Source organism: Lissotriton helveticus, chromosome 4_1 (genome assembly GCF_964261635.1).
Source record: "Lissotriton helveticus chromosome 4_1, aLisHel1.1, whole genome shotgun sequence".
In the NCBI taxonomy this organism is placed as follows: Eukaryota; Metazoa; Chordata; class Amphibia; order Caudata; family Salamandridae; genus Lissotriton; species Lissotriton helveticus.
Genome location: NC_136063.1, coordinates 454459520 through 454603698, shown reverse-complemented (window position 1 = coordinate 454603698; position 144179 = coordinate 454459520).

Genomic DNA, 144179 nt, shown 5'->3' with positions numbered 1-144179 from the left:
TGAAATGGTTTGCGTTGTAAAAGTTGCGATGTAAAAGCACTGCGTGGTAAAAGTTGCGTTGTAAAGGATGTTTCCCCTCTCGAAATAACCTGTAATTAATTAATCAACATGTTTTGTCCATTAATATTTGCATTTCTCTACATATTCAGTAAACTGGGGAAGCTTGCGTATGTGCTTTTATTAACAGTAACCCGAGTGTCCTAATATGGCCGCCGAAAACGTGGGACATTTTCTGGGCATGGGTCCGCCACATCTACGTGGTGTTGCGCACCTCTGCTTTGGTGGGAAAATTCTTGCTTCTACGCACTAGTGACAAGATGGCTGCTTCATGCCTACTCATACTTATGCATCTGCTGCTGCTTGTACTAAGCTTGTTCGTTTTGCTTAACTATTAATGCAAAAGTTAAAATAAAGTAATGGGGGTAGAGTAGAGATAAGTGGTATACAGTGCATTCATTTATTTTTGTATTCTAATGTGTCTTTCTTTGACTTTGTTAATAGCTCGTATTTGGGCCAAGGGTGACCTGAACAAACATTTTGAAAATATAAACTGCGCATGTGTACCGAACTTTGAGAGACCTCGAGCCATGGCATTGAACCAATGCCAGAAGTTGTCTTTCCGCCAAAGCGCCTGAGAACCTCACCCCCTGACCTGGGAAAAGAAGAACTGCAACTGTATATGATTTGTATAACAAAATGAAATAATACTGATGGGCGGAATAAAATCGTGAGAAAATAAATTATGGGCAGGAACTTGATCAATACAGCCTAATGTACAGTGATCTCATCTTAGTATGGTGTGATGACCTCTCCTTGTCTTTCTGACCAATCACTGAAAGGGAACACATAGATTTGCAACATTTAGGGGTGGTACATTGCCCTGAAAATGGTATAACTAAGGTAGGTTTAGTTAGAGACATTGTCCGACTTGTCCGAATAGATGACCTGTCAATGACCTAACGCATGCTATAGGAGATCGAGAGCAGAGGTGCTGGCGGAGCACTCTGTCAGAAAATTCGAGGTTTTGGGGGAAATTATCGATTACCCAGTCGGGGTACCAATTTGGCCTAGAGAGAGGGGTGTGACGCTGGCGTTGCACTTAGCGGAGGTCACCAGTCCTGAACTGCACCTGTCTAGTCCCGTGGGCACGTGATTAGTCGGGAGCCTTGTCTTTTGCCCCAGCCTGTGGCCAGGATTGGTCCTTGCACCATTCTAGGTAAATATAAATCCATGTGGTATGTCCTTGTACTATTTCCCTTTCTCAAATGTGCAGAAATTCCTAGGCAATCACAGTAAAAATACGGGAACTAGTACAAGGAGGGGCGGACAATGAGGTAAATGCACGTACATTCATGTATTATTTATTAAACAACAAAAGCATTATACACATAATTATCAAGTAAAAATTATTTATCACAATTTCAAATACATAATTAAAATAAACTTAAAATGATGACGAAATCGCCAACAACAACAGAAAAAACAATTAATATTTAAAAAGAAGAGGTGGCAAGAATATATATTCGACGCGCGTTGCGGCGTGTAAGACAACGCCTTCCTCAGGAGCCACACAAATTTCTGCAACATAACAGAAAAACATATAAATATAACGCAACCTTATCTGTTATCTACAATATCAAAAAACAAATAGTGCATTCACATCATTTAATAAAATATGTCCTCCACAGTATAGCTACTAGACCCTGATGATACATTTTAATAATTCTTACATTAAAATATACTGAAAAGAACACAATTATTAACAACTGATATAGTGCTAGAAAACATGATGATTCCAACACTTGAGACATCAAAGAATTTGACAGTTTTTCACATACTATTTCCCTTTCTCACCATTCCCAGTTACCAATGTTTAAAGGTGTTACTGTAATTTCTTGCAAACTTTATATCTTATTAATCATATTTTTACTTATGAAATTTATGGTCTCCGTAATTTGGATGAAGACTCACTAAAACTTGCATAGATAAAGAGTTAAAAACTTCTCCCGAGTCTGTGGTTATTACAGGAAAGGTAAAATTGTTTAAATACTGCTTATTTATTCTAACACCCTTTCGATCACTAGGACTTATAGCTAAGGTGACAAGGATTGGCAAGTCATGGTTTACAGGTATAAGTCCTAAAAGGACTCAAAGTACTGATAGACTGTAAGTAAATAGAAATGCAGGATTACTAGGTCAAAGTGTGAATGTTTTGTGGGCCCAGACGAGTATGATAAAATTGAGTTAGTGGTCCTGCGCACTCTATCAACAGCAACCTTGGGAGTTGGTTGTGAAAGTGGGTGTCAATGTCATCCAACACAAATTAACAGAATGAAGTCACCTTTGGACAGTACCACAGGATGTGGGCAAAGGTGTCCTTTAGCCTCACATTGTCTCCAGCAATCCTCGCTACGGGCTGGGGTTACCCCTGTGAAGTCTGATGGGGGTCAAATACCAGTAGGTAGCAATTTTTACAGCTGTTTCTGTGCTAGTTGCATTGCATGCAGTGTGCCTCATTCAATGAAAGATGCCTTGCCCTTCTTCATGCGTGAGCTGCCTTCCCAGCTCCACCTCCCAGTGCAACTGGGTGGGGGATTTGTCCTCAGCTCTCGATGGTAGAAGCATAGTGTATAAATCTGTGGTAAGGCGTTTATCCGACCTTTTAGCAAGAAGCCATTTTTCCAATTGCATTAGCGGTCTCTGGGCTTCCTCTCTAACTGATGGGTGTAAGATCCAATGTCTAATCTGAAGATAACAGAACCTTTCGTACTCCGGAATAGAATAATCTGCCTTTAGAGTATTAAAGGAAATAGGACCCTCCTGATCGAAAAAGTGCCCATACGCCCGATAATCCGTTTTGTGACTGGCTTGAAAAGTGGGCCCCATACCTGACGTGAAGGCTGGAATGTCCCCCACCGACATCAGGGGGCAGGAGAAGGTGGTTAGGTTTCCCTTGAGGGTGCAAGTGTCAAACACTTTCAATAGGGAGGTCATGATTGGGGAAATGTAGAGGCTGGTGGCTCTATTTACGGGAGGGACAAACTGAACTTTCCTAGTGAGGTCTCAACCAGAGGTCGGTTCATAAACAGCCACAGCTTTTCGATAATTGCTCTAGACCAATCGACCAGGTAACAGAGCATGTCTGCCTGGTAGTAATTAAGTAGGCTCGGCACTCCAAGCCCTGATCAGCAGGTGGGTGCCAATTTAGTTCCTAATGCATTAAGCGGCATTTGCCCGACCAGATAAAATGGTGTAGCAAGGCTTGTAGGGCGGAAATCATGCCTGACGGAGGAGTCAGAGGAAGGGTCTGGAAGAGGAAGAGTATCTTGTGATGAATTGTCATCTTCAGGGCCGCAATTCGGCCTAACAAAGACAACAGGTAGTGTCTCCATTGGTCCATGTCAGCCCGCAATCGCTTCAGTAATTCTTGATTGTTACGGAGTTTTGTTTTCTGTGGTGTTGAGGCCAACTGCACTCCCAGATAGGGTATGGAGTCCTTTGCCCATTGCAGTGGGTAAGCCTGGCTTAAAGAAACCAGAGTAATGGGTGAGACCGATAAATTAAGAGATTGTGACTTGTGGAGGTTCATTCGGAACCCTGACGCCTCGCCAAACTCCCTCCGCTCCTCTAAGAAGTGGGGTAAGGTCTCTCAGGATCATCTAACATTACCATGACGTCATCTGCTTATAGATTGATTAGATGTTCCTCCCCACCAAAGGGAACACCCCTGATTTGAGGGTTATCCCTCACTCTCTGTGCGAATGACACCATATGGAGTGCAAAGAGAAGGGGTGACAAGGGGCAACCATGCTGCATGCCCCTTCTTATCAGAAAGCTGGCAGAGTTTCCCCCATTAACTTGCACCGAGGCATACAGAGTCTCGTAGTTGCTTAAGACCCAGGAGCAGAATCGCTCCCCTCAGCCAAAATGGGCCAATGTCAGCTCCAGATAGGGCCGGTGGACGCAGTCGAATGCTTTGTAGGAATCGACCGATAACCGCATAGTTTCCTTCTTAACGCGGTTGGTTTTGTCTATGACGTGGAGGAGTCAGTTTGTGTTATCAGCGCACTGCCTCTATGCAATAAAGCCCATCTGATCAGGGGCTACAAGGCCCTGCATAAAGGGGTTGAGTTGAGATGTCGAGACATGGTAAATAGTTTTGTATGTATGTTCAGTAGCGAAATAGGGTAATAGTTTGCACAGTGTCTGCAGTCTTTTCTGGGCTGGGGAATGACTACGATGGTCGCCTCCTGCATCATCGAGTGTTGGAAAGTGGCCGCGTTCGATATTGAGATAAAAAGTTGCATGAGGGCGGTAGCTAGTTCAGAGCAGAAGATTTCATGAGAGCCTGTTGGAAAGCCGTCAGTGCCTGGGGACTTAATAAGTCGTTTTTTAAATGAGTAATGTTATTTTATTTATTTATTATTAATTCGTCTTTTTTTGTATTTATATTAAATGTTTTATATTGCACCTTTTACGGTTCTATGGAACCAAAACAAAGGAAACTCGGTGATGATGAATATATCCCAAGGCCTAGACTGCAGTATGGGTGATGGTGCAATTTCAGCAGCAAGTCAAACGGAAGGTTAAACAAAAGCAGCTATCTATACTTTTTTTCTAGATAGTTTGTGAAGAGTGGTACTAATTGCAACACATACGTAAATACTTTAAAGTAATCAGGATAAAGGACGTGTCCCTCATTACAGTAAAAGGCAAGGTTTTGCCTTCAGTGCCTCCCGGGCTAAGGGCTATTAGTAGACAACGATGGGGAGTAGTGTCGTGGGCACATGCCTTAGCAGCATTTAAGTAAACCTGCTGTCTCACGGGATATCAGCAAGAGACTGCTGAGAATAAGTCGGGTAGATGTTTACACTTTCCCAGACGTACACAGACCTTTTCATTCATAAGCCAGACCTATTGGCTTTGTCAGTGCTTGTTAGTACTATAATTGAGAGGTCATTGCCAAAGCAAATTGTATTTATTTTAATCAGCCATCTTTCTTTTCTATGGTATACAAGTCTAGTCGTGCGTTTTTCCCGTCAAGTGAGAGGGAATTCATGATTTTTGAGATGTGGCTTCCAAGAATTTCATTTGCATTGTTATTTGTGATCTATGTTGGGTATTCGGCTTCAAACTCTACAATTCCACAAGGGAGGCATTGACGGGATATCTCCTTTGCAGCTTTTTCGTAGCTGCATCCTGTTTTATCCCATAGTCTTAAACTTGCAAAGCTCTGGAGGTTTCTTTTGTAGAGTTGAAAAATAGAATTTTATACAGAAATATTTCTTTCTTCTTGTTAAAGTTTGATGTTGGTTTTCTCTGGTGCTATTGATGTCTTGTGTCCCCTTGAGCGATGCCCGTGAAAGGGAAGAATCTTTGATATGCTGCTGATAAGGCTTCTTTTTAGAACTAAGTTTAATGTATAAGATATAGATTAATTACATTTCTATGCCTCTTGTTAAGTCGAAATTTTACCTTTTTCAATGATGGCTTGCGTTTCCTAATGCTCTACTTTATATCTTGATAGACCACTGAAGCAAACTTCATCCCTCTTGAAATGTGATATTGATTTCATGAAGGATTTATTAAGTGCAAGATGCCACCACCGCAGCTTGTTCTGTTGAATTCACAATGAAAAGGAGACAGCGATCGATTATTAAGAAGGTAGAGTTATAAGAATTTAAATGTATCAGGACTCATCTGTGAACTTAGTGCTGTTTCTGAGACAGGCCAGACATTAATTAGTCGAACAAAAATAAGTGTAGGGACAAAAGTTGTACTTAGGGGCCAAATGCCAGGATCACCAAATGCAAATGTTGCATATTCTTGATTCCACCACTCACCTTTTTATCCACTATCCTCAAATTCCTCTCTCTCTTTGCCACTCTCCTATTTCATCCATGATTTCTTCCTTTGTCGTTGTTTTGCTATTGTTCTCTTCCTACTCATTTCTCTCTATTCTGCCCTTCTCTCTTGCTCTGGATCAATGTTTGATGATGAAAAATAGGTCCAGGCCCCAAAAATGATTGCCGGTGCCCCTATAGGCAACCTCCTACTCAAATAGAGCACTGCCAAAGCCTAAACATAATTGTTGACTTTATATGAGGGAGTAGGAAATATCCAAACCCATTTTTCAAGATCACTGGTGCACCTGTCCAGTGTTACCTAGGCATGGGAAGGGCTCTGGAAATACGTAAGAATCGTTTCAATAAAGTCGTTTCATATTACAGCAGAGTTGCATGGAAGAATGTTTTCACAATTTCAACATCAGCCAAATGACAAGTATTACATTTCCTGAGGCAAGATCTCCCCCAGTGGAGCCACAGAACCATGCTCACTCACACTTACTCAAGAATCTGTATAAGGGTTTCAAAATGTGAAGAAAGAGCTGAGGAAAAACTAATAAAGAATTGCTCTAATCCTACCACGAGGCTATGAATTATGGGGAATCTAAATATTGGGTCTTTATAATTGATTCTACAGAAAAGAAAAGCCACATATTTTTAAATACAGTGGCAGATTTTTTTTCTCTAGTGGCAGCAGAGGGAAGCGATGAATGGATGCAAGGCTTCTGCAAAAAATGTTGATGAGGGTTTTGCTGGGAAATTTGCTCTAAGAGAGACATCTAGGTGCCTGCTAAACTCCATGCCCTTCATATGCTTTGTTCTAATGTGGGCGAAATTCTCATTTCTACCACAAAAGAACATCTAGATAGCACATCAGAATTATAGGAGGAATCTGAATCACCAAGATTTCACTTTCAAGTAGTTCCACTGGAGGTGATTACTAACTTGATAAAGTTCAAGCCCACAGACAAAATCTTCAATGCCCTACCATGTTGGGTCTTGTTGCCCCACCCAGATATGTTTCGGCCCAGCATTATGTACATAGTAAACACATCAATGCCAGACGGAGTAGTCATTACGACTCTTGAGATAGCAACCATCACTCCATAGTTAAAAAGGCTCTCACTGTGCACACAAGAATCTTTTAACTATAGACATATGGCAGACCTTCATATTCTTAGTAAAATCCCTGAATATGCTGTGACATGTCAATCGAAGAAGCGCCGTCTGGATTCCCCACGATCATGAAATGGAATCAGCAGCACCCAATATAGTGAATACCATTTGCTTACTCAAGAAAGATACATTTATCACTTATAGTGTTAAAAGACCTCTTGGCAACATTTGACATAGTTTAACACTGGATACTCTTGATGTATGTAACAGAGATGTCTGGATTGGAGGATCATCAACTTTCAAATGTTTTCTCATTTCTCCCAGACCAAGCATAGTCTGTCCAGTTGGATCTTGTCTAAAGTTTTAATCTTACACAGGTGGCACTGTACTGCTAATTGTGAAAATGGGTTAATGCACTCTCTTTGGCACCCTGTAAGGGTTCTTAGAGCAGGTCATCAGCTGAATGAGGGACAACCGGCTACTAGAAAGTGGACCCGACCTGAAGGCATGATATTTAGGCTGAAGGCAGACTACGGAATCCGATAAATGCTGGTACTATCCAAGGCTTTTCTTGCCAATGTGTTAAACTAATCAACATGGGTTTATTAGGATGAAGACATGTTCATGATGCTCCGGGTTGAGCATGTGGTGCAAATGAATTTTTACCACTGTCGACTTCAGGAAGGTATCCAGATAATTCCTGGTACATTTTGTCCAACCGTAGCTGAGGCAGTTGTAAATTCACACTTCGCTGTATGCAGCTAGCCCTACATGTCAGGTAGACAAGTTGGAATTTGGTCTCACCATCTTTTGATTAGATGAGTAGTATCCTTCCACTGCTAATATCAAGGAACTCTTTTTTCTTATGCATGTTTCTATAGGAGGGGTCTCCAACCTCTTCACTAATAAGAGCTATTTATGTTCAATGAAAATCATTCTGAGCTTCTAATATTATTAGTATTGTATTAATGTTCACATCAGACAAGATTACATTGATAGCCACCCTATGCATGACTACCAACAATGATCACCTCAGTGCAGCATTGCCAGCAATGATGTAGAATGGTGTTTTCAATTTGGAATCATCTACCTGGGTAATATATAACAGTTCCCAAACACAAGCTTTTCAGTTTTGCTATACTTGCAGGGAACTGCTACTCATTAGAGAAGCCTATTCTCTAGCATTTGACTTTTCGCACTTGGTTTGAGCTCATGGCTCTTCCTCTTTCCTTACATGTATCAGCATCGGGTTGCTTTCTGCCATCTGTTCTTCTTTCGCCGTTGTCAGCTTTTCACGCTCTCTTCCCTGTCATGGCTCTCCTCACTTCTTTAGCTCTCCCTGGTTATCGGCTTCCCTCTCTATCCTGTTCAGTGCCTCTCACGTTCGGTCTCCAGTGTGTCTCCCAGCACTTCTCTTGTTCTCTGGTTATTAACTCACTTTGTGTCCCATCCTCTCTCCCTCCCTTTCCCTTGCTAGCACAATTTACAAAACTAATGCTGGTGGGAAGCAATCTCAGAATGGTATTCACAACAGTTTTTCATTTTTGTACCATTGAAAGATGACAATTGCTTTGCTTCTGAATACGGTGCCCATCATGGAAAAGTAAAACAATGTTACACTATAGAGGTCTGCCTATCTAGTGCCCCCTCGTCTCTCCCCTGCTCGTCATTTTAATACTTAAAAACGCAAGCAAGATCAATTGGCATTTCAATGCTTGGTTTGAAGTGCAGGATATTTGGTTTCCAAGTGAATCAACAGTTCGTCTGAAAAAGTTGTGATTTTTTTTTTCCCTGTAGCAAAATTATATTTTATTGTGAGTAATCAAGAAAGAGGCAGCTGGCTTTTGGGACTGCTGCCTGCTCCCACATTCAAAGGAACACATTCCAACACTCCCATCATAATATCCACATTCAACATTCCAACAACAACGCAGAATGTGAAAGGTCCTAAAAAGAACCATCATGAGACCGGTGCAAACTGAAGAAAGTGAAAAATGACCAAGCATGTTTGTGATATTAGGAAACATAAGGCTGGGCCGCTTTTGTATGGGTTAAGTTTAAGGTAGTTATGTATTCTGTGGTGAGCAGAAGCAGAAGCAACAACTGAAAGACAATATAATAGACCAATGGATAATGACCAAGGACACATCAAAGCCCATCTCCATATGCCCTTAGGTTGTTATAGTTAGGTCAGCTGTTCTGTAGGAAAATGTTTTTTTGTATTATTAATAACTTTGGCACCATTTCATGAATCCCTATGAAACTTTCCAAAAGGTGCTACTTTTTAACTAGGTTTACCACAAAAAGTTTCAGGGAGATCCGTGAAGTGGGGGGGCCAAGAAAAATGGTCTGTTTTAAAAACGTAAAATCCGTAAGCATTTTCTGTAGATTTCTTTAGGATGGGATACAGCAAAAACTACTGAACAAAATGACACCAAATTTGGCAAAAAGCTAGATTTTAGTCCACAGATTGAGCTTTTTGTGATGTGGTTTCAATCTGTTTAGAAGTTTTTGAGAAATTCAGGTTGAAAAATAATTGTATATCGGTGCAGTTGGGTCCACGAGTCTCGAGAGACTCAATGGTAGTGCCAATTTAAACATAGGGTGTTCTGATTGGCCCAGGGATCTCTATCTTCCTTGGGCCATCTCTTTTCCTCAGGAGTCAGACTCCAGAAGGAGTAAGCACTATGATTGACTTCCATCAACATGAGAAAAATGTTGCTGCAGCCATTACAGGACTTGAGGACTTAGATACCCTGACATCCAAGGCCACATGGGGGACCCAGATGGACCCCCTGGGGCCAAAAAGGAAAATACATCTGCAAAAAATGCTGCATTCATGCAGGACTCCCACACAATTAAACAAACCAAAATGGCGGCTGGGCCGCATTTACTGAGTTTCTTCCCCTGGGAGCCAATCTCTCGGGCTGTATTCATAAAGGGGAGGGGGACTGTATGGCCTCCCTTCATGAGCCTCTACACACCCACAGGCCGAAATGTAACTAAATGGGGAGGAGGACCACATGGCCCCCTCCTGAGCATCAAAAGTCCTAGAGGAGCCCCCCGGGCCAAACTGTAACACAAGGCCCCCTCCTAAGCCAATAATGGCCCGGGGAGACTACCCAGCTCGCAAACTATGCCCCAGAGAGCCCACCCTCAGGACACAGCCGTTACCCTGCCTTCACTGGCATGGACAGGAAAACTTGTGTTTGCTCTTGCTTGGTGGGAGCATTTTCAAAACTGCTGTTAAGCAGGAGCAAACACAAAGTCTGCTCCCGCCCTCTGGGAGCAGACGTTTGATTTGTTTCCCTGCGGCACTGAAGCTGGCAGGAAATCAGATCAAAATATTGCTCCCATCTAGAGGGAGCGCATTAGCAGCTTTACAAAATGCGGGGCCCGCTGGATGGTGTGTCGATAGTAGTTTGGGGAGGGGGCTGTGCTTCCCCCTCCCCAGTTGAAGTTATCTCGGCCCTTGGTGGGCTCTCAGAGCCTTTAAAGACTCTAGAGGGGGGGGCTGAATTGACCCCTCCCCATTTTTCAACATTTCAGCCCAAGGGTTGGGCCATCTGGGTCCTTGTGAGGTTTGGGGAGGAGGGCCGTGCAGCCTCCCCGCCCCATATGAACTAAATAGTTGCCTCCTTACCATTTTGTAACCCTTTGTAACCCTTTCTTGAGCCCAGAGGAGCTCATTCTGTGGCTGAAATTTAACAACCCTAGGCTATGGGCTTCACAGCAACTCACATGGCTCGGCGAAGGGGGCTGCATTTCACCCCCTACCAATTATTTAAATGAGTGGCCCTGGAGGATGTTGTCCCCAGCTCACAACAAAGCTCAAGGAGGGGGTCCATGCAGCCCCCTCCCCTTTATTAAAATGAATTGCCCTGGGGATGGGGTCTTCAGGGCATAACAAGGCTTGGGATGTGGGCTGCGTAGCCACCCACCCCTTTATTGAATTGAATGGCCGTGGAGATGGGGTACTCAGGGCCTAACAAGGCTCGGAGAGGGAAGCCGCTAGGCCCACGCCCCTTCATTGAAATGAGTGGCCATGGGGGATGGGGTCCAGAGGGCCATAATTATTTTGGGGAAGGGTCTTTGTGGCCCCCTCCCTTTTGAAAAATGCCCTGGGTGATCTGTGACGAACCCCACCTCGCATGGCAGGAGGACGTGTGCAGTGTGGGGTTGGCTGCTTTTGGGGGGCTTGGGAACAGCGCCTGCCCGTAGGCCAGGCTTTGTGGCAAACCCCTCACCGTCCAACGTCTAGGCCCGGCCCTGCAGCCAACACCCCACGGTGTGCAACTGAAGGACATGCACAGTATGGAGTTGGCTGCCTTTACGAGTTTGACCACCCACCCACTGTGCACAGTCGAAGGACATGCCCAGCATGGAGTTGGCTGCATGTGGGGGGTTGGCTGCAGGGACTGCAGCCAACCCCCACCATGCACTGCCAAGGCCATGCATGGTGGGGGTTTGGATTTACATATGGTAATTAAATATTACTTTACAAAAAAAACTAGAAAATGCACTGAAATAGCCAAAGGTAACTTTATAGTTAGGTGTCATAAAAAAATCCGTTTTTGTTTAAAAAATGTTTTTGGAAATTCACTGAAAAAAACATATGTTAAAGTAACATTAGAGTTAGGTAAATATGTCAGTGACAACATTCAAATATTGAACTAACTAAAAACACAGAAATTCACCAGGTATAGTTAGCAGAGCCTACAATAACTTGTACTCCTGCCATGCATTGCTTATGACCTCACATATTGCATCACTGATGACATATTCTATGACATCCTTTCTGATATCACTGATGAAATCTCAAATAACATGATTGATTACATCACTGATGACATCATCCGATGAGTGTGCTTGTTTGTTTCATAGTTTACATAGTGGCGATAACTACCAAATTACTGTTCTACCAATTTATGGGTCCGGCTAATGGACCAGCTACTGTTCTACCAATTTATGGGTCCAGCTAATGGGTGCAAGGTTTACAAAACACATGTGCTCCTACTGCTTCATAGGTGTGTAGAGTTATTGAACACGTTATAAATGTTGCAATGAAGAGTAACCCTGTGTGCAAGTGACAGTTGACAACTTATGCCCATTATGTTCCACACACGTTTTTCGGCTCTGCAGAACAATGTTTGCAACAGGTCAAAGATTCTACATACAATATACTAAGAATTGTAGCAGCCTTGACTTATTAGACAGAATTGTCTCAACATGGCAAATTCTATGTAATATAGAAGGCTGTGTGCATCAGGTATTAAGCTGTTTTTACTTCAGAACATGGGCCATCTGTAAAGTTTTCACCACAGCATGAAGGCTGCATGTAGTATAATTTTTACCACCTACAGACGATGCTTTTGTGAGATGAATAGTGTATTTTGTTGCAAATGTTGCATAAAGTGTACACTCTTCCTAGTAGATATCTCTTAATACTCTTTAGTGCATTTCGCATGAGAGTTTCACAGTCTGTAAACAGTGTGTTACAGGGTAAACTTTCTCCAAAGAGTTAACACTGTTTACACTACCCACTTCCTACTCATATCAACTTCATTTCTCAATGTAGGTTCAGTGACTATCAGGGGTTTGATATAGAGTAAAGCTGTCCAAAGTAGAGCATTCGTTTTGGAACAGACATTCAGTACTTGACTTGAACTTGACTTTCTCTGAAGAGTTGTCTACATATTGAACACCGTATGCATTGAGGGTTTCCCATATATCTGTGGTTGAGTGTTGATGTTAACTATGTTACCTGCAAAGTGTACGGTATAGGTTCAATGTGGCACACAGTCCATACTTTCTACACCTTAGAGAGTTGTTTCATTGATGGTATAAATGATGCCTCATATTCTTCTGAACTATTTTGTACTTACATTCGGGACTCCAAGGCTATACCCGTTTACCGAGCAATGTGTACAAACGAAGGCTGGATGATGTCCTTAGCGGTTCCATCAATGATGTAATTTGAGATATCATCAGTGATGTCATAAATGATGTCATAGAACATGTCATGAGTGATGCAATATGTGAGGTCTTAAGCAGTGCATGTTGGAGTGCAAGTTATAGTTAGCTTTGCTAACTATAAGTGGTGAATTTCTGTATTTTTTAGTACAAAACTTTAATGTCACTGAAAAATTCACCTATCTATAAACCTTTGTTTTTTCAGTGAATTTATAATATTTTTTTTAACAAAAACAGATCTCTTTATCACATCTATCTATAACGTTACTAAAATTAACTCAAACTGTCTCGAAGGCTAAACCTAATCATGATCCTGAATCATTTTCTTGTGTTTTTGAGTACTCCACATGGATGACTGCTTTCCAGGAGTGCATTCATTGTACTTCTGGCTTACTTCAGGAGTTCAGAAGTGAGTCAGGACTACTACTAGATTAGGTTGCACCTACTGACAACACCATTTTTATGACTTGAAGCCTATGAAGTTGGTTTAAATATCCCCCCTAAAATCGATAAAATCATTTTATTTGCAAGGTTTTACTTTATTTTAGAGTATGTTTGTACTGCTTGACAATTTGTAGACAAATCACTTTATCTCAAATCGTTGAGCAAAAGCAACCATAGCGCCAGGAAACCGATCGGTGCACGGGGACTCTAGAAATAATTTTAACATAAGAGAAAAACCATACAAAACTTACCAAGAAAAATAGGTGATGGTCATGCATACGCTAAAGCCCAAGTTGTCACTAAAGTTATGAATATGACTGCTCGTTGCTGTCAAGCAAAAAGTGTAGGCATGATGGTGTGAGGTAGATTTGTTTGGGGGAGAAGATGACCTTGAAGCGAGACTTTTGTAGGCAGATATAAACTATGTTGTGACACAAGGACAAGTTGGGTAAATTTACCGTGCTCGGAGATCTTGTCAGCAGAGGAAGTAGCTATCAACAGTGCTGCAGCCCTGATAATTGCTGTATTGTCGTTCCAAAGGTAGAAGTAGTGGAAACATTCTCTTTTCTTTGGCTAGTTTCATGTGTATATAAAACAAAGTAACCAGGAACAGACAATAACAGTGGGGAGAATCAGTGATTTAGGATTTCCACTCAGACCATATTTCAGTCAGAACCTCATGTTTTAAGGCAATAGCTGAGCAATATCGAGGAACAGCCTTGGAAGGAGTCGTAGGTCAAGTTGACCAACGTGCAGAGTTAATAGAGAGATAACTAGGAGAGACTTACGATCAGTTATTAAGGCAACACTAGTCTCTTCAGGTGCCCAGGACATATGAGGAAGACAATGATGCCAAGCAGCGGGCGCCATTTTGGGTCTGCTTGGGGTGCTACATCAGCAGAGATGTGCGCACTGCAGATCCACCCCCTGTGTATGCGGAACAACATCAACCACAATGCCACAAAGATGCTATACTCCTCTCATGTAATAACTGCAATTGAAAAGCATGGTCACAGTCCACGGAGCTGGAGAGACAGTGAAGTTGTCCCACTTTAGTTGTGGCCTATAGGTTATGGAAGGCGGCATGGATTTGCATGTTCACTGCTAGTATTGGGAAACATAGGCATGAATGAATCCGAGAAATAAGTGTCAATCACTCGAACACGGCGTTGGCTCATCCTCCTGTGAATTAGCATGGGGAACCCAGCACTGTTATGTCTCTGCATGTTTCACTCATTACGGAGCTGCCAGTCTGGCTTCTTTCACTGCTCTAAATCCACAGTGAAACATTTGATGATAAAACGTAAAATATGAGGACAACCCCAGGCAGCCGCAATTAACGAAATGGATGCCGTCCAACACTCTCCCATTGCGCCACTTCCGCGTGGACCGGCACTGCTAGGTATTCTCTAGTCAAATTAGTGTAATAAACTCTCTGGGACCTTTAGCCTCCATTGAAAACTGGAGGGGCATCCTTAATGAAATATTAAAAGCACATTTATGCCATCTGCTACGCGTGATGCACTGGAGTCTGTTGGCATGGATCGCTTACGGTACCTGGAGATAAGTGTAAATAAGCACCAATAAATTGCTGCATTCTGTCGCTGACAGCTGCACTCAACATCATAAAAGCAACATGCATTGGCACGAGGAAAGGAAAGCGATTTGACTTTCAGTGTGGAGTTTCCAGCACAGTATTAAAAATATCTCAGGCGCTTTGCCAGAAAGTAGAGGCTCATTTTGCATTTGAAAAATGTTGATATGTGATTAAGTACCCTACAAAATTCTACACCTTCATCTGTGACTTTATAAGGCTCTCTCTAACATGATCTATAATGCGTCGTCGAAAATAATAAGAAGCAGTCAGAAAGCAATAACTAGTCGGGCTCGTATCCCTGGTACGGCCGTGAGAAGCCAGCTGTCGTTAAAAGACGACAGCTGGGCTGTACTGCCAAAGTTTTGCACCGAGACTAGAAGCACAGCAAACTGACGTTGCTCTTTTTTATACTGCATAATCGGAAATGGATTTAGATTTAAGGCACTTGTTCCATTTCTTAATACTCAGTCATGAAATTAGCGAAAATCAGTTCTCACAAATTTCTTTTCCACAGAGGATCTTTATAGACCACGTGGTCTGTTTTTTTGTGAAGAACTTGAATACACATATGAACTGAATTTCAAGTACTATAACATACAATGTTCTCAGAACTCCAGTACTCCATTTGGCCCTACTTCATACAGGGAAATGTAATATGGCATGGGTAAGATCTGTTTCCTCTATTCCCTATTATGCAAGTAGCACAAATTGTGCGAAATGAATTTGCACTGTTTTACGCAACAGAAAAACATTTATTTAAGAAGATATATATTTAATTTCCCCTTTGATGAAGGTAAAAGCATACAAATTGTAATCAAGAGGCGATAATTCATAAACAGTGCAATGTATTGTACAGAATAGCACACAATTATGAATGGCAAACCTGTTGATAACAAAGCTACAATTGAATGAAAAAAACAATGTTCTGTATATCCATTACTTGTGGCAAACATTGACATGCTTTGAACAAGAAGATATGTTGAGCTTAACGTTTTACAAGATTGTGCGTCAGAATGGGTAAACCGAACTGGTACTGTGAATATTGTATTAGTGTGGGGCTAATTGCGTTGGTGCAGACCCACCAGTGCAAAAATACAGTTGGTCTGAATGACCAGTGCAGAAATCACATTGTACACCAGAGGCCAGTGGTGGCTCCTCCATTACGACAGTGCAGCATCAAACCCCGCTGAAAGCCAGCTGAGGCAAAGGCCAAAACAAAAATGATAATAAAACATTTTATCATTTTAGTTTTAGCCCTGCAAGCAGAGGGAGAGGCGTGGCATCCTATACTGATGCTGCAGCTGCAGCACCAGGAAGGTGGGGGCAGTGGTGGGCACCGCCATGGGCACATGACAGTTTGTCCGGTCCCAGAGTGTCGGCCAAACCGTCATTTGCACTTACTCTTTTTCCACCTAGCTGTGTTGCACAGCTGGGTGGAGAAGCCATCACAGGCTCCCACTCAATCCCAGCGCTGCTCACATGCTGGGAAAAGCATTCCCAGCAGGTGAGCAGTGCTGGCATTGTAACCTGGGAGCCTGAGCAATGTGCAGTACGCTCCTGACAAGGACGCGGGTTCGGTAGGAAGGCGGCCGTTGGAGCAGGTAAATGAAGTTTTTCTTTATTTTTACATGTGTTTTTGGGTGTTCCCCCTCCCCCGCCCCACCACTTAGCAATGCTAGTGGCCGTTACTGCCAGAGGCCCTATTACGTATAGGGCCCACTTTCCCTGTTTGTGCCACGGTGCACGCCCAGACAGGTGCGCCAAGCGCAAACAGGGAAAGTGCCCCCTATTAGATTGAATGCGCTGGGCAACCGCAAACTTATGCTACCAGTAGGCAGTGCACTCAAGTGACAGACAGAGCGGCTGTTTCAAAGCCACTCCTTGTTTCACTGTCTAGGTGGCACCCGCCTGCACCTTAAATGGGGTAGAGTGATCCCCTTGCAGTTAGGTGGGTGCAGTGAGTGATTGCACCCACCTGCAAGAGGATTTCTGACCCCCTCCAGAGGGCTGCCATCAGAGGGCGTACTGTCAGGGCATCTCCTGACAGCTTCTTTAACTCTGTGACACGTCCATAATATGGTGCGGGCGCAGAGGTAAAGATATTCCCTCATTTGCATGGGGCTAGTTTCATAGAGAGTCGTTAACTGTCCCTAAAAGTTATGAGCAACACAATAAATGCATTTCCTATGATAACACCATCATAACTATAACTACCCAATGGCAATTGATACTAGGTAATATATTACCTACTGGCGGTCGCCAGTAGGTAGTTATAGTTAGGACCTAGTTTCCATTGGAAACAGTTTTTTTGTTTTTCCAATAACTTTGGCGCCAGTTAACAAATCTTTGCCAAATTTTCCAAACTAATAACCCACTATGGTCAGCTCCTATGTAGAAAGTTTGGGGGTGAGTCAGCAAGTGGAGGCCGAGAGAAAAGGGGGGTTCCTAAACGTGTTTTCTCCGTGTTATTTCCCGTAGGAAACTTTAGACACGACTACAGCCCGAACTGCTGAACGGAATTACATCAAATTTGGGAACAAGGTAGCCATTGGTTCAGAAAGAGCCCTTTTCAGGTCTCGCCTATGCAGCGCGCATTGCCACAGCTTTGGGGGCAAAAACGTGCACGCGTTACGCGTGCACATCTTGGCAATTTACTTGCGGGAGCACGCAGCGCCATATGGTGGCACCATATGGTCGCACGCTCCCGCAAGGGACTCGCGCAGGCCCCCTCCCGCTGCTGACGCACGAGGCACGTGCTTAAAAAAACAATTTAGATGATTGCTTTCACGGCCGAGCAGCTTTACTGCAGCGTGGCCAATGCTTGTTTAATGGGTATTTCTGACTTCTCAGGGGGATTCAGCCACAGGATGATCATTGCGCACGGCTGTCGGACCCCACAGAGGGTCTGCTCGTGCTCCACGTGTCTCCGTGGATGCGATTTTACGCACAGTCTTTCTTAGCGCTTTGAACCCGGCTGTGTATGATCTGCGCTATAGAAAACAATCACGGCTTGCAATCGTCAACTATAGTTTGCTTCTATCTGCAAATGCCGGTATTTTAAGGAAAACACAGTTCAATAAAGTATGCCCTTTCCCATGCATCTGTTTGTTGTGTGCTCAGCGCATTTATTTAGGTGTGTATCACTTACAACGCAACTTTTACGTCGTAATGCTGTTACAACGCAGCTATTACAACGCAGGATCCATTACAACGCATGGCATTACAACGCATGGCATTACATCGCAGATGCTATTACAACGCATACCATTACATCGTAAGTATTGGTAAGTATATAATTTATTTTAATTTTATTTAATATTATATAAATGATTTAATTAATATTAATTATAAATAAAAAAAAATAAAAATATTTATTTATGTTTTTAAATATTATAAATTAAATTTATTATTTTAAGTAATTTTTTAAATAAATATGAGTATAGGAGTATATGTATAGGTGTTTGGGGGTACAGGGTGTTTTTAGGTTTCAGGGTAGGGTTTGGGTTTTGGGGTACAGGGGTGTTTTTAGGTTTCAGGGTAGGGTTTGGGTTTTGGGGTACAGGGGTGTTTTTAGGTTTCAGGGTAGGGTTTGGGTTTTGGGGTACAGGGGTGTTTTTAGGTTTCAGGGTAGGGTTTGGGTTTTGGGGTACAGGGGTGTTTTTAGGTTTCAGGGTAGGGTTTGGGTTTTGGGGTACAGGGGTGTTTTTAGGTTTCAGGGTAGGGTTTGGGTTTTGGGGTACAGGGGTGTTTTTAGGTTTCAGGGCAGGGTTTGGGTTTTGGGGTACAGGGGTGTTTTTAGGTTTCAGGGCAGGGTTTGGGTTTTGGGGTACAGGGGTGTTTTTAGGTTTCAGGGTAGGGTTTGGGTTTTGGGGTACAGGGGTGTTTTTAGGTTTCAGGGCAGGGTTTGGTTTTTGGGGTACAGGGGTGTTTTTAGGTTTTAGGGCAGGGTTTGGGTTTTGGGGTACAGGGGTGTTTTTAGGTTTTAGGGCAGGGTTTGGCTTTAGGGATAATTAAATTATATTTACCATTTTAAAATTAATTGAAATATATTTAATAAATTAAATTAATTATTTTACATCTATTAAATTTTTTAAATAAATAAATTAAATTAAATAATTTAATATTATTAATTTAATTTAATTTCATTATAAAAAATATGTACATTAAACTAATTACTTTTTTTAATTAAATTAAATTAATTACAATTTTTATTATATTTATATTTATTAAATAGATATTATTTTATTAAATTAAATTAATGACAATTTTTAAATTTCTTTTAATTAAATTATTTAAAAAGATTTAATTACAATAAACTAAATAACATTTTAAAAAAAAAGTCAACTTACCTATACTTACGATGTAATGCCATGCGTTGTAATAGCATCTGCGATGTAATGCCATGCATTGTAATGACATCCGTTGTAATGGATCCCGCGTTGTAAAATCTGCGTTGTAACGGAATGCGTTGTAATACAACGCGTTGTACTGACACCAATCCATGTATTTATAATAACACATATTCTCAACCAGGACGAGAGCGCACTGAAGTGGCCAAGTGTTTCATGCTGGCACTATAAAAAGAAGGATGGGAAACAGTCACCCCACACCAGTTCTTGCATTAAGATGCCCCATTCTCTTCTTTCCCCTAGCGAAGCCCCTCTCAGAGTTTCTACCAGGACCCCCGGTGCTGAAGGCAACTTTCCACCTCGGAGAGATTCAAAACAGCAGAGAGACACTCTTTTAGCAACAAAGCACCCTGGTTTTATCCAAAGGTGAATGAAGCTTTAGATGAACAAGTGAGATACAGGAATCGGAAACACAAGGGATAATGTTCTGTTGGGTGCTAGTATGCATGCATGAGCGGGTGCGCACAGCGCATTGTGTGAACACGCTGCCTCTAAGTCATTGTGCGTCCGACGCAGGGACGCTTTTGTTAAGAAAGAAAGTCTCAAATTACTGTCACTGCGAGGAACTGGAACCGATGCAGTCTATGCGTTGGCATTTTCTACCACAGGTACAATGGCGTACATTATACAAATATTCATATGCAATGATTTAGAGAAAGCGCTGCCAATGTTTGTCACAAGGCAGTGGCCAGAGCTGTCATCTCTGGAACTGAGGAACCAGGTTCAAGTCTCGGTGTCATTTCAACATCCTATGACCCTGGGCAACTCACTTAATCACCCGAGCCTAAAAATGCAGAACGCGACCAGAGCTCGTGTATCGTAACTGGTGCTCATGTACACTAATACCTCGCTCTACATATAACAACAACTATATATATATATATATATATATATATATATATATATATATATATATATATATATATATATATATTTTTTTTTTTTTTGTAAGGGGTGAGGGGGGTTTGGTGTTATTAAATTGAGAAACCGGATACCAGTGTGCCTGCCTTCCTTTTTTCTGGAACCCAAGAATTTGGACACAGAAACGTGCGTGTATATATATATATATATATATATATATATATATATATATATATATATATATATATATAGACGAGTGAGTTCCTGCTATACAAAGAACTGGAGAGACACAGCGGGGATTCCAGGTAAGTAGCTTTTAATTTCGAAACAGCAATGGCATGACGCGTTTCGACTTCATGTCTTCCTCCGGTGCCTGCTGCCACCTCGCTTAACTGCCAGGAACGCTTTAAGTACTTTCCCTTGTTTCGTCATCAATGACGTGTCCAGGTGGGCCGGTTCAGAGGCAATCAATCACTGTGGTTAAGTCAGCAAACTATAGTGCCCAGAATGCTCCTCTCACAGGCGACTCTGGGAATGTCTCGTATGCGGTTGCCTTTGTCCCTCATGGGTGCCTGGATGCAGACTTTAAACGGGGTATCCGTGCTCTGGCACAACGCTGTGGTCGAAATCAGGCTCCTCACCTGGGCCCCCAAGACGCCTCAACCGTAGAAGTCCCCATGCAGCCAGGCAGGAAATTGCGGATGCAGTGTCCCGAAATTCCTCCGTGCAGTCACGAACTGCAAATTACAGCGGCAACTTTCTGGAAGGGGATACGGTGGGTTGGAGCACTCCAAATACCTTTGGATGAAGAAAAAAAAAAAATAAATTTGCGCCGAAGCTGCCCCTGTGACTCCATCCACTTGACGAGGCGGGTCTCCTCCTAACACGCCCAGGACACAGCGTGGAAAATGTGACGAGTGAGTTCCTGCTATACAAAGAACTGGAGAGACACAGCGGGGATTCCAGGTAAGTAGCTTTTAATTTCGAAACAGCAATGGCATGACGCGTTTCGACTTCATGTCTTCCTCAGATGCCTGCTGCCACCTCGCTAATCTGCCAGGAACGCTTTAAGTACTGTCCCTCGTTTCGTCATCAATGACGTGTCCAGGTGGGCCGGTTCAGAGGCAATCAATCACTGTGGTTAAGTCAGCAAACTACAGTGCTCAGAATGCTCCTCTCACAGGCAACTCTGGGAATGTCTCGTATGCGGTTCCCTTTGTCCCTCATGGGTGCCTGGATGCAGACTTTAAATATATATAATCCAGCGCCTAGAGAGAATCCAGTTTCCTAAACACACGTGCTTACTGACGCTGTTTCCTGGCTGCGCTGATAACTTTGGGAGCACGTCACAGATACATCAATCCCGGCTGCTCCACTGGGGCACATACCCGGGTTCTAATCAGTGCGAACATTGAAAGCGCTTGCAAACAGCATATATTCAAATACTAAGCGCTATATGAAACTGAACAATTCTGTACAGGCTGGAAGCGGCTAGAGGCTGCAGTTCCACGATGATTCATTAAATCAAACAAGCGATGTCAGGTACGTAATCTGCCTGTAACTCTGGGTGTCTGGGGCTGCCTGCCTCTAGTGGGTCACAGGTGGGTGCCAGAGTGCAAAGTGGACGCACGCGGTGCATTCACCACATCATCCTTACCCCAGAGAGGTACTGTCTGCAATGCATGTCTCCTTACCCAGAGAGGTGCTACCTGCAATGCATGTCTCCTTACCCCAGAGAGTTGCTGCCTGCAATGTATGCCTCCTTACCCAGGAGAGGTGCTGCCTGCTAAGCATGCCTCCTTACCCAGAGAGGTGCTTCCTGCAATGCATGCCTCCTTACCACAGAGATGTGCTGCCTGCAATGCATGCCTCCTTACCCAGCAGAGGTGCTGCCTGCAATGCATGCCTCTATACCTCAACAGCATAGTAATTAAAAACCATTGCACAGTTGTATGCTGTCAAGATGAAGACATTATGGTTCAGCAGTAAAAACATGGATACACGCGATAAAAGTCCTGTGCAGTGCTTACTTATAGATATACTACAAGACAGAAAAAACTGTTGGATGAGTGCAAAAAAAGTGACAGTAAAAACAATAAAAACAAGCATTTGCAATGCAATAGGTCTCGCATTTACGCAAGTTTAAGCTATTGGCATTGTAAATGCCAGTGCCTTTTTATTTATGTTTTAAAAACAAAAATAAAATGCATTGTTATTTGCAATGTTAATAGCTCAAAATCGCGTAAATGCGAGACCTATTGCATTACAAATGCTTCTTTTTAAATGGTGTAAATCCATTCAGTAGTTGCTGAGAAAATCAAAAAATAGAGGTAAAACAATGCATTTCCCATAGGAAACTTTAGACACAGCTACAGCTGGAACTGCTGAACGGAATGACACCAAATTTGGCAAAAGGGTAGTGATTGGTTCAGAAAGCATCCTTCTTTTAAATGGTGTAAATCCGTTCAGTAGTTGCTGAGAAAATCAAAAATAAAAGTTTTGATATTTAGAGGCACGGAGGATCCGATCGCGCACCCTCCCGACCACGAGCTTTATGCTAATTGGCTGTCAACACTCCAAACCAGGAAGTGTTGGCAGCCATCTTGTGCCTCTGTAGAACCAAGGCACAAGAAAACAGGGAAACAGGCGCAAAAAACAAGAAAAGGGGGCAGGGTAGAAACACCCTGACCCCCTAGGGCTGCTCAGGGGGTCCCACAAAGACCCCCAGGGTCCAAAAAAGCATTGCAGGCAGCCCCCCTTCCTATAAAAAAATCAATGTGTGTGGCCATGCCCTGGCGGAATGGGGTCCCGGGGACGGAATTGGTCACGGGAGGGGGGCCCACGCGGCCCCCATCCTATTTACATAAAAAAAAGAGGGGGCCAGACCTTGGGGGATGGGGTCCCCAGGGCACAAAGAAAAGCAAGAGAAGGGGGACCACACTGCCCCCTTCTTAAAAAAAAGAAAAAAAGCTGGCTTTGCGGCTAGGCCCCACCCCCTCCTAGCAACACTCAGCAAACGCGCCCCCCTGGCGGGTTTAAAGTTGGGGAATTAATTACCCTTGAATACTGAGGGGCCCTGGGGCCAACTAGCCCACCAGGTACCTTTAGTATGCGCCAGGGAGCTGAGTTGCAGAGAGGTGTTCAGAGGCCACGCCCCTTTTTACACCTCTCTGCAACGCAGCTTTGTGGCACTCACTGGAGGTACCTGGTGGGCTAGTTGAACCCCAGAGACCCTTAGGATTCAAGGGGACTTAATCCCCCTACTCAAAACGCACCACGGGTGGTGTTTGCACAGTGGTGAACGGAGGGGGTGGGGCCTGAGGTGACATGTGTGCAAACACACTCTGTGGTGCGTTTTGAGTTGCTGAATTAATTCATCTTCAATCCTGAGGGTCCCTGGGGTCCTTCTAGCCCACCACGTACCTCCAGTAAGCGCCACTGAGCTGCATTTCAGAGAGGTGTAAAAAAAGGCGTGGTGTGGGCCACCTCTCTGCAACGCCGTGCAGTGGCGTCTACTGGATGTACCTGGTGGGCTAATTGAACCCCAGGGACCCTCAGGATTGAAGAGGAATTAATTCCCCAACTTAAAACGCGCCACAGGGCGTGTTTGCACACATGTCACCCCAGGCCCCGCCCCCTCCCTTCACCACTGTGCAAACGCTCCCCCTGGCGCGTTGTAAGTTGGGAAATTAATTTCCCTTGAAGACTGAGGGTCCCTGTGGGCCAACTAGCCCACCAGGTACCTCCAGTATGTGCCAGGGAGCTGCCCTCGCTCATCATATGTACTCATACACCTATACGTTCACTTACACACCACCACTCATTCATAGAGTTACTCACACACATAGTCACACATGCAAAGAAAGTATCAGAAATCCATTTACTTGCATATACAGTTATACACACACCACCACACTTGCTTCTACAGAAACTAACACATACTTACTCTCTTAAACAATAACTTATTGAAACACATACTCATCTATACAGGTACTCTTCCAATCTCTCACTCACATATACTCACTTACAAACACCAATACTCACATATACTAGTTTAAAACATGTGTAGTTACTCATAAAGACACTACTGAGACAGTCATTCACTCACCAACACATCCATGCACACACTCATCCACCCATACAGTCATGCACACATGCTGTCTCCAACACATACAAACAGTGACTCACTCATTCATGCATCTATCCACAAAGTAATATCCCCAACAAACCACACAGATACTCATAAAACCAACTAATAACCCATATAGACACTCATGTAGCTACTCACCAACCCATGCTGCCCCTTATACACAAAGTAAGAGACTGATACAGATATTTACACATTTAAAGATTACTCACTAACCCATGTATTCACTAAGATAAACTTAATCAGTCAGTTATACAATCAGTTTCACACAAACAAAATCATCCATTCAGACACTTATATACCCACTTATTCTTCCATCGACCTATACATATCTAAAACTTATTTAAATTTCACAAAAACACACATTCACTTGATGATGTCATCAGTGATGTCATTTGAGATGTCATCAGTGATGTCCTGAGTGATGTCACTGACCATGTCATGAGTGATGTAATATGTGACGTCATCAGCAGTGCATTGCGGGGCGCGAATTATAGTTAGCTGAACTAACTAATACAGAGGAATTTCTATGGTTTTGTACGAGCGAAATGTCCAACTAACTATAACGCTCCTGAAACCTATGTTTTTTTCAGTCAATTTCTAAGGTTTTTTAAATGCTAATTTCTAACTATAACGTACCTGAAACCTATAGTTTTTTCAGTGAATTTCAAAGATTTTTTAAATGCTAATTTCGAACTATAACGTGCCTGAAGCCTATAGTTTTTTCAGTGAATATATATATATATATATATATATATAAAACCAAAGGTTAAAGTGATGTTATAGCTAAGTGAATATTTCAGTGACAACGTAACATTTTAAACAAAAAAAACACTGAAATTTTCCAGTTATAGTAGTTATCACTAGTAACTTTAACTCGTGCTGAAAGGTAACTATAACTCGCACCTCCTTCATGCAACATTTTGTCCTCAATGATGTTGTTTGAAATGTCCAGTGATGGTATGAATGATGTTATAGAACATATTATGATTGATGTAAAAAGTTCAGCAATTATCTGTGCATGGAGAGGGCGCGATTTATTGTCACGATAGGGCAAAAGTTATAGTTACTAGACATAACTATAACTGGTGAATTTCAGTGTATCTTTTTTAATTTAAAATGTTACATTGTCACTGAAATTTTCACTTAACTATAATGTCACTTTAACCTTTGTTTTTTTCAGTGAATTTGTGTTTTTTTAATGTAAAGTGAAGCAAGCCCATGCCAAGCATGTCTTTGGCCATGCACAGCGTGGTGTTGGCCGCAGGACCGGTGTCAAACCCAGGTGAGAAGTCAACCCCTGCTGCGCTGCACAGGAAGCGTGCCTCCTGTGGGAACGAATTGGTCCAAGAAAAAAAAAAGTTCCTTGGGCCAATCAGAACACTCTTTTTTTTTAAATTGTCTCCGAGGGACTCTCATGAGAGTCCCTCAAAGCCAGTTTTTAAAAAATAGAGCAACCCGTAAAAGTTTTGGAGATTAATTCCTCCACAACTACTGAATGGATTTACACCGAATCAGAAAAAGCAAGCTTTTTAAACCAAGATCGATCTTCCTTCCAAATTTGGTGAAATTCCGTTCAGTAATTTTTGCGACATCGCTTTCCAAAAATGTCTATTAAAAATACACAGGGATTTTCTGTTTTTTTTCTCGGTTTCTGCTCTTTGGAAAGTTTTGTGAAGAGTCTACTCCATCACCAAAGTTATCTATCTATCTATCTATCTATCTATCTATCTATCTATCTATCTATCTATCTATCTATCTATCTATCTATCTATCTATCTATCTATCTATCTATCTATCTATCTATCTATCTATCTATCTATCTATCTATTTATATATCTATCTATCTATAAGAATCTTAGAACACTGGGTAGTTCCCAAGTTTAGGAAGGAGAAAAGCCAACGGCTAAAGCTTCGTTATAGTTATGAAAACATATTTTCCCCATACAAATCAAGTTTAACCTACACAATTTCCATGCCCTGTTTATACCCTTCCATCGTTTATAGCATGTGAAATCATAGCATTCATAGCAACACTTATAACTTCTCAAATTACTTTATTTGTCTCAGCGCTGTGCATGGAAGAGTGGAGAGTTATAGTTAGTGTTGTCTGGTTAGCGAGCTGAAAAGGTGTGTAATGAGGTAAGCTACTTATAATAATTTGAAGGTAGTGGATACATTGTAAATGAAAGTTATAACCATATCTTTAGAATTTTAAAGTTTGTATAGTTTAAACTTGTTTGTTCAGGGAAATTAAGTTTTCCCAACTATAACTAAGCTTTAACCTTTGTTTTTTCATTGTATTTCAATGGGTTTAAATTTTTTTTAAATGAAAATGTGGTTCAAATCATAGAGTCCAGTGTCGCAAGTGGAGAGTTGTTATGTGGCGTGTCATACAGTACAGTGGAGGAGAGTGTTCTAAAATCTATTGTCATAGACTGGAGTAATGGCGATTGGAATCGAGTAGAGTAGAGTAGAGTGTGGTAGTGTATTGTACAGTGTAGTAAAGTGTTTTATAGTGTAGTGGCATGGTGTCTCATATAGTGGATCCAAATGTCGTAGAATGGAGCAGCGAGTTGTACAGTGGATGGGGTGTCACACAGTAGAGTGTTGTATACTGTTATAGAGTGGAGTAGAGTATTTTAGTGTCTGAGTGGAGTGTTGTAGAGTACAGTGAAGGAGAGTGTCATAGAGTGAAGGGCCATGTCGTAAAGTGGAGTGGTGTATCATAGAGAGAAGTTGAGTGGCGCGTCGTTGAGTGTCATACTGTGTAGTACAGTGGTGTAGAGTGGATGTGCATACAGTGGAGTACAGTGTCGGACAGTGGAGCAGCATGGAGCGGAGTATAGTACTGTGGCGTAGAGTGGGATAAAGTATAGTAGAGTGGAGTATAGTGGAGTGAAGTACAATGGAGTTGGATAGTGTGGGATGGAGTAAAGTATAATAGAGTGGAATGGCATGTTATAGACTATAGTGGCATGGAATGCAGTTGAGTGCAGTGGTGTATCATACAGTAAAGTGTCATAAAATGGAGTACCCTGTTGTACAGTTTAGTGTGGTGGGGTATCGTGTAGTATTGGAAAATGATATAGACTACAGCAGAATAGAGTGGCATTTAGTCTAGTTGATTTTTGTAGTGTGGAGTGATGTACAGTATAGTACAGTGTTGTAGAGTGTGGTACAGTGGATTGGCAGTGTTATAGAACACAATGGCATTGAGTGGCGAACAGCAGAGTGGCGTACAGTGGAGTAGTGGAGTAGCGTGGAGTACTCTTGAGTACTGTGTCAGAGTAGAGAAGAGTACAGTGGGGAGCAGTGGCATACTCACCGCTCAGAGTTGCTTACAGTGTTGTATAGTGGACTAGAGTATCTTAGAGTAGAATGGAGTAGAGTGTTGTACAGTGGCATACAGTACTGTACAGTGTTGTACAGTGGAGTGAAGGGGTATAGACAGGAGTAAAGTGGCAGAGAGTTGCATTAAGTGTAATAGAGTGTTATAGACTGGAGATACATAAAGTATGGTATTGTGTGAACCAGTAGAGTGATGTGCTTTGTCATATAGAAAAGTGTCATATAGTGGAATATAGAGTTGTACATTGGTGTGTACTGGCATAGAGTGGAGTATAGAGTTGGACATTGGAGTGTAAGCGGATAGAGCGGAGTAAAATGTTGTAGAGTGCCATTAAGTATGGTAGACTTTCATAGAGTGGAGTTATATTGAGTGGAGAAGAGTGCCAATCAATGGAGTGGCCTAGAGTGAAGTGGAGTACACTGTAGTGCCGTAGAGTGGATTACCGTAAAGTGAATTATCATACAGTGGAATAATGTACAGTGAAGTGTAGAAAAGTGGAGTGACATAGGGCCAGATGTACGACCATTACATTTTGGAACTAGCAAATTAGGATTTTTAGCGACTCACAATTTGTGAGTCGCTAAATGAAATGTACTAATGTGTCTCAGACACATTAGCAATTCCAAATTGGGTTGCAAATGACCTGCCTCATCAATATTATTGAGGCAGGTCGCAATTTGCAACCTGTTGGGTCTGGGCATTAACACAGGGATGGTGGTCTGCTGGGACAGCAGACCACCATGTCTGTCTTTGCTTTTAAATAAAGCAACTTTTTTTTTAAAGGAAAACAGGATGCGTTTCAAAAAGAACAATGAAAGGTTTCTGTTTAATTCTTTAAGAGTAGGCAGAGGTCAATGGGACCACAGCCTGTTCTTAGCAAAACACATGCCTTTGCGACTCGCTATTAGGATGGGGCGCCCTTGGTACTCCCTTTCTAATAGCAACTCGCAAACCCTATTATCAAGTCGGTAATGGGTTATCAACTCGCAAAATATTGTTTGTACATAGAAAAATGCATTTTACTGGTCCCAAACGGCCTGATGGGCCATTTGTGACCGGTAAAATGTGTCATACATCTGGCCTTTAGAGTGGAATAGCGTACAGTGGAGTGGTGTACATTTGAGTGGCATAGAGTGGAGTAGGGTACTGTGGATTAGTGAGAAGTGGGGTGGCATACATTAAAGTGGCGTAGCGTACAGTCAAGGAAACTGTTCTAAATTGGAGTGGCGTCTCATACAGTGGAGTGCTGTGCCGTACATTGTCGGAAAATGTTGTAGAGTGGAGTAGAGTCTTGCACAAAAGGGAGGTACAGCCATAGAGTTGAGCCCAAATTTGGACAGTGGAGTGTATGGCGATAGAGTGGAGTAGAGTCTAGTAGAGTGGCATAGAGTGGAGTTGAGTTTTGTAGAGTGGAGTCATTTCAATCAATTAATCAATCAGTTCATGTATAGCTCAGTTTACCATCCATTAGGGTATGCAGGCGCGGTGCTGCTGAAGTTCACTCGAAGAGACAGGTCATGAGTTCCATCTTGAAGTCTGTCAATGATGATGCGGTTCAGAGGTGGAGACCATTCCAGGAATTGGCATCAAGGTAGGAGAAGGAACTTCCTCCAGGGCAGCATTTATGGATTCACGGTGTCTGGGTGAAGGTAAGGTGGGCGGAGCAGAGGTCTCTGAGTGGTTGGTAGAAGTTCAGTCCTTGGTTCATGTGTGCAGGTCCTTGGTGATGGCGGGCTTTGTAGGCTTAGGTCAGCAGCTTGAATTGGCATCTCTTCTGGATGGGGAGCCAGTGGAGGTCTCTCAAGTGTTGGGTAATGTAGGTACTTTTGGACAGGTTGAGGACCAGTCTGGCTACTGTGTACTTGATCGTCTGGAGTCTGCTCATGAGTTCGCTGTTGGTTCCTGCATAGAGTGCAGTGCCTTAGTTGAGCCAACTGGTGTTGAGGGCCTGCGTCACTGTTTTCCTGGTGTTGATGGGTAGCCATGTGAAAGTTCTATGGAGCATTCGGAGTGTGAGGGAGCAGGTTGAGGAAATGGCGTTGACCTGTCATTTCATTGAGAGTCTGCTGTCCAGGATGATGCCGAGGTTGTGGGCATGGTCTTTCAGAGTCGGTGCAGGGCTGGGTTCTGATGGCCGTTAGGAGTTGTTCCAGAGAGTGGTGTGTCTGCCGAACATCAGCACTTCAGTCTTGTCTGGGTTGAGCTTCAAGCAATTGTCCTTCATCCAGGCTGAGACGCTCCTCATGGAGTTGTGGGAGTTGGCTTTTGTCATGATGGGGTCCGCTGAAAGCGAGAGGACACACTGGGTGTCATCAGTGTAGGAGATGATATTGATGTTGTGGGTTCTTACAGTGTTTTTTAAAGGCTTCATGTAGATATTGAAGAGGGTAGGCCTGATGGTGCGCTTGGGCTGTGATGTGAAGCGAGGGAGGCAGATGCTCTGGGTGCGCCCCTTGAGGAACAATGCCATTCGTCTGAGAGCATCTTCTTTGATACCGATCTGGTCTGTTTGGCTGATGAGTGTGTGGTGGGAGACAGTGTTGAAGGCTGTAGAGAGGTCTTGAAGGATCAGGGTGGCTGATTCTCCTCTGTTGAGTAGTGTGCAGATGTCGTCAGTTGCGGAGATGTGTCTGGAAAGGTGGTTGAGGTGATGGAGGTGTTGAGGATGGTTTTAAGTTGGTGATTGATATTGTTGCTTCCTATATTGAAGAGTTGGTGGGGGCATGGGTTGGTGGGTGCTCGAGAGTGGATGGCGTGCATGAAGGCAATAGTGTCTGGTGTGCCGAGTGTTCCCATGAGGTGAGCTGGTGGTCATCGGCTGAGGTTGGTGGATTGGGGATTGAAGTTTCTGTTATGGTGGCAATCATGCTGTGGAAGTGATCTACCACAGATTTCCTGTTTGGCAGAGATCGAGCTTTTGGTGGCTGGAAGGCATGTGAACTCTATGACGATGGTGAAGAAGTCCTTGTTCTGATTGATGCTGGCCTCGATACGGTGTTTCAGGGACTCCTTTTTTGTGTCTTTCAGTTGGTGATAGTAGCTGTTGAGGGTGGACTTGAAAGTGACTCGGTCGATGTTGTTTCTGCTTCTGCACCCTCTTCTTTCCAGTTGTTTGCGTCTTCGTTTCACTGCACTGAGTTCTGGGGTGTACCAACAGGCTGGTATGGTGAGTCTGGGTGCTCTGGCTGGTTTGGTGGGGGGGACTTGGTCGGCCACTCTGGTGATCCAGGCGCTGAAGTTCCCTACTGCTTGATCCAGGGTGGTGGGGACATAGGGCTGGGAGCAGCTAAGGGCGTCGGTCCATTGGTGCTGAGTGACCTAGGTCCCGCTCCAGAAGGGGGTGTTGTGGTGACTGGGGGTGGAGTGTGAGGCTACTGTGATGGTAAAGTGTACGATGGAGTGATCAGATCAATTGAGTATGGAGATGTAGCTGTATCTGACTCTATTGTTGGATGTGAAGATGGGGTCCAGTGTGTGTCCTGCTCTGTGTGTGGGGTCTGAGAGCAACTGCGTGAGGGTGATGTTGTTAATTTGTTCCAGGAGGTCAGTGGAGTTGGTGTCTGTGGAGTCATTCAAGTGGAAATTGAAGTCTCCCTGGAAAAAGAAGTCTTCGGATTTGATGGCGAGCGGGGCGATAAATTCTGTGATGGCATCGCAAAGGATGGTCCTGGCGGTCTTTATGCAAGGGTGCCTCTGCAGATGGTTTTGTTGTCGGTTTGGAGTTGGAAGTTCAGGTGTTCCATGATCGGTGCGGTCATGCAGATGATAGATTTCTTGTGCAATGCCACCTCCGTGTTAGTTGGTGCGGTTGTGGTGTTTCACCTTGCAGCCATTGGGGGTTGCGATGTCAGGGGTAGGTCTCAGTGATGAAGGTCACGTCGGTGGCGAGGGTGGCAATAGTGTCCCAGACTTCTGTGGCATGTTTGCCGAGTGACCTAGAATTGATCAGGAGGCATCTGAGTTGCTCCGTGGAGGTGCTGGTGTGCGGTGACGGCGTGTTGCTTGTTTCTGTGGGCGCGGTTGGTACTGTGGTGGAGGTGAGCTGTAATGGAGGCAGATGATAGGTCCCGCTGTAGAGCAAGGTGATGCGAGGCAGCAGTTGTTGTTGTGACCGGGGTCTAAGGCATGGAGGTCTGCGGCGGAGTACCTTTAGGGACTTGGTGGGCCAAGGTTCATGGTGCTGGGTGCAGGCCAGGCACCGACGGGAGCAGACAGGCTTGCATTCACACATCATTGAGGAGACCACGCAGCGACCTCCATTAGAAGTCCTGGGAGGTGGGAGTGGCTGGCGGGGAGGTGGGAGGGCATTGAGCGGGAAAAATCCTGCGGATTTTGGAGCCTATGGGAGAGGGCAGGAGGGGGCGGGTCTATGAGACAATCGGGCAGCGGGAAAAGCAAAGTAAAAAGTAAATGGGGAAGCACACCAAAGCCCAATGAAAAGATTAGCCCAGTAACAAGTGCCCAAAACAACAGTCAGAACCAAAACGAAACAATAATATACCACAATAACAACCCAGATTTAAATAAATAAATTAACTAAGGAGACGCTAAAGCCCAAGGAGAGGGATTACCTAGGGCGGCGAACTAAGCATTACCCCTGGCAGAAGGGGCAAACTTGTTGCTGCAAGAAGGAGAACATTGAAGGGCAGACGCTTTGTATTAGAGCCAAGGCGACTGTGGCAGCGGTTGAGAGGGAGTGGCTGACAAGGCTGAGAGGTCTAGTGCTGCTCACGGGGGGGCCATGCAGCGGCCTCCATAAGCAGTCCTGGGAGGGAGGGAGAGGCTGGCTGGGAGGCAAGAGGGCGTGCAGCAGGAAAAGCCTGCAGAAACTGGACCTATGGGACATGGTGGGAAGAGGTGGGGCTACAAGGCGATCAGGCGGCAGGAAAAGCAAAGTAAACAGTAAATGGGAAAGTGCACCCAACCCCAGTGAACATATTAGCACGGTAACAAGGGCCAAAAACAACAATCAGAACCCAAATTAAACAATTATACACCACCATCACATCCCCGATTTAAATAGATAAATTAACTAAGGAGACGATAAAGCCCAGGGAGTGGGATTACCTAAGGCGACGACCTAAGCATTATCACTGGCAGTGGGGGTGAACTTGCGGCTGCAGGAAGGAGAAGAATCGTGAAGAGAAGACTCTTTGTCAGGAGGCCAAGTCGACTGAGACAGTGGTGAAGAGGGGATCGGCTGTCAGGGCCGAGAGGTCAAGTGTTGTATAGAATGGAGGAGAGTACACTGGAATGGCATAGAGGGGATTAGTGTACAGTGGAGTGACATTACATTTAATAGCATGGAGTGGAGTAACATAGACTGTGGTAGCATAGAGTGTAATAGCGATTAATGTATTAGCGTACAGTGGAGTGTCATAAAGTGATATAGCATAAAGTGTAGTAGCATACAGTGCAGTGGCATACGATGAAGTGATTTAGACTGGAGTGGTGTATTGTGGGGTAGACTGTAATAGCATACAGTGGAGTGGCGAACAATGGAGTGGAGTAGAGTGGAATACTATACAGTAGAGGGACAAAGATTGAAGTTGTGTACAGTGTAATTGTGTAGAATGGAGTAGCATTCTGAGAATAGCGTAGAGGGGAGTATATTAGAGTGGCATATAATAGAATATCATAGAGTGGAATAGCTTAGAGTAGAATAATATAGAGTAGAGTGGTGTACGATGGAGTGGTGTAGACTGGAGTAGTGTACAGTGAAGTGAGTAGAGTAAAATAGCATATAGTGGAGTGGCATAGAGTGGAGTGGCATCCAATGGACTAGCGTATTATGGAGTGACATAGAATGGAGTGGTGTACACTAGAGTGGTGCAGAGTGGAATAGCTTATAGTGGAGTGGCATACAGTCGAATAGCGTAGAGTGACTTGGTGTACAGTAGAGTATCATAGATTGAAATAGCCTACAGTGGTTTAGCATATAGTGCAGTGTACAGTGAAGTGGTATATGATTGAGTGACGTATACTGGAATGGGGTAGAGTGTAAGAGCATACATTGGAGTGGCGTATATTGGAGTAGATTACAGTGGAGTGGAAAACAGTTGAATAGCATAGAGTGGAGTGGCATACAGTTGAACAGCATATACTGGACTAGCGTATAGCAGAGTGGCAGAGTGGCATACAGTAGATTGACATACCTTGAAGAGGTATAGAGTGGAGTTGCATACAGTGTAATAGCATACAGTGGACTGGCGTAGAGTGCAGTTGTGTACAGTGTAATAGCGTATAGTGGAGTTGCGTAGTGCAGAGTTGTGCAGTGAAGTGATGTAGAGTGTAATAGTATATAGTGAAGTAGCATACAGTGGCGTAGCATACAGTGGAATAGCATACCGTGGAGTGTTGTAGAGTGGAGTGGCATACAATAGAATAGAGTAGAGTGGAGTGGTGTACAGTTGGGTGTACAGTCATAATATCGAGTCAATTATTTCGACTGGACAGAATATCGAGTAAAAAATATAGAATGGACATAATATCGACTAGACATAATATAGACAACAAAAATATCGACTAGAGAAAATTAATATCGAATAGAATGGACATAATATCGAATCAAAAATATAGAATGGACATAATATCGACTAGACATAATATAGACAACAAAAATATCGAATTTAAGGTAAGTTAATAATAATTTTTATTTTTTGTGTAATATAAGTCTGTAGCGGGTTGTGGGTTTATAGGGGAATAGGGTGGGAAGTAATTTAATTATAATTAATTAAATATGTTAATTTATTTATTGATAATAATTTAGAATTAATTGTTAATTAATTATTAATAGGTAATTAATTAAAATATAATTGGTAATTAATTATAATTGATTAATTGATAAATATTTTAATTTTAGTAATTTATTTTCTGTAGCGGGTTGTGGGTTTATAGGGGAATAGGGTGGGAAGTAATTTAATTATAATTAATTAAATATGTTAATTTATTTATTGATAATAATTTAGAATTAATTGTTAATTAATTATTAATTGGTAATTAATTAAAATATAATTGGTAATTAATTATAATTGATTAATTGATAAATATTTTAATTTTAGTAATTTATTTTCTGTAGCGGGTTGTGGGTTTATAGGGGAATAGGGTGGGAAGTAATTTAATTATAATTAATTAAATATGTTAATTTATTTATTGATATTTTTTAAAAATTATTTGTTAATTAATTATTAATTGGTAATTAATTAAAATATAATTGGTAATTAATTATAATTGATTAATTGATAAATATTTTAATTTTAGGGTTCAGGGTCAGTTTTCAGTTTTTGGGTAAAGGGGTATTTTTAGGGTTCAGGGTCAGTTTTCAGTTTTTGGGTAAAGGGGTATTTTTAGGGTTCAGGGTCAGTTTTCAGTTTTTGGGGTAAAGGGGTATTTTTAGGGTTCAGGGTCAGTTTTCAGTTTGTAGGTAAAGGGGTATTTTTAGGGTTCAGGGTCAGTTTTCAGTTTTTGGGTAAAGGGGTATTTTTAGGGTTCAGGGTCAGTTTTCAGTTTTTGGGTAAAGGGGTATTTTTAGGGTTCAGGGTCAGTTTTCAGTTTTTGGGTAAAGGGGTATTTTTAGGGTTCAGGGTCAGTTTTCAGTTTTTGGGGTAAAGGGGTATTTTTAGGGTTCAGGGTCAGTTTTCAGTTTGTAGGTAAAGGGGTATTTTTGGGGTTCAGGGTCAGTTTTCAGTTTTTGGGTAAAGGGGTATTTTTAGGGTTCAGGGTCAGTTTTCAGTTTTTGGGTAAAGGGGTATTTTTAGGGTTCAGGGTCAGTTTTCAGTTTTTGGGGTAAAGGGGTATTTTTAGGGTTCAGGGTCAGTTTTCAGTTTGTAGGTAAAGGGGTATTTTTAGGGTTCAGGGTCAGTTTTCAGTTTTTGGGTAAAGGGGTATTTTTAGGGTTCAGGGTCAGTTTTCAGTTTTTGGGTAAAGGGGTATTTTTAGGGTTCAGGGTCAGTTTTCAGTTTTTGGCTAAAGGGGTATTTTTAGGGTTGAGGGTCAGTTTTCAGTTTTTGGGGTAAAGGGGTATTTTTAGGGTTCAGGGTCAGTTTTCAGTTTGTAGGTAAAGGGGTATTTTTAGGGTTCAGGGTCAGTTTTCAGTTTTTGGGTAAAGGGGTATTTTTAGGGTTCAGGGTCAGTTTTCAGTTTTTGGGGTAAAGGGGTATTTTTAGGGTTCAGGGTCAGTTTTCAGTTTGTAGGTAAAGGGGTATTTTTAGGGTTCAGGGTCAGTTTTCAGTTTTTGGGTAAAGGGGTATTTTTAGGGTTCAGGGTCAGTTTTCAGTTTTCGGGTAAAGGGGTATTTTTAGGGTTCAGGGTCAGTTTTCAGTTTATGGGTAAAGGGGTATTTTTAGGGTTCAGGGTCAGTTTTGGGTTTTTGGGGTACAGGGGTACTTTGTAAAAATAAAGTAAAATTACATTTAAATTACATTTATTTAATAAAATTAAATTATATTAAATTATATTATAATATTTTTTATTATTTTATATTCAAAAAAGTATTATATACTTACCAATACTTATGTTGTAATGGTATGCGTTGTAAAGGTATATGCGTTGTAAAATCTTGCGTTGTAAATGTATGCGTTGTAAAAGTTTTTGCGTTGTAAAAGTTTTGTTGTAATGGTAGGCGTTGTAAAAGTATGCGTTGTAACGTCATACATCCCTGGAGTGGGAATAGTAATTTTAACCTCTACGCTATCCAGCGCTTTCCCTACTGTTGCACCCACTGGAGTGGGAGTAGTAAATTTTACCTCTACGCTATCCAACACTTTTGCTAATGTTGAACTCACTATAGTTGTAACAATAAATTTTAAACATTTTCTAAAATGTTATATATGTTTATTTAATAATATGTTTAAATATATATATATATATATATATATACATATATATATATATATATATATATATATATATATATATATATATATGTATATATATATATATATATGTGTGTGTGTAATTTTTGGTGATATCATTTTTTTAATTATATAAATTATTTATTAAAATTATATTTTTTTAATAATTATTTCTAAGTTTATATTAAATATATTTATTACTATATTAGTTTTAACTTACTTTTAAGACATTTTAAAAAATCGATATTTTGACAGTCTATATTTTTGTAAGTCGATATTTTGGAGTCGATATTTTGGTACTTACCTGTTTGAAGATAGGGAGTCGATATTTTGTCAATCGATATTTTTGACTCGATATTTGTGTATCTCGATATTTGTGTCGTCGATATTATGTCAGTGATCCGTACAGTTGAAGGGCGTAGAATGGAATTGAATATATTGGAGTAGGGGGCAGTGGAGTGATGTGGACTGGGTGGCATACAGTGACATTGCCTACAGTGTAATAGCTTAGAGTGCAGTAGTGTAGATTGGAGTCTCATAGAGTGGAATAGCATATAGCCGAGTAGATGTATTTGAAATGTTGTAGTAATATAGATTATGGTGCGCAGAGTAAAGCAATGCAGCAAATTACACTGCCTTGCGCTCCTCCAAATTTAACAATCAATGCAGGGTCATGTGTGGTGGCCATGTATTCCTTTGTAAATCTGTTATGTTATGTTATGTTATGTTATGTTATGTTATGTTAACAGAGTTAGTAGAGCGCACTGTTACCCTTGGGTGTCCTGGCTCTGAAGCAACTGTCATCCTAAAAACTGCAACCAACCTATTCCAAGAACAGTAAAGTTTTCTTTTTTTTTTTTTAAATCTTTTTATTAATGACTTTTAACAGTTTGTTTTCCCCCCCTCAAGGCCGAGAGGGGGTGAGGAACAATTTACTATAATACATCAATAATGCTTCCACCCTGGAAGTATAGAAACAATATATCTTTTTAAAGTATGCACAACATATGACACATTATAACTTATATTCCACCTGAAACTCCTCCCTCGTGCCTTAGTATTTACACAAAACATATGTACCACAGAAACAACATATCCTTTGAACTTCTAGTATTTACATATTTACATATAGACAATTTAAACATCACTTCATCTCTTGTTGATACCAAAACCCCTCCCTTTTATCCCAAAGATCTTTACACCCTTTTTTATACATTATATATACATTACTCTTCTTCCTTCCATTTCATTATTGGCTCCCATATTTCCAAGCCCAGTTTCCTCGCATTCTTTCCTCTTCTTGCATATATTGCCTTTTCCAGACTATATATACTTACAACCTTGGCTAACCATTGCTGAAATACTGGTGCAGATTGTTCTAACCACGCTGAGGCAATACATAATCTAAAAACTGCCATGGCGACAAAGATAAAGTAGTTACCCTTTTCATAATCATTTCCCCGAATCTACACCCAATAGTATAATCGCAGGTGTTAAATTGATAGATAATTTCAATGCCCTTTGAAGAAACATTTCTATCTCATTCAATAATGTCGATAAGCATGGGCATGTTGCAAAAATATGAGTAATATCTGCATCTAAACTTCTGCCTCTGGGGCAATTTATACCAGTGGTCGCCCCCCCTTGTGCGAGTTTCGCTGGAGTATAGTATAACCGATAGATGGTTTTATAATGCTGAGCCTGCAGGGACGCAGAGCACAGAATATTCTTTCCTAATTCTAGTGATATACTAAAGCACTCCTGCTCTATATCTAACTTCGCCGACCAACTTTCCCCCCACTTGACCATATCATCTGTTTTAGATTCGATTAGCTCTGCATTAAACCTTTTGATTGTACAATCTACTCCATTATGTAATGCCTCTAATATGGAATTTTTCTCAAAACCTCTCAATCCACCCCTCTTGTTTTGCAGGAAACTTCTTATTTGTAGATATTTGAAGAAGTGTCTTGATGGCAAATCATATTCCACCTGTAGTTTTACAAATTGTTTCATCCCCTGTGGGGACATCAAATCCCCAACTTTCATCATCCCTTTCCGGTGCCATTCTATATATATTGAGTCAGAAAATATATCTACAGGAAATACTATATTATCATTTATCCTCGTGTATCTATTTATTTTCCCCAGTCCAAATTTCTTAATAAACACCTTCCAAATGTTATGTGCACCCCAAATAGTCTTGAATCGTGTTCTTTTAAAATAAGCTGTGTCAAAATGTTTCAAAAATATATTTTTAACTTCTTCTCCCATCAGTATACCATATATCGCTAGTGAACCCAGATCATCTTCTCCTTCCACTTCTGCTCCACCTATTAATCCGGCCATATATTGTAAGGCTGCAGCCCAATAATACAATTTCAAATCCGGTAGTGCCCATCCTCCTCTCTCCCGTGGTAGTGCCATGAATCTTGCTGCTCTTCTAGTCTTACCTTTAGACCAGATAAAACTATTAATCATTTTTTCCATTTTTTTAAACCAAAGATTATCGAACCATAATGGGATTGTCCGGAATAAATATAGGAATTTTGGCAATATTAGCATTTTTATGATGTTTACTCTGCCAACCAATGTTAGGTGTAGATTGTTAAGTCTATCTAACTCTATCCCCACTTTACGTATAATGGGGTCTATATTTAGCTCTACTAGCTTTCCTAATTCAGCGGTTATAATTATACCCAGATAAGTTCCTGTCTGTACCACCCGTGAATCCTGGCATATAACCTTATTATTTTTTATAATTTGTGTTTTTCCAGTGTTCTAGGAATATCCCGAAACTTTCCCAAATTTTTTGGCCTCCAGCTCCACATATCTAATAGCCTCTGTGGGTGTTGATGTTACGACAGCCACGTCATCGGCGTAAGCAAGTATCTTGCAGTCCCCCCTAGGTGTGGCGACTGGAGATATACTCGCGTTTGCTTCTAAACTACGTATTAATGGGTCTAGATATACCGCAAAGAGTAGCGGGGAGCACGGGCATCCCTGCCTAGTACCCCTATTTATTTTCACTTGTTCCGTTGTTCCCGAGTTTATTCTAATCTTAGCTACTGGATCCCTATACAAGGTCTTAATAGCTGTGAGGAAACCATTTCCAAACCCCATTCTTTCCATAACACTCCACAAATAAACCCATGATACCCGGTCGAATGCTTTCTCAGCATCTAATAGTAAGACCGAAAATGGCTCCCCCATAACCTCCGTTTTGTCTATTAGGGTTATTAATTTACGTATATGATGCGGGGTCCCTCGTCCAGGTATAAATCCATGTTGACTGACAGTAACTAATGGTGTTATTACACTGGCGAATCTTATTGCCAATGCCTTTGAGTAGACCTTTGTGTCAGTGTTCATAAGCGTGATTGGTCTGTACGATCCTGGATCTGTAGGTATCTTTCCTTTCTTTAAAATAACAACTATCTCTGCCCCGGACCAGGAGTTTGGTATTGACGTTCCCATCTGTGCTTGTTTCATAGTGCGTACCATATCTTCCCCTATCTCTCCCAGAACACCTTATAGAACTCTAGCGGGATCTTATCTGGCCCGGCAGCTTTCCCAGACGGTAAATTCTTCAGAGCACCTCTTATTTCCTCATGATCTAATGAATTGTCTATCCTTTGTTTCTCTGTTTCATCCAGCTCAACCCCTTCATATTGATTCAGATATTGCATTATATCTTCAGGATCTCTTACGTCATTTTCGTGATATAAATTCGTATAGAAATTCCTGAAAACTTCTCTGATTTGTAGCACGCTTGTTACCACTCCTCCTGAGCTGTCCTTTATTGCTTTAATCTCACCAAGTGTAACTTTTTGCCTTGCTCTAATTGCTAGCATTTTACCGACTCTTTCACTCATCTCGTAGCACTTCTCTCTATTAATCACACATTGTTTTGCTGCCTTCAGTGCTATATATTCTTCTGCTTCCATTCGCAATTTCATGAGTTTCATGCAAACAGGATCTAATACTCCTCCATTATTATTCTGTTCTGATCTATTGCTTACTTCATCCTCCGCTAATAATAATTTCATCTTTAAAGCGTCGCTTCTCTCTTTCTCCTGTTTCCTTCTCCTGGCCCCAAAACTTATAGTCTCCCCCCTCGCTCCTGCCTTAAAACAATCCCATACTATCCCTACCACCGCTGTATCTCTATTTATTGTCATAAATTCAACTATCCAGCTCTTCATATGTTGAATATATGCCTCGTCCTCCAGCAGAGCTTTTTCAGATGACCACTCTGAAACCCGCCTTGCCACTGCCAGACCCTTTACGGTGACAATTAAGGGATTATGATCCGCTAGTAATCTTGGTAATCTCTCAATGCCTGCACCATCAATACCTTGACTGCTGATTAAAAAATAATCTAATCTTGCACTTACTCTGTGTGGTGCTGAGTAATACGTATACCCATCTATTCCTGGGTTTAGAGTATCCCAAACATCCAGTAGCCCGTTATTCTTGGCTAGCGAGCAGACTGCTTGAAACACTCTTTTCTTCCTTCCTTTATATTTAACTGGAGGTCCTAACCCCAGACCCAGTCCACCTACACCGTTAATATTGAAATCCCCTCCTATTATTACATATGGGGCCCAGGTCGCCAGCTCAATATCAATCTGTTCAAAGATTTCCGAATCATCTCCTGTAGACCCGTATATAGAGCCAAGGGTTACCCATCGTTCTCCTATCAGACATTCTATTAGAGCCCATCTTCCCCAAGCATCCTCCCATCTTTTCCTAGTGGTAATATCTCTTTGTCTCGCCATTACAGCCACCCCCCTATTCCTAGCCCCTTGTCTGGAGTACGCAATCACAGTAAGACCTAGCTGGTCAAGTAGTTGAATTTCAGACGCCTGTATATGTGTCTCTTGCAGCATTAGAAAATCTAATCTAAGACTTTTAATCATGGCAGCCACCTTCTGCCTTTTTGATCTATCATTTAATCCGCAGACATTCCATGTCATTATTCGAGTATTCATCCTGGTTTTTTAGGTAACTCATCATTAATTATACAGATGCACAACTGATTTCTTATACATATTGGGCTAACAGCCATATACAGCTAATATCTTTTCTCTTTTTTATTAATCCATATATTCCAGGTTACTTTTCCTCTGCAATAGTACCCACTTTTTTGTTGTTGTTCTTCATTGTTCCCACCCCTTACCCCCCCTGAACCCCCCCTGAACCCCCACCCTGACTGTCCCACCCCCCCTACAGGCAAATAGGTCCATAAGACCTATATGTGACAGCTGTGACCGTGCGGGACCACCGTGCCCCCCCCTCCCCCTTCCCTTTTACCAGAATATTCAAACAAGGTGAAGCCGTCTTGCTACATATATATATACAAGTGCCATACAATACATTTCACTATTCTTTATGCTTCTTTATGCTTCTTCACTATTCTTATACATATGTATACACATTCTACCACTATTTTTTATTGACAACCAGAGCTACTGCTCGTTCTGCTCGTTCTCTATCAGCCTGTGTCTGTGCCTGAGGTTGTGATTGGTTCTGTAGATCCCTTTCTTTTAACCATATCAAAAACTCAGACGCTTTTATTTCGGAGTAAAAAATTTTGAACTGACCATCCCTTACCACTTTCAGTCTACTCGGAAACATCAGATATGCCTCGCATCCCAATTTTTGAAATGGTAATATCAGTTCCCGCAATTTCCATCTCCGTTCTACCGTTGCATGGCAGAAGTCAGGCCTTGCGAAGAATTCGACGTCCTTATATCTACACTTAGCTTGTGGTTTTGCTTTTGCCATTATCTCCTCCCTCAACAGAAAGTTTCCCACATATATAAGTATCGCTCTAGGCCTGTTTGAGACATCCCCCTTTCTCTGTGTAAATGGGAATCTATGGGCCCGCTGAATCTCTGACTCCCAATCCCAGCCTTTTATGTCAGGAAGTGCACCCTTAGGGAGCTCTATGACATAGGATCTCGCATCCTGCCCTTCTCTTCATTCCGCAATACCCAATAGTCTAATGTTGTTTCTACGTTGCCTGTTCTCAAAATCTTCCAACTTCCATAGCATATCTGTGGTAGTCTTCTCTTGCTCCTGTCTATATTCCTTCCAACCCTTCATTTCATCTTCCAGAACCCCAGTTCTTTCTTCTACCTCCGTGACTCTCCCTACCAAATCTGCGTATACTTTATTTACTTTACGGAGAGAGCCGTGTATCTTTTTACTTTCCTGCCTGGCTCTACGACTCTCCACTCTCGCCTCAGTTTGCATTTGCTTTAACATTGAAAACAGCACTTCAAAACCCACTGGTGGCGTTTCCCCCTGAGATTTGCTCGGGCTCTGACTCTGGCTCTGGCTCTGACTCTGGCTTTGACCCCCAATCGCCTCTTGATGCAACTGTGACGTGGCTGAACAATCCCAGTCAAGCCTCTTTACAACATCAGTATTTCCAGAGCTCACATTGCCTTTTGATTTCCTTCGCTTTTTTGTCAAAAGTTTAGATTTACGCCTTGCAGACAGCTCTTGAGCTGAAGCCTCTCCAGACTCTGATGTGGCTACTGTTTCTGTTACCAACCCCGACATAGTTTGATCACTCTCCACCTCCTCAGCATTAGAAGAAACCTCTGTCTCCCTCTCCCCCGCTCCGCTCCGCCCCCATCCTCATCCTCGTCCTCCTCCTCGCCCTCTCCCTCGTTTACAGAAAAAAAACACTCATCAGTTGGAGAGCCTGGTAATACCAATAAACCAGCGTCAGTAGTAGTAACCATATTACCCCCCCTTGCAACCAAATTGTTCGTAACAGGTCCAATATTAGCATCTCCTTCAGTAGCTACCGGATTTACAGTGGTTACTGCATCCCTATTGTCCATTCTACGGTCCTCTCTTAATGCCTCTGATATTGCTTCCCTTAATCCCAAAGTCTTAACAGTACCTGTAGACAAAATGTTTTCCTCAGCCAGCTGGCCATCAGTGCCAGTATTAACTGCTGTTTCCTTCCCCTTTTCACATTCCTGCTGAGCCAATCCCTCTTCAATACATATTACATCGTTTATTTGTTCATTTGTTTGGTTAACGCGAGTGTCAGTCTCTCCACTGTCTACTGACTCAACAACCACATATTCATTCTCGGCAGCAATTACCTGAACATTTGTCTCGGAGCCTCCCTTTTGCGAAACCCTTATTGTAGGCACATCTTGAGCGAAATACTGAACTGCGGGAGAGCCGCCACCTAGTAAACTCAGAGCGGGGTCTGCTAGAGATGACTCATCCACCGGTATCCCGCGAGGGTTAGCAGCAGCCGTAGGTAAAAATGCCTCGTACACCAAGGGCTGCCTCATGCTTGCCTGTTCTTGTGGTTTTCCTTTCTTTGTAGACGCCTCCTTACTCTTTTCCTTTTCCTTTTTCTTCTTTTTTTCCGCCGCCACATTATCCTTGCTTCTCACGATGCTCTTCCCCTGCTCGGCATCACGCAATTCCTCCTGCCCCTCCTGCAGCCGCAGCAGCCTCTTTGCACGTAGATTAGCTGCCGGTGCATCCGACTCGCTCCAAGCAGCCTTCTCTTTCTCTTCCCTCATGGGTTTCACAATCTTCGGAGCCATCAATCGCCACAAGCTGGACGCGGCGTCTACCGACCTCAGATACCGCTGATAGCGCTGCTGCCTCCAGACGGAAACCTTCACCATCAGCTGATACGTGCGAGCCAATGTCCACGCCAGCACCGATCCCACCGTCAAGGAAGTTGACGCCTTCACATTCAGTCCGTAGTCCGTCACGGGTAAGGTTACGAAGATAGCCTTTGGACTCTGTAGCATGTCTTCACTCTCTCACACATTCAGTGCCTTACGGAGGAAACCGCCATCATTATCTTCGCTTTCTCACACTTTCCAACACAACAGTAAAGTTTTCAATCCTCTTCTGAAGGTGAGGGGATCAGAGCAGTTTCTGCGCTGAAATGGCAGATTGTTCCATGCCTTTGCAGCTCCCCAAGTGAAACTACGTCCACCCCAGTTAACTGTCTTGACTAAGGGGGCAGCTACCTGTTTGGCTGTCAGTGAATGCAAAGATCTAACCGGCATATACCATTTAAAGCGGCCTTTAAGAAATTCCAGTCCACTGTTCATTAGAGCCTTAAATACAGTACATAGGGCCTTAAAGGTAATCCGCTGTTTCACTGGCAGCCAGTGGATGTGTCTAAGACCATTTCTCACGGAAACAAACTTTGGGGTGTTGGTTAACAGTCTGGCTGCGGCATTCTGCACCAATTGCAATCTGTGCAGATGTTTCTTATGCAAATTCAGAAATAATCCATTGCAATAATCTAGCCTCGGCAAGACAAGTGCGGTTACAGCAGTCCTGAAGCTGTCCTCTGACTTAAATATTGCTTTGCCCAAGCGACACCATGAGTGAAAGCAAGGGTACCACAATCCAATAATACAGCAAGGGCTTAGTTACATTTTCGTCCATGGTATGCAGTGATAACCTTGCACTATACAGTGGTACGTGATGATGACAAGCCAGTACAAAATTGAGTAATGGCTGTTTTTAGAGAATGAAAAGACAGCCAGATTGTTTTTATTAAATTTGGGCTGTGTTCAGTTTTAGACCTTTTGCATATAGGTTAAGTAGAAGGTCCCTACCTATTACCATATTATTAAAGTGGTAATAGGTGGTCTCTCTGTCACAACCCCTTCCTGCACACCCTGCATAGTGATCTAGCGTCCAGGGCTCATGTTGTATTACCCTTGTAGCACTTTATGGTGTGCTATGATGCCATGACTGATGTTCCCCAAGACTCTTAATTCAAATGTGCTCAGGGTTGTCTCGTTTTACACATTTTTTTGTATCTTTTGCCTTTTCATTGTATTAGACTCTTTGTGCAACACTTCTGTCCTGAAGATGGTCTCGGGGATCTGGTAGATCATTACAGAGACCGAAACGTCGACGCTAGTGCATCTTTTTATTTAGATTTATACACTGCGAGGCATAACAAAAGCAATGTAAAATACATCTGTTTAAGTTCGCAATATGGTGGATTGCTGACCCATATGTATAATAAGCAAAAGATGTATTGCTACTACTGAGAAGTATGTGGATAAATTCAGTAGTATATTCTGTTGCCGTATATGATGTTTAAATATATATTTTTCTAAAATTGGATTAAAACAATTTTTGTATACAACATTGTATCTTGAGATTTTCCCTGCTCTTGATGAATTGTGATCACACGTGACATTTTGAAGTAGAAAATAATGAGTAAATGATTCCTCTTGGGATATTGTATATTGTGTTATTGATTATACCCAGACCTGAGGGGATTATTGGGTTGCCCTATTTTTGTTAGACTACTCTACTTACCCGCAGTACCCAAAAGAATCATCTGCGCACCCTAATATCTAATGCTGCCAAATTTATGCAAAATCTCATAGGCCATTTTTGCACTTTGTGAAATACAAACGTCTATGTAAAATGCTTTGGATTTCAAGGCTGTTTTTGGACCCCTCCTTTTTTCTTGGCACCCCCTTTTTCCAACAATGAAATGCGTGCAACAGGTCGTCAAAGTTTTGTGGACGTTCATCAAACAGGTGCAAAGTTATTAAGGGACAAACATTTAAAAAAACTATCTCTGGGGACCCTAGCCATCACTACTGCAATACACACATATATACATGTATATATAAATATCTATATATGTACATATATACATATGCATATCTATGTACATAAGTTGCCAGTAGGTAGTTATAGTTAGAACCTTGTTTCTATTAAAAAATAACTTTCTTTTGCCCATATTTTTGGCGCTGTTTGACGGATCTTTGTGAAATTTTCCAAACTAATGGGGTCATCAGGTCAGCTCCTGTGTTGAAAGTTTTGGGGTGATTCATCAAGCAGGGGCGAGAGAAAAGGGGGGTCCAAAACGTTTTCTCCATGTTAATTTCCACAGAAAAATTTAGACTCGGCTACAGCCTGAACTGCTAAACAAAATTACAACAAATTTAAGAAAAAGGTAGGTCTTGGTCCAGAAAGCATTCTTTTTGTGAAATGGTGTAAATCCGTTCAGTAGTTCCTGAGAAATGTAAACATTTCTCAGATATCCATATGTCTGGCGTTTGCAATCTGATTGGCTGCCAAAACTTCAAACCAGGAAGTGTTGGCAGCCATCTTGTGACTAGGTTGACACGAGTCACAAGAAAAAAGGTGAAAAGAGATAGAAAATCAAGAAAAGGGGGCAGGGTAGAAACACCCTGACCCCGTAGAAGTCCGTGAATCGGGGCAATTTTTTTTTTAAACTAAGCTTGGTCTCCTGCACTTTGTTTTCTTTAACCCCCGAGTGGGCAAGGTCCCAGGGGCAATTACCAATGATGATGCGGGGACCAGTCCCAGGTACCGCCACCTCCCGGTGGCTATATTCATTAAATACGGGGGCCCGCAGCCCCCCAGCAGCCCCAGGGACCAACACCTCCCCTGGGAACAAAATAAGTGAATGTGGGGGTCCTTCTTTGCCCCCCAGCCCCTGGGACCACCACCTCCATGTGGCTAAACAGTAGATGGGAGTGGGGCATGCGGCCTGTTGGAGGTGGAGGTTCCTGTCGCTTACCGCCGCCACCCAATGCTGGAGGTGTGCATCCTCGACCCCTCGCTTCAATGTTAGGCTAAGTAAGGACACCGTCTGAGATAGCCCTGCTCACCCATTAGTAGCTTGGCACGAGCAGCCAGGCTTATCTCCAAGGCAGGAGTGTTCAGTACCCCCATGATGTCATCAAAAATAGACTCCACACGAGTATTGATAAAATCAGTATAATCTTTATATAAGCAATTATACGATACGACCACACAATACAAAATCAACATATAAGATTGGGTAGTATTCTTTCCGGTGGGTTAGTAGGTTCTAATCCCAACCACCGCTCCTAACGAACAGTTAAGCTCACTTCTAACCATTTCTCATAAGGTTATTCAAGTCGTATTGCTAGAATCACACAGGTTGCAAAAGGAAACAATACTGCAATGCATCACGCTACAATCCGGTACGGTGCAATAAAGAAATAATACACTGTGCCACATTATACTCAGATACTGTGCACTGAAGAAATAATGCAATGCGCCATGTTACAATCAGGTACTATGCAAGGGAGAAATAACGTAGTGCATAGCGCACCAAGCAGGTACAAATGAGGTCTGGCGTCATACAACAGTTTGATAGTTTGTTAGCAGCAATAATGCAAAGTGTAATACAACAATTGTACGTGCTCCGTTAACAGTGCCGGGATCCAAGCTGAAGCAACGCAGCTGACGGTAGCGGGAGGCCGAGAGAGTGCCCCTACGGGCCCTCACCCCACCCCAGGTGTTGATCCATGTTACCTGGGGGGGCACAATTCCACTCTCCTCCCCAACATCAGCGACTTGGGCCTTGATCCTGAACTCTGTCACGGGATGCGTGGACTCGGGCCGGTGGCTCAGTCCTTCTGTGGCTGCTGGTCCTGCCCGCTGCTGATTAAGTCCGAGGGCACCAATGACTTAGCCCACACTCCAGCGGTCTCAGTTCACACCAAGACCCTCCCTCAGCACTGTGGAGACTTTACTTCAACTCGGTGCACACCCGAACCCCGCACTCCTCACCAGCACCTTCAGGTTGCACTTCGACACGCACACCGAGTGTCCCAGACTTGCCTCTTCTTTGGTGCTCACGACGATCCAGCGCTCTTCACCAACGCTCCGCTTGCACCTCAACATGTACCCTGTGTGTTCGAGCCTCTCCTCTTCTCCTGGTGCACACAATGCCCAGGCGCTCTTCACCAACACCCTGACTGCACCACGACACACACTCTTGCGCGTCTGAGTCTCACCTCTTTTCCCGGTGCACACAATGTCCAGCCTCTATTGCCTAACACCCTGGCTGCACCACGACACACACTCTTTCACGTTGGAGACTCACTTCTTCTTTTTGTGCCTACGAGGCCCCGGCGCTCTTCACCAACACCCGGGCCGCACCACGACATGCACCCAGCGCGTCGGAGACTCACTTCCTTCATTGGTGCACACGATGTCCAGGCACTCCTCACCAACACCCTGGCTGCACCACGACACGCACACTGCCCGTCCACTCTCGCTTCTTCCTTCGTTGCACATGAGGCCCAGGCGCTCTTCACTAACACCCGGGCTGCACCAGGACACGCTCCCAGCGCATCCGAGTTGCCCTTGAAACTGCAGGTGCCCAAGATCACAGGGCACAAATTGCAACGGTCTCAGGCTAGACAGAGCACAAGCACCCATGGTGTATCTGAGAGTCTTCGCTGGAAACTTTTATATTCCTGTGATTCCAAAACAGGGAGCCAGCTCACCTTGGGCCCTTGGGGTTTCAAGACACAGCACAAAGCACAGTTTTCTTCAAGCAGGGGGGCCCTGCGCCTCCAAGCACACTCCCAACAGCCTCTTCCTTAGTTAGAACAGCAAACTGCAGACCAGCCCCAGATCATGAAGCAAGGATTGGTCTATTCACAGCCATCTCTTCAATTGCTCCATCTTTAGCAGTGGGTCCATGCCTTTTCAGTCTCAATCCATATTTGTTTCATCCCAACATTCAGTGGTTTCAGCTCTCATAGTTATACCCCTTAATGTCTTTGAAGTTTGTATGTGCTCAGGGGTCCCTGACCCCTCCCCTAATCAGTTTTGGGTGTCTCCCTCCCAGTGTCACCACTCTCCCTTTGATACTGGGGGTCTGGCTCCTTAATCACTCAGCAGGAGATGGGTCAATTGGTTTATAGCACCAGCCCGGGCCCTTTCACCTCCCGGGCTTCTCCTCCCCCTACTCTCCCGATGCAGGGCTGCCATCTCAACCCTTCCCAGGGTCAAGACCTCTTCCAGCTCCTCTTACCTTTCAGTTCCAGACAGACAATCCACATTTCAGAGACACACAGAAATGCTCAGAGCAAAAAACTCAGCCACTTTCTAAAAGAGTGTGTTATAAACACCCAGTGACAAAACCACCTTCACAGAAAGATGCATTATGACACTGTGAGTCCATACATACTAAACTTCACCTCTCCATTATAAACTGACAGGAAACTAGGCTAATAAACACAACACCCAGCCTCCCTCATTCTGTCCTATGGGCAGAATGGTCTTTCAGCAGTGAAAACGAAATGGAGAGTTTTTTTTATACTGTCAGAACATGACACGCACACAGTTTATGTTCTGCCTTTTACCTACACTGCACCCCGCCCAGGGGTTACCTGGTATCTACCACAAGGGTGCCCCATGTGAATGTAAAAGGGAAAGTCAGGCCTAACAAGTGGTTGCACTTGTCAGGACTACATGCTAACTTAGCATTCTGCGCGCAGGCCCTACACTGAAGACCTGAGTTCCCTTCTCTGCGCGCCCTTGCATTACTAGCCCTTGCACACACAGTGCACATAACTAGGGACTTTTACTAGTAAGGCAACATACCAATCATGGCTAACCAATCACCATTATATTTTACATAGGGAACTCCTGTACTTTGTCACTGATCAGCAGTGGCAAAGTACCCAAAGTATCTAAATTGGCATCTCTAGGTCAAGAAAACGGTCTAAGGGGAAAGCAAAATGTTTAGGGAACTTTAACCAAAAAGGCCAAGTCCTACAGCCCCCCCCTCCAGGAGCCCTCCATGGCCCTGGGGACCGTCACACACCAGGGCCGGCTCCAGCAATGTACCAGGGTGGCCACCCCCGGGACATTGCAGTTTGCTATGGCATGGCGTGAGCACTGCTCCCGCCATGCCATACCAAACACTGCTTCGCTTCATAGAAGCGAGAGCATTGAAAATGCTCTTGATTCCATGAAGCAAAGCAGAATTACTTTTGGGCAAGAATTTCTTCTGTTAAAAAGCAATGTCGGTTCCAGCAGGAGGTGGGAAGCTGGCAGGGACCATGGGGGCCTTGGGGATCCCCCGCGGTCCACAATGAAAGTCCAAGCCCCAGGGGATGGGGTTCTCGGGGGCCGAAAATGGCCCAAGAAGGGGGCCACTTGGTTCCCCTCCCTTTAAAAGCATTTTTATTTAAAGTCCATGCCCCGGGGCATGGGGACCCCAGGGCTGAAATCGAACTGAGGAGGGGGGGCACACGGCCCCCTTCCTTTAAAATAAATAAAATTAAAATTAAAAAGAAATGTCCAAGCCCTCGGGTGGGGTCCCCGGGGTGGAAAATGGCCTGGGGGAGGTGGCCGCTCGGCTCCCTCCCTTAAAAACATAAATACATATTGGCCGCCTGGCCCCTCCCTTTTTAATTAAATAAAAATAAAAAATAGGTCAGGCTCTGGGTGGATGGGGTCCCTGGGGCCAAAAAGCACCAAGGGAAGGGGGCCACACAGCTGCCTTTCCCAAAAGTAAAAAAATATCACAAATTGACAACTTGCCGGCAGCCCCGCCCCCTTTCTCCACTACTCTGCAAATGCACCTCCTGGTGCGTTCTAGGCTGGGGGATGAAATCCCCGTTCATGCAGAGGGTCCTTAGGGGCAAACTAGCCCACCAGGTAGAACCAGTAAGCCCCACACAGTGGGATTGATGAGAGGTGGCACGTTTGCACAGTGGTGTAAAAAGGGGGCATGGCCTCTGACCACCTCTCAGCAATCCAGCTGTGTGGGGCTTACTGGAGGTAACAGGAGGGCTAGTTGGCCCCCAGGGACCCTCAAGAGGCAATAGGACCAAGAGTGCATCACAAGGCGTGTTTGCAGAGTGGTGGAGACCACCTCTCAGCAATCCCACTATGTGGGGCTTACTGCAGATAACAGGTAGGCTAGTTGGCCCCTAAGGATCCCCTGCATCGAATGGGACCTCAACCAAGAGCCCGCTAGAGATGTGTTTGTCAGGCGTGGCAGGCTTGGGGTGCCTACCACATTGTCATGGATTAACTCTGAACTACAATTCCCATGATGCCCGGCTGGGTGCATGGGTATTTCTGTCAGGAACTGCATGCATCCGGCGTGGGTAATTATTTCTGGTTCAGGATCCTGCACCTGCCTCTGCGGTTACGGGTATGCGTTTTTTTTCTCTGTTGGACGTCCAAGAGATCGATTCCCCCAGGTACCTCATCTGTTCTTTCCGCGTGTGAGCAGGGCTCTGTTCGTGCACACAGGGTGAGGACAAGGAGTCTTCCCATTTATGCTCCGTTACGACCACCTCAAGGTCTTGGATGTGAGGTAATTGTTTTGCGGGTTCGTGACTTTTCCGTAGGCTGCTTGCTGCGGAGTTCTAATGCAGACTTCTTTTGTTTATAACATTTTGGACCTTCATAGGAAGGATTCTCCATATTTAATCTCCTGTAAGGTGACGTAACCTTAGTGGGGAGTTATTGCTTTAACGTTTTTTTTTGGCTTTCGTGACTTTCTCCCTGCCTTTCTTTTGTGAACCAAATTGGATTAGCGAGCAGGTGAACGTGAAGAGTGCTATATTGGATCTGGGCAAAGGTCAAGTTGTGCGAGACATTGCTATTTATCAGTGCTGAACTCACCCTAGGATCTTGTTTTCTTCTAGTCGCTTCATTCCTGCTTGTGGTATGTGAAATGGGTGATTATCTTTCCGGCTTGACAGTTGACGTTTTGGGTATGCATGTATGAGACAGAATAAAGAGTTAATCCTTTATGTTCTTGCTTTAGTAGAAACAACCAGGAAGAAACAAATCGATGTTTTTTGTCCAGATGGATGCTCTTCTATATAGAAGGTGTTTATACCTTTGATGGTAAACAACATTCCTTGTTCTTAGCGAGACTAATTAGTGTAGACTGCTTTATATCTACGTACTAATGTGTTGTTTTCTTTCACAGCTTCCAATTCCCTATAGTTCCCTTTCCTATTCCCTATCCTTTGCTTGACTACTTCACTACTCTATGCATATATAGATAACCATAGAGTCAGAGATGTCAGGCAGTGGACCATTTTGAGCAGCAATCTGGTTCTGAGGTGTTCACATGTTATATTATGTTATGTTATAAGCTTATAGAGCGCTATATCACCCAGGGGTATCTAAGCGCTATCAGCGGACACACAACATCAGTGGGTACAGGTGCCGAATCACAGAGGCCCCCACGCCTCCTCAAAAAGCACCGTTTTCAGCTTTTTCCGAAACAACAGCAGGTTGGTTTCCTTCCTAAGTTCCGTGGGCAGGTGGTTCCATGCCAGGGGGACAGTGCTAGAAAAGGCTCTGCCACCCTTTGATATGAGGTTATACCGAGGGCAAAGCAGGTTACATGCCTCAGCCGACCGGAGGGACCTGGTAGGTAGGTACCTATGGAGCCGATCCTTGATGTATTTAGGGGCTGAGCCGTACATTGCCTTGTGCGCAATGCAGAGGCTTTTAAATTTTATTCTTTGGGCAATAGGCAACCTATGGAAACTGCAAAGTAGGGGCGTAGCTCGGGTGTGCCTAGGTTTGTTAAAGATAAGCCTGGCCGCATCATTCATTACAACCTGGATACTGACAGCGTTTGCAGTGGTGGACAAAGGGGGCATGGCCGGGTATCAGAACTCAGCAATCCTGCTCTGTAAGACTTACTGGAGGTAATAGGAGGGGTAGTTGGCCCCCAAAGATGTCCTTGGGGGCCAACTACCTCTCCTGTTATACCCAGAAAGTCCCACACAGTGGGATTGCTAAGAGGTTTTCAGAGACCACGCCCCCTTTCTCCTCCACTCTGCAAACACGCCTCCTGGCACACTACTGGTTGGGGGATATAGTTGACTTTATTCCTGAGGGACCTTGGGGGACAAGAAGCCCTCATAGTACCTCCTGTAAGTCCTACGCAGTGGAATTCCTGAGAGCTGGATGGTGGCCCAGCCCCCTTTCTCCACCACTCTGCAAACGCGACTGCGAGTAAAAAAAACATAGAAATTCACTGAAAAAAACACAGGTTTCCGGGACGTTATAGTTAGAAATTAGCATTTAAAAAACCTTAGAAATTCACTGAAAAAACACGTTTCCAGGACTTTATAGTTAGAAATTAGCATTTTAAAACCCTTGGAAATCAATGAGAAAAAAACATAGGTTAGATGGACGTTATAGTTAGTCTGACATTTCACTCGCACAAAACCAGAGAAATTCAGCCTTTGCTGAATGATGCCGTGGATGCTGTGGATTATGTCATCACTGATGTCATCAGCGATGTCATTTGAGATGTCATCAGTGATATAATCAGTGATGTCACTGACCATGTCATGAGTAATGTAATATGTGAGGTCAGAAGCAGGGCATTGCGGGGGCGCGAGTTATAGTTACCTCAGCTAACTATAATAGTTGAATTCCTATGGTTCTGTAGGAGTGAAATGTCAGACTAACTATAACATACTTCTAACCTTTGGTTTTTCCATGTATATATATTACCTGCTGGCGGTCGTCAGCTGGTAGTTATAGTTAGCACCATGTTTCCATAGGAAAACAGCTTTTTGACTTGCCTATATCTTTGCAACCGTTTGACGAATCTCCTTGAAATTTTCTCAAAAAAGTGGGCTGGTGATTCTAGTTGTTCATGGAAAGTTTTGTGGTGATCCGTCAAGTGGAGGTTGAGCAAGGGAAAAAAAAGTACATTTACCATGTTGATTCCCATAGGGACTTTAAACAGTACTGTAGCCTGAACTGCTAGACGGAATGACACCTAATTTGGCAGAAATCTAGCTCTTGGTCTAGAGAAGAGGTCTTCAATCTGTGGAGGGGGGATCCATGGAAAGGGGGTAGCACATTTCCAGGCCTCATGTCTGCCTGGAATCCAAAATGTGCTTTTTATTTGGAAAAAGAGAACCGTCCGGGACGCTTCATTCTAATTGGTAAACTGCTTCTGCTGAAGTTAATTGCTGAAGTTAATTGAGTCTCCTGTGCTGTGAGAAAAAGAGGCTGGGCAGACAGGTAAAAGAATTCTTCACACCAGGGTGGCTGCTGGGCTGAATAAAATGCAAATGCAGCTATGAGTTAATCTGCAAACGTAAAGGGTGCTTGGGAGCGGTAATCACTCCAAGCATTGTGAGTACAAAGATTTGGTGTTTTTTCATTGGTAGTAGGAAGAGTTAATACATGGGCTGTAAAGTTGTGCTTTTAAGTGTAACTCTATTTGCACAGCGCTTAGTACCCCTGAGGAGGGTTGAAGGGACAGGTATGCAAGAAATATAATTGCATTACTTATGTACTGGTATTACAAAAATCTACATTTTGGAAGCTCCAGCTATCCTAAAATATTATAAAATAACGACTTACGCATTCACAGTGCTTTCTGTCACAGGCTGTGATCTCGTAGCACAAGAAATTACACCTCCCAACCAAATGTAAATCTGTGGCTCTCTGGTTATAGACACAGACCTCTGCAGTGCATTAACTAATAGAGGTTCCATATTGTACTACAGTGCATTTCCCACTGAGTAACATCTTTTTAAAATGTATTTTTCATTTAAGCTACCCAATATTTTATATTTAGCTAACTAATTTTGAAAGTTCTAAAAAACGAGCAAAATATTTTGGGGTTTATTTATGAGGCGCTTGTGCTGTTGGAGGGTTCCTTTTTTTGAAGATCTAGCAGCGCAAGAATCTCAATTATATCTATGTGGCGACGCAAAGTCACTCAGCATGGCTTTGCATGGCCTCATAGATAGGGAGTAAGACAAAGCAGGTCAAGTCGCTGCGTTGTCTTACTCTGGGTCAAGTAGGCGTTCCATGGGCATTGTGGTGGGTGTTCCCATGCAACGCCCAGAATTTTGTGCTGCCCCAGATTTACAAAACCATGTAAACCTGGGGCTGCGCCAAACCCTTACGCCTCCACACAGCAGGCAGAATGCAGCACACATAGAAAGAGGAAAACCCCTCTCTTGAATGTTTTTGTGCAGGAAGGTGCCCCTTCCTGCACAAAAACAATCCTGCATATGAAGGCGCTAGGCAGCAGTTTGTGCGGTAACACAGGGGAAATGGACAGGAATGTCCCATGTTTCATGATAAGGTGAATTCCTGCCCTTTCACATTGGCGTAGGGCAGTGCAGCAAGAAGACTTGCAGCGCTGCCCTACGCCAATTCCCCGTAAACAAGGCCCTTTGTTTTTAGCCACACCTTTGACCACGCCTCCACGATCACTGACCTTTGCTTTGCTAAACACTGTTTATTAGTATTTCCCCAATGTAAAAAATATTTTTTGTGGGAATTGGGGGCGCTTATGGTTGTAGATAGTTGTCATTGATGGGGAGTACCAAGTTCTATAAATGTTTGTCAGGAGGGGGTCATTACGCCGAAAAGATTTTGACAGGGCGGTCTCAGCATCAAAAAGTTTGAAGACCTCTGGTCTAGAGTGATTTTTGATGTTAAAGAAAAAACAAATTTGGATATTTAGGGATGTGAGATCTGATTGGCTGCCAACACTTCACATAGGAATTTTTGGCAGCCATCTTGGTTAAACAAAAGAGAAAAGGATGCCGGGTAGGAATACCCTGACCCCTTAGGTCTGGTGCTCGGGTCCCAGAGGAACCTTGCCAGGGAAAAAAGTGTTTTTTAAAGATGTTTACTGGAAATCACAGCGGATCCATGACTCCGGGTTTTGCACTTGTTTTGGAATAAGCCCCTGGGTGAGCTATGGCCCAAAGAAGAAAGGGGGGAACTCAAGGCCCCCTCCTGAGTCTCTTAGTGCCCCGGAAAACACCACCTCCCTGGCACCTTATTTTAAAAAAAAGGAGGGGGGTGCATTGATGCCCTCCTCCAGGCCTTAGTGATGAACTCTGTGATGCAAGGAAAACTTTCGGGCTGTCTAAATCGTTTCCGAACTGCATTCAGACAGCCTGAGTCATTTGGAGCCAATTCGTACTGCTCTATGGATACGGTTTCCAAAACTGCAATTATGATAACCGATTCAGACAGCCGTTCTGATTTGTTCAGCCCGACACATGACGTTGTCAGACTCTGACTTCGGGGACCCGTAGCAGGCCCCCCTTCACCCATAGGCCTCCAAATGGGGCCCATGTGGGTACCCAAGGGACCCCTCTTCCAAAATATGCACAGTGTGGCAGGCACCATGGGTGCAAGGTTTTCCCCGGCCACTTCTTTTTTCAATGGGAGCCTGTGTTCATGTCCGAACACAGTCTCCCATTGACGTCAAGGCGAGCCTGACCAAACGATGGTGGGAAGCATTGTAATCGGTCGGTCGGACTCGCAGAACAAAGTCAGTCGGGAACAATTCTGAAACCAATGCGGTTGGAAGAGTTTACGTACAACATCGTAATCGACCCCTAAGTTGGCTAGCATGAGTGAGGTAATTCCAATGCTAGATCACCTTCCAGCGAGATTTCTCAATGCAGGCGGTCACGGATGTTACCGACCGCTGGCGTTGAGAAACCATCCGTTTGTGTTGAGGAAGCTGCCGCTTGAGTAGAAAATCTACTTGAAGGCGGAATGAAGCAGCACCCTCTTGCAACATACAGCCCTGAAAAGTAATGAGGGGGGGCCTGGAGCCATTAATGACCCTGGGGACCACCACCCCCACATGGTTGGCTACTGCTATACATAGCTGTTTGCTTTTTCATGGCAGGAGCTGATAGCTCCTGCCAAGCAAAGGCAAACGCTCCAATTCCAGCAGGTGAAAGCTGTAAAAGTGCTCCTGCATGCTGGAAGAGGAGGTTTCATCTCTTTACCTCCTGCAGGAGGCGGGAAGCCCACTGGGAGCGCAGGGGCCTTGAGGCTCCCCCTGCAATCCCAGGAAAAAAGAGCAGAAAGGGGCAAAAGAAAGGTCAGAAAGAGGCAGAATAAAGGTCAGAAATTAGCAGAAAGAGGCAGAATAAAGGACAGCAATGAACAGATAGAAGCAAAATGAAGGTGAGAAACGGACAGGAAGAGGTAGAATAGAGGGCAGAAATGAGCAGAACAGACATAATAGACGTTGTAAACAAGCAGCAAGAAGCAGAATAAAGGATAGAAATTTGTAGAAAGAGGCAGAAAAAAGGTCAGAAATAGGCACAACGAAGATGAGAAACAAACAGAAATGGGCAGAATAAAGGTCAGAAATGAGCAGAACGAGGCAAAGTAGAGGTCAGAAATGAGCAGCAAGAGGCAGAATAAAGGTCATATACGAGCAGAAAGAGGCAGCATGAAGGTCAGAAAAGAGCAGAAACAGGCAAAATAGAGGTGAGAAACGAGCAGAAATAGGCAAAATTGAGGTCAGAAACCAGCAGCAAGCTGCAGAATAGAGGCCAGAAGCAAGCAGAAAAGGCAAAATAACAGGCAGAACAAACTGAAAGAGACAACAAAGGGGGCAGGAGCAAGAAGAGAAGAGGCAGGAACAAATGAGCCGAAAATGAGCAGAGGAGGCACAAAACCGTAGGCAGCAGAGGACAGCGGACTGCAGGCAAGCTGGATAAGAGGACCACCACAGGGGGAGCTGTCACGAAGACCTGCTCCTGTATGCCCTACTTTTTTTTACCACGCATCCACTGACAGACCTAATAATACACTCAGTCACCCATTCATAGACCTACTCACATACTCATGCACCCACTAACAGATCGACTCAGGGACTATCAGACCCACTGACAGACACACTCACTCATGAACCCACTCTGATTTATTCAAGCACTAATTCACCCACTCACAAACCCACTGAGAGACACACACCCACTCATGTACCCACTCAGAGACGTATTCAGAGACTCTCCCACTCACAGACAAACCCAGATACTTACTGGCTGACTCATAGATCCTCTCTGAGACACACACCCACTGACCCAATCAGACATTAACACACCCACTCACTCACCCACTCAGAGACTCATCCACTCACTCCCCAACCTATGCAGCCACTCGCATAGCCACACTCAAAGGCTACAGGTTACAGTTAGGAAATAAAATGTAAAAAACCATTGAAATTCACTGAAAAAACAAAGGTTACAGGGATATTATAGTTAGGAAATCAAATTTAAAAAAACATAGAATTTCACTAAAAAATTCAAACCAGTGAATTCAGCACTTATAGTTATCTAAGCTAACTATAACTCACACCCCTGCTTATGACCTCACATATAACATCACTCATGACATGGTCAGTCACATCACTGATGACATCTCAAATGACATAACTGATGACATCACTGACATCATTTACAGAACTACTCACACACACATTCATACCCCTATACAACTTCACAAACAGCTACTCCCTCTCCCACACAGCAATTCACAAACCCATGTAGACTCATACAAGCACTCACATACTCACATACCCACTCACTGATTCACAGTGACGCTCACACATCCACTCACTCATACAGCCAGTCACATAAAAACGAACTCACCCATACAGTCACTCATGCACTCACTCACCAATATAGCCACTCACACATCCAGCCATACAGACATACAGATGCTAACACACCCACTCATACACCCATACCGCCATTCGCATAATGAGTCAGTCACCTGTACAACTACTTACACAACAACTCATTCACCAATACAGTCACTCATAATTCAACTCATTCACTCATACTGTTACTCACAAACCCACACACGCACTCATACAGATATTAACACATTACTCACTCACCTATACAGTCACTGACATAAGCACACACTCATCCATACAGAATCTCACATACCCACTTATTCACCCATATAACACTAACACACCCACTCACTCACATATACTGCCTCTCACATACTTACTCACCCATACAACACTGACAAACCAACTCACTCAGCCACACACACAGTCACACCCATAGAGCCACTCAGACACCTACTCATTCACACACGGATACACACAGTCATACAGCCACTCACATATTGCGTGTTACAAATAGTATTACTATGCTAATGTAAGTTTTGTAGTATCCTAGTATATATCTTTAACACTCAAAAATGTTTTAGCACTCACACTCACTGGATGATGTCATCGGTGATGTAATTTGAGATGTCAACAGTAATGTCATTAGTGATGTCACTGACCATGTTATGAGTGATGTTATATGTGATGTTAGAAGCAGTACATTTTGGGACCATAAGTTATAGTTAGCTCAGGTAACTATAACTACTGAATTTCACTGGTTTTGTATGAGTGAAATGTGAACCTACATATTACGTCCCTGTTACCTTTGTTTTTTCAGTGAATTTCTATGGTTTGTTTAAATTATATTTCCTAACTAGAACATCCCTATAACCTTTGTTTTTTTCAGTGAATTTCTAGGGTTTTTTAAAATTCTATTTCCTAACTATAAAGTCCCTGTAACCTTTGAGTTTTTCATTGAATATTTATGTACATATGCATGTATATTAGTATACAAGTGCTCACATATTTAATACCCAATAGTACTCACACCTCTAGCAATCATAGCTCTAAGAATATTCTCACCAATGGCAGCACTCTTGACACATTTGGGAGGAAAAGTGGTGACACTGACTGCCATTCGTCCAATACATCCATCAACTTTACACAAATGAGATGCTGAGAAGGGAGGCTTTTCCTGGGGCGCCCTCTGGAAGTGTGCATGCCAACTATCCGCAGTCTATTTCCAGCTTCGATGCACACCATTGGCCCCAACTGTTCCATTCTCCCAAGAAGCACTTCTGATAACACCGACACCCACCCCCATGGGAGTTGTGGTTCCTAGAAGAAGCACCTGTAATTGAAGCAGCTGCTGGCAAAGTGTTGCCCCTCGCAGAGCGCAAAAATGAGACTGGCACCAGCGGGAGTTTAAGGGAGGGACTAAACATGTGGCACCTATCCTGGGAGTGGAGACAGTGATATGCCATCTTCCCTGAGGCACTTCACTGTCCACTTCTTTCAACACCCCATTATTTATTCAGTCACAGTATACTCAAAGCCAAAACCCACGAGTGATGGATTGTCAAATACTGAATTAAAGTGTCAGAGTTCTCTATCATATATCTTGACAACCAAGACAAACCTATCTTATAAGAAAACGTGTCCTAATGTCTAATTGATTCATATTTAATTGCACTCACAGTTTTAAGATGTTTTGCTGCAGGTAACATTTGTAGATATTGTAGATATGTTTCTCATAAAATGTACATAATATTATCTGCAGATTTTACCCCAGAATTCCTAGATAGGCTGAACCTGTGGTATGCAAATTCTCACAAGGGAATTCCAAATTTTATCTTCAAAGATTCCAAGCCAAATGTTACCAACTTGTCTTTCCAAAATGTGCTACAACTGCAGATGCACGTCATCCTGTTTGAGCATGGTTTGTGTTATGTGGTTGATAGTTTGAGAGCAATTAAGCAAGGAGGTTGGATTGAGTTCAAAGGATATGCCAAAAAACCTCCATGCACTCCTATTTACTACAAGCGTGTGTCATCTGTGACAAACCACTAACAGCCAAAAAGATTGAGAAGCATCTGTTATTGTCAAACAAATAATGCTACGAAGAAATTAAAGCTGCATTTAGAATTTTGTACTGTAGCACGTTGCATAATTTTATGTATCTACTGGCAGGTAAAAAATTTAATAAACATTTACAGATTTGGAAACTGAGGCCAATGGATTTGACATAATTTGCAATGGCTCATGCAAGATAATCTAGCTGAGGTGAAGCAAGAAGACCTAATTTTTAAGGGAGGGAGCATACTGGCCTGTTCAAGTGTACAGTTGTGTATGAGTGACATGCCTCCATTAACTAAATAGGAATTGGCAAAGCCAATTGGTCTCACATTTTTTAGATCCAGTGGCTTAGTCACATTTTTAGGTCTCGACTGGCGTACACTGCGCAGCAGTGTCGCGCAGCTCGAGAAATTTTGTTTTCAGAGTATGGGGTTTGACCCGCCTCTCTCTTCTATTGGCTAGCTCCATAAATGGAGGCTAGCCATTGGAAGAGAGATGTGTCACTCATTCTCGGAGCAGATTCGTGGGCGTTCCAGTGTTTTTTTAAGCTCCGCCCCTTTGTTTACGTCATGCGGCGGTGGGCCATTGTGGGTGTTGTCTTATTATTTTTTTTGCCACTATGTGTGCGGCCGCCATTTTTTCATGGAGCTTAGGTGGGCGAGTTCGATCGGGAGCATTGGTGAGTGTTCGCTCTTCTTGTTCAACTTCTACGCACTCTGACGTCTGCGAACTCCGTGAGGCATAGGTCCCGACATGCTTTAAAGACGGATGTCCGCACCGGCGCCAGTGTGATATCACTGGATGCGGCCACCCTTCCGTGCCTGCGCCTATTTTTTTAAGACCCTGCCCGGTGGTTGAAGCTCCTCGATACAGTGAGTATGGTTACCCCGAGATTGGTGGGTGAAGCGCTGCTGCTCCGGGACTTTACTTCCCGTTACCGCATGTCGAGGCGCTCACGTGTATTAGTTTGATGCCAGAACCATTGCGGGTATTTTGAACTGTAGTCCGCTGCCCCCGCCACGCAAGCCCATTGCTAATAATGCCGACGTAGCTGATGCTGTTCTATTGGTCAAGAGCTGCGAGCGCCGTGAAACTTAGCCTGCGGTCAGCGCCCCTCACCCCCCCCTTTTTGTAATCATATCGCTGCATATAAAGTCTGTGCTGACGCTGGCTAACCGGTGATTTGTTCCCAGTGCTATGTGTGTCAGCCCGCAACTCCATGCCTCGCATTTTTCATGATCGTATTGGCAGAGGCCCCTCTAATACCGCTCTCTTTGGCCCATGGATGGCAATTATATTGTCAAAACAGAGCCTTGATGCAGTCTATTGCTGACAGCTAGAGCAGGGCTCGAGGCCTCCCACTTCATGGCCTCTGGCTATGCCTCTGACCCCGGCACGCAGTGTTCCCACGGCATGCTGTACCCCTGGATGCGGAATACTAAGGCCCAGCAGCCAGTGCGAAGCAGATGCGGAGCTCCGTGCACAGGTGAGCACTGCCCGGCCGCCACTAACTGTCACACAGCCGCCTCTCTGCTACGCGAGCACCAATCACTTCACCGCCCCCGCAGCACTCACCTTAAAGCCAGTCAATCACCACTCACCTCACTGACACACAGCCACCATTCACCTATCTGACATACAGCCACCATTCACCTCACTACCCCGACGCAAGATTCACCTCACAGCCTCGCAACCATCAATCATCTCACTGACACACAGCCACCATTCACCTCACTACCCCCGCTGCATTCAAATCACAGCCACTCAATCCCCAATCATCACACTGACACAGTCACTATTCTCCTCACTGCCATGTAGCCACCGGTTAAAGATGTGGCTTAACGGCTAGAGCGGCCGACTTTGAAGCTGGGAAATATGGTTCGAGTCTGGCAGAGTCTCAAGCATCTTGTGACTCTGGGCAAATCACTTAACACATAATCTCCCCTCGCGTAAAAAAATTAATGTGTACGTCTGTAATGCAACTGGTGCCCCTGTAAAGCGCTCTGATATCCAGTTCGCGCAATATAAAACTGCAACATCAAAAAAACTGTCCCACAGCTATCTAAGCTCACTCATTCGGAGCCACCACTCGCATCCCTGCCATGCAGCCCTCATTCATCTCACCGCCCCAGAGTCCTTACTCATCTTACCACCATAGAGGCTTCACTCACCACATCTGCACACGCACATCGCTCATCTCACTGGCTCGCCGACACAACTCACCCAACTTTATATTGCAGTCACCACGCACCTCACTTACACACAGCCACCCTCGCCTCACTGCCATGCAATCAAAACTCACATCGCTGCCACACAGCTAATACTCACCACAAGCCATCACTCACCTCACTCCCACGCAGCTTTCTAATGTGGTACAAGAGAGACGCTCAGATCACAGGTCCGTGATTATTAGATTTGAGAATTTCCTATTGACAACTGTACATTTTAAAATATTAAAAACTGGAATTACAAGTTAAACACAAAAAAAAATGCTCCAATGCAACTTATTAAACAGTAAGACACCTCACAAAAATTAATCACGTTGATTGCAATATTCTACTGTTAAAGCCTGACTGATCTGAGAAGCTCATAACTTGAGGCAGGAGAATGAGCAATGGAAATGCAGACAAGGCCTGTGTTCCTCTGCAGGCAAATGCAGAATCTCCAGTGCAGTATCACCCGGCGGTGAGCGAACACCGTGACTTTAACAGCTTCTTGTTTATACATGTTGTACAGCAGCTATGGATAGGAAAAGGGTGGTGATGGGTGTCATGGAGCAAACAACACCAGGGGAGAGTGTGACAGAGGAAGGACAAGAAGGTTATAAGCAACAGCGGGCAAACAACGAAGGGGCAACAAAGACGCAGGACGGGAGGAATCAATACTTAGTGCATCTTCCATGGAAGGAGGAAACAAACAATGAGAAAGTGAAACCAGCACACACCGACCAATCAGAAACCATCAAATAAGAGTTACAATGAAACCATGGTAAGCAGTGGGCAGACTCCAAGGCCCATTTCAGTTAAGAGAATGTCATGCAAAGAAAGACGCATACACTGTTTCAGGCTGACGTAAAGATGTAAGACCCAACTCCATTCCAAGTAGGCCGTAACTCCATTTTTAAATATGCCTTAAGTCCGTTATTCTTTATTTCTGCAAAATCATCAACATGCCTGCTTTTAATGCAGATGTCGTCTGCCGTTATCCTTCCAAGAATTGTGAAAGTGTCAAGTCATTTAGATATAGATTTAAGAAAAACACCAGATGAAACATCAGTCTGGAACAAGTGCTTTGTTATCTAAATTTCAAGGTCAAACAAAGAACAATAACCAAAACAGTGTAGCCTTGAAATGTCATATTTTCCCCTTATAACTATGAAGGAATGCACCTAAAATAGAGTTTTGTTGTTCATTGGTTACATCATGTAACAACCTCCTCATGCACACTCTGTGTAGTGGTCGGGCTCCCAGCGCTCATATTGTGTTACCCCTGTGGTGTTTAAATGCACGCTATGGTGCCATGACTGATTATTATTAATATTCGGAATTTATAGAGCGCATGGCTGCCCTGAGGCTTCCCAGCGCTATACAATTAGTAACTGAATAAGTACCGATAACTTAGAGATATTGCTTGAACATACAGGCCTTCATTTGCTTTCTGAAATGTGGTTCACTGTCTATCCGTCTACAATCCACCGGGATAATGTTCCAGAGCTTAGGAGCCAAATGGGAAAAAGCACTTCCACCCCATATTTCCCTCCGGCCTTTGTTTGTGTTAAACGATCTTCCTTACAGGACCGTAGCCATCTGTTTGGAATATAGGGGGATATTAACTATTAACTGATGCTCCCCAAAGCCTGTGATTTCATAGCAATTGAGTCCCTGCAAATATCCTCAAGAACCTGGGAACTGATAGAGTACCTTTTCACATGCTGTTACTAGGGCTTTGGTGTGGATGTCCATTCAGTCTCTGCAAGCTTCTCCCAGAATCCCATGAACCAATACATTACCTTGCACCCTCTGTTATTAGGGCCTTGGCGTTGTTTTCCATTATGCACTTTAGAGCAAAAAGAATACATTAATTTCCTGGTTACAACGTCAAGTTGCACCTGCCCTTCCTTTACGGTCAAAGCGAGTGTACTAACACATGTTTCTTTTAATGGTCATTAAAAATCTTCCAGACTGCCATGTGCTCCATGTGCCACACATGAACTAACTACATCTGTTGAGCTTTGCAGAGGGTATATAAACTATGCCCAAGCACGATTTATGGACTACAGACTTTTCCTCCATGCCCTCGCCATGCTTTCCTCCAGCGCTTCTTGTGTGTTCATGTTCTGGACCCTTCTTGCAACCTTTGTGTGTGAACTGTGGTTGCGCATGAACAAAAGACTTCAGCTCTGTGTTTCTCTGATCAACAGTAGTGCTAAGAGAAAGCACTCTAGAGCATTTGATATATGTATGTACCTTGTTCGGAGATCTGTCTTCTGAGTTGATCCTTTGGAGTGCCAGTAGCTCCAATCTGTATTCTGAGTTTAGTTCTTGAAAGTATCTCACACACCAATCTGTGATTTTGGTTATTCTACTCTCATGCCGTGCTGCTGACGAAACCTATAAGTGTATGTCACTGATGTCAATATCTGGTGATTGTATATAGAAGCCTATTAGTGTACTGATGGCAACTGCCTTCTCTTGTTATTTCCAGTGTATTGCATCATTGTAAAACCAGACCTTGGAGGCCGGTGCATATCTACCTCCCAGGCACAGAAGACCAGGAGCGACAAATCCTGATATGCAGTGTTGCACAGCCACTGAGCAGAACCAGTGCCGCAAGTTTCTCTTTTCTTATTTTATCCCAACTTACCTTCCTCCAAGGGCAGCGCTTAGTTTAAGGAGTTTCTGAGGAGGATAGGAGGTCCAGCATTGGCTCCACTGACATCTCTGCGGTTGGGACCAGATGAGTGCATGACAGAAGGCCAAGCCTTGCATATTTCTACCACTCTGACAATATGGATGACCAAATACATATTCAGGACCTGGCCGAGGCCCTGTCCCAAGACATCCTGAGTGTTTTAAATCTAGCAATGGCTTTAGGGGATATACAGCATAACGTTGATTCCTTGCAACTGGAAAATCAGTCGCCTCAGGATGAACTGGTCCGATGTCACCTTCGCCACCCCCCTGGTTATCTGATGGGGTGGGGCGGTACCCAAGAGCATACTTTCCATTCTGCAACCTTCACAATTTGCTGATTTGGGAAATCAAACAAAGCTCACAGGTACCACTCCAGCCCCAGTGCTAGTTGCAGTTCTTTGCAACCCCAGAGCCTTTCCCTATGATGCAACTAGGATTGCCTTTATCATTTCCTATCTCAAAGGGACAGCTGCTAATTGTACTGTTCCACTCAGTGAAAATACTGACTCAATTTTACATGATTTTGAAAGGCTTAAAGAGACGTTGCACCATCTGTTTGCTAAGCACACTTGTCCTGGCCAGCAATAATGAGTTGTTAAACCTACGTGAGGGCAATAAGGATCTCATTACCTACATTACTGCCTTTGATAAACTAGTTATGGAAACCCAATAGCCAGAGAAAAAAGAGCCTCCCTCTTTTATAAAGGGTTAAGGGATGACTTAAAGGATCCCTGGTGCACATTGTAGATTTGCCATCAGAATGTTCTGACTTCATTGACTTAGTTGTCAGGCTTAACCATAGGCTAACTGAACAAAATGCCTCAGAGGAGAACCCAGACAGCTAGTTGTGCGGTCTGAGTGGAAAGAGACAGAGGGCCTGATTTAGATCTTGATTGGACTCCCATCGTCCCGTTGCGGCAGAGTTTCTATATACTCCTCTAAGCTGACAGAATCCGGCTTGCTGTATTTAGATGTGTGCTGGCTGGATCGCCGTCCGTGTTGATAGAGTGTTTTCCAATGTGTAACGGTTCACCACTGCCAACGCGGCGGACTTCACCATTGGCTAACACTACTCCATAGTCATCAGAGTGGAGGGAACGTGCGGAGCCTATTTTGATATTACTGTTGTGCTGGTGGTGCCCTGGCTTCGGATTGTTGATGGAATGATTCAGTTGCAGGACATGGTTAACATTGAACTATTCCTGTGGCTGTAGGATGGATGCTTGCATCACACACCTGATGTGCTTTTGCTAATTGTGTTCATCTGCATACCACACTATAAACACACACCATTTCAGACTATGATATTTTGCCATTCCACTGCACCACAACATTTTCAAGCAGAACTGTTGCCAGTTAAGTCAGAATTTTTTTGGGGGTGGTTATTCTGTTTCTTGGCCCTTATTTCTCCTCACATTAATTTTTTTGTGGGTCATAACAATTATTTAATTTTTGTTTGTTTGATAATGGCAGGGAGGAGAAATCCACATTTTACAGAGAGAGAATTGTCAGTCATGGTGGATGTAATTCTTGGAGTAGATCCACAATTGTTTGGAGCCCAAGTACAACTACAGCCATATCTCAGAAAAGGCAAATGTGGACAAGAATAGTTGACAGGGAGAATGCTGTAGCAAACAACCTGCAAATTAGGAAGAGGTGAAATGACCTGCTGGGAAGAGTGCATTCCCTAGCCTTTAAGAGTCCCCTGGAGGCTGAGAGGACTATTGGTGTTTCTCCCAGCCCCCCTTTCAACTATTTCACTGGAAGGAGAAGGTCTTGCAGATCCTACATCCTGAAGGCATGACAGAAATCCCTGGTGGAGAGGAGACAGGTAAGTTACACTTTGTGTCACTAAACCTAAATCTTGTTTTTGGTTTTCAGTTAGCTGTTTCTTATATGGTTTGTACCTTTTGAAAATATACAAACATACATATATTTGTATCACTTCTTTTGCTGTCTTGTTTGTATGTATTTTGTTGAATTTAAGATGATTCGTATCAATGCTTATAACATTTCTGTTGGACTTGGCCCTTTTTGGCAGGTTCACCCCTGAACTTTTTGCCTTAAGCTCTGACATGGTGGTAGTGATTTTAGGCCTCTGGGCACTTTAGCACTGTGGCCCAGTGTAAAGTGCGTGCGGGCTCTGAGTGCGTGTGGTGAGATTGGTCTGCCCTCCCATAGGAATGCATGGGGGATATGTGTGTCCATGGTTATTCCTGGTATGAGAGGAGTGCCGGGGCGAGTTTAGTATGTATGAACTCGTGAGAATAAATGCTGCACAATGGTGTGCACAGATCTATGGTGACTGGTGGAGAAATGCTACTTTTAGAAGTTAACATTTCTGTGTACTGTGTGTCTGCCTGCCTGATGTGAATTCCTGTCTGGCTTGTTATTAACTATAGCTGAGAGGTGTGGGTGGCTCCAGGAGCCAGGGTGAGTCAGCCCAGGGGTGAATAGAGAGACCTGCATCTTGATGGGAGGGAGGAGTTGCACCTGGGACCTGAATAAGGCTGTGACTTCCCTCCACAATGCTGGCTCCTCCCCCTGTGGTGTGTCTGATCACTGAGCCCCCACCTGACGAAGGGGAGAGGAGCTGAGCAAAACAAAGTGCTCCAAATCCCCTCTAAACCAGTTTTGACTGGTATCCCCAAGCCCTGTGCTGTGACACAATGGGATTTTGTAGTATAAATATAGGGGCTGTGACCCCATGAAAATGTTCACTTCTTGTTCCTAACGGAGGGGGCTTGCTGCTGCTGGGGCCCAGGAGCAACCATCATGGGGACAGCCTCCCTGCTGGAGGGTCCTGTGTGCTGGCCTCCCTGGGCCCAGGTATGCTCCTGGGACCAGCTATGCCCCTGCCTCTCAATGGACTTACTCTGTTTTTCCAGGCAGGAACTTTGCATCTAGCACCTGGGAGCGCTTTATTTTACTTTCCCCCTGGAGAAAGAGCATGGGCTGTGCAGCGCAGCGTTGCCCGCCCCTGGAGAGGGAATCCCCCACCGGAGAGATTCCCCCAGCAATGCTAGAAATGGCAGGTGCCCACCCCGCATTCTTGTGGAGCTTTGCGGGTGTCACCTCAATTATTTCTTTATTTAGAGGGCGGGTGCCCACCCTGCATTCGTGTGGAGCTTTGCGGGTGCCCACCCCGCTTATTTCTTTATTTGGAGGGCAGGTGCCCACTCCACATTCCCCATGAAGCCAGGAGGAAACCGGAGCAGCACAGCAGGAAGAAGTGAAGTCCCGGGGCAGCGCCAGTGAGCCAGTGAATTAGGCTCGAGTTATGTAGAGCCTGGGAGAGGAACACAGTCAGAGCTGCCCCGTCTGGCAGCGGGCCGCTCCAATGCTTGAGGGAAGTTTTTGCAATGGCGAAGAGAGCCCCTGTGGGCCCCAGAGTCTAGGGGGCAGATCGAGGCGCATTGTCGGCGCCTGGGTGGTCCCGCAAGAGAGCGGGCCACCCCAACGAAGAGGGCATATTGTATTGTTCAAAAGCCCCAGAGCAGGGCTCAGGCCATTTTTCCCTACTGCCCCGCCTGATAGAGGGCAGCGGCCACGTTTGGCACAGAATGATTCAGGAGTCCCTGAGAGGGGTGGAGAAGCAAGATGGTGCCTGATTGACGGCCGCTCTGATTGCTCTTTGCTGCCACGAATACATTAAGGTTAAGACCTGGACGTTGGCCAGATAAAGCTGCACTATAATTCTACCAAACCCCACTTCATGACTTACCGTCTGCAGCGAGACGATTTCGACTCCCTCACGGTGGCCGAAGAGCTTTTGTAAGTGGTGCTGGTTGCAGCCTGAGCCGGGCTGACATAGCTTCACGCTGGAAACGAAACGCAGAGGAGGGGCTGGGGCCCCCGAGGCCAAAACGCCTGCTGAGGCCGAGCGGCTCGCAACGTTGCAGTGCACCAAATGAGCAGGGGCAGTCAGAATGCCTCCAAAGGTGACTCGAGGCGGGTTGGGAAACTGGAGAACATGGGAATAATGTTGAGACGGTACCATTGAAGGGAACTAGATCAGTGGCTCTTGGGGATCCGAGCAGCAATATTCAGAAAAAAGACACTGGGACTCACGACATTACAAGAAAAGGTGAGAACACTGAGACGCTTAAGAGGGGCAAAGGTATAAACAATGCTAAGCGGGGTAAAGGACCAAAATCTGGTCTAATAGACCCGGGGAGACGCCACAATATGGTAGACTATTTCCGTACTACAACGCCAGTCTCTAAAATTGACTTTTGTCCACTCAAGGAAAAAATGATTCTTCTACAAAAATGAAAAGCAGGCAGAAGGTAAAACAGAAGCCTAAGCAAGGGCACATACAGGCTCACCTGATAGATCCAACTTGTGATATACAGCCTTCAACTGTTCCCGGTATTGAGCCCCAAGATGACATTGTAGATAACGCTGGCCAAAACAGCGGGAACTGTAGTCCGCAAGTAAGACTAGCTTTGAGCCAGGTACTGGTAGCAGGAGAGATACAGCAGGGTATAACCTCTGGCTTATCACCACCACTGAAAGAACCAAAAGGCACAGAGAAGCTGAACACTAGTATGTTAATACAGGGGGTTGTAGTTAACAGTTGCACAGAGGATACTCTAGATTTGGGGGACAAGTTTTTTTCGGTGACAGATGGATCCAAATTTAGCCTTTCTGTTGCAGAGGATAGTAGCAATATCCAGCCCTCTAGCTCAACGTCTAGCCCAGGTACACCACAGAAGGACACTGTTGTCAGAAAAAAAAAACTCTTGAGGAAGCAAAGAGATACCCATTCTTTGGAGAAAAGTGGAGAGGGGCACCGTAGAGGGAGCAGAGGTAACACGGACCCCACTCTAAAATGGGACTACTCAGCTACCAGGAGTGTATATCCAGATCATATTGAGCAGGAGGGTGCATAGGAAGAGGAGGCTGCACCCTCCTTAAAAATTATATTTGATTCTATCAAACAACTTCAAGAGGAGACCCGAATGGATGGGAAGAAGAACAGACTGGCTACAAAGAAACTCCAGGGTGCAGTCAGAAAAATGGCTAAGGCATGTACAGATACGAATGCTATATTGACTCAGGTGGAAGACCGCACAAATACTCTGGAAGATAACCAGGCAAGAGCCCAAGTACAGATGGAGACATACGATAAACAGTTTACAGATCTACAATGGAAAATGGAGGATTTTGAAAATCGACAAAGGCGGAACAACCGCCTTATTCTGGGGATTGAAGAAGGCATAGAAGGGGAGGACGTGATGGCCTATATTCTGAGGTTGATGAAGGGAGCCTTCCCAGAGCTCCTCCACTGGAACTGGGATGCAGAGATACAATGCGTTCACCGGTTTCCTATGATGCTAAGGAAGACCCCTCAATCAGGCAGAGACGGATCTGCAATACCAAGAGCAATTTTAGTTTATTTTGGAAACTTTTTGCTCCTCGAATAGATTTATTCTAAGGCTCACCCGAACGCTAAACGGACTTTTGAGAATCAGTCCTTTTTTATGAAGCCAGACTACTGTCATGTCACTGTTGAAAGGCACTGGCGTTTAATGGAGCTGATCTAGCCATGTCAAGCTATGGGCCTCCAAGCATACCTGATGAATTCGGCGAGGCTCAAGATCATATATAAGAACACTTGTAGAGTTTTTACCTCAGAAATCCTGGCTAAGGCAAATATGGACTCCTTAAAATCTTAAAGAAAGGCATCATTTGGTGGTTTATATGTGTAGGCAAAGGGAAGGACTAATAGATATTCAGTGAGTCACTGATCTTTTTCTAAGGAGGGGGGGCTTACAGGTGGGTTTATAGATGGTGGGACATATAGTGATGAATAATGAAGCATCCAGTAAAATAGATGGGAAGGCAGCAAAGGGGGGTCGACTCTCAGGCTCCATCAAAGAGACCTTAAGCCTGCTTGCTTCACTTAATAGGTGGGGCGAGGAGGGCGGGGGTGTCGGGGACAGGGAGGGTAAGGGGGAGCAAGAGGGGGACTAGGACCCGGGGAGTGACGATACTTGCTCGAGAAAATACGATACTAGCGAAAAAATATCAGTCGGATACTTATGGCCGATGGGTTATAGTGGAGTGGAGCACAAGGATTTAATTTTATGCTCTGCACAATTTATGGCCCGACGGTTGATGATCCGGAAATGCTTAAGTATGTAAACACGCAACTAGCTAAGTGGCCTCTTCCTATCATCATGTGTGGAGACTTTAATATTATTGGCCTAAATGGGCTGTGGAGGGGGACCCGACCAAATTTGTAGGCCAGAAAAAGAAAAGTCCCAGGGCTCTAACCCAAATGATGAACGATAATGGGCTCATAGATGTTTGGGAGCAACAAAATCCCCCGGGGTGGGCAGTACATATTACTCCGCACCTCATAAGGTTATAGCACGGCTAGATTATTTTTTGATTTCTTCATCTCTTCATTCCACCTGCCAAATTAGAAAGCTTCCACGATTGGTCTCTGATCATAACCCCCTGGTGCTAGAGGTTCAAAAATTGGTTGGTAAATCACAGGTAATGAGCTGGTCGTTTGAACGAGCACTACTGCTGGATGAAAAATATGTTGCACATATGAATAAATGGTTTAAAGATTTTCTTGAGACTAACAGGGGAAGCACTCAGTTTGGAGTAGTATGGGATGCCTTGAAGGCTGGTATTAGGGGAGAAACCATGAGCAACCCCATGAGACCGAATAAGCTGGAAAAAGCGGAAATGGAAGCTATACAAAGATCAATTATGGATTTTGAGGAAGAACTGGTCCGAGTAATTGGCACCGGCCTTAATATAGATTAGATTGTGCAGAAATTCACACTAGCAAAAGCTGCGGCTGGGGACACCATGGCCGCCAAAGCAGCAGGTACATTTTTGGCCTGGAAACAAACTCAGCAGGAGTTTAGTGAAAAAGCAGGTCATATTCTAGCGGTAAAGACCAGACAGATTGCAACTAGGGGGGATATCTCAGAGGTTATATCAGACGCAGGGGTGGTTGCTACCACTCCAAAAGATATCTGTAATATATTTCAAGGGTACTATCAAAACTTGTATAGGGAGGATAGTGTCAGGAACGCTAAAGAGATAGAGGATTACCTAGAGTTGGCTCCAGTAGAGAGATTCTCTCTAGATGATTCCACAGGTATGGAGGCTAGATTCTTGGATGATGAGATCCAGGGGGCAATTAAAGATCTGCCAGCCGGCAAGGCAGTTGGACCGGATTTAATCCAGGTAGAATTCTATAAGAATTATTTTCCGCTTTTGAGAGATCTGTGCTATGTAATGCCTTGTATTTAGGGGTTATTATTACCCCAGACTTAACTAAAATAGTCAACAATAATTTAGCCCCTGTAATCCAGAAATCAAAAAGAGCTCTTGACAGGTTGAAAACCCCAAATTTGATGATTGTGAGACGCTGCAATGTTATTAAAATGCTATTCCTCCTGAAAGTGCTATAATTGTTTAGGATGATTCCCCTGAAGTTTGGTAATAATTGGTTTTAGAGAAATGGGGAGTGTTGTAAATCGGTTTATCTGTGCTCAAGGGAAGACGAGGAGGGCACTCAAATTTATGTCCCTTCCTAGGGACAGAGGGGGTTGGGCAGTACCAGACCTAAGGGCATATTATTGGGCCGCGGACTTTTGGGTGGCAAGATTACTGACCGATGGAGGGGCGGTGATGCTATACCAGATGTATATTAGCTACTTATAAATGGTGAGGCCCATAACTGGCTTCTAAGGTTTAATGAGGCAAGTTATTACAAAAATATTTAAGACTCTGGGAGCTGCTATCACAGTCTGGTCTACTATCCGGAAGAAGTTGGGATTAGGTAGAATGAACTATTACACACCTTTATTTAGGAACCCATCTATACCTGATGTTTTCCACGATGGAGTAATGAGGCTTTGGGACGAGCTGGGAGTAAAAACAAATGGGGATATTACGGATTAAGATGGTATAAAAACCTTTGAAGGAGCACAAAGTTTGATTAATTTGAAGCGCAGAGAATTTTTAAAATTTTTGCAGATCAGGTCGGCTTTGGTAAGGAAAAGGGGAGGGCTTAGAGCATTTGGGAGAGATGCGGTTATGGAACGGCTGCAAGATCCGGAGGAGTGTTCCATCGCACAGATGTATGGTGAATTTACTCAATCCCAGAAGAATGATTTGGAAAGGTTTTCTGAAAAGTGGCTGGGGAAGCTGAACATCGAAGGGAACAAGTTTAAAGCTTCACTTAAGCTGGGGTGCACGGTTCTAAAGGTGGCCAATCTTCAAGCCCAACATTTTAAAACTATTTTTGAACTATATTTCACTCCAGCAAGAATAGCTCAATGGGGCGAGACTAGTGGTATCTGCTGCAAGCGCTGCGTCAGTACGGAAGCTGACACGATACATATGCTTGCCTCGTGTCCTATGCTGGACCCTTTGAAGAGGCGATAGGGCTTTTTATGGGACAGACTCTGGGGATCCAAATAAGTTTAACCAATGAAGTAGTGGTTTTAGGGGTGGCAAGAGACGGAGTTCAAGTAGACCATCGTGAGCTTATATTTCTTGCCATGGACGTTGTTAGGATTTGTGTGGCATCCGCATGGAAGGATTCTAATCCCCCCACTTTTCAACAATGGGTGTTACGTCTTTTAGCTATATATAGTTTGGAAAAGGGCCTATACGAGAAAAAAGTTTGGAAAGCAAGGAGGCTAGGGAAACCTATCTGGGCCCCAGTAACAGATTGGAAGATTAGATTAGAGGGACCCCAGCAATAATTATTGATCTTGAATCTAGCAGCCGGTTCAACTTCGGCAGTCTATATGCTGTCTTTTCTATTTCCTAAGGGTGGGAATCGGGAATAATAATATAAACTTAAGTAGACTGGTTTTTTTTTGTATACTCCTTTTTTTTTACTTTTTCTTCTTCACTTTTTTTTCTTCTTCTTTTTTCTTCCCTTTTTCCTGCTCTCTCCCATTAATGTTTGAGATGTATTTCGTATCTTTGCCAGCTATATGTAATTAGGAGACTTGTATGGAATTGTATGATTTTGTTTTTGTTTTTTCTCTTTTTTTCTTTTCTGTGTAACGATGAACTAATAATTGATGGTGATTAATAAAAAAATATATTTTTTAAAAAGGCGTCCCTGAGAGGGACAGAAGCGGCAAAGAGGTGCCAGGCCTTCACAATTCTACACAGCTGCCAGCAAATAGTGGGCAGCCGCATTGTTTAGGCCACAGTGCTTTGGGGGGCCTGTCTTTTGAAGTTAGGATTGAGATGCACTCCTTGGCCCCATATCTTTTCCCAGCTGCGCTGCACTTAGTGCCAGCTGCTATGTTTAGGCTTGCGCAATAGCGCTATTGATTTCAGCTAGTGAGATTATGTTCCACTATGAGATTTATACCCCTAATGTGAGTTATGCTTAGGAGGTTAGGGTCTAATGCATTTATACTTGTGAGATGATTGCATAAGGTGTTGGTTGGTGCAGAATGTAATTTGCGCCAAATGTGATACTGTGCATAATGTAGTTGATGTTACAGGCAGATTCTAAGTACAGTGATTACCAGTGGTTACTGGTTGTACGGTTATGAGATGTATTACTTCTACTAAGTTTGCTTTGTGATGGTTCTGACAGTGGTCCAGTGGGCCCTGTCAGGTGTAAATAATCCCTTGTAGATATGACCTAGCGCCAGGTGGCACCATAATAATATGTGTTCACTATTCTAATGTGTTTTATGATAATACAAAGGCTAGTTTTTAATATAACCTTGTGTGGAGTTCCTTTTGTAGTGTGGCTGGGATGTTGTTGCTGTGTGGGTGCGCAAATGGTTAGCACATGGCCACCAGGATAAGCCTGACTGCTCGTGCCAAGGTACCAAGGAGGTGAGAAGGGGTTATCTTTGGTGTGTAACTCCCTTGCCCTGACTAGAGTGGTGCTCTCTGCCTGGCTTTGGCGCAAGCCTTAGCCAACCAGAGATCCCATTTCTAACAATTTCACATGATGTAATGTTGCTTTTAAGTGTTTTTACACCAAATAACAGATTGTATATATGTATTTTAATATTGTTACAGTCTCTTCTTTTGAACAGTATATTTTCACTAGTTATGTTTAACTCACAGATTTGCAAGTTTTGTTAATGTTTAATTGAAATGATTACAACTCACAGAAATCCTGGGGGGGCATACCTGTGTCGAGCGTCCAGCAGCAGTGCTCCCATCTGCCGCCGCTAGCCCATCACAGCGGCCGCAGCGCGAGGGGAGCCCGGAGGACTCCATTGCCCAGACGCCCTAGCGGCGCAATACGCAATTCCTGCGCCAGGAGGCGCCTGAAAAGGAGCCTAGCCCCGGTGGAGCGGGGGAATCACAGAACTCCTGGGGGGGGGCATACCTGTGTCGAGCGTCCAGCAGCAGTGCTCCATCCGCCGCCACTAGCCCATCCCAGCAGCCGCAGCGCGAGGGGAGCCCAGAGGACTCCATTGCCCAGACGCCCTAGCGGCGCAACACGCAATTCCTGCGACAAGAGGCGCCTGAAAAGGAGCCTAGCCCCCGCGTCGCGGGATCACGCGCGGGTCGGCGCCGGGAGAAGCCCGGGACAAGGGCGGGGCCATCAGCGGCCATCTAAGGCCAGAGGAGGCCGGGACGGGACATCCCCCTTGGCGCGCTAAGGTAAAGATAACCTACGATTATCCCCAGTTCCATACAGGGCCCTCCTAAGTGCCACCACATCGTGACACTTGAACTATTTCCTGATGCTTGATGCCCGTGTTATTTTCACAGAAACTAGTCAAACCATGACCTGCAAGGGGGTCTCCAAAAACATTTCTTCCCAGAGTGACTTGCTTAAGGGTACGATGGATTACTACATAAAGAGGTCAACCACCCCCACTACCAGTTACCCAGAGAGAATAGAACGATGCCTGGATATGGATAGTTCTTCCAGTAAATGTTCTTCCTCGCAGACAGCCGAAGCAGCTTTAGATTCATCACTGCTGGAGGAGTTAAATAAACTATGCAAATCCAAGTACGCTCCTGTGGGATCAGGAAGTGTGCAAACTAGTGCCCCTACCTGCCCTACAGCAACCACTAGTCCCCAGTCCACTAGATCATCCCAACTAACTGACAGTTTGCAGGGTACTCCCCTTTCAGCACAAGCAAATGTAAATTCGCATTCCACACTGTCCTCTCAGGTCTTTTCGGCTAAAAGGAAGAGAGCTGGGGCTAAACAAACGGGGAGTCAGGCAAAGCTATAAACCGAACCCAAGTCCCCCACTGCCCAACACTTCCACCCTCAAAGCACCTATTCAGGCCACTCTATTGGCCCAGATCGAAAATACGATTATATCAATATTAACCTCGTTAATGGAAAAACTGAACAGCTTAGGGGATAGGCTCACGGGTGTTGAGGAAGCGATTAAGGCAAACTCGTTACCCATAAAAAGTTTGGCAGGACCTTTTCAACCACAGCTCCCAGCCCCCATAGAAGTGCCTAAAAATACCACACAAAGTAACATCGCCCATAATCAATTAGTAATCTCTCATATGACAGCCTTAAACATCCCGAAAGCAGCCACAACAGCACGGAGATCTTATCCTAGAGCAGGGCCGAACAAAGATTCTATATTACATAAGGGGACAGCTGCTAAACATGGCAATATCGCATTTAAAACCAATCATCTACATTTGCCACCGGAGGCCGCTACGTTTGTGTGCGTCCTCTCGGGAGTACCAGAACTTACAAAGGGGAAAAATGAAGGACAACAGGACCTAAGGAACAAGGTTGTGTTCTGGCTAACTAAACATAGACCTCTCCCACCCAACATTGATGGGAATATACTAAATGTTAGAAGGGCGGGCTGGTTAGGACCTCTTCCCAAAGATATAGCTGGCGATTTGGTACTTGTAAAATTCAGAAATAAATACATTGTCCCATATCTCCAATCAAGGCAGTCACAAATAGGAGATGGGCCTATATCTATCTGGGGCCTAAGTGACTTTTATCCTAGAACATTATACGCCCCATCACCAAGTCAAAAAGTCGAGAGCAATCGCCTGACGGGCAGAAGTGGCCCCGTATCGAGCGGTTACAACATCCCCACTTCTAACCAATTTCACTTACTCGCAGGTTTAACTTTGATGGATTAAATTGTATAGACATTGATATTATCCATATGGAAATTCCAACTTGTAATGAACTATATATTTTATTCTCGCTTCTATACTGTGTTAATCAATTAGCTTGAATGTTTTGCACAGCCAGTGACTAGAGAATTAGGTTCTTTATTTGAAATCCTTGGAAATTTTATTTTTATGTGAATGTAACATTATGTTTTAAGCTTTTATGGTTATACATTTCTAACCGAATAAAGTACTTTACTACTATTACAACTACCATGATGCCTTGTTTTAGGTTTGTAAAAATCATTTTTCAATGTTATCTTGCTGATTCTCTCTTTCCCATCACATTTTTATATTTGTCAAAGTGTTCTGTATTGATCAATCTCTATATCATGCTATGTTCTGGAATGTTTATATATTTAATTTTCTATGTAGTCCTATTCCTAATATTTGATAAAGTTGATGTTATTTGCGTAAAGAAAAAAGTATATTTACTAAACAATTGTAAGGGTATGTAATTTTGTATGCTGAATATAAGTGGTTATTTGTGTGAAAATGTACTTTACAATGTTCATTTGATGACTACTACTATATATATCCATCTATGTTGTGTAAAGGTCAGAATATTAGCCACTAGGCCTTTATAATTCACATCTCTACTGCATTGTATGAAATATTTGGTAAATTCTATGTATACTTTTTAATCTTCTTATTGCATTTATGGACATCTTTTCACCTGCTTTTTTGAAGTAGTTTAGTGTTTCATGTACCGTTTGTGTAACCTATTATGGTACCACTGAAAGGTACCATCATTATAATCTTTTACTTTTAGGTTGCTTCATATTTGTGCTTTAAAAAAATAGATGCATAATCCAGGTAATATTTTTTTTATTTTGTATTAATTCACAACAGGTCCAACAGCCAGAGTACATAGAAACAGACCAGGATCAAGACTTCAGTGTGGACTACACTCCTATAAGTCCATTTGACAGGGAGTGGCCTGGTCCAACTGGTCTGCCTGGGCAGACCGCTGGGGTGAGTCTCACAGGCCCACACCTACACGTCCCACAGCAGCTGTTACCACACCTCAGCCTATGGATACCTCTACTTCCTGTGTCCAAACCAACATCACACCAATCCTGTGCCCCCAAGTCCTGGGTGATGTTGATACTCCACTACCACTACCTCCAGTTCAGATAGATGGGGCACACTAGGCCAAGGACACAGGTTAGTGAGGGTAGGGGTCAGGGGAGAGAATCGGTGGCCTAGCAAATTGAGGGCACTGTTCACTGTCACCCAGGACACCAATGACCAAGATTTGGAATCCCTCCATCATTCCAAAGACATGATGGGCCAGGTCCTGACAAAGCTCCGTTGCAATTGTAAAAGGAGCACAATGTTCAGATGGAGAATCTGAACTCAAATGTTGTCTTCCTAACTGGGGAGCTGCATAATATTTTCACCCATATGTGTAGGGCTTTTCTAGAAAAGTCTTCCCCTTTCTGTGGTCCAACTACATCTGGCCCAACTACATCTGCCTCAACCACAGAAAGGGAGACCCTGCCACGTCAGGAAACAACTGCACCCACCTTAGTCCCTGCAACTGTGGATCCACACCCCGCCCAGGATTCAGGTAGACTAACAGGAGAGGATAGAAACACTATCACCACCACCACCAAGAGGCGCGGAACCTAATTTCCTCCAATGTGTGACTGCCATCCACTCTGTGGACTTTTTTCTGAATTCATTTACCTGTCTGAATCATGGCAGTACTCCACTTATTGTCCACAGGATCATTCCAATACTGGGTTGCAATATCTGGTGCAATGTCACAAACAACGTGAACTGTTGTGCTACAAGAAGTTATTTCAACAATGACAGCACACATCAACAGCCTCAGACACTTAACAAAAAATTAGGATTTTGCAATTGTGAAGGGAGATTAGTATGCTTTGTGTCGACTACCACATTTAGTTAGAGCAATTTAAGCAGCATATATATATATACAAAACAAGTCTAACACAATCTTAAAATTGTCTATTCAATCACTGTGCAAGTTGTCTTAGTAAAGGATGTGTACTCCCAAAGTCTGTGTATGTATTTTCACAGGATCAGTCCATGTCCCCTTTGTACTTTGCAGCAGCAGCATATCACTGCAAATGTCACAACTGAAATATCCAAATGAAGATGACATAGTGAAGGAACCTAAAACAGATTAAAAAAACAAAAGAAATTAGTTGATTACATTTTCACATAACAAATTAATAATTTTGAGGACACATTTCCTAAGAACAATGAAAGATTTACAATGTAAATGAACAGGTACTCAATGTGTCAAAACTTTGACCAACAAACGTCTTTGCACACTGTATTTTCCTTAACTTTTCATTTCTAAAACTTTTCCAGTACAGACTGTCATCCTCAAAAGTTGGTTTAATATTTAATGTAATAAACTGTAAATATATACTCACACTCATGTGAAGAAGTTGTCAATAACATCTTGACGTAAGTCAATTCCTTTCTCTTCACCACTATCATCTACGTTTGGCATTTGAGCATCCTCACCCGGTGGCTCTTCATGGTTTCATCCTCTGCTATTTATGGGATATTCTGCGGCAGGGCTATGTTACATAACAGGCAGCAGGCCATAGTGATGTGGTACACCTTATCAGGTCTGTAAAGGAAGGCTCTACCAGTATTATTCAGACAATGAAATCTGGCCTTTAGGAGCCCAAAATCCCATTCCACTGGCCTCCATGTTCTTCCATGGACCTCATTAAAGCAGACTTCCCCTGGCATTGTCGTAATCCTCAGCGGTGCCAACAACCATGGTCGGTTAGGATAAGCTGAGTCTCCTATAAAATAAAATAAAATGTAAGCCCAAAAAATTTAACAATATTTCAGATCATTTAACTTGAAATTAATCAAACAATATATTGATAGATTTTGCTTACCAACAAGCCAGGCCCTCTTAGGTCCAAGATGAGACATTTGCAGGGGTATGCTGTTGGTCTGTAGTACAAAGGAATCATGGTTTGATCTTGGAAAATGTGCACACATGCTTGTGATGTACAAATGTGATAGGTCAATAATCAAAAGTAGGGAGTGAAGAGGATATGCCTGGAAGGCATGGGAGGTGAATACATCCTTCTCTGGTCAATATATAAGAAACAAAAAGGATCCACCCCAGAAGGATGTGTGTTCGTGTTCTCCCAAACTAGGGGTGTCTCCTACAATGGTGAAAAACACACAGTTTTGATTAAATACCCCTCACACCTCAAAAGGACCCTTGGTGTCATGCGTCATCATCGGGGTCTTCCCACCCCTCTGCGGGACGGGGTGTACTACAACCTACGACTACGCGGGAGCACTGTTGGTTAGACAAAGCTATGTGCTGTGTAAGTATATGAAAGGAAGGGTCAGGAGTGAGTGGAGGAGTGAATATATTAAAAAATACCTGGCGCTGTGGAAGAATTTTCTTTTTTATGATCCGTCAGGCTGGTATTGCATCAATGCAAACAATCAAAAAGTCACAATATTTTTTCTTTTTTTAAAATACATTTCTTTATTTAAATTTCAACAAATATTACTGCATACAAATTATGACATGACCCACATATTGCAAATCCGTTTACAAGTCCAGTCATATATGTGACAAATACTGGCAGGTCAACATATAAAGGGATAATGCAATAATCATTCAGTTTATACATTTATAGCAAACTTTCTATAATAGGAACACATAATCGTTAAGTAATTCACCCTTCCCTATGTCCCCCTCTAGGCTTCTGTCTATAGCTCCGTCATTGAGTACACAATCAGAGATAAGGGCTGGCTGGTCTCCTACTGCAGTCAAACCATCTGGTGGCTATATCTCAAGCTACTGGGTATCTCAAAGAACCAGTGGGGTGAGGGCTCATTAGTTAGAAACATGTTCTAGTTCTAGAAGTCATCAATCCTCTTTTAGTATAATTGGTGTTCAGTCACTTGCAGCTTCCTTTATTATATCAGCCAGAGCTTGTGTCATGACCCCAAGAAAGTAAATCAATTTGTCATCTCGCCTTGCCCACCACATATGGGCCTCATCCGCACCCGCCCATTCCAGCAAATCATTTTGCAAAGCCTGTGTTGTAGGGGATTAGGTACTCAAGCACTCTATTGCTATATGTCTTTTGGGCACTACTAGGCCTAGTATCGCATACCATCTGCTTAGTTTCCTTTTGGGATTTTTGGGGAGCAGGCCCAACAGGCATTGTTTAACATTACAAGGGATCTCCCACCCGGTGAGGGTTTTAACGTGGGACTGCACCTCTGCCCAGTACAGTGCAATGATGGAGCAGTACCACACAACATGAAAAAATCAGCACCGGCACAACCACATCTAACACAGTTAGGTGATCTATCAAGGTATTTGGTGCGTAATCTCCTAGGGGTAGATGGGTGAGGTATACATAATTATATTGTATTAGTTTGAACTGAGTGTTTATGGATACCCTGCGTACAGCCTCATGGATTTTCGTCCACTCCATATTTGTCATTGGTTCCTCGCAGGCCTACTGCAACATTTCCTCTATTCGGAGCGGTGCTACTTACCAATCCTCATGGAGTGCCCGATATATCTGCGTTTGTGTTTACCACCTCGGTCTTGGGAGAGTATGACAATCATGGTTTGCTTAGGTTCTGAGGGCTCCGAAAATGACGGCCATAGCTGCCGAGCTGTAGCATCTATTGTGGCATACTGCAGAAATTTCCCTTTCCCAAGGTCTATCCCCAGCTTGATGGGTAGTTGAGAGCCCAACAGTAGCATCACAAGGATAAGTTCTTTTTGGGTTTTTTCATGTTACATAACTACTTTTTTTGGCATCAACATAAAGGTTGACACATGTGCAATGCTCAAGAAGAGTTCTTGGAGGTGAAAGTTCTGCACAAAGTATGTGATGATGTGTTTTGTATACAAATTTGTGGAAGATGAAGTTCCTATATTTCTGTTCATTGCCAAAGGATTGTTATGAGCAGACTCATGCCTACCTGAACAATAAATACATGTGAGATTGTTATGTTTTATAAGAGACAGTTGTTCTAAACAGGCCACAAGTTATCATTGTATCAGGTGTTATGCTCCGTCAGATTTGTGAAGAATATTACGGTAGCTCCATTACAGTTGACATCACATTAAATGCGCTTATCCTACGGGGGAAGTTTCAAACACCAAATTTGTGAGTTGTTACAAATTTGTGAGTTGTTATTATAAACAAACAATAGTTAGCGTGTGAGTAAAAAAAACTAGAAACATTACATTACATGCCTACATTTTTCTTTCAAAATATCTCACAAATGTTTACTATCAAAAAGACTATTTAATTTATGTTAAAAGTGTCAGATTTGCCTGCTGTCTTACTCCTTCACAAATGTGCATGTAAGCCTTTCAATTTTTTGGAAAATATTTTTGATTGGCATACATCTTTTGAAAAAACAGACAAGAATATGTACACATTGGTGAGTAAAACATATCCAAAAATGTGTTTTAAATCTCCTTGGTTATTTCCAGATGATAAATCTATGTTGAACACAAAGGGGATATTTAATGGGACTATTGCAGATGGAATGTTCCAACACATATATGTTGGGGTATCCCATCTTGAGAACTCAAAATTAGGCACAACTCATGACTCATTATGAGACTGTAGGAATGCATCAAGATTTAATCTGTTGCATATTGTGATTTGCATTTTACTTTTTGTATCAAAAATTGTATATGAGACAGAGTTATATTCCCGGGTTAGGCCCATGTAGCGAAGCAACTTATTTCTTAAATTGTTCTCCTGAATAACATTTCCAAGCTGTGACCTTTTGCAAATATTTCCATGCATGACAATGTTGGATTAGTTTCTCTGAAACTAAACTTGTTTTTCATCTAGCTTCGCACAACATTATTGCAATGCCCTGAACATCATGTACAATGCCTGGTTCCTTACTGTGTACAAATGTCATCGGTATCTTTATCCAAGGGCGACAGGGCTATCTACATATCCCCAACATCACTAATCTATGCGTACATCGCAAGGCTGCTTTCTATTATAAAAGATGAGCATCACGATGGATTAGTAGAGGAGGTACTTCCGCGGACACCGCGGGTCCTTGCATGCTGAGAAATCGCCAAGCAGCTACCTGACATCTCATGAGGGGTGTCCAGCTCTTGATCAAGATGGGGTCCTTCGCTCTTTCCCATGAGGTAATGGGTTGGATCGTCCCTTGGGTGGATTCTTGGCTCTACACATAAAAACACTATAGGTACACTTAGAGTAGGGTTTGCATAGTAAGAGTACACTCGATTACTGCCTAATTTTATATGCCTGCATATATACATTGTTTTAGCACCGTGATAGAACTCTGCCTACTATTATGCTTTTGGTGCTTGTGGTCACATTTATCTGCTTTTGTTCTGCTTTTGCAGCACACATATTTTGTGCAAGAATAACGCTGGTTCAATAAATATTATTGAAAACATCCCACGGTGTGTTCTCTGTATATTTCTTAGAAGAAATAAGTGAGCACTAGTGACTGAGCAAAAAGTTCTATACTCTTTCCATGATTCCAGAGGGGATGGGGTTGTCATGTTCAGTGGTTAACAGAAACCATTCGATCCCAGGGACAGTTAGGTGAGCTTACGGTGGTACTGTGAGCTAGCTGGTCTACAGGCCAACAGATCCTGAGGTGGTGTCTGGAATCAGTCTTGACACCTAGCCCCTAGTTTATGCTGTCCAAACAATGCACAGGTCTTACAGATGTATAGGAATTCCACAACATGGAGCCGCCAATGTTGGTTAGGCACATATTTAATGGTCAAATCTGAGTAGTTCAGTCGTACTTTCTCAGAGACCCCATCTCACATGATAACCGGAGACGTCCAAAGTGGGAAGTGGGAATGGAAAAACAAATCCGCCTTATCTTGGCTGTTGGTCAAATCAAGCTTGAAGGATTAGAAGTTCCCAAAATTGAGTAAACCATCTCTATAAGCTTTTAACAAAATAATAGCACTGTGACAATGACCGAACAAAATGATGACATTGAAGAACAGTTAGTTGGACTGAATATTTCAGAAACTGCAGACAAGCAGTTACTATGAAATTATTACAACATGGCCTCCCTGCGATGGGTGGATAAGTTAGCTTTATGGTTAAAGCACACAAAGCATTTAGAACAGAGGTATTCTATTCTTGGGTTAAATTCCCGCCTGCAGATGTCCACACAAGGTTATTTCATGAATATATTGAAGATGAACCACCTGATGAATATTTTCCTTTTGTGGACTTAGGAGTTTCATTTAATTACCAAGAGCACATTAATTGGTTTAAAGGCCTCCTACCCCACACCACAGAACAGGTGAGACTCGGTCTGCTCACCAGAGAAGGAGCAACAGGGCCAGTCTTAGCTTCGTACACACAGCATCCAGATGTTGCTGCCTTATCCTCAGCAGGAATGCACAAAGTTTACAGAGATTTAGAAAAAAAATACAGAAATCGAACACAATATGTAATGAGAACATTTACAGTACAATCTTTAGTGGCTGCTCAGGCTACATAAGCACACGTGACTACCACAGGTATTAGCCCACAAATACTGAATGCAATTATGGGAAAGGTTCCCACCAGCCGGGAGAAAATCTTGTTCTGGATAGCACAAAAATCAGCTTGAAGCAGTTTTTTCCCATCCGGGCCTGCAGGACATACACAGAATACTGACAATTTGCTTGCCGATGGGGGTGGCTCCCCAGTTAGAAGATTGTGCCACTTGGGGTACAGTCTTTACAGCTGTTTACACCAGAATGCATGGTACCCCTTCAATTTATTTATTTATTTATTTTTTATTTTTGAGACTTGTAGAGCGCACGGCTACCTCCAAAGGGGGTGTCCCGGCGCTTAGACTGTGAGCTAAAAAAGAGTAGGGCCTATAATAATGAAAATAGCCAGGTTTTAAGACGGCTACGAAAAAGTGTTTCAGAGGAAACAAATCTAAGATCCAAGGGGAGGCTATTCCATAGTTTAGCCGTCATAACAGCAAAGGCTCTGCCGCCCGTTCTGGAGCGGCGAAACCGGGGGACAACAATGAGGCGCAGACTCAATTGCAGTCATACCAGACATACTGAAAAATATTCAGAATGTTCAAAGTACATAGCCTACCTTAGATGTGGGAATGAAACTGATAGCTAATTTTGCCCAGGTATCAACGATTATGTTGAGTAACATAAAAGGGAAGGCAGCAGCGGTGGCTATATGCAAAAGCCTTCGGAAATTCAGGAGTGCAAATTACCTAAGATTATCGAAGAAACATATGCCTCTTTAGGCAGAGATAATCTGGGAGCTAAACCTGGGAAACCAGTAGTTAAGAGTAGTTCTGAAAAGGATAACTCTAAGCAAATACCCGATTCTTCAAAGAAGAAATGGGATAATAAACAAAAACAAACAAAACAAAACACAGTCAAAAGGTGGGCCTCTTCAACAGGAACACACCAAATGAAAATATAATCTGAGAAACCGTGACAATATTAGAAAACCTAACAGGTATCAGGATACTGATTCATGTTCACCTCGTTCCTTTCAGGAAACATCCGAAAAGCATTCGGAGAGAGACGGATGGTCAGAGTACAGATTGAAAGAGCGGGTCAAGCCGAAAAGGGAGACACATTGCACTACGGACTACAGAAGACAAAAAACAAGACTTCAAAACCTCAATTAAGAAGAAGAAGGTAGCTGGGATTAAAATTAGACAGGCCTAGGTTACTGAGGACTCTGCTTCTGAATGGGGAATGGGCAGTGATGATGCTGGACAGCACGGCAGAATTCACCATAGCTCACCAGAATCTGATGAACTTTCTTGGGTAGTAGCACTGAGTGAGCATTTCACGGTGGAAACACCTGATTCAAGGGTATGTGTCCCACAGCATTTATCCAAAATAACGTTCCATATGGAAGGGACATACCCAGGAAAGTAAAGGGTGTCTTTTGGGAGAACCTGACCTATGGTTACAACATTCCTTTGGCCGAAAAGTATTGGCCACCTGAGTTCGTAATGGATTGCCTAATGAGAGAAGAAATTATTTTACCTGCTTTTTCCGACCCCGTGTCAGAATCAGTAAAAAATTAATACGCGCAGGAGTGGGCTGCAGTACTTGCTCCTGCACTCTACCGCAATCCTGTTGGGGGGGATGATAAGTCACCTCATCACGAAATCCCATTAAAATCAATTTCTCAACACCAGAGCCAATATCTGAATAAACATGAGGCTAAGAAACAAGTCAGGGAGATCTTAGATCAACTTGAGTGATTGAAAATTGCACCTCTCCTATAAATAATACCAAGTTTCCCGCAATGAACGATAATTTATATAATCTAGGCCTGGATTACAGACATTTCAATACATCCACAGGCACATTTGCAGTACATGAATAACATCATGCAGTAAAAATACAAAACAACACTAGATATCTCCAATGGATTTTTTTTGCCAAAACATAGCACCTGGGAGGAGATACGTCTCAGCATTCCCGGTGCTATGCTCTCAATGCCAATTTTGTCGATTACCCCAAGAGTATAAGAACAGCCCAGGGTTGTTTTCAGCCAGGGTAACAGAATTACTTCAAAATTTTGATGAGTAGGTATTGTTCTATGTAGATGATATATATTTGAAGGACAATCAATTTATGCAACACCTGTATAGGGTGAACAACATAATTCTTGGGTTAGCCCAACAGGGATTTTAATTAAATTTCAAGAAATCAAATATTGCCCACATCAGTGTTCTATTTTAAGGATACAAATTGTCAAATGAAGGGAAAACCCTTGCGGCACAATTTTTTTCAAAATGTGCACTGTTTCAACCTCCAACGACTCTGAAAGAGTACAATCCATTTTAGGAGTTCTACATTTGGACAAAACACATATTTTAGATTACACAGAAAGGGTAAAACCTTTCTAAGACTTAATTAGACCTGATTTTTCAGTGCATCATTGGACACAGGAACATACTGATATCTTACTTTCCGTACAAGCTTACATGATCGCTTCCAAACATTTACACAAGTGTTAACACAACTTGGTGTTCCGCGTGGTCGCTGGACCTACCAGATACACATACATTACTTTTAATGAAGGTGATGCAGTACCTATTGAGTACAAATCACATTTGTACACAATTGCTGAAATGCATTTTGCACCAACAGAAACTCATGGCAGTACAGACTGCTGTAGTGTGAGAGAGAGAGCACTGGCTCAGGGGAAACGCATATTTGTTGTAACCCCGGTACCAACCCAAGAGCCCGTTATAAAAGCAAGCATCCCAAATGCCAAAGACTTGTATCCACGATGGATTCAATGGGCTAACCCTCTCACTACAACAGATGTAGATTACAGATTTGATTCTACATTACAAACACAAGTATTTTTGCAGTACGAACAAGAATATCCTAAACCAAATGAAATAATGCCTCCAGATCAATATGAATGTATCATTTATACTGATGGATCTGCCCAGCTAGCCGTAGGAATCAAACAGCAATATTTTGCAGCATGCGCTATTGTAAAAGGGCACATGCGGGATGAAAAGTTCCTTCCCAATAAAACACACACTCAGTCTCCAGGAGACTGTTCGGCACAGCTGGTGGAACTAAAAGCCCTGATACTGTCCCTACAGAACATGCATCGTGAATTCCCAACACTCATAGTGTGTGATTAATTCTATTGTGTCCTGTCCTACAATGAATATTTACATTATTGGGGCCAGAATGGATTTAGGGATTCCAAAGGTTGCAAAGTAAAGCACAAGATGCTTTGGGAACAAGTGGCGAAGCTGAAAGAAGGCCTGCCACAGGCTCATGTTATTCATACAGTGAGTCATCAATGTGTTGGCATTCACATTGAAGGAAATTCAATGACAGATGAGGCAGCCAAGGCTGCAGTACTCACTGCTGTCATTGCTGCAGTCACTCGCTCTAGCACGGGGAAAGACGGACCAACTATGATAGCTGTCGATGCCACGTGCAACAGCTCAGCCCTGCCGATAGGCTTTCCACTCAGTACTCCTTCAAGTTAGATGCACAAAATATTCTGTATGCTCAAATTCCAGGAGTGGGGGATAGAGTAATACCAAACACTGATCGCAGATTGGGATTAATATAAACTGCACACAAGGGTGTGGGTTCAGTTCATGCAAGGATCCCTGCTACAGTTTCTTTACTGAAGCATCACTATTGGTGGCCAGGTCTTACTAAACAGACCAAGGACTTTGGCCTTAAATGTGATATCTTCCAACAGATGAAGGTCTCCACCATAGTGTTAGAATAGAAAAATATGCTTTAGAATTGCTTATGTAAAGTTAGCATTCACTGCATCATTTTGTGTACGCCTGCCATTTTGAAGCGTAATCGTAACTAATCCTTTATCCATTTCTGAGAAACGGCCTTCTCTTAGTTATGTTTCTTTGGAGCTCAGTTTCATTACAAAAATGAATGCACTGTTCTTATTAGTGCATACCTTTCTTGTTAAATGTAAGCCTTCTCTCACTTGTTTAGCGGTAGGCATAGGCAGAATGACCTTAAATAGCAGATAATGTGTGCCCGGCCTCAGAATCAAAACTTACTCCTTTGTAATTTCCATGGTGGGTGTGCTTTCATTGGTTTCGAAGTATACATATTATATCGTTACACTTGCTGATGTCAATCCCTCTGCAGCACTCCTAAGCGACTAGGCAGACTGCGCTCCATTCTGAGTGTATCTGAATAAATAAGTATTAGTTAGTATTCTCCACTCTCTGCCTGACTCTTCATTTAGTATGGAAGGCTGAGAATTGGTCGTGAGTGACCCGGCTGACCCTATTTAGGCCATTTCCTTCAGTGGGCGCCTGAACAGGGACTTCTTTGGGTGAGTGGCCCATCCCATTCCACGGAAGGGGGGAGGTCAAGGCCATCGTCGGGTCAGACGGACAGTAGAGTCAGGGATCCCTGCACGAAGAGATCCTAGTACTCGCAGCTGCCCCTTCTGTCCTGCCGGATGGTGCCTTGCCCAGTGGTCATCCCTACTGGAGGCCTGAACGGCAGAACCCTTTGATCTGACCGTCAGGTCTGAAGAGTCAGTAGTAGAGTATTCATTTGTTTGACCTGTGTATACCAGGTGAGTTTGTTTTGGTTCTTTCTTGGATATGATACAATTCTGGTTTGTCTTTGGTATGGTCTAAGTACCGTCTTTGGGATAAAAGCACTTGCATTTGTTTTGTGAGGCATAAAATAGTGAACTTGTTTTCTTTTGAGAATGCCAAGTGTAAGTAAGTTGTTTTCCTTGTGTTGTCGTTGTTGCTCTGCTGATGCTTGATTGGAAGAAAATCAGCTGGCTCTTCCAGAAGGCACTCTGAATTTTGATATGTATGTGAAGCATGGTCTTGGCCCTATTATGTTTAGTACATTATGGCACAAATATACTGAAGGGATCAAATTAATTCTAACGGGATACACTTACCAATAACCCATATATCATTAGAGGATAACCAATAATTCAGTCGGCAATGGAGAAGGTTCAATCGTTTATTCATCAAAGACCAACCCTGACAGGGGAGCCCCGGTCTACACAACCACTAAGGTGCGCAGAGGAGACTGCTTACATATTCAAAGCACAAAGCATATATACGTTTCACACATCGAGAATGACACCCTACAAGGAAAAACACAGTTTGTCAGCAGGCCAAAAAGGAATACCCATATAAGGCACAATTGATTGCTAGTATCCTAGGCTTCAGCTATTCCGGGGGCAGGTTAACCAGTTGCCTCCTAGTCTATCTAAAGCCGGGGAGGACAAGAACGGGCTTTGTGAGAATGTACGCATCCCACCAAGAAGGCAGATGCGACCTTGAGTTTCCCTTGAGCTACCAGTTAGCAGACATCGACCATGGTTTGGCTGACGCCATAGAAAGAAAGAAAGAAAGAAAGGCATAGTCACGTGATTTCAGGGAAACCGCATTTGCACACAGAGAAATTAAACAAAATGGCTCTAGTCGTGCCAATAGTACTATCACGTAAAGAGTAAATGCAAGTAACTAAATGAATGCACTTTATTCTAATTAGTCGAGTATATGTTTACAAGGAATATATTGGATATATTAGGCCAATAATATGTTTATTGCAAATTCGATCCCTACAGACGGCCCTTTTGGCCTAATATGGCCAATACACATACTTCTATTCTACGAATACCCCCTCATCTATTTGCATACGGTCGTTTACTTCCTTTTGGATCATCTGTTTTTCTACCTTTATCTGTTGGGAAAATTGCAATGCTGACGTGATCCTAGTGGCACAAAACGAGCAACAGGCAGGGCCGCATTGGAGATACAAGCAGCATGTAAAGATTACTCCAAATGCCCCTGCCAATATCACAAATATCTTCCAACCCCAGGTGGCTAAAAGACCTCAAAACCAACTACTAAGGGACCAGGTGCCATTGTCAACATGGGCCTCACTAGCCAATCGATGTAGCTTTTGTATAGCCAAATTGATAGTGGATGCTGAATCTGGAATAAACACGCAGCAAGAGCTGCCGATCACACGACAGGCTCCTCCCCTATCTGCGAGGATGACGTCAAGAACCATCCAGTTCTGGAGCGAAACAAGCCTTGTCGCAGCAAGCTCTACTGTGATATTAGTGAGTATTCCAGTAGTGGTCTGAACCACATTCTCAACTATCCTTGACAAGCGTCTTATACTACGACTATTGAATATGGGCCCCCCAGAAGGGGGTAAGTCCCTTCGCAAAGTCTTCAAATTGCTGCAAGGAAGTATCTGTCTGATCAGTGGCATCAAGATCATAACTCCTAATGTTCCGGCTCATCACTTCCTCTTTCTGTATCAGCTGATGAGTTCTATGATAGTCAGGAGGGGCAATATACACAGGGGGATAAAGAAACGAAAGATAACAACTTCCTGCCCGTCCTCGGGGAAGCCATGTGTTGGTATCCTCACCACACACAAAATAAACATCTGATGGGGTAATCATAGGTGGGGTACTGTATACTTGTAGAGTGTAGGTGTAATTGCATCTACTCCTGCCTACCTTAACATGGCCTCTACCCTGTATGCAGAACGGGGAGGTAGTATTAATGATAGGGATGGGTAAGGCCTTGTCATTTGTAACATTTCGGTCCTTAAAATCCTGAAAGTACATCGTATCATTGAAAAGTTCAAAATCCTGCATTTCTTCCATTAGCCAGGTAACATTCTTATAATCAGTATATAAATTCATGCATGCATTAGGGTCCAATGAGCCCTCTCCTTCATTTCCAGCTGCATCAAATCCCTGATGTTTCTCTATGTATTTTAAGATGGCTTCATAATCCTTTTCAGTATACATTTTCGGTTCGGCTACATAATGCGAATACATCAAAGACAACAATGGGAACCATGCCTCACAACTGGCTAAATAGGACATCGGTAGGGAAATGAATAGTTCGTGTTGGTGCATGACTGAAGGGAGTAGTCCACACACCCAACAGTTGGTCTTATTTGTAGTGGAGTGGGTCTGATGCAACATTTCTATAAAAGCATTTTTCATATAAGTCTCTCTATGTCTAGCCTTATGAGGAGGCAAAGAGTAAAAGAGATGTTCTTCTGGGGCAACAGTAGTGCCTAATAATTTCTGTACTGGATGCTGGAATTCTAGATATATAAACACACTCATCATAATAATTGGGATAATAATGATAAAAACAACGAATGCCACCTTCAATCTGGTGGACCATCCGGAAAACAAATGCATATTATCCATATATCGCCGAGGGGCTAGTGGTCTCTCATCTTCCATTGCAAATCGGGCAAAAGGAAACATGCTTACTAAAAGTTCGGATATAACTCGGTCCCTCTCTATAAGTCCAAAACTATCTGTATCCACAAAGCACGCACGCCACCAGAGGGGTTCTTCTCCCTGTGTCCGTTCAGAGTCTCACAGGTAGACTCTCGTCCTTCACATCCATTGGACAAAACAGCATATAATTTCCTGTGTTTTGTAGAATGACCGCAGCCCCTAGCTCAGTCTTTCTTTCTGAACAGAGCTATTTAGCACAAAGTTCCTAGCTCTCAACGTGTTCAGTCCAGTGTCTCGCTCAGTACTCCAGCAAATCTATCCAAGGTTTCTGAACTCAAGTCTTTCCCTATCTCCCATCAGGAGAAGCTGGAGTACCGCGCTGTTTTCGGGGCCGCAGGTCGTATTTGCAGTGACCAGGTCGTTCCTGATCAGAAAACAACTCAGGGGCACGGGCATTAGATACATCCGAATCTTGTGATGGACCCTCAATATTGATCTCCGCTGCTTGGGCCACCACTTTGTCGACTGGGGGCACAGCTTCACTTGGCTTCCCCCTTTCTCGAGCTTCTGAAAAAGGCACAAAGCTCCTGGGTGATTCTCCTTCTTGGCTTGGAATTCCTTCGCGGTTTTGCAAATCAAAGGGCAAAGGTAGAGGGAGTCTTTTCAAATGGCTCCCATGTATCCAGTGTCTCCGCCCGTGCACCTTCACAGCTGACCTGGTAACGAGAATGATCTGATAGGGCTCAGACCATTTCGGCTCCAAACTCGATTTCCTCTGGTAGTTCCGTACTAGAACCCACTGACCGGGCTCCAATCGATGTCCAGGACCCTCTGGTAGCGGCCGCAATGTCTCGGATACCTGTTGATGAATAGAACGCAGATCTTTAGTTAAGGCATACAAATAATCTTTCATCAAAGGATAATCAATGTCTCTAAAGGACCTAGGTCTAGGGACTCCCCACACATTGGCGGGTCGGCCAAAAATGACCTCATATGGAGACAACCCAGTTCTCGTGTGTGGAGTCGTTCTTAAGGATAGTAATGCCAAAGGGAGTGCATCAGGCCACTTCACTCCAGTGCTTGCGCAAATTTTGGCCATTTTCAACTTTAATATGCCATTGTATTTTTCAACTAGTCCTGCTGACTGGGGGTGTCGGGCTGCATGGAACTTTTGGCGAATCTGTAAACCATCACATACGCTTTGAACTAATGCCGAATTAAAATGTGTTCCATTGTCCGACCATATAATTCGGGGCAAGCAGTATCTGGGGAAATATTCTTTAATTAAAGCTTTAGCAGTTGCCACCACTGTGGCTTCTTTGGTGGGGTAGGCTTCAACCCATTTACTGAAAGCACAAACCACCACCAGTACGTATTTTGAGTTATTAACTCTCTCCATTTGGATGTAATCAATCTGAATAACTTCAAAAGGCAAGGATGGTGGTGCAAAGTTTCCACCTAGAACAGACTCTCTACCCCCTGAATTATAGCGTAAGCACACTGGACAGTATTTGACCACATGTGCAGCTGTTTTGGGAATGTTTGGGTTGTTCCAGATGGGGTCTAATACAGCAAAAATACCTTTTGCTCCTATGTGTGCCGGGCCGTGGGCCATGGTCACTACTGCATATACTAATGCATTAGGGAGTAACCAACGCTGTCTTTCAGTTCAATCTATCCAACATTCATTCTTGTCCAGTTTCCCTACTTCCTGCTCCCATCTCTGTGTTTCATCTATGGTGGCTTCTTTCTGTAATTCCCTTACACTCTCTATGGTATTGTCAAACACAGAAGTTTCCGCCACCCATCGAGCTGAAGTACTGGGAAACATGGGAGTTGCTTTGGTCTGAGCTGTTTCCTTCGCCACTGAATCAGCATAGGCATTTCCCTTTCCTGTAGAATCGACTATTTTCTGATGGGCGCTACATTTGATAATGGCCACTTTATCTGGTAGTGTCAGAGCTAACAACAAATGATCAATTAAAGGACCATGTTGAATCTTTTGGCCATGTGTGGTAAAGAATCCCCTCTCCCTTCATAACCTCCCAAAACTATGGGCAACGCCAAAGGCGTACTGACTATCCGTGTAAATGTTTACTCTCAATCCTTTGCTAATTTCGCACGTGCGTAACAAAGCTATTAGTTCGGCTGCCTGGGCTGAGTGGTGTGAAATCCTGGCAGTTTCCACTACTGTCTTCAAAGTCGTAATAGCATACCCAGCTGTTGCAGTTCCATCTGGTAACTTAAAACAGGAACCATCAACATACAATTCTCCTTGGGGTCTGGTAAAGGAATGTCTGTGAGATCTACACGGCCCTTTGTCTCTTCCTCAGTTCTAAATACACAATCATGGATATCGTCCTTTGTATCACTAGAAGGGAGAGGTAATAGTGTTGCTGGATTCAATGTTGCGCATCTCTTAATGGTAATGTGGGGTGCAAACAATGTCAGTTCGTATCCTGTCAAGCGGGCACTCGTAAGGTGATGGGTTTTGGTTTTATTTAACAAAATATCCACAGCATGTGGTACCATTACTGTGAGGTCAGTGTTCAACACTATTCCCTCTGACTGTCGAATGGCCACCGCTACCGCCGCAGTGGCCATCAGACCACTGGGAAGGGCTCGTGCTACTATGTCCAGTACCGATGAAAAGAAGGCACAGGGTCTTTGTTTTCCCCCAAAATCCTGAGTTAACACTGAAAGGGAACAACCGTCCACCTCGTGCACATAAAGTGAAAAAGGCTTCCGGTAGCCCGGGGTACCCAAGACAGGTGCAGAACACAAAGCAGATTTCAAAGAGTCAAAGGCTTCTTGACATTCATCCGTCCAGGGTAGGGGTTCATGCACATCTTTTGTAGTCAAATACAACAAGGGTTTAGAGATGAGGGAATAGTTAGGAATCCATTGGCAACAGTAAGAGGTTATGCCAAGAAAAGCACGAACATCACATTGAGTACGAGGTACAGACATGTTAGTAATTACAGATATTCGTTCTGGTGTTAGTCGTCTCCCCGCTTTCGACAGTAAGTGGCCAAGGTAGGTCACTTCCTGTCGACAATATTGAAATTTGGAAAGGGAGACCTTATTTCCGTTTTTAGCCAAATGGTGTAACAACTTTACAGTAGCATCTCTGCACCCATCCTCCGTATCAGAGGCCACCAAAATATCATCCACATATTGAATGATTGCATTGCCGGTGGGTAAAACTAGTTCATCCAATACTGCTTTCAAGGCCTGGCTATATATACTAGGACTTTCTGTATAGCCCTGAGGTGCGCGTGTAAATCTAAAACTTCGCCCTCCTAATGAGAATCCGAAGATATGTCTGCTATCAGGATGAATAGGAATGCTAAAGAAGGCATTCTTCAAATCGATAACAGAGAAATATCGGGCCGTAGGGGGAATCATGGTAAAGATCATAGTGATATCTGGTACTACTGGGTATTGTGGGACCACTATTTTATTGACCGCTCTGAGGTCAATCAAAACGATATGCGGACTAATAATCCGGAGTACCATAAATTGGGGTCTTTTTCAAAATCAGCACAATGGGGCTGTTACAGATATTTGCCGCTGTTTCTTCCACCACCCCTTTGTCAACTAGGTCACGAATGATCTGGAGCAATGCTTGTTCACCCTCTGGTGATATTTTATACTGTGGAATGCGAGGCATCTTTGCATTGGGTTTTATGGTGATTGACACAGGGTCTATTCTTAACAGACCCACGTCGGTATCCCCTTTCGCCCACAAGGCCGGAGGGATAGTAGCAAATTCAGGAGGCAAGGGTTCGTTTTTAGCAAAATACTGAACCATCTCTATAGGTGGCTTCTGCATGGATAGAAAAACACCATCGGGTGAGCAGTAGATTCGTGCATGAAGTTTCTTTAAAATATCCAAACCTAACAAATTCTCTCCACAGTTAGAAGTAAGGAGAAAAGGGGTATGCATGGAAATGGGACCAATCGTAAAAGGCAGAGATTTTGATACGGGGCTGACTACCGGTATTCCAGAGAATCCGACTGATACATTATTTTGGCCAGACAGAGCGGCCCCTGGGACCAGTGCCTGGGCGACTGAACTACTCATCGCTCCAGTATCCACTAAAAACTTCCCTGATGTACCCAACAGTTCTCCTTCTACATAGGGTCCCTCTTGGTCCACCGGTACTGTAATACGGCCCCCGCTCTGTCCTTGGCTGTCTCATGCATACTCTTGGTCCTCGTATCTGTCATTCTGATAGCTTTCATTGTAATATTGTCTATTCTGGGGGTCGTCAAAATGATTCTTACGAGAACCCTCATGCTGCGCTTCCTCTCTCCTCATGCTAATTCGATCTATATTTACTCGACCTCTTCTTCGACCCCTACTGAGTCCGTTTCGTCCTTGTAGCAAAGGGCAATCTATTCTCCAATGTCCCTCCTCCTTACAATAGGAACATTGGTTTATCCCAATATTCGACGGGCCCCCTCAGCCTCTCCCCGCTGACTGGCCCCTTTGATACGAGCCCCGCACTCCCCGTCCTGTCATTTGACCTCTGCTAACTTGTTGCAATAACACCCTTGTTTTCAAATCCTTAGTTTTCTTCTCCAATCTGTCCTTGCTTCCATTCTCACGATGTTCGTAATATTGGGCCATACTAAGAATGACGGACGGTGCAGCTGTAGTCCACGTACTTTCAGACGACTGAAGGCAAGACATAACCTCCGGGAGTAGATTTGTAACAAACCTATTTACGAATAATCGAATTCCCCCTTCTGTAGAGAGGTCCTGTCCACTAAAATCTATAAACACCTTCTCGAACCGAGTAAAGAAGTCGGACACACTTTCATCCTTCTTCTGTCTACATGCTGTTAATTTGTCCCAATCTACCTTTCTTGGAGGTAAAAGGGTTTTCATGAATGTAACAATCTTTTCAGGCACGGCTAATATTTCATCCCGGGGCTTCTCTCCGGGTTTTCGTTCCTTGTCCCAATCTTTTAATTGGTTCCATGTTCCTCCCAACTCGGGAATATGGTCAGTATCATGAATCTGCCTCCAGATATCAACCGGGATTAGGAGACCAAAAAATAGCTCAATATCAGCTATAGTCATGATAGCAGAATTGGCAGCTTCGGTCAATTCTTTGTAATAAGCTGTTGGATTTTTACGAGGATCTGGTAACTGGGCCTTTAATTTAAGCACTTCTCTTCATTTCCAAGGGGTATAAACCCATTGTTCCTGGAGCCTGGCATCCACCCTGGCCCTAGTTACCACATTATTGGCATCTTTTAATTCAGGTACTTCAGGGAAAAAGAGGGGATGCACCTCTCGCATGGGATGCTGCGCTCCCCATTCAGCGCTCTTTCGGTGCATCCTTTCCCTATAACTGAAAAGGACGTTAACATTCTGATATACTTCTTCAACCTGGAGATGGAATTTGTGAGCATGATCCCTGATGTCACGCAAAATCTGAGGAGGTAATCCTTCCTCAAAACATTGTTCCCATAGTGAGATCAATCGGATCGCCATGCTCTCTAGAGCCAATTGTTGTGCAACGGGTTCAAAATCCTTCATGGTGCTCCAGATATCCTCTAAGGTATAAATAGGATTCCGCATCCACTGGGATGCCTGACTTATAATAGCTCTTCTCTCTTCCTGCCCTAACAGCGACCGAGTGAAAGCTCGTTGATCACTCGGGTCAGACATCGGTCGCTTGGGTGTGGCCCCAGGGCCAACCATATTTCGAAGATCTAAAGAGGTCTGTGTTGGAGGAGAGAGAAATACTGGGTGCAAGGGAGAAGGGACAGCCGCGTCCGGCCGAAGAGGTAATAAGGGTGAGGTAGTTAATCAAAGAAAAGGAGGGGAAATCGGAACATCAGGTCCTGTTCTGCCAACGGGGGCCATAGCAATCATTCCCGACCGTGCTCGGGTGGCTGCAACAGCACCCGCCCGATCCGGACGTACCACAGGCACGGTGGGATACAGGCCTTGTAGGGCATAAGGGGGAGGTGGTCGGGTTTCCAACAATTCTTCCAATTCATCCCCTGTCTCTGGTCTAGCTACATAGCTTTTATCGGTCTCCAACCGAAACTGCCTATCCATCCGTTCGATATTCTTCTCTACTTTGTCTTTATCATATGCTATAGCTTTCTGTGTAACCGTCTGACCTGACTTCATCTTCCCCAGCTTCTCTTCCCTAATTCGACGTCTTTTTGCTTCCTTCAACCATAAGTTCAAGGAATCAAACATTGACTGACGACTCTTTTTCATAAATAATTTATTCTGTATATAATTTAGCTTTTTCTCATCAAAAAACCCCGTGAGAGGCCATTGGAAATCCGAATTGTCCCTGGTATACTTATTCCACAGAGTATTAAACAAAATTGGCTGTAAGCCATGTTTGGTGTACATATCGAAACTGGGGCTACCTTCGGGAGGGGCAGGCTGTCTTTCTTCGAGCCGCGTACCTCTCCGACAACAGCACCCAAAACATATTTTACTGAAACACGGCATTGTTCTTATTCTACTCGCTCCTTTCACATATAATCACACACACCCAATCGGACGCGTCCTCTCATAGTACTTCATTCATACATTCATTAAAATAAAGTGCTGCAAAGCAGTGCAAGGCAATTAGTTCTCGAAACCTATCCAAATGCAAATGACGTCTTCAAATACGAACAGAGCCCGTCGACTCCTGTTCGGGGAATCGATTCAAAAGAATTCTAGACCAACAGATTCACAAAAAGAGACAATCGTTAGAGTGCTCCGAGACCCTCAGATAGGTAAACCTCGAATTCTCTCACAGGGCACCCCACGGTCCCGTTCTGGTTGGGCCGGGTATCTGGATACGTCTCCAGACCCCTAGCTTACCCAGTTACTCCCAGAGCTGTCCCAGAGAGAATTCGGCCAAGCGAGCAACACCGTACTCTGCTAAAGCATCAGAGGTAGTCTCAATTAATCACAAAACAAGTCTGTGAGGTCTCTACTCGTGCAGCCCCTTCGCCACAACGATAGATCCCCGATTCCCTCGTGGTCCGGCTTCCCCGGCCACCTCCAAACAAGAACAGTTAACTGTATATTCAAAAAGAAACACTTCCTTGAAGTGAGTCGTATCCAATTTAATTTCAAAGATCACTCACCTGGTGCACTCAGGTCGATTGCAGGTTCTCCACTGCCGATATCTAAACAGACCGACACAGTCTGTTCTTCTCTCGGGTTAAGTCTGTAGGACTCCGGCGTAGAGTCTTCAACCGCTGGGAGGGGTACTGGACTCGAGGGGGGGACGGCTTGTTTTCTGACCACAAACGGGTGTCTTAAATCAGGATCCTCTTTCTGTCCACCCACTCGGCCAGAACTCCTCCTTGTCCCGTTACTCCTACTTACAGGAGGGGACGACCCTATCGCGGAGTCCCGGCGGAGTCGCCAACTGAAGGGATCAAATTAATTCTAACGGGTCACACTTACCAATAACCCATATATCATTAGAGGATAACCAATAATTCAGTCGGCAATGGAGAAGGTTCAATTGTTTATTCATCAAAGACAAACCCTGACAGGGGAGCCCCGGTCTACACAACCACTAAGGTGCGCAGAGGAGACTGCTTACATATTCAAAGCACAAAGCATATATACGTTTCACACATCGAGAATGACACCCTACAAGGAAAAACCCAGTTTGTCAGCAGGCCAAAAAGGAATACCCATATAAGGCACAATTGATTGCTAGTATCCTAGGCTTCAGCTATTCCGGGGCAGGTCAACCAGTTGCCTCCTAGTCTATCTAAAGCCGGGGAGGACAAGAACGGGCTTCGTGAGAATGTACGCATCCCACCAAGAAGGCAGATGCGACCTTGAGTTTCCCTTGAGCTACCAGTTAGCAGACATCGACCATGGTTTGGCTGACGCCATAGAAAGAAAGAAAGAAAGGCATAGTCACGTGATTTCAGGGAAACCGCATTTGCACACAGAGAAACGAAACAAAATGGCTTTAGTCGTGCCAATAGTACTATCACGTAAAGAGTAAATGCAAGTAACTAAATGAATGCACTTTATTCTAATTAGTCGAGTATATGTTTACAAGGAATATATTGGATATATTAGGCCAATAATATGTTTATTGCAAATTCGATCCCTACAATACGAGGAACAATGCTGAGTTGCAGTGGCCTCTGACCTGAACTTTTGATGAACAAAAGATTGAGTATTTACAAGTACAGTTGTTTAAGAGACGAAGTAGGCAGTCTATTTTTGATTCTCTTAGGACATGGCAGAAAGCAGCTAGACAGAAGCAACTGAAGGCTGAGTAGGAATCTCGGAAGGGGAGAATGCAGATACTAACTTAGAAAGCGGTTGCATATGGCAAGGAGAAGCAGGAAAAAGGTGTTGAATGTGAAGATAGAAGGTTCTGATTGCAAATTGATAAATCATATGTCTATGTGGTTAAGGAAGAAGATGATATTTTTATGGAGAATTGTTAGATACCCGACCCCCGCCTGCATATACCCAACAACCAATATATCCCACTGTTCCGGTGCCCTCACAGCCACCCCTTTAAGTTGTGTCTACTGTTTTTGTCTCTGTATCTACTGTTGTTTCAATGGGTGTGGCTTCGGTTCCGCTTCCTCCTCTTCCTTCTGTGTCTTTGCCGTCTGTGGAGAGGTGACTGTCAGTGCCCCTGCCACATATATTGTCTCGCAAAACACACAAGATGATGGACGGAATGTTGCACAATGGCAAAACATTGATTGATTGAATAAAATTTATACCGCGCAAACAATAACCCGAAGGCATCAAGGCGCCTAACAAAACAGATCATAAAATGTCATCACTACACCACTACAAGTACGCTTGCACAAAAAGATGTGTTTTCAGAGCACTTCTAAATGCCTGAAGAGAGGGTAAAGATCTTATTTTCAACGGGAGGTCATTCCACCACTTGGGCGCCACAGTGGAGAAAGCCCTGCCACCCCATATCACTCTCCTGAAACGGGGGGCAGATAGAAGGAGTCTGCCAGAGGATCGCAAATCCCTGGAGGGAGTGTAGCGAGACAAAATGGATCCTACACCAGTGGGACTGTTTTTAGCTAAAGCCCTGTATGTCATGCATAGGATCTTAAAGTGAATGCGGTTTTCAACAGGAAGCCAATGCAACAGCTTTCTAGCCGCTGTGGCTGAAGCGCGCTTGGGGAGATCCAGGACAAACCTGGCAGCGGCATTTTGGACTACCTGCAAGCGCTGCAGCAGACATTCACCCCCAGTCACAGTTCTGGGTTTAATCCATCGTTATTTTGCTCACCAAGCCACTCCAGTTCAGACATGGCCATATGCAAATCAGTCTTGACCCTGTGCCTCATGGGAACAGGCCAGACCGAACTGCCAAGCCATGTCTTCCCTGGACCGAAATCAAGCATCCTAGGACCGGTTTCTGGCTATCAGCCGTCATCAGCCAAGATAGCTTGACTCCAGTGGTGTAGTGAGCATGGGACCCATGTCTGGGATTACCCTTCCCGCATAGGGTGAAAAACAAAACACACAAGATGATGGACGGAATGTTGCACAATGGGAAAACATTCACCCCCCATCACAGATCTGGGTTTAATCCATCGTTATTTTGCTCACAAAGCTACCCCAGTTCAGACATGGCCATATGCAAATCAGTCTTGACCCTGTGCCTCATGGGAACAGTCCAGACCGAACTGCCAAGCCATGTCTTCCCTGGACCGGAATCAAGCATCCTAGGACCGGTTTCTGGCTATCAGCCGTCATCTGCCAGGATAGCTTGACTCCAGTGGTGTAGTGAGCACGGGACCCACGTCTGGGCATACTCTTCCCACAATCAAGCTATCCAGGCTGATGAGGGCTGAAAGCCCGAAACCGGTCCTTGGATGCTTGTTTCCAGTCCAAGGAGGACCTGGCTTGGCAGTTCGGGCTGGACTGTTCCCATGGGGCACAGGGTCAAGACTGATTTGCATATGGATGGGTTTAAACTGGAAAGGCATGGTGAGCAAAACAACAATGAATTTAGGCCAAGATCTCTGCACTGGGGTGAATGTATGACATTGTTCTGCATTCTGTCCATCACCTGTTGTTTTTACACATATTGTCTAAGCGTCCTTTTCGCCAGCTCTTTCTCCTGCGACGCAACTTTCAGCGATGTTAGTGCCCGTCACTTCTATTGCTTCTCCTACTATGTTTTTTTATCCTCCGACATTAGTAAGGGGCCACCCGTATGTGGATTTGAGGATGGGGACTGGATGGAATTTTAGGAGCGCATGGATCCGTTAGTGCCATTCGAAGAGGGAGATGACGAGAAAAAGGTAATAGCTAACCAGGCTGCACAGTGGGCCCGTATTCCTATTTATAGTGCAGAGGATATCTAGGTGACCATGAGAGATTTTGAGCCCTTTATACAGCAGCATGCCCTTAAACACATGTTTGCAACATTAATTGGTCTTTGGCAACAGTACTTTCGAGTGGAAGTGCCTAAAATTTTATATGACATTAGAGATTGTTTGTATATTAGTGAATTGGGGCCAGGACAGTTTTTTTCTAATGTTGTGAGAATAATAATTGCTTAAAGGGGAAGACTGCATCAGAAAAGTCCCAGGTCAGTGTCTCCGTTTCCGATGCAGGAGGTTCATCCCATGGATGTATGACATTACAACGCATGCTTTTACCACGCATGCTTTTACATCGCAACTTTTACAACGCATGCCTTTACAATGCATAGTGTTGAGGGGTGCTGGATAGTGAATAGTTTAATTTACTATTCCAACTCCAGTCCTTGTGGATAGTAGGGAAGGTGTTGGATAGTAAATTAAATCTATTCCCTATCCTAGAGCGCCCCCCCAGCGCAATGCGTTGTAATGGTTTGCGTTGTAAAAGTTGCGATGTAAAAGCACTGCGTGGTAAAAGTTGCGTTGTAAAGGATGTTTCCCTCATCCCATATATCATCTATAAATACCGGAATTAACAGATGGCCGTGGCAATGTTACTAGGATGAGGGCGGCAGCCCGTTTTCAGGAACAATAGGTTTATACTCTGAGGAAAAGATGCAAAGTTTTGTCTTTTTAGACTCAATTACCTGACCCTAGGAAAAATCCTACTACATATTATAAGGAATTGACTGAAGCTGCCTCTTCTACTGTAATGACTCTTGCTGATTATGAAATGTTTTTTAGCCTGCTGGTTCCGGTAGATATTTGGAGGAAGGTACACACACAAGATCAAGTTGCGGAGTTGGAAGGTACATGGGACCAAATTAAAGCGTGGGATCTGGAAAGGAAGCCAGAAGACAAACCCCAAGCTGAGATAATTGCTCTGCCTGGTCGCATAATTACATATATGCATTCTCTTATTCCACCGAGAAAGGTAAATTGGGACAAATTGTTGGCTTGTCGACAAAAAAAAGATGAGAGTGTGTCTGATTTCTTCACTCAGTTTGAAGGCACGTTTTTGGATTGCAGTGAGCAGGATTTGTCTATTGGGGGAGGTGTTTGGTTGTTTGTAAATAGATTTGTTCCAAATCTGCTTCCTGAAATAGCGACTTGATTGCAGGCTTCTGAAAGCACCTGGTCCACCTCTTCCCCTTTTGTTATTTTGAATGTGGCAAAATATTATGACTATAGGGGTAAGGTGGAAAAGGAGAGGACAGAGAAAAAGCATAAGGATTTGAATACAAAGGTGTTGTTGCAGCAGGCTTTTAGGGGGAATGGCAGAGAACATGGTGGTCCTGCCCGACAGCTTCCACGCACTAGTAGGCAGCTGAATGTTATGCCTTTGGGGCCAAATCAATGTGCGTACTGTAAGGAGGAGGGACATTGGTGCAGAAAGTGTCTTGTACTTCTGCAGAAGGTAGTGGTCCCTAGAGGACGAGGTTCTCGTGGACGGGGTCGTAGAGCTGGTGGGGCTGATAGAACTCAGAATGCTGCTGCCTCACAGGGTTGTTCAGATAATAATTACTTTGATGTCCCTCGTGAGGGACAGTACTATCATGATGATTATGATATGAAGGAAGTAACAGGGATATCTTATAGCTAGGACAGCCAGGGGCAGAGTGGGGGACCAGTTTCGATACGTGTAGACCAGCGTGGCCCTTATGTAACAGCGGAACTGCATGGTTCGGCTAAGGAATTTTTGGTGGACACAGGTGCGACAAAAAGCTCTATGGTCCCTGGGGCGGCTCTGTCTGGCCATAATAATGTTCCAATAGTTTTTTCTGGTGTCTCATTTGTAAGCCCCATTTCAAAACCACTTGCATTGAATATTGGTCCTTTTACTGTGGATTTGCCATTCTAACTGACATCCAATTGTGGTGAAAATTTTGTGGGTTTGGATTTGTTGAAGAAATTGCATGCTACGTTTTATTGTTCCCCAGCAGGTGTATATATGACAATGGGTCCAGATGTGGCGCCAGCTAAACAGTGTTTGTCCAAGGATGCGCCTCTTCTTATTGAATTTGCTGATGTGCCATTTTCTTTGTGGGCAACAGGTGATACCACCAGTTTCGATACAGGTTAAGGATGGTGCTATTTTGCTCCGTATTCCTCAGTATAAAATACCAGAGGCTGGAGAGCGAGCCTTATTGCAAATTATTCAAGACTTGATTAAGAAGGGAGTGGTTGAGGAGACATCTGCCAATATTTGTAATAGCACCATTCTTCACACTCTTAACCCGTTCCATGCTGATGACGGAACCGCTCCGTCATCAGCTACCGGTATGCGCTGTGCTGATGACGCAGCGGTTCCGTTATGGCCCGCCCAGCTCGATAGAACGCTCATGCGCGGCGCGAATTCCGCGCCGGCGCTGAGGGTTCTATTGAGCGGGGCGGGGCGGGCCGTGACGGAACCGCTCCGTCACGAGCACAGCTCAACCGATGCTGGTGACGGAGCGGTTCCGTCACCAGCATGCGGCCGCCGCGCGGCCGCCCCGCCCCCTTAGCACTGCGGCGGAATAGCCGCCGCAGTAAAGGGGTTAAATGGACACCTTTGGGTTCCTCTGATGATCAGTAAGATGTTTATCGTTTTTTGATTGATTTGCGTGAAGTTAATAAAATAGTGGTTCCCCTGTTTCCAGTGGTCCCTGACATTACTACTCTTTTGAAAATGATTCCTTCCACTGCTAAATTCTTCTCTTTTATGGTTTTGAAAAATGCATTCTTAAGTATTCCAATTTATCCAGATAGCAGGTATTAGTTTAGGTTTACACTAGCTGGCAGAAGCTTTAGGTTCTGTTGAGCTCCTTAGGGCTATACTGAAAGTCCCAGTATTTACATTCAGGCTTTAAAGTCTCAATTGGATTCTGACCCACAAGGGAAACTCTATTTTGATGGCTCCTGTTTTAAATTACCAGATGGCACTACAACTGCTGCATATGCTATTTCCAGGCTTTGTACAGTAGTTGAGACATCCAGAATACCTTATCAGTCAGGCCAAGCTGCCGAGCTTGTTGCCTTGATACGAGCTTGTGAATTGAGTGAGGGACTGGTCGTCAATATTTATACTGACAGCCAGTACGCCTTCGGAGGGTTTCTTACTTCACTTGACACTAAGATCCAGCATGGGCATCTTGCATTGAGGCTTTTGTCTTCTTTGACATTCCCTAAGCAGTTGGCAATAGTGAAGTGTATTGCCCACCGAAAAGTTACTGATGATGTGGGTAGGGGTAATGTGTTTGCAGATCAGAGAGCTAAGGAAACAGCCTGGACTAAAATGAAAAGAATGTTTGTAGCAGGTCCCGCTAGGTGGATGCCTGAAGTTACCATGTTTGAAGACACACTTCAGAATGTGAAAGAGATACATAGAGAAGCCACAATGGAAAGTTTAGCAGTGTGGCAGGAAAGCACAGCACAATTGAACGATGAGGGATGTTGGATTCATAAGACAGGAAAACAGAGATGGATGTTGCCAGACGCATATGTTCTTCATGTAGTCACAATGGCTCATGGCCCAGCCCATATTAATGCTAAGGGTATTTGCAAGTTGTTAGACCCGTATGGCAGAATGATAACATTTAGAAAACTGCTGCGCATTTAGTGAAGTATTGCATGGTATGCATGATGCACAATTCTGGTAAAGGTACCCCTACACCACCTGGCAATTTTGTACCACCCACTTTCCTTTTGAGGTCCTCCAGATGGATTATATCGAGCTGGATAGGTGCAATATTTTGAGGTATATTTTGGTGGTTGTTTGTCCAATCACTAAATGGGTGGAGACTTATCCTACCATAGATAATACAGCCATTACGACTGCAAAGGTACTCTTGAAGGAGTTTTTTCCTTGTTTTGGCTTGCCTCATTTGATCTGGAGTTATAACGGAAGTCATTTCAATGCTAAGATGATTCAATTGGTTTGTGTTGGGATATGTATTAAGCAGAAGTTTCATGCTGCCAATCATCTGCAGCCAGCATGTTTGGTTGAGAAGTACAATGGTACTCTCATACTGAAATTGGCAAAAATTCAGGAGACCCCAGGTTTACCGTCGCCAGATGCTTTGCCATTAGCTCTTTTGTTGACAAGAACAACAGCACATTCTAGGATAGGATTGTCAACGAATGAGTTCATGTTTGGACGCCCGGCAAATGTCTGGGGAGTCCCGCGCCCTCTACGGTTTTCAGATATTGAGTATCTGCTGTTGATAGACTATCTTTGCCAGTTAACTAAAAGTTTGCTTTCTATTCACCAACAGGTCCGGAAATCCCTAGCATGGGGGGCCATTGAAAATTACGCGTGGGCACAGTGAGGGGTGTCACAGCTTACCTGCCCTACTGGACCATCTTGGGCAGCCTAACACCTCTGGGTCCCTGACGCTGTAGCTTCCCCCGCCGCCGAGCTGGTGGCACTGCTCGGCAGCGGAGCGGGGTTGAGACTACAGCTCCCAGCCTGCTTCGGGAGGACACCGCCCACTTCCTGCAGAGCGCGACTGGAGGCGCTCAAATTCAGACAGCTCCCACGGAGGAGCGGGGGCCATTGAAAATTACGCGTGGGCGCACAGTGAGGGGTGTCACAGCTTACCTGCTCTACTGGACCATCTTGGGCAGCCTAACACCGCTGGGTCCCTGACGCTGTGGCTTCCCCCGCCGCCGAGCTGGTGGCAATGCTCGGCAGCGGAGCGGGGTTGAGACTACAGCTCCCAGCCTGCTTCGGGAGGACACCGCCCACTTCCTGCAGAGCGCGACTGGAGGCGCTCAAATTCAGACAGCTCCCACGGAGGAGCGGGGGCCATTGAAAATTACGCGTGGGCGCACAGTGAGGGGTGTCACAGCTTACCTGCCCTACTGGACCATCTTGGGCAGCCTAACACCGCTGGGTCCCTGACGCTGTGGCTTCCCCCGCCGCCGAGCTGGTGGCAATGCTCAGCAGCGGAGCGGGGTTGAGACTACAGCTCCCAGCCTGCTTCGGGAGGACACCGCCCACTTCCTGCAGAGCGCGACTGGAGGCGCTCAAATTCAGACAGCTCCCACGGAGGAGCGGGGGCCATTGAAAATTATGCGTGGGCGCACAGTGAGGGGTGTCACAGCTTACCTGCTCTACTGGACCATCTTGGGCAGCCTAACACCGCTGGGTCCCTGACGCTGTGGCTTCTCCTGCCGCCGAGCTGGTGGCAACGCTCGGCAGCGGAGCGGGGTTGAGACTACAGCTCCCAGCCTGCTTCGGGAGGACACCACCCACTTCCTGCAGAGCGCGACTGGAGGCGCTCAAATTCAGACAGCTCCCTCCGTGTCGCGGACGGCGCCGGGCGGAGCCCGGGCAGAGGGCGGGCCGTCTGTGGCCGTCAGGGGACGACAAGGGACATGACGGGCCACCCCCCTAATGCCTCCACGGCAGCATCTACAATGGACAAAAGGAAAAAGGTCAGACACAATCATTTCATACCTAACATCTGCAGTGGGGGTATTGACTAAAGAGATCGCCATTGCAGAGAAAGAGCTGGGCCTCAATGTGACAGATCTAATACAGGCCCCCCCGGAAGACAATAACCGAGTGATCCCCCTGGAGCCAAATGTCGTGATTACCAACCGCGGAGGGCCCTCAACCCATATACCCCCACCCATCTTACAGGCAGATGCTTCCCAACCACAGTCTACCCCACCTGTTGCCCCTTCACACAGGTCTCACCGGAAGCAGAAGCGAAAGCACATAAATATGGCGGTTAAAAGGAAAACACCCACTGGTAAGACACAGCGAATAGATCCTTGTTTCAAGGCACATATTGGGAAAATGGTGGAGGACTTATTTATTTCACGCCTGGAACCAGCTTTAGAGTCCATCGCCAAAGACATTGTTGACACTTTGAACACCTGTGTCGCTGGGCTTATGGCTAAATGTAATAAGATTGATGCATTTCTGAACCAACATATGGGGAAAACGAGGGGCCCCACTCAGTCAGAAGCCTTAAATATTAATCCCCCGACATCAGATACTATAGCCTGCCTGAAACAAACACATGTAGCCAGCCAGCGGACAAGACCAGACGCATACAGCAGACGGCCCGTACTCTGGAGCTGCCTCCGGAGGCAGCACCTTTGGTAGCTGTTCTCACCGGGGTACCCCCAATCAGGGGAGACACCATTGAAACTACTGCTGATTTGATGTCCCAAGCTAGACAATGGTGTTACCAGCTCAGTACGGGCGGTGACGATGTTGCCGCGGCTCTTACTACGGCAAGAAGGGTTCACTGGGTGGGACATTGCCCTAAGAAAATTCCTGGGGACTACGTGGTGGTAAATTTCAACAATAAGTATAGTGCTGAAAGACTATTCTGGGATGGCTCGAACATCACAAATAAGGGTATTGGACCTCTGCCTTTGTTTTTTTTCTATCCACTGGTGAGTGCACACAACCACCCTCAACAGCAACCTAATCAGCACTATATACGCAATAATTGCCACCACAACAAAACATGTACAACATCGTACCAGACCAAGATGAGGGCACAGTGGAGACCTATAAAGGGAATAGCTCTTGGGGGGGAAGCTTTTGCCCCAACAATTCCCATACTAACTCCCAGACAGCTAGATTCCACAGTACATCGAGTTAATAGGGAGGTGTTAGAGCTTCGTAATCGATACTCACCTCTCTCACAGATGGAATCTAATGATTGACTGGAACATCAAGTCATGGTCCCGGAAGTTGGCTCAGGGGATATCATTCATACTGCACTTATTCGGGTGAACACATGTAAATTGTTAAGCTGGAATGTGGCAGGAGTCAGATCAAAAAGCTCTGACACCATCTGGTTACAACACATAAGACAGTTTGATATCCTGGCTTTCCAGGAAACTTGGGACGCTGAATCCATTTTTAACTTAGATGGTTATCAAAGTTTCACTATACCAGTGGTACGGGGCATCGCAGGGAGACCAAAGGGGGGCTTACTTTTTCTTATTTTCCTAAACCTCGCAGGCACTTTCAGAAAAGTTAATGGGGAGTCAGACAATTTCCTTATAATAGAAAGGTTTATTGCGGACCAATACTATCTATTAATTAATCTATATAATGCAATGGAAAACTCCCTTCAAAAGGAAGATTTTAGTGTGTTAGATCATTGTTTGTCAGTCTACAATCCTGTGATTACAAAATAATTTTAATGGGAGATTTTAACTTACATCCTTGCCCATGGGATTGTTATGGGGAAGATGTGGTGGGACCTGCGAATGGGAGAGCACCACATTTTGAACACATTAAACAGGGGGATGGTCTTGAGGAACTATTAGCCAGCTTAAATTTATTTGAAGCAGCCAAGGAAGGAGGTAGAGAGGCTCCCCCCACTTTCACAGGACGAGGTGCTGAATCTGTCATTGATTACATCTTTGTCTCTCCGCGAACTATGATCAAAATTCTTGCGTACAGAGTCATGACATCAACCTTTAGCGACCATAATCCGCTCGTACTAGAAGTGGAATTGCGGTGCAGGGTTGCTGTCACTGACTCTGGTAGGGTGGCACCACAGCATTTAGTGACAAAGGAACAAAGAAGACGGATAAAGTGGGAAGCCGTAGTCCCGGAGGCCTTTTTTGAAGATCTGGCCATCAAGGCAGAATCCAACCTAGGAGTCTGTCTTGATCTTACAAAAAGAGATCAGACTGCGACCCAAGAAGGCATTCAAATTGTTTGACTCCTCTTGGTCTAAGGCTCACGGGGCTCTCCTAAAAGCACTTAAGAGCAAACCAAGGGACAAGGCCCTAGTCTCTTCTCTTCGTAAGGCGTACAAACAGGCAATTTTTATGCGGAAACGCAAAATTAAAGAGGAGGCATGGGACAATCTGCAGTCAATCGACGTGCTAAAAGACAGCAGAAAGTTTTGGGCCGTTATAAATCAGTCCTTTTTTTCAGATACCGACAACTCAGACACAGAATGCGTTATTCCAGATGAGGTGTGGCTCAAACATTTTATGAGCATTTATAGTGATAAGGACCATCAAAAGCTAAACCCAGGAAGCCCCACTTTGGATCACCCTACCGAAATTGTCAAATCTGAAATATCAGAAGTAGAAAAGGCCATTCGAGACACTTTAAAACATAAGGCCCCTGGGCCTGATGGGGTCCCTGCTGACCTCTACATCCTGTATCCTAACATCTGGGCCAAGATTTTAACTAACGTGTTTAATGTATCATCTATAGCGGGTTTCCCCCCTTCTTGGGCCTCTTCAATAATTGTACCCATTTTCAAAAAAGGGAGCAGAGGGGACCCCGCCTGTTACAGGCCAATCTCCCTTTTGGACTCTGCCATTAAGATCATGGGCAGGGGCCTTTTGCAGAGACTGGGAGATTGGCTGCTTGATGGGGGGGTGCTCTCGAACCTCCAGTACGGTTTCAGGCAACATAGAAGCACGACGGACCAATGTCTAAATCTACATCTTTTGATTAATAAATATACTGTAGCTAAAGATGGATTTTTATACCTTGGGTTCATGGACCTATCGTCAGCGTTTGACCTGGTTAACCGCTCAAAACTATGGCATATTCTGCTGGAAATGGGTGTAGACGCCTCTTTGGTCCATCTCCTTAGCGACCTCCATCAGAACATAGCGGCGGCTGTTAGGGTCACGCAGGGCGGCAGGTGCACGGCACAATTTAAATCCAGGCGGGGGGTCAGACAAGGTTGTATTCTGGCCCCCCTTCTTTTTACAATTTACATTAATGGCCTTGAAAAATCACTAACTGGGGCTAGTGCAGACATTCCGCGTGCAGGGGGAAAGGGTATCCCAGTCCTCCTGTACGCGGACGATGCTGTACTCATTGCTTGCATAGGCCTAGGCCTACAGAGGCTGTTGGATAACTTTGGCACCTTTATGGAGTCATTAGATCTAAAAGTTAACAGCACCAAATCTCATGTCATGATTGCTGGGGGACGTAGGAAGATCAGCAAGGCAAACACGTTCAGATGTCTGGGCAGTCAACTCTCCAGGGTACCGGATTTCACCTACCTTGGAGTGTTGTTTGACGAGAAGGGCAATTGGGGCGCCCAGGAGAAACAAAAGAGCAATGCCGTTATAAGATCCACACCCGCCCTTCTCAGCTTTGCTAAACGACTGGGAGCAAGGCCTATGGAGGCCATTCTTAAAATATACAAGGCCAAATGTTGTGCAATTGCATCTTATGGGGCCTCAATATGGGGATATGCCACGGTGGGTAAAATACAACTCGCGGAGAACAGATTTCTTAGATCCTTGTTGGTGGTACCTCAGTCAGCCCCGACTTTGTCCATCCACTCCGAATTGGGTTTAGGCTACATTACGGACCATCTAAAAGTAGCCCCCCTAATTTGTTGGGCAAAGACATGGCTTAATGAGGATATCACCCTCAACCACCTTATCCTTAAAGATTGCTTAGCCCTCGACAAGGCAAATGGCATACCATGGCTGGCATACGTTAGAGCGGCGTGTGCCAGACTGGGTCGCCCTGAACTATATACAGCCCCAGAGGATATTAGGAAAGAGGATGTGGATTGGATCAAACATAACTTCATGAAGATGTTGGAGGCAGATAGGGAAGAGGAGGAGCTTAGAAAATCGGGTGTTAGAAGTATTTATCTTTTACAAACTTCCTCTTCAATTGAGCCCTACCTGAAGCTCGTCACAAAGCCTTTTCATCGCTTTTTGCTGACGAGATTCAGGTTCAATTTAATACATCTTAACCTAGGATTCTTTCCGAAATGGGGTAAACCGGTAGAATCATCACCATGCTTCTGTGACAATTTCTCAGTACAAGATACCCTCCACCTAGTTATGTTCTGGGAAAAGTTGTCCAAGCCACGTAAAAAAATGTTATACCCCATTTGTGCAAGTAAGACCTGCACTCCTACATCTGCAACTATTGAGTAGTGTATGCACCATTTTTAGCGTAGCAAGTTTCCTGGTGGCAGCCGCTAGAATTAACAAAAAAACTGTAATACCTGTATGCTCCAAGTATAGTAGGAGGAGGAGGGGATCCCTTGCTTTAAATCATGTTAATACATTTGATGCATTTTTTGATTTCTGATTTTAATCAAAGCTCTAGAGTGGCTTTTTAAATTTGGAGTGAACATCGTTATCACTACCTATTTTTTTATATGAATTGTATATAATGTCAGTCAGTCAGTCAAATAACTTTATTCGGTTAATTAAAACCATAAAAGCAGTGCATAGTTCATAAGCAGTAAAATACAATTAAAATACAATTAAATTTATAATTAAAGTTTCAAAGGTGATTGCAAATCCTAAAAAAGAAAACATAAAAAGTACATTAAAAGAGAGAAAAGTTATTAGATAAAAGCAAGTTCACAAAATATAGATATGGAGAATACACTTTCCAGTATATTTTGCACATTCCCTGCGAACAAAATTTACAAAAAAGTATCAGGTTTGGAGATTGTTTATCGGAGGGAGTTTAGTTTTGTTTTGTCTGCCCGCTGCTACCAAAAAACAAGCTACACTATAAGTGACCTGCACCGAGTTCAACATCTGTAGGTATAGGAGGGCCGGCCGTACCTGGGCAAAGTTCAGGTCTTTTAGAATTGGAAGGAGGAATTTTTTATGGGCCGCCCTATAATGATCGCAAAGCATAACAAGATGAAGAGTATCCTGCGTGGAAAAACAATCACAGGAACAGGGTGGGGTATTTTCTGGAGTACCCCATTTTGTATATGAGCCAAGCACAAGATGTATCTGGTTAAACCTGAACCTTATTAGTAAAAAACGGTGGTATGGTTTAGTTACATATTTCAGATAAGGTTCCATAGCCATGGACGACGAGAGTTGGTATAATGTCCTTACCATTGGCTTGCAAAGCTCAGCCGCTTCCCTCTCTGTCTCCAACATATTTCGAAAATGCTGCTTGACCCACCTTGCATCCTCTTTCTTGAGGCTCTGTGGTAAAGAATACATGTCCGGGCGCCCTAGCCTTGCGCATGCCGCTCTAACATACGCCAGCCAGGGTATGCTGGCTGCTTTATCCAAGGCCATACAGTCTTTTAGAATGCAATGGTTCAAAGTGATCTCCTCATTTGTCCAAGTTTTAATCCAGCATAACAGTGGAGACATTTTTAAGAAATCAGTAACGTATCCCAAGCCTATTTCATTATGGATTGAATATGTAGGAGATGATTTCGGGAGTGACAGCAAGGTACGTATACATTTATTTTCTACAGTTTGTATGCCTGGGGCTGAGACATAACCCCAGATATCTGCCCCGTAAGATGCGATTGCCAAGCATTTGGATCTATAGATGCGAGTCATCGCCTCCATGGGTCTTGATCCAAGCCTTTTGGAGAAATACATGAGTGCTGCAGTGGATCTACTGACTCCATTCTCTTTTAGTTTCAGTTGGGCACCCCAAGTTCCTTTCTCGTCAAAGGTGACGCCTAAATAACAAAAAAAGGGTACCCTCGAGATTGGAGAGTTATTACAGCTAAAAGACCTGAGCTTCGTGTTTTTCTTCAGTGAGCCCGTGACCATGACATGAGATTTAACTGTATTAATCTTTAGGTCCAGCGCTTCCATAAAACCACCAAAGTGATCCAATAGTCTTTGCAGGCCCACACCTGTTCGAGCTATAAGGACGGCATCATCCGCGTATAGGAGGACCGGGATAGGTGACCCCCCCATACGCGGCATGTCCAAGGTAGCTGAATTCAGGGATTTCCCCAGGGAGTTGATGTACAAAGTAAAAAGGAGAGGGGCAAGTATGCAGCCTTGTCTGACCCCTCTCCCTGATCTGAACTTCTCAGTGCATCTTCCCTCCCTTGTTACCCTGACAGAGGCAAACAAATTTTGGTGAAGATTGTGCAAGAAATTAACCAAGGTAGAGTCCAAACCCAAATCTCGTAAAATAATCCACAACTTAGAACGGTTAACCAGGTCGAAAGCAGAAGATAAATCCATGAAACCCAAATAAAGATGCCCCCCCTTCACCACGGTGTATTTGCTAATAATAAGGTGAAGGTTTAAACATTGATCCATGGTCCCCCTATGTGCTCTAAAACCATACTGCAAATCAGAAAGGATCCCGCTCTCCTCAAGCCAATCCCCGAGTCTTTGCAGAATGACTCTGCCCAGAATCTTGACAGCAGAGTCCAGCAGGGAGATTGGCCTGTAACAGGCAGGATCCCCCCTGTTCCCCTTTTTAAATATGGGAACAATAATAGAGGTGGACCAGGAAGATGGGAAACCAGCTGCAGGTATCGCATTAAAGACATTAGTTAGTATTTTTGACCAGAATTGCGGATACTGGATGTAGAGATCTGCAGGGACCCCGTCAGGTCCAGGGGCCTTGTGTTTACTGGTATTTGTGATCGCCCTTTCAACCTCCGTTATATTAAATTCCATGACCAAATTGGGTGGACCATGGGCGCTGACCGGTGAAGTTGGTACCGTGGAGTCGTAAATCTGTTTGAAGTGGCGAAGCCATCTATCATCTTCAATCACGCATTCCATGTCAGTCTTCCCATCCTCGGAGAAAAAAGGCTGATTCACAATGGCCCAAAACTTTTTGCTGTCTCTCAGTACATCAATGTCTGATAAGCTGTCCCAGGCTTCCTCCTTAATTTGGTTCTTGCATTTAACAACTGCAGATTTATAATCTTTCCTTAAGTTTGCCACTAAAGACCTGTCTCTAGGTTTGTGTTTTAATGCCTTCAACAGGGTAGAGTGCTTTAGCGAGCATTCCTTATTGAACCATTTATGGATATTCTTTCTACCTTGCGAGCCCGAACTTAACTCCAAATTCTTGGTGATACTCGCACATATCTCCACATAGGCAGCCACTACATCAGAGCCCGAGGCAGTTGAATCTAAGCAAACTGCCATATTATCCTCAGTCTCTTGGGCTAGTGTTTGAAAGAATTGCTCAGGAACAATCTTCTCCCATTTTAGTCGCCTTCCCTGATCCTTAGTCGTCAGGTCTCTTGAACCCGCCACACCAGTTGTTCTCCCAGTCCGGAAGCAATCTAGGTCCAGCTTTAAGAGGACAGGGTGATGATCACTAAAGCTAGCAGTTACCACCCTATACTCGTATGCCTTAGCCAGAGCCCCGGTTGATACAAAGATGTAGTCTATGACGGTGTTGGCGTCTCTCCCGATAAAGGTTGGTGCTCTAGGCTCATTTTTACCCTGGTCTGGTTCAAATAAGTTTAAGTTCGCGAGGAAAGTTTCAAGGCCCTCACCCTCCTTCGTGTGTTCAAAATGGGGGATGCCCTCGCTCGGTAATCCTCCATATCTGTCATTGTAACAATCCCCCTCACAGGGGTGAATATTAAAATCACCCAGAATTACCATCTCTGGGACGGAAATGCAATCTTGTCTATAGACTGACAAAAAGTCTAGCAAAGAAATCAAATGCTCATTCTTACAGGAGACCTCTTTGGAATTATAAAAGTTAATAAGCAGAAGAGTATGTGAGTCTGACAGAGTCCACTCCACAACTAGCGAATTCGTGGGTGCGGAATCTAGTTTTTTAAAGACCCCCACCAAGTTCAGGGAGCACAATGTGAGTAGGCCACCCTTGGCTCTCCCTCTTAAGCCCGACACTGCTGGAGTGAAAAAGCTGGAATAGCCATCCATTGAGAAACTTGTAGTAGTATCCCATGTTTCTTGGAGTGCCAGAATATCATACTGTCTAACGAACCCTTGCCATATAGGGTCTAACGCCTTTGCATTTAAGCCCGCCACGTTCCAGGTAAGAATTTTACAGTATAATGGATAATGGTTAGGCATAGTAGGCGACCCCCGAATCTCGCCAGCAACAAGGGTCTTGTCAGACATTGTAGATAAGTTTGATTTTTTCAGATCCCTCATAGTTGTGGCCGTACGTAGTTGAGTAAGGGTGCTCTGATGACTCCGTCCTATTGGGGAGTCCTGTATTTGTCAGTCAACCCAGTCTGTGGTTGACAGACAATCAAAGCGGTTTGCCATTGGAAAGTGGAAAGGGTTATTTAGCCTGTTTACAGAGTAATGTTGATTCTGAGGCAGAGTATGATGCGACCCAACAAAGGGGACGCCTTGATGCGGTCTACCTCTTCTTCTCCTTACCATATTCCAACCCACACCCCCCCCCCTCTTCCCGTCCCTGGTGATGTAATTCCCACGGGGGGTAAATCTCTGTCTTGGATTAAAGTCATGTGCTCCCTTTAGCCAGCTCCATCGGTTATCAGCTTGATTTTCTAATAGATAGAAAAAGGAAAGGGGTCTAGCAGTCACAGTGTTTTCTTGGTGTCTCGGAGGTCCACCGTTGAATATGAAGTCCACGGCCTCCATATTCTCGAAGGTGACCACTACGCAGTCCCCTTGCAATTTTTTCCTATTACCTCCCACCCACGGGGTTCTCTCTACCATTAGGATGTTACTCGGTATGTTTGGGGGGAGAGGATAGTTTTTAGATAGCCAATGGCATACTTTGTTTTTTAGAGCCTGGTACGACTCTACTTCTGTTGGAGAAATTACAGTAACGCCGGTAAGAATGACCACATAGGGACAAGCATCCGGGGGAAGATGGATGTTTCTGCGAGCCGTGCCCTTGGCTCTGGTGAATACATCAGAATTTGAGGGCTGTGGTGTGCAATTGCTCAGTGAAACCTGAGGGGTTGGATTAGTTTTTGTCATATTCTGGGTTTGATCGTTTTTATGGGTTTGAACTGTTACAGAAGTCTTATTTTTAGTGCCGGCCTGTTTTAAGGTGTTACTTGATTTCACGGGGTCAGCACTTTTGGTCTCCAGAGCTCTATTAACCACCACGGACGGCTTGTTGGCCATTTTGGGTGGGTTGATGACCTGGGCTGGTTTATTATTCATAGTAAAACTAGGAGCACTAATATCCTTGTGTATATTCTTTAGGATAGTCTCCAGGCAGCGTAGTCTCATCTCTATGGGTTCAAGCAGTGCTTTTAACATATTGACAATAATAAGGTTATCTGTACTTACACCGTTCCCCTCCTGTGATGAACTTACTGGATTACCAACTTCCCCACTCAACTCCAGGATTTCCTCTAGGCTATGATCGATGATAGTATCGTCTGGGAGGCTCAAGGGTAGGCCATTCTTGGTGGGATGCAATCCCCTCGTGGGAATAGATAGGTCTACTAGTGAGTTATCCATGATAGGAGGGTCGGAGGCGACCATTTGATCGTTAAGGGCAATTTGAACCTTCTTCCCTTTAAAAATGGATGGTTTGTTAACCTCTCGTTTATGTTTAGGGATTGACCCTTCTATCCGGCCCCTTTCATTAATGGAAGTTTCCGTATTGGGTGAGTTGAGCTCACTTTGATGAACTCCACTCTCTGTTAGGAGGTTAAGGTTTGGAGAGGCCTCCAAGTCCTGGAGGGTGTCTGTAACATCCGGAGCCCCAGTCATCCTGATATTGTGTACTAGAGCCTGGGTATTCAAACGGGAATCGGTGTTTGGCGTCTGTGCCTGGGCGATGAGGCCCAGAGAGGATCGCTTGGCCGTTGCCAGGTCTTGGGAAACTCTCCTATCCATTAGTATAATTCCCTCATCAATTAGTGCATTTGTACGGATAATAAAGTCATCCAATGTGCCAGTAAGTTTTTTGGCTCCTGCAGCGGCCATACTTCTGGTTTCCCGATGGGTCATGGCCAGTGTTATCTTGTAGAGCTCACAGAAGGATCTAGGGGAATCCGTCCAGGGTTTATGGCCCAGGCCAGGCTCCTCAGGCCTCGGAGGGCCACAGAGGGCCCGCCCTATGCCCGGGCTTTGCCCCGGGCGTCCCGCTCGCGTCCCGCGACGCTGAGGGCTTGGTGTTTAAATCGCCCCTCCTGGCGCGTATTCCGCGTCAGGGATCGCGCCGCCGCAAAGGCTGCCGGGATATGAAGTCCCGGAGCGGCGGACGCGACTGATAGCAGCGGCAGCAGTGTTGGTGTTGCTCCTGTGGCTCAGCGCTCCCTCTCACGATGTCTCCTCTCACCCGCCAGCAAAAGGTATGTGGACCCCCCGCTCCACCGAGGGCTTGGTGTTTAAATCGCCCCTTCTGGCGCGTATTCCCCGTCAGGGATCGCGCCGCCGCAAAGGCTGCCGGGATATGAAGTCCCGGAGCGGCGGACGCGACTGATGGCAGCGGCAGCAGTGTTGGTGTTGCTCCTGTGGCTCAGCGCTCCCTCTCACGACGTCTCCTCTCACCCGCCAGCAAAAGGTATGTGGATATAATGTATATATATGAATGTTTGCAAATTCTTGCATACTTATTTATTCTGTACATAATTTCTTCTTATCTCCCGCAATTTGTATGTATGTATTGTTGCTGCTTTTTATGATTTTTATTAATCCAAATAAATAATTTTGACTGACTGACTGACTGACTGACCCTAGCAGCTACAGCAGAGGGGCACGGACACGATATTCAGCATGGGGATTTTGTACTGGTGCACAATTTCCAGTGGAAGAAGAGTTTGGAGCTGCAGTGAAAGGGACCGGAACAGGTCCTCTTACCAACACAAACTGCAGTCAAGGTTGCTGGCCATAAGAACTGGATCCATGTGACTCATTGTTGCAGGGTCCACCTGCCTCTGCCCTATGACCACTGGATGAAAGATGGAGTAGGGTACTCCGAGTGTGAGACAGTGCCTTGGTTTGTCCACTTCTGTAATGCCAGGCTAACATGGAGCAAAACGCATTAGGAAAATGCTGAATGCAGCAGTTCCTCCGTAAATACGGGCTATACACGAGCCCCTTTTTGCTGACCCTTCTGTGCCTGGAGTCACTAGGTACAATTTGCGCCCTCGGCTGAGAGACAGTGCACCAAAGGAGAAGTCAGATTATTTAGGGATGGACTGTGTAAGTTAGAGTGTACTTCGATATAGTACCAACAAAGTTAGTTTAGGGTGATGTGAGATTTGTGCACTGTTTTGAACATTGGACAGGATAGCTTAAACATATTCCCATTTGGGGTACATGATCCTGGTCAACTTGGGAACCCGAGCTTAAGGCTGAGCAAGCTCCACCGCCAGTTTTCAAGAGCGCAAATGTTTTTGATGGCAATAGGAGCCTGTACCAGTGAGGCTCTGACGGACACTGGCCACTTGAATAACACTTTGCTGGCATTTTCTTCCCCCTTGTCTCCCCATTTGCTATGCACCCCTTTAGTAGAATGGTTTCTGATGAAGAGAAGCCAGTGATCCACTCTGTTCACACAGGTATATTCTGGTCTACCAAGAAAAAATATTATGAGTTCTTTTTGTGATTTTCCTGCTATTGATTCTGGGTGGGATGTCTTGGATTTTGGAACGTGACCAGGATGCACGGTCATGTACTAAGAATAAGGTTGTTTCCAAAGTCCTCACAAAAAGGACAGCCCTGAGTAATGTGTTTTAGACACACATAAAAGATTTTCTGGAGAAGGTACTGCTCGGTATCCTACTGAGCCTGTTACTAGTTTATGGACAGCATATCCATTATCATTTGTTAATTACACTTACACTCAACCCCCTGATTTTGTAGAAGTGCAAGGAGTATTTGGGTTTGGCTATCCCGGTCCTTGTCTGTATCATAGAAAGCCACGAGGCATGGGTTATCCAGGGTGTGATAATAACACCTATTGTGACAATTTCTAAATGGAACAGCAGAACAAAACTTTGGTAGGATGGCATTATAGAGAATTGACTGTTCTTCAAGAAGCTGGTTATTACACTGCATGTTGGCCAATTGTCAATTTTACTAACCTTATGTTATATGTCAATTGTTCAGGAATAATATTGTCTATGGGCACACACTCCATAGTAGATCCAAAGGACCAAAGTACCTTTTGGAGCAATTCTGTATATTCTGCTGTAGATTATGATAGACTGATTTATTCACACCCAGGTTTTTCTTTTTGTCCAATAGAACATATTTAGATGTTCATAATGGTACACATGATGTGGCCCTTGGGATGGGGTTACCTTGAGGCATGCCTTGTAAACATGCTAAGCCCAAGGTAAGATGGGTTAAAAGAACACTAACAAAGGAATTGTGCGAAGCAGTGACTGACCTGGAGGTCAACAATTATAGTAATGGTATCACATTTGGTTATATTCTCACCTCTATTATGACTTTTGGCTCTGCTGCAATGGCCAGAGGTGAAAGAGCTAGAGAATATTTTGGATGTAAGTTGCAGATACTGTCTAATTCCACAGTAGCGGCTTTGTGTGATATCACCACACTATTGGAAAGTATGCAGATATATTCCGAGCAGATCACATATGCGGTTGATTTTATTTTAGCTAAGAGTGGTGGTGTGTGCGTGGTAGTAGGAGACCAGTGTGTAGTTGGGATCACTAATATGGAAAGGAATATGGCCAAACACATTTTAGATATCCTAGAAAATGTTAAGGGGATGGAAATTGGGAATTGGAGTTGGTCACCCTTTGGTAGTTGGGGTTGGATCCTCGAAAAGGTGATTTATTTCATTGTGATTTTGGTCTCTTGCTGTGTCTTGGTCCAGTGACTTCCCTTTCTTATTGCACCACCCTTCTCACTCCTAAGAAGATATCAATTCATGATACGAATGCAACGATTATGATACAAAAAGAAGTGGATGACCTCATGCACATAGATGAGGGTATTTTCGAGACTTCTTCCCTTCTTACTGTTTCCCTTCCTGAGGCTGAAGACATGGAGTGCTCTTAAAATGGTTAATTTATGATTTTTTACGTTATATGTATTCTGTAATTATACAAAAATGATTAGCTCATGCTAAAAAGAGGGTCTGTTAGAATAAAAAAATATGCTTTAGCATTCTTTATGTAAAGTTAGCATTTGGGGCACCATTTTGTTTAAGGCCGCCATTTTGAATCGTAATCGAAACTGATCCTTTGCCATTTCTAAGAAATGGCCTTCTCTTAGTTATGTTTCTTTGGATCTGAGTTTTGTTACACTAATGAATGTACTGTTCTTATTAGCTCATACCTTTCTTGGTAGATGTAGGCCTTCTCCCACTTGTCTAGCAGTGGGCACAGGCAGAAAGACCTTGAATAGCAGATATTGTGTGCCTGGCCTCAGAATCAAAACTTACTCCTTTGTAATTTACTGGCCAGCTGTGCAGGCTTGAAAAATTCCATGGTGGGCGTGCTTTCATTGGTTTCGAAGTATACATAATGTATGATTAAGCTTACTGATGTCAGTCCCTCTGCAGCACTTCTAAGTGACTGGGCAGACTGGTCTCTACTCTACTAGTGTATCTGAATAAACAAGTATTGGTTTGTATTCTCTACTGTCTGACCGACTCTTCAATTAGTATAGAAGGCTGAGAGGTGGTCGTGAGTGACCCGGGTTACCTTATTTGGGCCATCTCCTTCAGTAGCACGTCTGCCACAAACATTGTTACTGATGTCAGGCAAACCAGTTGCGTGTGTCTATTTGGATCCCCTTACACTCAGACTGGGCTTACAAGTACATCTTGGTGGCAGTAGGTTCTTGCACTAGATTCCTGTGGGTTTGGCCCCAGCGTTCGGTTGACGCTCGAACTGTTATAAAGGATTTGGGAGTCTTCATTGGGACATATGCAATTGGGACACTACTTTCCGACCAGGGCCCGGGGTTTCGCTCTTGGGCTTACAAAGAAGCCTTGGGAAGTTTGGGTGTGGGCTTGTGGTACTCCTCCCGCTATCATCCTAAGAGAAATTTGGTAGTTGAGAGGAAAAACCGTGATTTAAAGCAATCCTTAACAGCAAGGGTATTAGGCTTAAGAGACAGTTGAATCAATCACCTATATAGGTTCCAGAGGGCCCTTAACAACATCCCAAGAAAATCTCTAGGAGGTCGTACACCTTATGAGCCACTGTTTGGGGTAAGTATGTGGGTATCCGATCTCGATAGTGTCAGAACAGTGGGAGATGAAACTCCATTTGAACTCAATGATCATTTGGATCTTTTATAGGACCTTAAAGAATACCAAGCTTTACAAAGCAACGTCCTGCCTGGGTCCCAGAGATTGGCGACCTGGTCAGAGAGAAAGTTGAAGAAAAGAAAGAATTTGGACCATCTTACAGTGCGCCTGTACCAGTCCTAGCTGTCAAAGAAACAAGAACTGTCCCTCTTCCGCCCCTTGCTGGCCATCAAGACAAAAGATTTGCCTCAATTGATTTGATCAAACCACACTATGTGGCCGATTCTCAACAGTAGGCCACCGGAGATCCTGGATAGCTATCACACTCCTCTCTCTGCCGTACAAGAAGTTCAGATGGAAGCTTTAATAACAAGTGAAAATGCCACTTTTCAAAGAGAAGCCACAAACGACAATGAAATGATGCTTCTTCTACTTGAAACAACTACAACAGTACAGTCAACAAGTACAGAATTTTCAATTCGGAAAATTGATGAAGTCTATGTGAACATGCCACAGATCGAGTCATCCACCAGTTCTACAAAACGAGCTGAGCTGCCAAGAATAGACCGGACTGGCTACTTCTTGCATTATGATGACGTCTCATCGGATCCAAGTGAATCTGAGCTGCCAACTCTGCCTCATCCGTTCAAGCTTCGAGTTTATGCTTTCTATCTTTGGCTGAAAAAGACTTACTTTGTTGTTCCCTGGATACATCTGTGGATTATAATTGATTACTTTTCCTGGTACTTTGGATTGGTATGGTAACTTACTTCTGAATGGACACTTTCTCCCAGAACGCTCTGCAGTATCACTTGTGAACTTGGTCCTTAAACCTCATGCATCATCACATTGTGAACTAAGAGACTTATCCCTGGTGAACATTACAACATTTCCAGTACCTTAAGGAATTATATGGGAATGGGTGTTGTATGATGTATATGGTCCTACTGAACTTTTGAAAATTCAATATTTTTTTAAAGGACATCATCATCTCTAGTACTTTTTGATGATTGGGACATTGAAACTGTGCATAATTTGCTTTCAGATTTAAAGCAATCAGCTGCATTTTCTAATGATGAATTAAATGATGGTACTAGTAATTTTAGAGACATGATATGTGACAGCCTTTTAGACAGAACATGGACGTCTGTCATTGTGCGGGAGACTCCTTGAGACGCCAGTCCAATATAGCTAAGGACATTGTGTTGCTTTCAATAAGCCACAACTCTTTGAATTATACAATCTGGTTGTTGATACTACCTGCCGTATAACATCCGCCTGTGGCATTAATCATTTATGTTGATATGGATGGACTGTCTTCCAGATGATTCTCGGCAAATATGGACACTAATATTGGAGCTTTAGTTGGCCTTTATACCCTATGAATATACGGCTGCTATTTTTATTATTGGCTGTGTCAGCGCTAACAACGGTCTCTGCTTATGAATCAAGTTCACAGATACCGAATTCTAGTGCAATAGACAGTTTCCTGATGAATGCAGCAATGCCGAAACGCGCGTAGTTCACATCTACCGCATTGCCACCATCAACTCCACGTCTATCGTATACTAACTATTAATGATGGAAGTATATGTTGAATAGCATGAATCATTCTATTTGAATTTTCATATTTGTATGTACATGGATTAGGTTATGTGATTATATGTATTTTTTAGATTAATTCTTATATACTAAAAAAAGGAAAAAAATGTGAATTCCAAAACTAATTAGATTTAACAATAAAACGAAATATATTTTCTTAGAAATATGTGTGGAATTTTGATGATTTGATTGACATTAACAAGTGGTTGCTTTATTACGTAGGGACTTAGAATCTTTTTGTCAATTTTTTGACTCAACCAGCTATAGACCTTTACTCAATGTGTTTCTTTCCCTATGTATAGCTTGTTCATTAGATATATAGGGGTCCCTTTTTTTCAAAAGATCAGCACTATGGTCACCATTTGTTACACAAAGCAAGTATCCCACGTGCTGTTTATAATTACACACAATGGGAACACTGTCCAAGACCACCGAAAGGCAGTTCAAACTTGTTTGCAGAAAAATGTGCTTATTTTTCAGGTTTTGAAACATCAGACATGGCCTCACATTACTATAGGCTTGCACCTACACCTGCAAAGAAAAATAGGCTAATGAACACCAAGCTGATATACTCTGCTTCTTGTGTTGCCCATCTGTCTATACAGGGTTTTTACTTTTGGTAAGACACCATGCGTACAAAATCTATTTGGGGGATGAAAGATTGGCAGGTTCATGAAATGGAGACCTTATTTAGGGCATGCCTCATACCACATCAATCAATCAATCAATCAAGGGCTTTTAAAGTGTGCTACATACCCATGAGGGTCCCAAGGTGCTGGGGGTAGGGTGCAGCTCCGGTTCAGCCGAATAGCCAGGTCTTGAGGCTCTGCTTGAAGGTGTGCAGGGTAGGGTAATGTCTGATGTTGACTGGGAGCTTGTTCCAGGCTTTTGGCTGCGATGTAGGAGAAGGCTCTTCCACCTATTCTGGATCTGCGGATGCGCGAGGTCTCTGTTAGGGCGAGGTCGGTGGAGCAGAGGTTTCTTATGGGTACATGGAAAGAGATTCTTTTGTTGAGGTATTTGGGTCCGATGTTGTGGAGGGATTTGTAAGCGTGGGTGAGTAGCTTTTAGGTTACTCTCTTTTCAATGGGGAGCCAGTGGAGGTCTTGCAGGTGTTAGGTCATATGCTTGTTTCATGGGGTGCTGAGGACAAATCTGACTGTGGTGTTCTGGATGGTCTGGAGTTTGTGTAGCAGGGATATGTTGATTCCAGCGTAGAGGCTGTTTCCGTAGTCCAGTCTGCTAGTTATGTGTGCAAGGGTGATGGTCTTTCTGGCTTCGGGGGGATCAACTTGAAGGTCTTGTGGAGGAAGCGGTGGTAGTTGAAACAGGTGGAGGCAACGGCGTTGATTTGGCGAGTCATGGTAAGGGAAGAGTCTAGAATGATGCCAAGGTTCTGGTCGTGGTCCGTCGGGGTGGGTAGGGTTCTGAGGGCGGAGGGCCACCAGGAGCTGTCCCAAGCGGTAGGGCTGTGTCCCAGGATGAGGACCTCAGTCTTCTCCAAGATGAGCTTTAGGCAGCTGTTCCTCAACCAGGCTGCGATGAGACTAAAATTATTTTCCTGAATAAGACAGAGCAGCAAACTTATTGTCAGGGTGCAGCAAAAGCAAAAGATCTAAACACACCGCATATTCCCGCATTCTCACTTTTCGAGAACTGGCAGCATTTTACACACTTTAGTGAGAACACATTAGACACCATAATACGTAATGGTTCTTTCAGAATCACAATTGGAAGGGTTGGTTGGTTTGGCCTGTGGACACAACCAGGTGTCAGTCTAGATGCCTGGCTAAAACCAAAGGGTTTAGAATCAATAAGCCTGATCACCGATATGTACAAACAGAACACTCGGGTGGTGACGTCATATAGTGTTGGAAGTTATGCCTCGAATGGCTAAAGACCTCAACACTCTCCCAGGTAAAACAACACTTGTCCCTTCTTTCTGATGCTATGGATCTGAGGGCTTTTTTGCTAGGTTCCCAGAACTCACAGCAAAAATGCTTTTTGTTTGGGATATACGAGTTCTGGAAGATTTCTCAACAGGAAGCTGCTGAGAGATTGTGCAAGATTGATAGGGTTAATCTAGAAAAGGCATTGGCTGTGGTTGACAACGGCATGACCAATTTATAATGCAGTATTTATTCACTGGGCAACATAGTGTCTTCCGCAACTGACATTATGGTTGTATGACATAACAACGCATACTTTTACAACGCATGCTTTTACAACGCAAGTATTACAACGCAAGTATTACAAACCTTTACAACGCATAGCGCTTAGGGGTGCTGGATAGTGCATAGTTTAATTTACTATTCCAACTCCAGTCCCCGTGGACACTAGGGAAGGTGTTGGATAGTAAATTAAACCTATTCCCTATCCTAGAGCGCCCCCCAGCGCAATGCGTTGTAATGGTTTTCGTTGTAAAACCTGCTTTGTAATAGCACTGCGTGGTAAAAGTTGCGTTGTAAAGGATGTTTCCCGACATTATACAGCAAGACATGTCTATATTACAATATACAATTCCTCATTCTGTGGTTTAGTAGGGTAATGGCGCTCCTAGGAAGTACGCATACCGTGCTGGACTGTTTCAACCCACCAATATTATCTACAACTAGCATCTGGGTCTATTATATACATTGCAAGACCTACATACAAGGAACTGATTCATTACCACTATCTGACGGGTGCATAGACACGTGAATGTGGAGTGCCACAATTTAGGCCCCAGGTACTTAACGCATAGTCCCTATGCCTTAGGACAATTTCTACTTCTGAATCCCTTTTGAGATGGAAGTACAACCGGAATTAAGGTTCAGCACCAAGAGAGTGTAGCCCTGAAGAAGTCACACACTCACATCAGTCGAATGAGACAAAACACATGCTGGCTAAGGCTTTGAATACGTTTGACCGTGAGAGGAACCATAAATTTAGTTTGAAGAAGAAACGGATCAAGAATGTTTTTACATTATAACTAATGTGTTTTATATACTCCTATTGTGTGCACAGGATAGTTGTGTTGTTCTGTCTATATTACAACTTGGATAGTCACAATTACGGTCAATAATAATATTGAGCTAGACGTTGTAAACGTTACTTTCAGGCCACGTGCCATGGCGTTACATCAACAGTACAAATCTGTTTTCGGCATACAATCTCACTGAAAGACAGATGACAATGGCACATAGAGATGCGAAATATACCATGTTGCACATTGAAAAATTAGACCAATTAGCTTTTACCGTGGCTGAGACACCATCCACTGACTGGATAATCCATGGTTACATTACCTTACCATTCATGACCTTTCAATTCCAATATTGTCTCCAATACCAACAGGAAGGAAAATATAAAGCGTTTTGGGAACGATATGTGCACGAGTATTGGGAATTACTGTTCAGGTTTAGATGCAGGAATGGGCACATGGAAGTGCTTCTTAGTGGCTACGACTGTGAGGGTGCTTTAAGTGGCTCCTTGGTTTGCAAGGACATTTCTCACCACGTGACATGCAGTGCTTCAATTGTGAACTTGTCTTGTTATCTGAAGGATTATCTAGCTGCCATGATTCATCCTGTATTCAGGCTGCTCTCAAATGGGAGCTATTTGATGTTGAATGATCAAGCTTGCTGCGGAATGGAACCCGGCATCGCTTATCTGGTGACGATTAATTCAATAGTCACTTGTTGTACTCAAGTACTGTTTCCACCTGCCTGCACAGTTAGGGGGGCAGAGCTATGCCCTTCAATAGATGTTTCCGACATTAAATTTGATTCCCTGAGCAAACTGAAAGCCATGCTTTTACAAAAGGATGTGGCCTTAGCTTCAGCTAAATAGACATTTGATCGCCAGGATGCAAGGTCTTCGTCTGAGAAACAGACACTACTCCATACTAACTTCCCACTGCATTTTGGGGAGATTGTCCTTCTTATCTTTAACATGTCTAATAGGAAGGGAATAGTGCACTTTTTTGAACGTATCAGCTTTTTGGAGTTCCACCATTTTTCATGCACTGGGTGTTGGGAAGCATTTTTGGAGAGCTTCCGTTTGTCCTGCTACTTGTGGCGGGGATCCTGGTTTTATTTTTTCTGCTCCGCAATGGATGTCCCAGTTCAACCCGGAATGGAGACAGCAATGCTAGTGCTGCATTGCCATAAGCGCATGATACACTGTTTTGGCACACCTCAGCTTCAAGAACTGAATGAAGACTTTTTCTTGTCGTTCAGGCCAGTCTGGGTTGACTGTATACAACCTGTCTTCTGCTGGCTGCTATGCAGCCGAGAATGCATGCTGGATATTTTTCTTGGATCTGAATTGGTTGCACCACCGGACATTGATGTACTGATGGACCCCTTGATGGCCCATGTGTATGGCTGTTCCCAGCATATTCCATTGATGATGAACACATTCTTAGAGCCACCCTGGGATGCTTCAACTCCTAGTGATGTGAACAAATGCTCTGCGGAGGAATCAGTGGGACACAACAATTCCCGCAGCTGCTGCTGTGGGAACTGGATGGAATCACCTTTGCTCCATAAATATGCTACAAGGTGCACCTCTGGGAACATCTGAGGATGTGGACAACCACATTCTTCCATCTACCACTCGGAAAACATAAACAATTGACCTTTTTCCATGTGGGAACAATTTGGTCTCTTTTTTAAAGAAATGTACCAAAAAAGCTTTTTTTAGGCACCATGGCTTTCTGAGTGCTTTGGATCTCAAATAATATATTGACTTATGAAACATTTTACATATTTTATTGGGAAGTCCACTTTTAGATGCTTTTAAAAATCAGTCTTTAAAGTTTAGAAAAAAAATTGTCTGCTGGCTTTTTAGACAGCTTTATAGATATCAACCCTTATTATGAAGAGTTGGTGCTATGTTCACTGGTTAGACCCATGTAGCAAAACAACTCATTTCTTACATTGTCCTCACAAATAACATTTCCAAGCTGCAACCTTTTGCATACATTTGCACGCACTACATTGTTGGATTAGTTTCTCTGAAACTAAACTTATTTTACATCTAGCTTCACACAACATTATCGCAAAGCCCTGAACATCATGTACAAAGTCTCATTTCACATTTGACTAGCGTCGGCAGATGCCCCAGGACAGCGCGGTCACGGACCGGGGAGACTCAGATACCCCCGCGGAGATGGCTTCCTCTCGGGAGGATGATCGAAAAGTCCAGCATGCTGGAGGTCTTGGGCATGGCTGCCCAGCTTGAAAAGATGTAGTCTCTTCAGGACGTGGCCAAATCTTGGGTGAACTCGCATGATAATCGCTTGCTTCACGTCAAGATGAGGGTGTCCGACGGCTAGGACGCCACCACTCAGGATCGACAAAAACTCCTTCAAATGGACAAAATACCAGACTTGATACGCAACAAAAATGAGGATTTGGAGGCATGTTCCAGCAGGAGCAAACTCCGCATCACGGGTGTGCCCGAATCCACCAAAATCTAGCGATGGAGGACTTTGTGGAACAACTTGTACGCGAACTGTTTAGCAATGTCCTTTCTTCAGTCGTCATTGTTGAGCGGGTCCAGCGCTCCCTCGGTCATAGCCCTGGCCCCGAACTGCCAGCTCACACCATCATCACCAAAGTCCTTAATTTCAGGGATCTTGATGCAATTCTCCGAGCGGCAAGGGAGAAAGGTGAGATCTGCCACCAGGGCAACTACTTGTTATTCTACCCCGATTACACCATGGTGGTACAAGCTGCTCACCGCGAATTTCTGCCTGCAAAACGACTCCTACAGAAACATGAGGTCTCATACTCCCTGGCAAGCTATGATTCAGGCAAGGCTCCAAAACACTCATCTTCCCTGATCCCAAGGACGCCCTGGCCTTTGCCAACAAATTAGATCACTTGCATCGATCCACTCCTGCGAACTCTCAAAACTCTGCCAATTTAAACTTGAGTGACAATGACTGACCACGCAGCATTCCATAACATCACTAGTTGTTTCTCTCTCTAGCTGCTCGCCCACCAGATTAGACTTGGCCCACCTTGTACCATCCAACTCCATGGTGGCTCATCCTCTCACAGCAATACTCAGGGGCTAGGCGACTTTGAATCTCTGTCACTCTCCCTCCTGCTGCCTGCTATGGCACCAGGCTTGGCCACCCTACCACTTCGGCAGGGGTGTATGCCGAGCCACGCCATGCCTCCACGGGATGATTCCATCCTTGGACACAGATTTCCCCCTTCCCAGTTGTGGCTCCCTGGGGTGGGTGCGGGTGGTTTCTCAGCCTATTTGGGGGTTTGGTGTGGGTGACAGGGGAGCGGATCTGGGTGTACGCAGCCTCCTTCTGAGGCTCTTTTGATTGTGTTTTTACATGTTTTGCTCTTTCTTTGCATGCCTTACATTACTGCACTGTACTTGCTTCTTCACGATGTACCGCATTGCTCTCTGCACCTATCCAAGGTTCTTCCCTCACGTACCACAGTCCTTGACACCACTGTCTCCACTATGGCGCCACGACGGACACCACCTTCTGGACCTGTAATGTCTGCGGTCTTAACGACCATCGCAAGCCACGCTTGGTCCACGCCCACCTTATCAGAAATGGGGTGGACATTTGTTTTTTTACAAGAAACTCATCTGCTGCCTGCGACTTCCTCTACACTCCTATCTTAGCATTGAGGAGAAATACACTCCTCCTATTCTAAGTATTCTCGAGGGTCTCCATTGTTATGCGCAGAAGGCTCCCTTGTCAGACTTCCCAGGTGAGTGTGGATCCCGGGGGGTGTTATATGATCCTCCACGGCACTCTCCAGGCCCAACCATTGACACTTGCTGCTCTATACGGCCCGAATAGTGATGACCCAGACTTCTATGCGCAAATTTGGCACCACATTTCGTCCCTTGGCTCTGCTGCGGTACTTTAGGGGAGACTTTAATGTTACACTGTCCACCACGCTAGACAGGTCTGGCCCCCACGTTTCCCATCCACACTCTGCCACGCTCCTTAGCTCCATACTCACTGAGAACTTCCTATTTGAGGCATGGCGCCATGTTCGCCCCGAGGCACGCGAGGGCACTTGCGTCTCTGGCTTTCGCGGCTAGTGGTCCCAGTTGGACCTTTGGATTACCACCCCGGACGTCCTCGCCTGGCTCTCCACTGTTGATCAAATGGCACAAACCGTCTCAGATCATGCCCCTGTTCACCTCTGCCTGCTTCTTCCACACTCCCCTTGTCGCGCATTCTCTTGGAAGCTTCCCCCTGATGCGCTACGCGACTCAGTATTTTGTGACGAGATACAAACCGCTATCACCAATTACTTTGAGGTCAACGAAGGCTCTGTCGACTCCCCCTCCACACTCTGGGAGGGTTTTAAAGTTGTCATTCGTGGAGAATGCATCTCCAAACAGTGTGGCGTCCTGCGCTCCATCCGCGACACTCACTAAATTGGAAACGGAGATTAAGACTTTGGACTCCTTTTATTCTCGGGACAATACCTTGCCATGCTTGCTCAGTTCCGCGACAAGGTCTCTGACTTTGCTGATGAGGCTAACATAGAGCTCTCGTTTCTCGGGCAGGGAGGCCGTATTGGTGAGGGAGATTGCCCCGGAAAAACCCTGGCCAACCTCCTTCGCTGCCTCGTGCCGTGTCCTACATAACAGCCCTTCAAGATGGTGGACCAGATAGAACTACCTCCCCCGAGGAAATAAAAGCGCGATTCGCTGCTTTTTTTCACAACTGTACAACGCTGGCTCTGTGCCCTTGCGTGAGGTTCTCGACCAATATTTCAACACTCTCCAACTCCTTTGGCTCTGCAATCCCCACTGGGAATTCCTTGACAAGCCTTTCTCTAAGGAAGAGATTGTAGCCGCAATTAATGGTATGCTTGGTGATAAGGCCCCTGGTTCAGATGGCCTGCCAGTCTCTTTTTATAAATCCTTTGCTCACAGCCTGGTCCCACACTTGGCAGCCATGTATAATGAATCTTATGAGACCAGCCAATTTCCCCCTTCGCTTTGCGAGTCTCTCCTCACTTTACTCCTAAAACCAGACAAACCCCCTGAGCTGAGAGACTCCTATCGTCCTTTTTCACTGGTTAATATGGACAATAAAATTTTTGCCAAACTCCTAGCTTACCGCCTTCTCCCTCTCATGCCGGTTATTGCAAGTCCGGAACAGTCAGGTTTTATTCCCGGCCGCGCGACCTCCCATATTCTCCTGCCAATTTTTTCTGTCCTACATCAAATTAACCCTGCGGTTCCTGCAGTGGCCGCTCTGCTTGACGCCACCAAAGCTTTCGACACCTTGGAGTGGCCCTTCCTTTTTTATCACCTTCCTCGTTTGGGTTTCAGCACGGTTTTCTTGTTTACACCCTCCCCACTGCTCGTCTCCAGATTAACGGTCAAATATCTGAGCCTATCTCCTTCGGGTGAGGCACCCGGCAGGGGTGCCCGCTATCACCCAAGCTTTTTGCCATCGCTATGGAACCCTTTGCGGCCAGACTTCAACAACACCTCACCCAACGAGGCATCGGTTCCGCCGCTCGCGCACTATTAGTCTCCATGTACGCGTACGATGTTACTCTTCATGTGCGTAATCCCCAAGAAAAGCTCAGCCCTCTAGTCCGTGAGGTGATACGGTTCGGTGGCTACTCTGGAATCCAAGTGAACTGGAATAAATCTGTGCTGTTCCACCTCACTGATGCCACATCACCTTGCACTTCAGATTACCCCTTCGTGTGGGCATCGGGCCCCACTAGGTATTTAGGCATCTGGCTGAGCAAGGACGTGGATGAACTTTGGAGAGATAACTTTGGCTGCGCTGTGGACTGGTTCGAGTCCAAGATTCCTCTCTGGAACTGACTACCTTTATCTTTGGCCGGTCACATAGCCATCGCTAGGATGGTGGTGCTCCCTAAGTTTTTGTATTTGTTCTTGAACATCCCCATTCCTTTCACTGCTCACTTTTTGTGCAAAATCTGCTCGTTGCTCATCACCTTGGTTTAGGCTGGTCGACAGCCTAGGATCGCATATAACATCCTTAACCTCCCGATGTTGTGCGATGACCTTGGCGCCACTGATTTGAAACTCTACGCCTTTAGTGCCCAAGCCTGTTTTCTTCATTTTTGGTTCCATCCTACTCTTCAGCCGCATGTAGCAGTGAAGGTCGACCTTGCTGCCCCGTGACCGCTCTCGAATGCCTTGTTCGCCCCCGCAAAACTCCCACGCACTGAAATTGATACAGTTGAGACCCTGCACTGGGCCTGGGAAGGACTCTGCAAATTTTCAGGCTCCGATTTACTCTCAGCGCATACGGCGCCAATCGCTCATCATCCGGCTTTCACCCCCTCTTTAAACTTCTGGGATGGTTAAGCACGCCAATCGCTTAGGGCTCTCTACAGAGTCAGATCTCCACCCTGGGGGCACTTTTTCTCTATTGCTGCTGACTCCGGCCCCATGGACACTCTGCTCTACTACCAACTCAGAGCCCTCTGCAGGGAACTTCAACCCCTCATTCCCTCAGTCCCCTCCCTCGAGAGCCACTCTTGACTTCCTCTATACGTCCCCTTTCCTTCGAAAATAGTCACTAAAATGTATGCCCTCATGCTGGCAGCATCCTCCATTTCCACTGACCGAGCACGTGTGGCGTGGGGTGAGGATTTGGGTATCGAAATCTCTCAAGCTGAGTGGCTCTACTGCAGTAACCAGATTAAACACCTGTCCCCGAATTATCGGGGACAGGTGGCTGACTTTTCACACCTCGCCTGGCTGTGCCCTCAGGTCTCCGCGTATTGGCGCGAGATCTGCGCTGCCATTTCTGAGATCACCTCGTCACTGGTCCAGCCCGATCCTCCTCTTTGCCTTCTAGGCTTTGTCAAATACTGCACGAATGCCTCCCGCCGCTTGACCGCCATGCTACTTGTCTTTGCACGGGGCAGGGTTTCCATGTGTTGGGGCTGTAAGCCCGCACCTAAGGCCGTCCTTTGGCTCGAGGATACCTCACGGTGCCAGACTCTCTCGTCTGAATTCTGGGACCTCGTGCCTGCTAGATCCCACCCAATTGACAGATGGAGCCCACTTACATCCTACCTCCTTAGTTGCGATTCCCAGCGTTCGGCGACCTCTCCCGCGTTCCCCACCGGCGTCATTCCCGCGGCGGCCGCCGTGAAGAAACTGAAGTCTTCATTCTCAGGGAATACTTACTAATAGAAAGAAGAACTTGGCACAGAAGCTGAAATATTAAAAGACATCTTTATTAAACTTAATTAAGTGAGGCCACGTCACACAGAAGCCGTAGCAACTGAATGAGGTAGTCTGAAGAGTACAGAAAACAGAGGCCTTTTATATGCGTAGGGTTACAAACTCAGCATAAAAGTAAGGGGCAGTCCTAGCTTTTGCAAGCATGCAAAATACCTAACATGGACATACAAGATCTGCCAAATATTAGCGAATAGGAAAACATTCAAAACAAAGCATCATGAAACCAGAACATCCCCTTTGAGTCATGCTTTTGCCCGACCCGATAAGTCAATCTATGGCAGCACCTATAGGTCAATCAGTAATGACAGAACATGTTTGCGTGCTTCAAAGGAAAAGGTTGTGGAATAGGAAAACACAGGGAGAGAATAGCGAAGGCCAAAAGATAAGATACAGCACGAAAAGAATGCTAAAGGCTAACAGATAGTTGATACAGGGATTAGGAGGTCCAGACAAGAATTGGTTAGGCCAGCTGGTGTCTGAGATGAGTTTCAGATGAGTTTCAAAACAAGGACAGAGAGGGGGTTTTCAACACGTTGCAGTCCAAAGGGCAGAAACACTTCGTGAATCATGCAGCCTGTGTAAAGGCAACATAAAATGACGACAAATGTAAGATGGAGTCAAAATTAAGGAACCTCAGCCGGTGATGGTGAATAAGTTGCTTGCTTCCTGCTTTCCCTCCCCTTTTGTTCAACGACCCTCTCTCTCTCACCTAAGGTGCTCTTACTGTGGTCCACCCCATTGCATTGGTGCTCCTATTGATATTGCCTCTCTGTATTGTTTTTACTCATTTGGTACTTGAGGTATCCTTCGCTGAAATACATCGCATGTCTTTATACGATGCTTTGATATGGTGCAATCATGTAACTTTGCAATGCAATTTGGTTCAATAAATAAAGATTTTTTTAAATCAAAAAAAGAACAAAAAAAGAAAACTCATACCCGCCATTGCGGAGTCTGCGAGCAGTTGTAACTGCCATGTTGACTTGGCCAGAGCCACTTGCCAGTCCCTCACCTTCCCTTTTCTTACATGTCAGCCACCCCTAAGGTAGGCCCAAGGTACCCCTCTGGGCCGAGTGCAGTGTATGTGAAAGGTAGGACATGCCCTGGTGTGTGTGGCATGTCCTGATAGCGAATTAAAGTCAATTTCGTTTTTCACTATTGCAAGGCTACCTGTTCCCCGTAGGACAGAATGGGGCGTTTGTTTATAACATCTTATAAACATAACTGGTCCGGTATGAAAATAAAGTTTAGTGTGCCTGAACTCAGAATCTAAAGATGCATCTTCTAGTGAAGGTGATTTTTACATTCTGGGTTTGAAAATACCACTTTTAGAAAGTAGGTATTTTCTTGCTCAGTCATCCTGTGTGCCTCTGCTGGAATGAGGTTTGCCTGTCTGGGTTTTGGATGACAGAAGTCTGGGGAGCAGGAGTGGCTCCAGATAGTCTAGGTGGGTCAGGAAAGCGCTGAATAGACCTGTGCTGCAATTGGGGAAGGGGGAGGAGATGCCCTTGCACCTCAAAGGGCCTGGTCTGCCTATGACCATGCCCGTCTCCACCTTCTGCCAGGAAGTCACACCAGAGAAGGCAGAACTGGTTCTGGCTGGGCACAGACACTCTCTGCCTAAGAGATCAAAGGATTTTGGGATATAAATATTATGGTCCAGACCCCTGAACTTTAGAACTCTTTTGGATCAAGAACACTGCTGTTAGAAAGGCGGTCCCAGGGGGAGGCAGAAGCTGTCTGACTGACCACCCCGAGACCCACCTCTCCTTCGGGAGTTGGCCGAGCGCCGTCGAGAGGCCTCCTGGGTGAGGTTCCTCTCCTAGAATCGTAACAGCCGAGCAATCACACCACTACAAATGGACACCACACAAGGATAGATTCTTAGAGGCTTTATCAGCAATCAAGGCAGGTTCTCTCGGCAATATATATACAAATGGATCGAGGGATCCTTAATGTCTCGGTAACCGTGGGAAGAGGGTAGCGGGTCAGTCTTAGTACCAGCCTGGTACAGGGATACCCTACGCTCAGGTCTCAATCCTCGAGCTGGGGGGTTCCGCAAGGTCGAGCCGCGACGGCGTCAGCAGGGCTCCGACGATGGTTCAGCGAGGTTGGGCCGCGGCAGCGCCAGCAGGACTCCGAAGATGGTCTCAGCGAGGTTGGGCCGCGGCAGCGCCAGCAGGCTCCGAAGATGGTTTCAGCGAGGTCGGGCCCGGCAGCGCCAGCAGGCTCCGAAGATGGTTTCAGCGAGGTCGGGCCGCGGCAGCGCCAGCAGGGCTCCGGAGATGGTTTCAGCGAGGTCGGGCCGCAGCAGCGCCAGCAGGGCTCCGAAGATTCAGGGTTCAAAGTAGCGAGTTCTTCTCAGGGTCAGCCGCGATTCAATCTGCATGGCTCTCGACTCCAAGATACAACTCCCGCCCCATTCCAGAGCTGCCCCAGATATAGGTCTGGAGTCCTTTGATGTCCGGACCCTCGCGCCTGGGGGCCAGAGGGGCCGGGAGGAGAGTGTCCAGACACCCAGCAGGGGGGTGGAGCCAGCGCCCAGGGAGGCTGGAGGGCCATCGAAACTCCCCTCCTCCTTGATCCGTCAAGTGGCCGCTTTACCACCTGGTCGGATCTTGGTGCCTCGATGTCGGGGCTTTGCTGGGGCCAAGGTCGGGCCGAGGCCACGTGGTCCGGACGTGGAGGGTCCAAGATGGAGTCGGGGCCTGAGATGGTGGCCCAGGATAGGGGTCGGACCAGCAGAGTGGGGCGAGTAGGGGTCGCCGTGTTCCTGAGGGGGAGAGCCGGGGGTCGCCAGGAGTGGCGGCTCTCGTGAAGGTTGGAGGGGATAGCTTCAGGCCGGAGGTGAGGGGTCGATGCCGTCCAGGGCCCGCCATGCGGGAGGAGTGGGACCACGCCACGAGGCCGGGTCCAACAACTGCCAAGAAGAAGAGCTGGAGAAGCTGTGAGGAGGAACTACCACTTTGCCGTGTGCTTTCTGTCTTGGGAAGTGAAAGGACTGGACTGAACTTTCTGCAATCTACTTTTGTGAGTTTATCCGAGGGCTTGAGGTGGAGCTTGGCCCCTCTTCAAGAAGTCTCATGAACAGCAAAGACTCCAAGCTCTTCTGCCCTCAGCACTGCTGCAACAGATGAAAAAGCAACCCGACACCGTCTACGACGCCGCTGCCGACTCCATGTCCTGAAGGCACCGCAGAGGGCACTGCTGCAATGCTGAACCGCGACCCTGGTCTCACCGACAATGCCTGCTGATTCTGCCACTGAGCCGCTGCTCGCACCGCAACCTATGGGCACTGCACTCCACATCGCCTCGCTACACGACGATGCCTTGGCCTTCCCCACGCCGCCGCTCCACGCCAAAATCGACACCCCTGCTTACACCGTGGTTCGAGGGCACTGCACATAAAGTTACATGACACACTGCATTTATCCCGCACCACAGCTGTGGCCTACCTACGCCGGCGCCATCGGCTCCAGATGACAGTGCTCCAGCAACGACAATGACGCTGCTTGCACCGCGACCGGACAGCACTGCGACGAGCACCGTATTCACTTCGCACCGTGACCCTGGTCTCACCGATGACGCCCTCTGATGCCCCCACCAAGCTGCTACTTGCACCGCGACCTCAGGGCACCGCACGCCGCACTGCTGCACTTCGCCCTGCAGCACCCGACAACTGTCGACACCGCGCTTCTGACTTCAACAGAGAGGAGTTCAATCTGCAACGCGAACGCGCGTGACTTCGAGGGCCCCGACGACTACTGCAACGACCTTCAGAACTGACGCCTGCGGACGCGTGCTATCGGAAGCTCAACAAGAGGTCGCCGACACCCTGCATTTCTAAAAGGTACTGTTTGCAAATCTTCCAGACACCATAGCTGGCCCGCGACGCCACAGTCAGCCAGAACTGTTTGGATTTGTTTGTTCACGACACCGTGATAGCCCCAGACGGAGCTATCGACTTCAAGGAACTGTTTTTCAAGGTTATTTTTATAACTAAAGTACTGTATTGTGGATTTTTATTATTTTTGGTCTTGTCTTAAGTATTTAAAAATATTGGATATTTCTCTAAACTGGTGTGGTGTCTTTTTGTAGTGCTTACACTGTATTACTGTTGGTTACGTGCAAATGCTTTGCACACTGTCTCAAAGATAAGCCTGACATGCTCGTGCCAAGCTACCAAGGGGGTGAGCAGGGGTTATTTTAGGAGGGTAATTCCCTTATCCTGACTAGAGTGGTGGTTTCTGATTGGCTTTGGCATATGCCCTAGCCTACCAAAAATCCCATTTCTAACATGCAACAATAACGTTGGTTCAATAAATAATTTTGAAAACATCCCACAATGTATTCTCTGAGAAATAAGTGAGCATGAGCGACCAATCAAAAGGTTCAGTACTGTTTCCATGATCCCTACAGGGACGGTGTTGTCATGTTCAGTAGTTGCCAGAAACCATTCGCTCCCTGGTACGGTTAGGTGTGGCTTACGTGGCACTGAGAGCTGGCTGGTCGATAGGCCAACATATCCTGCAGGGGTGTTTGGAATCGGTCTTGGCACCAGGATCCTAGTTTATGTTGTCCAAACAATGCAAAAGTCCTATGGATTGGTAGGAACTACACAACATCAGTGTATGAAATATTTACTGTGATGTTGTGACAATTGTTCTTTTTGTTCTTTGAATATTTTCACAATGGTAAAACAAACTGGAAATACCGTAAAATATTTTAGATTCAAATATAAAAATCTTTTTGCTCTGTACTAAAGTGGAATAGAAATGTATCACACACTATGTATTTACATATGCTGAAGAAGGCATTTGTAAATCCCCAAAATGTATTTCTTAATTTCTTCTACAGCATAAGTAAATAGATAGGGTGTGATACATTAAAAAGCAACTTCATTACTGAATCCATTCAATATTTTAAACATTTGAAAAATACTTAAGTTACTTGCATATGTGACATTTGTGACATTTTATTAATACATATTTTCAATTTTTCTGGCCTTGTACACATACTGTGCAAAGGACCTTTTCCTTTAAATCATTTTTTGTGACCTACGTTCACTATTCTAAACAACTAATCAGAGGTGTTAAACAGTTCCTGGAGTGAATTTACAATGTTTAAGAGGCAAGACCATAAATGATATAGGAGCAATAATGGGAATTTACAAACATTTGACCAAACGGTTTCTGAAGATGGTCCCTACATGTGTGAGATAATGTTGATAATGCACCAAAGTTAGAAAGTTTAGAAGCAGGTGAAATCTGAAAATGTGGGAAATGCTTTGAGACAATAGTTCTTTATCAATTCTATCTACACAGATACAACAAAACTATTCTATATGTCTTTTCAGCATCTTCAGGAGCAGGCGTAGGGGACAGTGGCCATGAAGGCAGAAAAGCAGCTGACCATTGTGTTTTGGGTGGTGAGACTATGGACACCAATTGATGCAGGGGTACGGGGGTGAAGTGACTGGAACAGAGGCCACCAGTTCATCGACATCTTCGGAGGCCGTCTCAAGTAACCAGTCCATAGGGCTGGCGGACCCTACAGGAACTGTACCACCTGCATCCTTGTCTGTCACCCACATTACCGTTTTTACTGTCCCTCTTGCTCCACCTCCATTTGACCTAACCGCCTCCGTAAAAGGGCTGGGGTCTACTTTTCGACTCACCCTCTTCCCATGTCTTCCCAGCTAACCTGAGTGAGTAGGCTATTGACCTCTTACGCAGTATCTCTGTAGGCCAGAATGCACTTCTGAATGCCATCCAGGGCCTTAGTTACCAAAGCAATACATCGCAGCATACCTGGAAGCCATTCATAGTGCTATGTCTGGCCTGCAGGGATCATTTGCAGCACTAGCCTACTCCCTGGCCACAGCCTTACAACCAGCCCATTCTTGTGTCCCAAACTCAGCTCCTCTTCCTCATCCCTTTTGCAAAGTCCCTGGCCTATCCAAAGCACACTCACTTCTTTGCAGCACCTACTCCAACACACACAAGCAGCACGCACATATAAACACAAATGCAAGCAAACACCCAAACAGCATACATAATCAATTGATACTACACCCACAGGCACCACAACCACCACCACACCCACAACCACTAACACACTCACAACGAAAACTACCACCACCTTACCCACAAGCACCACAACTACCAGTACACCCACAAACACCACAACCACCAGCACACCCACAACCACACCCACAAGCACCACAACAGCCATCTCAATGGCAGACTCATCCAAACACACACCTACACCCAAACCAACACCCACCAAACACAAATGCACACCCTCACCCTAATACAAAACACCAGAGAATCCACACACATTTAAACATGCACCAGACCCACATGCAACTGCAATGTATACACCCACAGGCACCACAACCACACCAACCACCTCAACAGTAGACTCATCAAAAGACACACCTGCATGCAAACCAAAACCCACCAAACACAAATGCACAAACTCACCCAAAGACAAAACATCAGAGAAACCACACATATCCAAGCATACACCAGACCCACATGCAACGGAAAAACATACACCTGAGGAAAATTGAATTTTGCCTTGTCATGTGTCCCTACGTGTTCCCCATTATATGTTATATGTGCATGATCGATATGCATATGTTCCCCCTTGACGAATAAAGATGCAATTATAGTTGTGTCCAACGTTAGTATGCCAGTCATCCAGTCCTCGTGAAAGCAACGAGTATTAGGCCTATGTTGCCAACGTTTTACATTGTGCACGTTAATTCATCGAATTGTCCCCGTTTCTAGGCCTCAAAGGGCCCGGACACCAGATTCAAGCTCCAGTCTCCTGAAACCACTCCGAGGAGCGATGCAGCCCCTCCCGCATTCCTGACCCTTCACTTACTCTCTGCCAAGCAGCGCGGTTCCCGGCCTGGCCTGCCTGCCTGTCTGCCAAGAATATGTTATGCCTCTAGTTATCAGTTCAGCTCCCCGGCTTCACATTCCTAAGCTAGCGATCCGCATAAACATCTTCAGCTATAGTCTAGTCTTCCTGTCTCCATGCAAGAGAATTACTGAATTAATATCCATAGAAGATTCATAGCACACGCAATACATGTAGAATATATGCATGCACCAGCCTTAGTGTCAAGTAGCCTTTGCCCTGATGACTTTTAGATTCTATCAACATGTTCTCCAAACACCAGATATCAGATATGCTATAGGCACATGTCGTCCTGACATCCTAGACTTTAGTCTCCTCTTCTAGCGCAGAAGTCAGAGCACCCAGTTCTCCCTAGTAACACGTCATGGCCCGTTTGCGCGCACCAGTAGGTTAAAGGTTCCAGCTGCCCAGGTAGCCCCTCCATGTATCCACCTATTTATGACACTTCTGTGACGTTTTCATCACATGTCTACGTGCACGCCCTGTGCACGCCTTCTTTGTACGCCCCTATGTTCTTATCTTACGTTTTGTCACTTGTTACGCCTACTGTATTCAATGCAATTGTATTATTTTCCTATATATACTATGTAATGTTGATGAGACGTTGCAGCTGCCATTCCATTCCATTGAATGCCACTTTATGGTCTTTAGGCTCGAGCCATCCGATTAAAGCCATTTCTGACTCAGATTCCACGGATCCTGCCTCTTATTTATTGAGCTATCTGTTTTGATTAATGCATAGAAAAATAGTACCGGTAATTAATTATTTATTTACCACATAAATGGCGCCCGAACAGGTACGAGCCCCTTCCCCACGCGCCGGCGATGTAACGCAGGCCCCCTGACCCTTCTACAGCCGTGACGGACCTCTACTGCGCATCTGCAGATATTTCTGCTCAAGTCTCCCTCAGGCCCACGGAGGAGACGGAGACTGCGGTCCGGCATCCAGACGAGGTGGTGAGGAAGGCGGGTCGTTCCGACCAGAGCCCAAGCCGAGAGAGCAAGGTCCGAGGTATCCGGAGGCCCACCTGTAACCGAAGTCCAAAGCCCGAGGCGCATGCGTAGTGCGTAGCAGTAACCAGACGTCGTAGCAGTCCAGTCCAGTCCGAGGCCTTCAGCTTGCTTCCCGGTGAGTACCGTTACTGGGGGTATCTAGACGGGTGTTCATTAATTTGTGCCCGGTCCGACGGGTTTGGGTACACAGATCCGGTCCGACGTGTTCACCTAGGTGGATACGGTATGACGTGTCTCTTTAGGAGACCGGTATGTTCTGTACTGTTTTAGCAGTGCATCCAGAAATTCTAGTAAGTCCGTTCTCGAGAAATTCAAGTATTGTGTTTTTCAATGTATCAGGTAGTATTCTGTTCGAACTGTTATTAATGTGTTCTTGATGTCGTGGTATGAATGATTGTTTTGCTATTCATTATTGTGTTCATTGTGTATTGTGTTCAAGTTCAAGTACGGTTCAAATATGCCGCTGTTTTCGAAATTACGTCAGATAAAAACCAGAAAAGGGTTACTCGAAGAATCAGTTCCTGTCCCTCCCAGGGACAGTCCTGGACATTTCATGTATCACAAGCATGGCTTAGATGCCATACTGTATCTAGATTTATGGGCCGATTACACCAAACATCTCGAAGAGAAATATAGATGGCCTGTTTCAGGTACATGGGATGCCGAGTGCATCATGCGAGTAGAAGAAGCATTATGGAAAAAGAAAGCCAGACAGTTATGGCGTAAAGAATCTCATAAAAGAACCGAGAAAGAATTCAGAAAAGCAGAATTAAGTAGGGAATCCTCAGAAAAAGCCCAAGAAAGGGAATTAATCGAAGAAGGTGAACGAGTTAGAGCAGAACAGTCAGACAGACAGAGAAATGCCCTTATTAAAGGTATGTATCCCCTTCTCGCCGAGGGTTTGCCGAAGGCGACCCCGGAAGCACTCCATAATTTACCGCCACCCTTGGTTCCGACTAAGCTGCGTCATAAACCGACTGCAGCCGAAATTTTTCTTTCTTCCTATTTAGACGACACTGTCCCAGAATATGCTAACACAGATCCTACCCCGCCAGTCCAAGTTCAAGTCCAGCATCCTGTTAATAATGTAATTCCTGTGCCTCCAGTCGTTGGTCCTGTCCATGCGCCAGTCCCCCAGGATCAACCCATATTACGTATCCCTACTGTACCAGTCACGTTACCAGCAGCCCCACACCCAGTATTAATTGACGATTCCAGTTCAAGGGGGGCAGGGGGAGGTGCTCCTACCACCCCGCCTCAAACAAAGCGCCTGACGCTGAGAGATGCAGCATTACAGCGCACGCCAAAAGTGGCTACATACGAAGCCCTCAGACAGTTCCTTACTGATTGTAGATATGATTCAGTGCCAGGCGAAGATCACATGATATTAT